This window comes from Loxodonta africana, chromosome 5 (genome assembly GCF_030014295.1).
Source record: "Loxodonta africana isolate mLoxAfr1 chromosome 5, mLoxAfr1.hap2, whole genome shotgun sequence".
Classification (NCBI taxonomy): domain Eukaryota; kingdom Metazoa; phylum Chordata; class Mammalia; order Proboscidea; family Elephantidae; genus Loxodonta; species Loxodonta africana.
This window is the reverse complement of record NC_087346.1, coordinates 155,616,224-155,760,402: the sequence shown is the minus strand read 5'-3', so window position 1 is coordinate 155,760,402 and position 144,179 is coordinate 155,616,224. Positions and strand designations below refer to the sequence as shown.

At 47.5% G+C, this 144,179-nt stretch overlaps 2 protein-coding genes across 5 annotated transcripts; one reads left to right on the top strand and one right to left on the bottom strand.

Annotated features, from left to right (window-relative positions):
• Positions 1-8,415: 8,415 nt before the first annotated feature.
• On the top strand, positions 8,416-16,155 carry CPLX1 (complexin 1). The gene is made up of 3 exons (XM_010591356.3): positions 8,416-8,467; positions 9,672-9,952; positions 15,958-16,155. The coding sequence occupies exons 1-3, from the start codon at positions 8,416-8,418 to the stop codon at positions 16,153-16,155; spliced, it is 531 nt and encodes a 176-aa protein (XP_010589658.2).
• A 27,602-nt stretch (positions 16,156-43,757) lies between these two features.
• PCGF3 (polycomb group ring finger 3) lies at positions 43,758-135,803 on the bottom strand. 4 transcript variants are annotated; one of them, XM_064286098.1, is made up of 12 exons: positions 135,620-135,803; positions 130,165-130,256; positions 105,711-105,752; positions 100,827-100,980; positions 80,969-81,086; positions 78,948-79,044; positions 74,564-74,619; positions 56,710-56,820; positions 56,029-56,117; positions 52,846-52,983; positions 49,413-49,493; positions 43,758-44,612 (listed from the first exon to the last, which is right to left on the bottom strand). In XM_064286098.1, exons 5-12 carry the CDS (start codon positions 81,075-81,077, stop codon positions 44,574-44,576), a joined length of 720 nt encoding a protein of 239 aa, XP_064142168.1. In that variant the 5' UTR covers positions 81,078-81,086; positions 100,827-100,980; positions 105,711-105,752; positions 130,165-130,256; positions 135,620-135,803; the 3' UTR covers positions 43,758-44,573. The 4 variants fall into 4 exon arrangements, with proteins under 4 accessions (XP_064142168.1, XP_023405491.1, XP_023405492.1 ...); XM_023549723.2 differs by lacking the exon at positions 43,758-44,612 and adding an exon at positions 46,202-48,634 and having other exon boundaries at positions 130,163-130,256; positions 135,620-135,802; XM_023549724.2 differs by lacking the exons at positions 43,758-44,612; positions 130,165-130,256 and adding an exon at positions 46,202-48,634 and having other exon boundaries at positions 135,620-135,802.
• Positions 135,804-144,179: the final 8,376 nt, after the last annotated feature.

The window sequence follows — 144,179 nt, the reverse complement described above, 5'->3', positions numbered from 1 at the left end:
CCATCCAGAGGCATCTCGGAAGAAAGTCCTAGTGATCCGCTTCCAAAAATCAAACACTGAAAACCCTGTGGCTCACAGTTTGGCTCTGACACACACGGGGCTGCCACGAGTAGGACTGACTGCTCGGCAACGGGTTTTTCCACCTGGCTTGTGCAAGGTCAGCTGGAGGTGGTGGCAGGAAGGAAGACCCAGCATGGTGCTGGGAGGCAGGCCTCGGCAAGGTGACACAGTGCGCCCGGCCCAGCCCCACCTCTGAGATGCGCTCTGGAACTACCAGCTGGGCTTACGGTGGGCATCTTAATTTCCTAATATTGAGCCATCTTTCCTTCCCTAAAATGATCCCCACTGAGCACACGTTCTGTTTTCTTATGCAATTCTGAAACAAATGCCAAACTCCACTTCCCCTTCTCGGGTCTAGCAATCCGCACCGATATTCACAGCGGAGCGCAGCTACCGCTGTCTGTCTCGGCTGGTTTCTGGCATCACTGTTATGCTCACGTCCCAGAATAACCCAGAGGATTTCCTTCATTTCCTCCATTTCCAAAGACTTTCTAAATACCACTGGAATTGTCTGCTTCTTGCACGTCTAGAAGAGCCCATCTGCGAATTCTTTGACATATTTCTCTGTTTCTCACATCATTTCTTAAGAAAATCTACTCGACTCAAGTTTTCAAATGTATTAGAATAGAGTGTGGAATATGTTACTTGATCATTTTAGTTTCCTTTTGATCTGAGGCTATTTCTCAATCATTTTCCCCAGTTTTGCATGTTTTGATGCTTTCTTTCTATCTTCTCGTCTTGAGCAGACCGGCAAGTGCTTATTTTATGGATGTTTCAGGGCTTCTCTTCTGGGTTCTTGATTCTGTTGACAATTGCTTTCTCTCTTCATGTATGAATTTTGCTATTAGCTTCATGTGTTCCTTCCTTCTGCTTCCCTTGGTTTGTTTTGTTGTTCTTTCCCTTGAAAGTAGAGGTGTACGTTCTCACTTGCTTAAGAATGTGTTTAAACCTCCAAACCAAGGAACCAAATCCCATGAGGTGTTTAGCTGTACATAAGCAGCCTCAGCTGCTACTCTTTTTTTTTTTTTGCCATTGTTGTAAATACGCCTATCACACAACTTTTGCCATTTCAACTTTTCATAGGTGTAACACTTATTGACAGCACTTCCAGTAATCAGCTGTGCCACTCTCCCCTTAATTAATTGTCCTAATAACGTGTTCAGTGCTTTTGTTCTACCTCCTAGTTCACTGTGTAGTACCTGGGGTCTTAAAAACTTGCAAGAGTCCATCCAAGGCTCAACAGTTGGTTTCTATTTGCCTGGAGCAACAGAGGAAGAAAGAGAGTCAGGAATAGGAGAAGGAAATGGAATGTGTGGCTAATTGCCTCCATGAAACCAGAAGAACTGGATGGTGTCTGGCTACTATTATGTGGTGGATTGAATTATGTCCCCCAAAATATCTGTCCACTTGGCTAGATCATGTTTCCCTTGTATGACTGTCTACAACTTTATCATCTGATGTGATTCCCCTATGTGTTGTAAATCCTATCACTACGATGTAATGAGACGGATTAGTGGCAGTTATATTGATGAGGTCTACAAGATTTGATAGTGTCTTAAGCCAATCTCTTTTGAGATATAAAAGAGAGAAGTGAGCAGAGAGACATGGGGACCTCATACCACCAAGAAAGCAGCACCAAGAGCAGAGCGTGTCCTTTGGACCTGAGGTTCTTGTGCTGAGATGCTCCCAGACCAGGGGAAGACTGATGATGAGGGCCTTCCTCCACAGCCGACAGAGAGAGAAAGCCCTCCCCTGGAGCAGACACCCTGAATCTGGACTTGAAGCCTACTAGGCTGTGAGAGAATGAACTTCTCTTTGTTAAAGCCATCCACCCGTGGTATTTCTGTTATAGCAGCCCTAGAGGACCAAGACACATTACTAAAGGTTTTGATCAAAGATGCTATAAAAGAATCCTGATTGAAAGGGGTAAAACGCAGAACAGAATTTCAAATTCTCATAGAATCCAGACTTTCTGGAACCATGGAGGCTCGATGAACCCCTGAAACTACTGCCCTGAGATAATCTTTAAACCTTAAACCAAAAACATCCCCTGAGATCTTCTTAAAACCAAACAATAGTTTAGCTTAGCTAGTAAAAAATGTCTGCCTTGAGCATTATGCTCTTTGAAGGGCTATCCATATGGGATCAAACTGACAGCAGCAACTCAAAAGATCAGATAGGAACCTTAGGGGACAGTGAGTTGATGTTAATGGGGAGGAACAACAAGGAGAGTGAGAATGGCTGCACAACCTAAAGAACTCAGTCAGCGTCTTTGAACTGCACATATAGAAAACGCTGAATTGGTGTATGCTTTACTGTGCGTAATCTCAAAAAAAAAAAAAAGAATGTAAATGTTTAAGGTAATTTACCACATTGGCCGCCCCCTTTAAATTTTGCCGTATCAAAGTCTCATTATCTCTAGTTCCTATATATTTGTTAATTGTGGCTGTGTTTGTTTCTCCTTCTCCTCAATCCTCCCACTGTTAGATGACGTCTTATTTTTGCCATTTTGCCTGAGTGCTGTTGTCGTCTGCTGTCAAGTCAGCCCCCGACTCATGGCGACCCCAGGCACAACAGAAAAAACGCTGCCCAGTCCCGCACCGTTCCCATGATCACTCGTGGATTGGGCCATTGTGACCCATAGGGTTTTCACTGGCTGCCTTTTGGGAGGAGATCACCCGGCCTTTCTTCCTAGTCCATCTCAGTCTGGGAGCTCCGCTGAAGCCTGTTCAGCATCACCGCAACGCGAGCGCTTCCAGTGACAGGCAGGTGGCGGCTGGGCATGGATCGCGTTGGCTGGGAATTGAGCTCGGGTCTCCTGCCTGGGAGGCCAGAATTCTACCACCGAACCACCACTGCCCTCTTGGTAACTGTGGTTTTAAGAATATTTTTTAGCTCATTAGTTGGTAAAAAGATCTTTTAAATTTACAAGGGCCTTAATCAAAATCCACCCCCTCCCCCAAAAACCAAACCTGTTGCTGTCAAGTTGATTCTGACTCATGGTGACCCCATGTGTGCAGAGTAAAACTGCTCCGTAGGGTTTTCAAGGCTGTGACGTTCGGAAGCAGATCGCAGGGCCTGTCTCCCAACACGCCTCCGGGTGGGTTTGAACTGCTAACCTTACAGCTAGTAGTCGAGTACTTAACCCTTTGTGTCACTCGGGCTCCCACAAGGACCTTGGAAGTAGATTTTAAAAAATTCCTACTTGAGTCATTTGTTACATTGTACCCAGTGTTGTTAGACTACGCCAGAGAATGTGACCTTATTTCTACTTTGAAAGGCGTATTGAGGCTATCTCTGCACCTAACGTTTGATTCATCTTTATAAATATTCCATGAGTGCTTGAAAAGGAGCAGGCTCTTTTTTTAGTGTTTAGATTTAATGTTAACCTGGCATGTATTCCTCTGATCATTAAAAAAATATATATTTGGATAATCATAAAAACATGAGTATATTCACGTTGTTGTTAGGTGCTGTTGCAACCCTGTGCACAACAGAAAGAAACACTGCCCGGTCCTGCGCCATCCCCACAGTTGTTGCTATGTTTGAGCCCATTGTTGCAGCCACTGTGTCAATCCATCTCGTTGAGGGTCTTCCTCTTTTTCACTGACCCTCTGCTTCACCAACATGATGTCCTTCTCCAGCGACTGGTCCCTCCTGACAACATGTCCAAAGTATGGAACACGCAGTCTCGCCATCCTTTCTTCTAAGGAGCATTCTGGCTGTACTTCTGCCAAGATAGATTTGTTCATTCTTCGGGCAGTTCATGGTATATTTAATATTCTTCACCAGCACCACAATTCAAAGGCACCAATTCTTTTTTGGTCTTCTTTATTAATTGGAGTATATTCACATATAGGTTTTTTCCCCTCCTTGTTTTCAAAAACTGGGATCCATGATATACAGATATACACATATATACACACATATCTACGCCTGACTGGGGGTTCGAGCCCATCCAGCAGTGCCACGGAAAAAAGACCTGATGGTCTGCTTCCATAAAGATTACAGCCAAGAAAACCCTATGGGGCAGTTCCATTCTCTAACTCATGGGGTCACCATGAATTGGAATTGACTTGATGGCATTCTGTTTTCATCGCCATGGCAACATGGGGTCGCCATGAGCCTTAATCGACTCTACGTTCATGTCACAGCCATCCCTTCACCACTACTTGGGATTCCACGCTGTGGGTACACGTGGCCGTATGACAGCCGTCCCCAAGATGACTCTCACCTCATTTCCAGGCAAAACGAGCAGGCTGCAACAGCTTCTGTGGGCACACACCTGTACACGGACATCGTTTATTTTCACGGGATGAAATTCTAGGGGTAGGATGGCTGGCTTGGGTGGATTCTAAATGTGGCCAATGACGTCAGATTGTTTTCCAAAACAGCTGTCAGCGTTCACCTTTCACCACAGAACACGAGAGTGCCCTTTTCTCCAGCAACAGACTTTAACACGTTTAAAATGTCTCCAATCTGACGGCCCCCAAGGCTGGCTGTGTTACTCTAGGGGCATTTCTGGCACTCCCAGCGAGGGACACATTTCCATACCTTTATGGCATTGGTGGGTCAGTAATGGAATTGTCACCTTCCATTCAGGAACCAAACCAAAAAACCAAACCCATTGCTGTTGAGTAGATTCCAACCCATATCAAGCCTTTAGGACAGAGGAGAAATGCCCCATAGGATTTCCAAGGCTGTAAGTCTTTACGGAAGCAGACTGCCACATCTTTCTCCCAAGGAGCGGCTGGTGGGTTTGAACTGCTGATCTTTTGGTTAGCACCCAAGTGCTTAACCACTTGGCTCCTTTTCATGCAAGAAACCTGGGTTCGATTCCTGGCCAACATACCTCATGCGTGATCACCACCCGTCTGTCAGTGGAGGCCTGTGTGTTGCTAGGGTGCTGAACAAGTTTCAGCGGAGCTTCCAGACTAAGACAGACTAGGAAGAAAGGCCTGGCGGTCTGCTTCTGAAAATTAAAAAAAAAAAATCTGAAAATTAGCCAATGAAAATCACAACAGTCCAATCCACAACTGATCACGGGGATGACGCAGGAAGAGGCAGCGTTTTGTCCCATTGTTCGTGGGGTTGACATGAGCCGGGGGCTGACTGGACAGTAGCTAACAACAGCAACACCGGACAATTGGATTGCATCGCTTTTTACATTTATCCTGCCATATAAACTTTCAGGTAAGTTTAGCCAAATCCAAAAAGAAAAAAAAAACGCTGATGTTTTGAATAAGAAGTGCCAACCAATGTACAATTCCATATTAATTTTGGTATAACTGACACTGTTATGATATTAAGCCTGTCTCTCGTGAGCCCTGATGGGGCATTGGTTAAAGCACTCAGCTGCTAACCAAAAGGTCGTTGGTTCGAAAGGTCTCCATGGGAGAGAGGTGTGTCAGTCTGCTTCCGTAAAGACTTACAGCCTTTGAAATGTTATGGGGCAGTTCTACTCTGTCCTATAGGGTCGCTATGAGTCAACATCAACTTGACAGCAGTGGGTTTGGGTCATGAGTCTGGTGTATCTTACCAAAACCGTAAAACTTAAAAAGCTGATAGTATTTTCTTCATATAGGCTCTGTACCTTTCCTCTTAAATTTCTTCCTAGGGGTTTTATATTTTTAGCATTGTTGTGAGTGGGATACTGTCCCCATCTCTGTTTGTAGCTTCTTAATGACAGTAGCCAATGCGGTGGGTGGGATGTCCTGACCTTAGACAACATGTAGAACCACTCCGTGACTCAGTTTCCTCATTGTAAATGGGGTGAGGATGGTAGTGCTCCCTCCCTGGGACGTGGGGTGGAAGGAGGAACTCCAGAGAGGGGAGGCCGGTGGGCGGTTCCAGGAGAGGATATGGGGTGTTGGGTGGGGGGTGTGGGGCGGGACCCCCAGGCGTGGATCTGTGCACCTCCACCCTACCTGCGGTAGCACCCAGACGCTGTGGCCACCCAGCTGCTCAGGGTCTGTGCCAGGAGAGCAAATGGCCCGTTCAGGGTTCTGTGTCAGCAGCAAGCTTCTCCTAGTCTCTGCTGCGTTCCTGGCTGTGCCTTCTAACTGCCAGTCCCAAGGACCTTCTCTAGGCACGACGCGTGCAGTAATGGGGGCCTCGTGGCGGGTTCTCAGCACCCTGCCACAGTTACTCAGTGGGTGTCCTAAGAAGGGCCCCATTTGGACGTTTAGCAGCTTTGGGCCTGCTTGTGAGCAGGAATCCATGTTGAGGTGAAATGACCTCTAATCCCCATGGCTCCATGGTCAGCTGGTTGGCTTGCCCCTTCTTATAGGGGGTCCTTCTCATCCCCCCCTTTGGCCAAGTGGGTCAGCCCAGGGCTCAAGAAGGCCTTGGGGTTTATAGCTGCAGAGCCAGTGGGACTCCAGGTAAGGCCCCTGGCAGGCACCAGTTGCAGCAGGGTTCAGCATACAGTCAGTGCTCAATATATGCTTATTTTAGTTACTAGGCTTATGTTGTCGTTGGGTGCCATTAAGTTGATTCTGACTCATAGCAACCCATGGGACAGGGTAGAACCGCCCCATAGGGTTTCCAAGGCTGTAAATCTTTACAGAAGGCCTTTCCCCCTTGGAACTGCTGGGTGGGTTCAAACTGTCAACCTTCCGGTTAGCAGCCAAGCACTTCACGTTTGTGCCGCCAGGACTCCTTACTAGACCTATATCCATTGCTATCGACTCGATTCTGACGTATAGCGACCCTACAAGACAGAGAAGAACTGCTGCATAGAGTTTCCAAGGTGCGCCTGGTGGATTCAAACTACCGACCTTTTGATTAGCAGCTGTAGCTCTTAACCGCTAGGCTACCACCTAAAGTCCATGTGATACATTGGAAGGGGCAGGCTTAGAGGCACAGCTCCCAGGTCAGGGTGCTGTCTCCAGCTCCCCCTGTAACCATTCCACACTCCTTCTCTCTCAGGAGAGAGAGGTGGGTAAGAGACTGACTCAGCTTTCATGCTCTATACGATGCCAGCACTTCCAGCAAGGAGAAAGACCTAGTGGCCACTCTCACTTTAGTGTGAATTAGTTTACACGGTGGGTTGCAAACAGGCCAAGGATAGTTGAGGAGACCTTAACTCTAACCACTCCTGGGATTGCGGGGTTTGTCCCTGCCTCCCCCTCTCACCTGAAGGCAGCGTGATTCCGGCCTCATTATCTGGGGGACTGTTAGCAGAAATGTCTAAGCATCTACTCAGTGACCTAGTTTCCCTGGAGTCATTGGCCTGAAATTGGCTTTGCAAAATGTTTTTCTGGTAAAGAGCATTTGTGCAGCATCAGCCAAGTACCCGGTTCAAGGCTGCTCCTGTCCCCACAGTGACAACGGGTCCACTGGCCCTGGTCCCCCCACACCCCACACCTCTGTGGTAGAGTCTCAGGCAGCCAGGTGATCCAGGGCAGAGAAGCACGTGGTGTAGGCATGGCCCAGCCTGAGGGACATCCGGTATTCAGCCCAGAACAACCAACAAAAAAGTTGTTCCCTTCCCACCAACAGCTGGTAGCCTTCCAAACAACTCTCTGCCCACAGGAAGAGGGAGGTGGCTACTGAGGAGCCTGAAAAGGCAGCGTTTGGCACAGACTCCTGCAGGAAGCGTTCTCCACAAGGTTCAGTGCTGCTTAGGCTTGTGCAGTATCAGAGTAGCAACGGTAGCCTGAGAGCTCCAGGGACACAGAATGGAGACTCAGCACATGGGGTCACTGAATTCAGGGGGACCAAAGGGGCCAGCGCAGAGCCAGGCCTGCAAGCCAGGGGTGGGTTGGGGGGACTTCTGGACACGGCGGGTGAGGGGTGGTGTCAGCACCATACCCACACAGATGTATTTGGGGGGTTATGTGTCATGGTTTATCCCGAGGTGTGAACCCAGTCAGCCTCTATGGGTCAGTTGGGCAGACTTTTTGAGGTCTGGCATCCAGGGGTCAGAGGACAGAGTTAGGGCTGTCAAGGAGGGGTGAGTGGCCAGTACCTGGAGAGACCAGGGAGATAATGGCTGGAGGGCATGGATCAGACCAGGGTGGGGTGGGCACCAGTCCCTGCCTGCAGGATCGCTGGGGTGGAGGACAGACAGGGAGAGACCCTGGCGCTGAGTCCCCTCACAAAGGTGGCCCAGAAGGAGCTGGGCACAGCTGGGCCTCTCCGGTCCCTGTAGTCACCAGGGCCAGGCTGGCTGTGGTGCTGGCGTGCCCCGAGCTGTAATTACACGTCTCTGTCCTGCTCGCGGAGTCAGAGGGCGGTCGGGGAGGTTTGTGGGGCCTGTGAATCAAGAGCTCATGAGAAAAGTGGTGGCTGGCACGGCAGAGAAATTGGAGCCTTGGTGTTGGTGGCACACAGCAGCTGGCAGCCCAGGGCATGGCCACCGCCCAGCCCCTGCCCACTGGCATCCACGCCAGGGCCAAGGAAGGCTAGTAGTCAGAACCCAGCAGGCCTGCCCACCAGACACGTTCCCCACACCCTGCCCCTCAATCCACACCTTCCACTGCCATTCAGGAGACTGACCCTCTGCCAGACGTGGGACACAGAGAAGACACACAGAGCCCCCAGGAGCTCACATGCAACCACACACGGCCACACACACACAACCACACACAGCTACACATACAACCCCCCACACAACTACACACAGCCACATAACACAGCCACGAACACACACAACCACACACAAACCACACACACAGCTACAAACAGCCACACAACACAGCCACACACACACACAGCTACACACACACAACCCCCCCACACAACTACACACAGCCAAACAACACAGACACAACCACACACACACAGCCACACACACAAACCACACACAGCTACACACACACACAACCACAACACACACAAACTTGCAACCACACACAGCCATGCACACAGCCACACACACATCCAACCACAACATACACACATGCAACCACACACAGACATGCACCTGTACAGCCACAACAAAAACACACTACACACACACATGCACACAACCACACACAGCCACACACATGCAACCACATATGCACACAACCACACACACACAGCTACACGCACAACCACACACAGACACAACCACACATACAACTACACAGATACACATACAACCACACGTGCACTGTGCATAGCTATACACACATGCAACCACACACACACAACTAGATCACAGCCACACACATGCAACTATACGTGCACACAACCACACACACAACAAAACAGAACCCTACCCACACACATGAAACCACACACAGAAACATGCAACCACAAAACAAACATACAGCCACACACAAAGGCACATGCAACCACACATGCGCACAACACACAATCACAACAAAAATACGCACAAAATACACACACAAACACAATCACGAAAGAACTGCAACACAAACACATACAAAACACACAACCACACTTCTCTGACTCACTTGCAAACCAACATCTCTGCACACTCACACCTCTTCCCACCCCTTGACACACACCAAGTGCCTGTCACACATGCCTTGATGGAATAGAAAATGCTAGAATCTGGGGAGGGCAGAAGGGCCTGGGAGGGTAGGGAGTGAGTGACCCAGGGACACTTTAGCGGAGGGGCCCTGGACATGGGGTTTGCTGTCTCCCCGGATGAGTAGGGCTGTGCTCAGCTGCAGAAGTTCCGCACCCGCAGACGGGAAACGGCTTGTTCTGGGCCCCGACCTCGTGGGAGCTGTCCCAACTCACCAGCCTTTCGTCCCCAGGGGCCACCAAAGACATGGGGAAGATGCTTGGGGGTGATGAGGAGAAGGACCCAGATGCGGCCAAGAAGGAGGAGGAGCGTCAGGAGGCTCTGCGGCAGGAGGAGGAGGAGCGCAAGGCCAAGTACGCAAAGATGGAGGCCGAGCGCGAGGTCATGCGACAGGGTATCCGCGACAAGGTGGGCGTGGGGCACACCCGGCGCATCCTTGGGAAGGTGGGCGTGGGGCACACCCGGGGCGTCCTTGAGAAGGCGAGTATGTGAGCACACCTGGGCGTCTAGGACAAGGTGGGCGTGTAGGGCACACTTGGGGAGTTCACTACAAGGGCTGCTGGCCAGGGGAGCTCACGGCCTTGACCCCCAAGGAAAGTGCTCCGTGCAGAGATGGTGAGCATCGGTGAGCCTGGCTGCTGGGGTTGAATAGCGCTGACCCAGCCCTGAGGTGAGAGAGGCAGGTGCTGAGCTGAGCCTTTAGTGCTCAGGAGCTGCCCTGGGCCTTCTTTCTGCTGTCCCGTCTCCCCACCCCCCCACCCCCTCCTCGTGGCCACCAGTCAGGGGCCTCCAGGGGCCAGGCCCCCCTCTCCCCACTCAGTCTCCATGGACTAGTTCTGCAAAGACAGATGGATGGGTGGTTGGTCAGGCAGATGGGTTAGCTGGCCTGAAGGCTAGACAGAAGTCTGCCCCCGCCCCATGCTGATGGGCAAAGGGGGTCGGAAGCCATCACCAAGTGTCTCAACTGCAGCTAGGGGGCAGCACCAGGGGACCCCTTCCCCTAGCTCATAGGGGTGCCGCTGGGTGCCAGCTGTGGACAGATCACATTAGCACGGCCCTCCTTGGGAGGGGCTCCCTGCAGGTGGGGGAGGCAGACGCTGGTTCAGAGCAGCCTGACTGGGTGTCTAGAGTGCGGCAGCCCCCCTCATCACACCTGCTATTGGGCACGGTCAGAGATAAGAATGGTGTGGCCAGTGGTCAGCTGGGCGGTGCCAGCCGCCTACTGGTTCCCCTCCCATTGTGTACCAGGGTGCAGATGGTTGGGTGGGAGCAGTGGGGTAGCACCCTGACCAGCACGTTCACTGGACATGGTTTCTGGAAGGGCTTGTAGAAACTGGGACAGGCCCCCGCGCCCAGGACTCTGGCTGCAGTGAGTGAGACTGCGGACTCTTGGCCACTGTGCCAGGCGACAGAGATGTTAGTGTTGGGAAGGGACGGGGATGTGCCGATCCCGTCACCTCCCAGGTCCCTGTGTGGCCAAGGTGTCCCTCGGGATCTGAACCCCCGGCGCACCACGGATGGGCAGACTCAGACAGTAGGGTGTCCCTCTGGCGTGCAGAGCTGCAGCAGACAAGCCCCAGGGCAAAACACAGGCAGGTGGAAGGGAAGGGCCCCACATTACAGCCTTATTGAGAAGGTGGCTGAGGGAAAGGAAGTGGGCCCCGGGGTCCTCGAGACCTAGTCCAAGCTCAGGGCACCTCATCTGACCTGTGAGACCACCCAGTCGGAGCCAGGCGTGTGGTGGGGTCCAGTGGGTGGGGTTGGAGAGTAGGGGAGGACAGGAGGAACAGGCCTTTCCTGGGCCCCCACCCTGGGGGAGCCCCATGCAGCTCCAGGCTCAGGTGGGGCTACCTGAGTGCCCTGAACGCCGTGCCCACCCCTCAGCTGTCTGTGGGTGGATACTGATGGCCCCTGCAGGCATCCATGGTGGCCGTTGGTGGTGGGGGAGCCAGGTGTGGAGGGTGCAGGGAGACGGGTATGATGGTGAGCCCCCTTCCTGGCGTGTGGGTCTAAGGAAGCTGAGGGAGGGGGTGTCCTGGATGTCGGAATCCCAGGTAGGGGATGCCTCTGCAGGCCTCACTCTGGACCCAAGCATGTCTTGGACCCTTCCAGAATTTGGTTCTGCCCCTCCCTCTAAGGAGTCTCCAGCTCTTCAGGGAGGTGCCTCCCCCCACCCCATAGAACGGGGTAGCGGTCCTAGTGGTGGGGGAGGCTGGTGGGTGGGCCTTACAGTGGGGGGGTGCAGGGGAAGCAGAGGCAGAGCCACCCTACTGACCACCTCAGCAGCCCAGTGACCAGCGAGAGCAGGGCACCCCCTAGTGGCCACGCTCAGTTCGGTTCCTGCCCAGCCCCCTGAGGTCCGCCATGTGGGGGAGAGGCTGCTTTAGCCCCATGCAGTCCCTGTCCCAGGAGCTGCGTCCTCAGCTCAGGGTGGGCAGAACAGTGATGAGGGCTGTGCCTGGCATCAGGGCCAGGGGACCGAGGGGCTCAGGCAGTGAGGGTCACTGTGAGACAGCCATGGCCTTTGGGCTTGGTGAAAGGGTCCTGCTCTCAAGGTCATTCACACAGGGGTCAGAGGCACAGACTCTGAGGGCCCCATGAGCTCAGTCCCCAGTCGGACGAAGGACTCCGGCACCCGCAGTCTGCAATCACTGAGGCAGGCTTCAGAAGGGGGCCTGGCCTGGCTGCCTCTGTTTGGGGTCTCATTGCCCAGGGGGGAAGGTTCTGGACACCGGCCAGGTGCCCGCCCTGCCTCCCAGCCTTGGACTTCAGAGTCCAAGGAAAGGCCCTGAAGTTCACCTTCTCCACCACCCTGTTTTCATTTATTTTCCTGGAAATTGGGAAGAAATTGATCTTATCAGCAAATTCAACAAGTCTGTGATGGACTTGATGTGGGGAAGAGAAACGGGAAAATATAAAGACAGGAAATATACAAGTTAAAACAACAAAACAGGGCTCCTTGGGAACCATGGCAAAGGTAAGGAGGGGAAGCCGGGGGAGGGAGGGAGCCATTGCCAGGGTCCCACAGCGACCCAGCAGGAACTGGCATCCCGGCCCCAGCCTCCTTTCCTGACTTGATCTGGGCCCAGCAGGGAGCCCCCAAGCCTCACAGCTGCTCACAAAACCATTTGAAGATGCTGGAAACTTCCTCCATCAGCCCACCAGGCTCCACACAGCTGCCAGAGCCCCATGTCCTAAAAGTACCAGCCTCCGCTTCACGGAAGCCCCAGTTACCCTGGGCACCCCAACCTCCCGACACTCTGTCTCTCCCTGTTTTCCAAAGACACCTTCCTCCTGGGCTGCTCCGCTGCTCTCTGCGGGGTGCCCCCTCACCACCACTTCCTGCCTCCTGCCCGGCCCTGCTCTGGGGGTCCCCTCCCCGGCAGCTTGGCACTGCTGGTCAGACAGGTGGAGGGGGCCACGCCACCTGCTCCGATGCCCTCCTCTGCAGAAGGGCCATGGGGCCCTGCTGAGGTCATGCATCCACTCGGGGTACCCAGGGAAGCAGACATCCTTATCTGAGGGAAGTGGGCAGGCATGACTTCCCATCTCAGAAGGTGGGTGCTGGGGGCTAGCGGGCAGTGCCGGAAAGGAGGAAGAGGTGTCTTCCCTCCTCTGCCCCATCACAAGGCCATCTAGGCAGGTCCAGGCTAGGGGAGGGGAGACTCGGCCCACCTGTGCTTGATTTGCATGTTCACTGCCTCATTTGCATACGCATTGCCAAATTTGCATATCCACCACCTGGTTTGCATATGCGCCACCTGGTTTCCATGCTTCCAGCCACCCACGGTCTATAGCTTCTGAGCCAGAACCGCGTTTGGGGAGGGGCTGAGGCCCAGTCACCTCCTCCAGGCACAGAGCTGTGGGCCTGAGCACCACCCAGCCTCCTGGCTCTCCCCACACTCCCCTAAGATCACCTGGGGCTCGGGCTGAGGTTTGTAGAATGATGACAGCCGCTGTTGATGTTCACCATTGATTGCTTCTGATGCCCTTCTTTTCTGAATGCCCTGTTGTCAGGACTTAGTGTTTCCCTCATGAATGTCAAGTTCTCAGGGCATCTGGCGCTGGCTGCCCTGGGCTCCCCTCCCAGCAGTGGCTTCTGGGGTGGGGTGGGGGTCCCTGCTGTCTCAGGCTGGCTCCTCCAAGTAACGTCTAGTGGTTGGTGAGGATGGCTGGGCGCTTCCTGTGGCCAGTGTTCTGGTTGTCTTAGATATCCAGCACTGCTGTAACAGAAATACCACAAGTGGATGGCTTTAACAAACAGAAGTTTATTCTTTCACAGTCTAGGAGGCTAGAAGTCTGAATTCAGGGCGCCAGCTCCAGGGGAAGGCTTTCTCTCTCTGTCGGCTCTGGGGGAAGGTCCTTGCCATCAATATTCCATCGGTCTAGGAGCTTCTCAGCAGAGGGACCCTGAGTCCATAGGATGGGTAATGCTCCTGGCTCTTCTTGCTTGGCGGTAATGAGGTCCCTCTCCTCTTGGCTTGTTTCTCTTTTTATATTGCAAAAGAGATTGACTCAAGATACAACCTTATCCTATAGATTGAGTCCTGCCTCATTAACATAACTGCCTTTAATCCTGCCTCATTAACATCATTAGACCCGGCCCGTTGCCACTGAGTCGATTGTGACTCATAGAGGTTAGGACTGACAACACATAGGGTAATCACATCAGATCACAAAATGGTAGACAACCACACAATACTGGGAATCATAGCCTAGCCAAGTTGACAGATGTTTTCGGGGGACACAATTCAATCCATAACACTGGTGAAAAGCCAACAAGTCACCCCAAGGGGCAATGGCTGATACAGCAGGGCTGAGGGGCATTTGTCTCTAGAGCTTAGATGCCTCTGGTGGTTCCCCACTCAGGAACCTCTAGCCCCAGGCACAGTAACCATGATCTTTAGGTACAGCCCAGGGTGGACTTAACCTCAGCATGACCTTGAATGTCAGTGGAGTGACAGGTGTTTCAGGTCAAGCTCAGAGTGACCTGCTGAGGGGGAACTGGGGTCTCTTTCCTGGACCTCCAGAGGCAGGCAGGTCAGGGAGGTGCCCTGCTCGGTCATGTGCCAGCATGTGTTCCTGCTATTACACACATGTTCCCACCAGCACCTGTTCCCGCTGTTACCCACGCGTGCCTCCTGGACCTGCCCACATCCTTTGCTTGTTCTCTGTGTACAGACAGCCCTCCCTGCCCAGGGAGCCTCCCCCTCCTCGGCTCTGGCTGCAGGGAAGCTCTGTCTGACCTAGTTTCTGGTGGTGTCTGCCTCCTGCCCATGCACAGCCCCACCAGCCCCATAGGACACAGGCTGCATTCTGTCCCCATTCTGGGCCCAGGGGCTGCTGCCCAACAGGAGGGGAGGTAGTCCCGGGAAGAGGCCTGCAGTGCCAGACATGCCCGCTTCGGTGTTGGGGACACTGGTGAGCCTCTCGTCAGCCCTCCTGCCCTCGGGATCTGCAGGACCCTCCGCAGCTGGAGTGCTGTGTCCCCACTGTGCTGTGACATGCAGGTGGCATGCTCAATGATGCTCCTGGTCACCACATCACGGGCTCGTCGGGACCCTCTCAGCTCTTGTTGAGGGTGCAGAGCAGGGCCAAAGGTCGCCTGGGATCCCTGCTGAGGAAGTACAGACAAACCCCAAGCCTCCTCCTCTCTTGGGCCTGAAGTTCAAAATCAAGGTGTGGGCAGGACTAGTTCCTTCTGGAGCTCTAGGGGAGACTCTCCTAGCTTCAGGAGGTTGCCGGTAATCCTTGGCTTTCCTTGGCTTATATCACTCCAGTCCCTGCCTCTGTATTCATGTGGCCATCTTCCCAAGAAAACCCTATGGGCAGTTCTAACAGATGGGGTCTCCATGAGTAGAAATTGACTCAACAATGGATTTGGTATTTTTTTTTATGTATAGGATAGGACTCACCCTGCTCTGGTCAGGCCTTGTATTAACTTACCTGATAGCATCTTCAAAGGCCATATTTTCAAACAGGGTCACTTGTTCACGGAGGTGGAGGACTTTGACACATCTTTTTGGGTGACACAATTCAGTCTAAAACAAGGTGTGTTAGCCCAAGGCCACAGCTTGGTAGGGTTTCCAGATGTCCACCAGTTTTGACGTGCCGACCGAGTGCAGAGTGTTCCTGCCAGGGACTGGGGGGGCCTTGGCCATGTGTGGGTGCACCCAGCTAGGAGTTGGGCCGGGCTGGGCGAGGTGGGTCAGCCAGAGAGCCACTGGGCTATTCTCCCCACTGCTCCATGCCTCCTTAGTAAGTCCCCCAAATACAGGAACCCACGCCAAGCCCTCCCTAGTACGGGGTGCACCCTGAGCCAAGGATGGGTATTGGGGTTCCAGGACATGGGGGTCTTGCCCTTTGTGGGGTGCGCTCAGTTCCCCACCTGACCCCACCTTCTCCCCTCACAGTATGGCATCAAGAAGAAGGAGGAGCGTGAGGCCGAGGCCCAGGCCGCCATGGAGGCCAACTCGGAGGGCAGCCTGACACGGCCCAAGAAGGCCATCCCGCCGGGCTGCGGGGACGAGCCAGAGGAGGAGGACGAGAGCATCCTGGACACGGTCATCAAGTACCTGCCAGGGCCGCTCCAGGACATGTTCAGGAAGTAATGCCCTGGGCGTGGACCCCCACTGCCCCACTGCCCTGCTCGCCGCCCCCAGCCCCGTACATACCACTTCACGGAGGCCCCTGAAGGGATTTTGGGAGCAGAGTGCACCCCCCCAATGCCAATATAAGCCATAGCCCTAGGTCTCTCCGCCCTGCCCCCTCACGCCTTGGGAGCCTCCGTCCCCAACCCCCCAGCCACTGCCATCAACACCTCCTCTGGGCCAGGGGCAGCCGACTCCCAGCGCCCCTGGCCACCTGCAGTGTGTCGGGAGGCCCAGGAGGAACCCATGTACTCCTCTGGCCAAGGGAATCGGCCTCTCCCCCACAGCCCGGACTCCCCTCCTGCTTGGCCTTTCACTACCCACCCAGCAGCGCCCAAGGCCAGGGTCATGGAAAGGACCGGCCCCTTGACCACCCCTCAGTGCACCACCCCTGCATTGGTGGGTGCTGGTCCAGGCCCAAACTCAGGAGCACAGCCATAGGGGGAGGGGCATCATGTGGCTGGGGGAGGGGGAGCAGCTCCTGGCAGGGGCCCCACCCTGGGGCAGGTGTGTGAAGCCCCTCCCCCTCTGGGTCAGCCTGGGCCCCAACTCTCTTCCCGCCAGCGACACCGACACCTAGTTGGCCGGACAGCATCTGCCTGTTCTGGAGTGTTCTCTTTGTGTTCTCTGTCTTTGTGTCCACTTGAGGCCCGTCCATCTGTGCCATGTTCATATCCTGTTTGTCCACTTGAATCTCTCTGTCCTTTGCTCCCTCTCTTCTTCCCTCCGCCCCCGAAGGCTTTGCTTCTTAGGAATGCGGTGCTGTGGCTGCCGTGCCCCACCCAGCCCCACCCAACCCAGTGCCGTAGACTCCTAGTGACCCTATAGGACAGAGTAGAACTGCCCAGTAGAGTTTCCAAGGAGCGCCTGGTGGATTCGAACTGCCGACCCTTTGGTTAGCAGCCATAGCAGTTAACTATTACACCACCAGGGTTTCCAATGTGGCCGTGCTCTCGCCAGACGAAGAGGAAACAGGAACGGAGCAATAGGTTTAGGGGGGAAATTCTCAGACCCACACCTGAGTGTGGCACATGCAAGTGCACGCACACACGCGTATGGAGTTATGCCCAGGGTCCCCCTCACACATACGGAGTCACACACACACACACACGGAGTCCCTCTCACACAAACATGGAGTCACACACACATGGAGTTCCGCATACCCACAGATTCCTTCTGACATACACATGTACACACACATGGAGTCACACACACACGGAGTCCCTCTCAAACACGGAGTCACACACATACCTCAAGTGTGGTACACACAGTCTTGTCTCTCATACACACACAGAGTCCCCCCGCGACTGCACACACAGTCCCTCTTCCTCTCATTTGGAGTTTCTCTCTCACACACAAACCCCTCCTACAGCTCACACCCACATCCTCTGCCCTCTCCCTGGAAAACACTGGCCCAGCACCAAGTGGACCCCCCCAGCCCGGCCCACTCCCCTCCCTGGCTGGCACCTCCGGTCCTGTCCCAGGGCTGGCTGTTGGTACCCCTCTTTGCCTGGGACCCCTGCCCTCATCCTGGGAACACCCACGTGGTCAACAGGAGCCCTCGGGCCCCAGGTGCCCTGCGTTTGAACGTGTGCACGGAGGGAGAAAAATCACTCAGCCCATCTCCTCCTTGGAGCCCTGGGGACTCAGCAGGCCTGTGGGCAGTGCCGGGCAGGGGTGCAGCCACAGGGCTGGGGGCCTTTGAGGTGTTTTTGGGCACAGCCTAGGTGGAGTTTGACCTGGTCACACTCCACCCGGGGAAGGCGTCCCTTCCTCCTCGCTTGAGCCTCCGGAGGCCCTCCATCCTCCCACCCCTTGTTTAATTTGCATTACAATATGTTGAATCTCAGGTAAATGAGGTCTTCTGTATTTGAGGATTTTTATCTGGACGGAAAGGCCAGGCCTCGGTCCCCCTGGGGCCCTTTCTGCCCACGTAAAAGATTGGTCCACAGTCTCCAAGTGTTGCAGGCAGGGGCTTGGCTTGACATTGACCTTCATGACCTTACATAGCTCTTTAGAGAAGCCATAACAGACTGCAATACTAACTACAGACGCTCCTCTGTTCAGAGAGAGCTGCCGCGAGCCCCCAGCCGGTGCCCCGACCCGTTCCGCCCGCTCGGCCGGTGTGCGCGCGCCGCGCCCCGCGCCCGTGTTTCTAGTCTCGCGTACCCTCTGACTCCCCTCGGTCCTCGTCTTTTTTAAACGCCTGTTTTCACAATTACTAAAAGCCAGCTCCAAGCAGACAGGGCGGTTTCTCGTAGGAACTTTGCATCCCGTTCCCAGGGCATGGGGCGTCCCAGGGCAGCCGAGTCTAGCGTAGACCGTGGATGTTGTCTGTCCGTCGTCCGTCTGTCCTTGCTCCTGCGCCTCCTCCTGCATGACGGGGGCCCTCACGTGTGTTCTCTTGGATGGAATCACAGCCAATAAACATCACAGTGATTTCACACCGCGTTCTCTCCAGAGTCTGGGCGGCTGGAGATGGGGGGGATCCTGGTGGGAGGGGACGGAGCCCACGAGGAGCCGCATCTTCTCTCTCTCTGGCTCTCAGGGCATGAGGGCACTGCTCACTCCCCTCCGTGCCCTGCCAGGTGGGAAGCACCTTCCTCTGTGGCACGACTGTGAGGATTTCCCCACCACCTCACTCCCCAGACTCAGCCCCCTCCAGGCATTCTCCCTAGGGCAGCCCCAGCCAGAGTAACCTTCGAAAACACAGACCAGCCCCTTCAGGGTTCCCCAGGTGAGTCTCCAAGGCACCGACCTGCACAGATTCATGTCCTGTGCCCCCAACCCTACCCCCAAACAGGGGCCTCTCCTTCCTCCCAGCTATAGCTGCCCTGGTTCCCAGATCCCACTGTTGGCCATACCTTGGGCCAGCAAGAGTCTTCCTGCTCATCGCCCCCAACCTGCCAGGCTCCAACAGGCCGGCAGGGTGCACTTGGCCCTGGTTCCTCTGCAGGGCACGTCTGCAGCTCTGAGCTGAGGCCAGTGGAGGTGCCCGTGGGACTTGCTGGGTCTCTGGCCTGGCATGGGCACCCTGGCCTGGCCCAGAGAACAGTCTGCGTCTCTTTGTGGGGAGGGGCACACCCCGGTCCTTCCCATCCCCAGAGCCTCCACCCTGGCCATTTCTTCCCTCTGTCTATAGCACAGCCCTAGCCCCAGGTGCCGTGGCCACTTGTGTCCCCAGAAAGCCTTGTGTAGCTCTGCTTCTGGGAGCCTCTCTCCAGGGAAGCAACAAGTCTGGGCCATCTGTGACCCTCCCATGCTGCTGGGTGGGAATGCACAGGGAAGCTCCTAGCCAAACCTGCCCAGTCTCAGCTAACACCCTGTGCTTGCCCTTGACGACTGCTCAGCATCTTGCCTGGGTTCTGAGGCTGGGTAGGGCCTGGGAGAGAACGTGCTTTTGACCATGCACACCGGATTGCCTCCCCTGACCCTTTCCCAGCCATTGCACCTTTCCACCTGGTAGGGAGGCAGCGGCTGTCTGTGCTTCTTTCCCTGGGCCCCAAACTTGGACAGAAGTCTTTGCAGCCAACTCCGGGGGCTTCAGCCCCCGCATGTCAGCCCAGCATGGCTACTAATTAGAAGACACCCAAAGTCCACCCACCACTCAGCCTCCACCCCACACACCACAGCCCGGTCTGGATCCCTCTCAGGCTGCAGGAAAAGTGGCCTCGGGTCCCTCATGCCTTCCCTCACAAAGACTAGCCCATCCTCCAGTGATTGGTGGATCAGAACCCGGACCGACCTCTCGCCCTGAGCCTGCACAGCCAGGCCTGGGGACTCCAGGGAAATGCACTCAGGCCCTCCATGTGATGTGCTGAGCTCAGTTCTAGGCACTGGGGATAAATGAGGACCCGCACCCTCTCCAGTTGAGGAGAGAGATGGTAAGCAAATATGCTGTAAGTCAAGGGGTGGTTTCTGCTTTGGAGGAGGCTTGAGCAGGATGAGGAGGCCGAGGGTGCCGGTGAGGGCTTGCCTTCTCCTGAGTGGTCAGGGAGGCCTCCGAGGAGGAGGTGCAGAGTGCAAAGGCCTTGACGCAGGAGCTGCTCACCGTTTGGGACGGGTGAAGAGGTGGGTGCTCCGACCGCCTCTGCTGCCCAGTCTTGCCCCAAACGTCTGCTTTAGGACCCCACTACCTTTTAGCGGAGTCTCTCTCCTTTCTGGACATGTTGAACAAAGTAGAGCACACTTTTATGCTCAGCATGGCCCAGAGGCGTCCTTCCGCTCCGCAAGCGCAAAGGTCATCTGGGCAGTTTCTCTCCCTGCGGGGAAACTACGCCGGCCGCCCGAAGCCAGAGAGGCGTGGGCCTCGGGCGCACCTGCAGCTCCTGCCTGAGCTGCCAGCACCAGCGAGCTGCAGACCGGTTCTAGGCTTGCGCCAGTGACTTGCAGGCAGCCAGCAAAACTCACATCTTAACCACAAGCCACTAACCTTCAAGGGTATCAGGAGAAATTTTTTAAAGTCCAGGAATTAAGGGCCCTTTTGTCCAGCCCTGTTATTAAGCCACAGCTTCACAAATCCTGCTGTTCAAAATCGAAGGCAGCCAGGAGTCGTGAGGCCTGAGTCTGAGCCACCTGCCCGCACATTTTGGAGATGGCCTTCACTCCCGTCGTCAGCCGCCCTTTCCACCCCTTTAGGTCTGAAAGGAAGGGGACGCGATCTGGGTGAAGAGAGAAAGTCCTTGGGATGCTGAAGGGTGAGGGCGGGGCTGGGGCAGAGGGGCGGGGCTGGGACAGAGGGGCGGGGCTGAGCTAGAGAGCCGGGGCTAGGGCTAGAGAGGGGCGGGGCCAGGGCTAGAGAGGGGGCGGGCCGGGGCAGGGAGGGGCGGGGCCGGGGAAGAGGGGCGGGGCAATGGATGGGGGCGGGGCCGGGGCAGGGAGGGGGCGGGGCTGAGGGCAAAGAGGGGGCCGGCTGGGGACAGAAGGGGCAGCCAGGCTGCCCGCAGAGACAGGATGGAGGTCGGGCTGGGGATCTTGTTGGGGCAGAGCTGAGGGTAGAGAGGGAGCCAGGTGTCGGGCTGCAGCCAGTGCCGGGCTGCAGCCAGTGCCGGGCCAGGTGACAACTAGTCTGTGCGGCCCCCAGGATGGGAGGATCAGGGCAGGGCTCTGTGCCCGTGGACCTTGGCGCCCATGTGAGTATCTGGACAAACTTGCCTATCGAAACTCCGCCACGGACGGCAGCGTCAGATAAGCAGCAGCCAGCCCTGGACCCGGAGGGAAGGACGTCGGATCTCAGAGCCTGAACCTAGGCGGGTCAGGAGGAGACGGGGTCCAGCCACCACTTTGCTCCTGTCCCGCCCGGCAACCACCTCGGACTTCACCTCTCGGGCCAGCCCACGCCAGCTGAGCCAATCAGCGCATGCCAGGGCCGGCCTCAACGATTGGCTCCAAGAAGGCCACGTGGCCCGGGTCTGGCCAATCAGAGCCAGAAAAAGTCCGGTGCCGGCCCGGAGCTGGAGAGCGGAGGGAGGACCCCTAGGATGCCCGCCCCGCCGTTCTCCTCTTCTCCCGGCCGCCCCGCCCCTTCTGGTGGCCCCGCCCCGCCCCTCCCTTCCTGGTGGCTCCGCCCCTCTCCGGTGGCCCCGCCCCTCCCCTCCCCACCCCAGCCCTGCCCCCGTCCTCGCCCCAATGCTAAGTGCAAACAGGGACAGAGCCCAGCCTTGAAGAAAAATCACTCAAGAAACAGACTTAATGAGAACAAGAGCTCAAGAGGAAATAATGAAACGGCAATTAGAAGAGGAGATGTCAAACCCAAAGAAGCAATATAATTATTAACATCGTTATAATTAACATCATTAATAATTGTTAACAGCATCATTTAAGACAAATACAATAGGACAGAAAACTGCTGAAAATAATGCAGACTTGGAGAAAAGGCTAGAACTAATCACATTGAATGTGGATAAAAAAGATTAAAAAACAGGCAGTGACTGTGGAAAACAGCCTGGTAGATCCCCCAAAAGTTGTACCCCAAATTACCACATGACACCACAAGTCCACTCCTGCATGTATACCCAAAAGACTTGAAGCAGAGTGGCAAACAGGTGCCCATGTTCATTGTAGCACTTTCCGCAATAACCAGAAGGTAGAAGCAACCCGAGTGTCCATCAACAGACGAATGGATAACCACAATGTGCTGCTGTCCAGTCAATTCCGACTCATAGTGACCCTATAGAACAGAGTAGAACTGCCCCATAGAGTTTCCAAGGAGCGCCTGGCGGATTCGAACCGCCGACCTTTTGGTAAGCAGCCGTAGGATTTAACCACTAGGCCACCAGGGTTTCCCCATCCACACAACGGAATGCTATTCAGCAACAAAGAGAAATGAAGTCCTGTTACCTGCTGCAACCTGGATGAACCTTGACAGTAGAGCACAATCTGTCCTTTGTCCTGTTAAACACGTGCAGCTGTCTGTGCTTCTCTGCTGGGAGTTGGATAGGGAAGGAAGGGATGGGAAAAGGAATTTTTACTTTTTGCTCTTATATACATTTATATTTCTTGGAAAAAAATTTTTTTAATGACCTAGCGTTTCTTTCACGGTTTAAAAAATAACAAAACCACCATATCAGTACTAATCAATGAAAACAAGAGAATTTTACAAATTCGGCCAGCAGCTAATGAAAAACAACACGCGGTTGCTTTATCTTAAAGACAAGAATTTGGAAGCCCTGGGGCCTACTCCCACAGCTGAGAAGTAGCTGTCGTTACAATGCCAGTCTTGTAGTTTCATTCAAACACAGCAATGTCTACATGCTAAAAGCAGCAGTCATTCATGAATTGGCAAGATCTCAGAGTTAAAAGAAAAAGTCAATGAAACAAGGAAAAATTATTACGACATATCAGATTTTCAGAATCAAGGAAGTGTAATTTCTCAAGGAAGGTGTCAACAACCAATAAAATGGCTGGAATGAAACCTATTTTTTTCAAGTGCGATTAACACTGGGCAATTTGTTAGGGAGGAATACACTAAGTGTATTTAATAAAGCCCAAATCGTCGGAATCCTGGCCAGGTGCCAGTGGGTGATGGGAAAGCAGAGAGCTCTTGGCCAGAGGGAGGCAGATGCAGAGACCAGCCAAATATGGATCGGGGGTGTTTGGCTGAGTAAGTGGACTGTCTCTGGATGGTGCAAGTAGTTAACATGCTCAGCTGCCAACTGAAAAGTTGGTGGTTTGAGTCCACCCAGAGAGGCACCTTGGGAGAAAGGCCAGTAAATCTGTCGTTGTGGTTGTTAGGTGACATCTTGTTGATTCAGACTCATAGCGACCCTATGTACAACAGAACGAAACACTGCCTGGTACTGTGCCATCCTCACAATTCTTGCTATGTTTGAGCCCACTGCTGCAGCCACTGTGTCAATCCTTCTCATTAAGGGTCATCTTCTGTTTCCCTGACCCTCTACTAAGCATGATGTCCTTCTCCAGGGACTGGTCTCTCCTGATAATATGTTCAAAGTATATGAGACAAAGTCTCGCCATCCTTGCTTCTATGGAGCACTTCGGCTGTACTTCTTCCAAGTCAGATTTGTTCATTCTTTTGGCAGTCCATGGTAAATTCAATATTCTTCACCAATACCATAATGTAAGCCATCAATTCTTCGGTCTTCCTTATTCATCATCCAGCTTTCCCATGCATATGAGAAGACTGAAAATATCATGACCCAGGTCAGGCCCACCTTAGTCCCCAAAGTGACATCTTTGCTTTTTAACACTTTAAAGAGAATTTTTGCAGATTTGCCCAATGCAACATGTTGTTTGATTTCTGGACTGCTGCTTCCAGGGCCATTGATTGTCGATCCAAGTAAAATGAAATCCTTGACAACTTTAATATTTTCTCTATTTATCCTATGTTATTGGTCCAGTTGTGAGAATTTTTGCTTTCTTCATGTTGAGTTGTAATCCATACTGAAGACTGAAGTTTTCGATCTTCATCAATAAGTACTTCAAGTTCTCTTCATTTCCAGCAACCCAGGTTGTGTCACCTGCATATTGCAGGTTGTTAATGAGTCTTCCTGCAATACTGATGTGGAGTATCTCTTCATATAGCCCAGCTTTTTGGACTATTTGCACAGCGTACAGGTTGAATAAGTACGGCAAAAGGACACAGCCCTGATGCTCATCTTTCCTGATTTTAAACCATGCATATTCCCTTGCTCTGTTTGAATGATTGTGTCTTGGTCTTTGTACAACTTCTTCATGAGCACAATTAAGTGTTCTGGAATTCCCATTCTTCCCAATGTTATCTATAATTTGTTATGATCCACACAGTCAAATGCCCTTGCATAGTCAATATCTTTGTGGTATTCTCTGTTTTCAGCCAGGATCCATCTGACATCAGCAATGATATCCCTCATTCCACATCCTCTTCTGCACCTGGCTTTCACTTCTGTCAGTTCCCTGTCAATGTACTGCTGCAATCATTTTTGAATGATCTTCAGCAAAATTTTACCTGGGTGTGATGTTAATGATATTCTTTGATAATTTCCGAATCCTGTTGGGTCACCTATCTTTGGAATGGGTACAAACGTGGATCTCTTCCAGTCAGTTAGTCAGTTAGCTATCATCCAAATTTCTTGGCATAGATAAGTGAGAGCTTCCAGCACTGCATCCGTTTGTTGAAACATCTCAATTGATACATTCTGTCAATTCCTGGAGCCTTGTTTTTCTCTCATGCCTTCAGTGTAGCTTGGACTTCTTCCTTCAACACCATTGGTTCTTGATCATATGGTACCTTCTGAAATGATTGTCAACCAATTCTCTTTGGTACAGTGAATTTGTGTATTCCTTCCATCTTCTTTTCATGCTTCCTTCATTGTTCAATATTTTGCCAATAGAATCCTTGAATATTGCAACTTGAGCCTTGAATTTTTTCTTCAGTTCTTTCAGCTTGAGAAATGCTGAGTGTGTTCTTCCCTTTTGGCTTTCTAACTCCAGGTCTTTGCACGTGTCATTATAATACTTTACTTTGTCTTCTTGAGCCACCCTTTGAAGTCTTCCGTTCAGCTCTTTTACTTCATCATTTCTTCCACTCACTTTAGCTACTCTACAATCAAGAGCAAGTTTCAGAGTCTTTTCTGATATCCTTCTGGTCTTTTCTATCTTTCCTGTCTGTTTAATGACCTTTTGCTTTCTTCATGTATGATGTCCTTGATGTCATCCCACAACTTGTCTGGTCTTTGGTCATTAGTGTTTAAGGCATCAAATGTATTCTTGAGATGGTCTCCAAATTCAGGTAGGATATACTCAAGGTGGTATTCTGGCTTTTGTGGACTTGTTCTAATTTTCTTCAGTTTCAGCTTGAACTTGCATATGAGCAATTGATGGTCTGTTCCACAGTCAGCACCTGGCCTGGTTCTTACTGATGATACTGAGCGTTTCCATCATCTCTTTCCACAGATATGCTTGATTTGATTCCTGTGTTTTTTATCTGGTGAGGTCCACATGTATAATTGCCATTAATGTGGTTGAAAAAGGTATTTGCAATATAGAAGTCGTGGGTCTTGCAAAATTCTATCCTGCAATCTCCAGGATCATTTCTGTCACGAAGGCCATATTTTCCAACTACAGATCCTTCTTCTTTGTTTCCAACTTCCTCATTCCAATCACCAGTAATTATCAATGCATCTTGATTGCATGTTTGATCAATTTCAGACTGCAGAAGTTGGTAAAATCTTCAATTTCTTCATCTTTGGCATTATTGGTTGGCACATAAATTTGATAATAGTCATATTAACTGGTCTTCCTTGTAAGCATGTGCATATTATCTATCACTGACAGTGCTGTACTTCAGGATAGGTTGTGGAATTTTTTTTGATGATGAATGCAACTTCAGTCCTCTTCAATTTGTCATTCCTGGCATAATACGCCATATGATTGTCTGATTTAAAATGGCCAGTACCAGCCCATTTCAGCTCACTAATGCCTAGGATATTGATGCTTACGCTTTCCTTTCATTTTTGACGACTTCCAATTTTCTTAGATACATACTTTGTCTATTTCATGTTCCTATTATTAATGGATGTTTGCAGTTGTTTCTTCTCATTTTGAGTCTGTGCCACATCAACAAATGAAGATCCTGAAAGCTTGACTCCATCTGTGTCATTAAGGTGTACTCTATTTTGAGGAGGCAGCTCTTCCTCAGTCGTATATTGAGTACCTTCCAACCTGAGTTGCTTGTCTTCTGGCACTATACCAGACAGTGCTCTGCTGCTAATCATAAGGTTTTCACTGGCCACTCTTTTTAGAAGTAGATTGCCAGATCCTTCTTCCCAGTGTCTTAGTCTGGAAGCTTTGCTGAAACCTGTCCATCATAAGTGACAATACTGGTATATGAAATACCAGTGGCATAGCTTACAGCATCACAGCAACATGCAAGCCAGCAAAGTATGGCAAACTGACAAACCAGTGGTGGTTGAGCCCATATAGACAGATCTAAAAAGAGCACAATGCTCAAGGAAGACAGTCTTTACTACTTAAGCCAAACTATTTTTTGGTTTTAAGAAGACGTCAGGGGATAGTTTTGGTTTGTTGTTCTTGTTGTCAGGTGCGTCGACTTGGTTGCAATGCATAGTGATCCTATATGCAACAGAACGAAACACACCCGGTCCTGTGTCACGCTCACGATCATTACACTTGAGCCAGTTGTTGCAGTCACTGCACCAATTCATCTCATTGAGGGTCTTTCTATTTTTCCCTGACCCTCTAATTTACGAAGTGTGATGTCCTTCTCCAGTGACTGATCCCTCCTGGTAATATGTCCAAAATATATGAAACTTAGTCTTCCCATCCTTGCTTCTAAGCAGCATTCTGGTTGTACTTCTTCCAGGACAGATCTGTTCATTCTTTAGGCGGTTCATGGTATATACAATATTCTTCACCAATACCGTAATGCAAAGGCATCATTTCTTCTTCAGTCTTCCTTATTCATCTTCCAGTTTTCCCATGCATTTGAGGCGATTGAAAACACAATCGCTTGGGTCAGGCTCACTTCTATCTTCAAGGTGACGTCTTTGTTCTTTAACACTTTAAAGAGGTCTTTTGCAACAGATTTTCCCAATGCAATCCATCAATTGATTTCTTGACTGCTGCTTCCATGGGTGTTGATTATGGATCCAAGTAAAATGAAATCCTTGACAAATTCGATCTTTTCTCCGTTTATCATGATATTGCTTATTGGTCCAGTTGTAAGGATTTTTGTTTTCTTTATGTTGTGGTGCAATCCATACTGAAGGCTGTGGTCTTTGTTCTCCATCAGTAAGTGCTTCAAGTCTGCTTCACTTCCAGCAAGCAAGGTTATTTCATCTGCGTAACACAGGTTGTTAAATACTTTTTCTCTAATCTTGATGCCCTGTTCTTCTTCATATAGTCTAGCTTCTCGGATTATTTGCTCAGCACACAGATTGAATAAGTATGGTGAGAGGATACAACCCTGATGCACACTTTTCCTGACTTTGAACCACGCAGTATCCCCTTGTTCTGTCCGAACAACTGCCACTTGATCTAAGTACAGGTTCCTCATGAGCACAATTAAGTGTTCTGGAATTCCCATTCTTCACAGTGATATCCATAGTTTGTTATGATCCACACAGTTGAATGCCTTTGATTAGTCAATAAAACACAGATAAACATCCTTCTGGTATTCTCTGCTTTCAGCCAGGATCTATCTGACATCAGCAATGATATCCCTGGTTCCACGTCCTCTTCTGAATCCAGCTTGAAATTCTGACAGTTTTCTGTCAATGTACTGCTACAGCTACTTTTGAATGATCTTCAGCAAAATTTTACTTGTGTGTGATATTAATGTTGTTGTTGTTGTTGCTGTCGTTAGGTGCCGTCGAGTCGGTTCCGACTCATAGCGACCCTGTGCACAACAGAACAAAACACTGTCCGGTCCTGCGCCATCCTTACAATCGTTGCTATGCTTGAGCCCATTGTTGCAGCCACTGTGTCGATCCACCTTGTTGAGGGTCTTCCTCTTTTCTGCTGACCCTGTACTCTGCCAAGCATGATGTCCTTCTCCAGGGACTGATTCCTCCTGACAACATGTCCAAAGTATGTAAGATGCAGTCTTGCCACCCTTGCCTTTAAGGAGCATTCTGGCTGTACTTCTTCCAAGACAGATTTGTTTGTTCTTTTGGCAGTCCATGGTATATTCAATATTTTTCACCAGCACCACAATTCAAAGGTGTCAATTCTTCTTCAGTCTTCCTTACTCATTGCCCAGCTTTCACATGCATATGATGTGATTGAAAATACCATGGCTTGGGTCAGGTGCACCTTAGTCTTCAGAGTGACATCTTTGCTCTTCAACACAATGTGTCTGTCAGTTTGTTGTACTGTGGGGGCTTGCGTGTTGCTGTGATGCTGAAAGCTATGCCACCAGTATTCAGATACCAGCAGGGTCACCCATGGAAGACAGGTTTCAGCTGAGCTTCCAGACTAAGACAGACTAGGAAGAAGGACCCGGCAGTCTACTTCTGAACAGCATTAGCCAGTGAAAACCTTATGAATAGCAGCAAAACATTGTCTGATATAGTGCTGGAAGATGAGCCCCTCAGGTTGGAAGGCACTCAAAAGATGACTGGGGAAGAGCTGCCTCCTCAAAGTAGAGTCAACTTTAATGACGTGGATGGAGTAAAGCTTTCGGGACCTTCATTTGCTGATGTGGTACAACTCAAAATGAGAAGAAACAGTTGCAAACATTCATTAATAATCAGAACCTGGGATGTACGAAGTACGAATCTAGGAAAGTTGGGAATCTTCAAAAATGAAATGGAACGCATAAACATCAATACCCTAGGCATTAGTGAGCTGAAATGGACTGGTATTGGCCATTTTGAATCAGACAATCATATAGTCTACTATGCTGGGAATGACAACTCGAAAAGGAATGGTGTTGCATTCATCGTCAAAAAGAACATTTCAAGATCTATCCTGAAGAATAATGCTCTCAGTGATAGGATAATATCCATACGCCTACAAGGAAGACCAGTTAATATGACTATTATTCAAATTTATGCACCAACCACTAGGGCCAAAGATGAAGAAATAGATTTTTATCAGTTGCTGCAGTCTGAAATTGATTGAACATGCAATCAAGATGGATTGATAATTACTGGCAACTGGAATGTGAAAGTTGGAAACAAAGAAGAAGGATCAGTAGTTGGAAAATATCGCCTTGGTGATAGAAACAATGCTGGAGATTGAATGATAGAATTTTGCAAGACCAACGACTTCTTCATTGCAAATATCTTCTTTCACCAACACAAACGGTGACTATACACATGGACCTCGCCAGATGGAACACACAGAAATCAAATTGACTACATCTGTGGAAAGAGACCATGGAAAAGCTCAATATCATCAGTCGGAACAAGACCAGGGGCCGACTGTGGAACAGACCATCAATTGCTCATATGCAAGTTCAAGCTGAAACTGAAGAAAATCAGAGCAAGTCCACGAGAGCCAAAATATGACCTTGAGTATATCCCACCTGAATTTAGAGACCATTTCAAGAATAGATTTGACACATTGAACACTAGTGACCGAAGACCAGACGAGTTGTGGAATTACATCAAGGACATCATCTGTGAAGGAAGTAAGAGGTCACTAAAAAGACAGGAAAGAAAAGACAAAGTTGGATGTCAGAGAAGACTCTGAAACTTGCTCTTGAGTGTTGAGCAGCTAAAGCAAAAGGAAGAATTGATGAAGTAAAAGAACTGAACAGAAGATTTCAAAGGGCCTCTCGAGAAGACAAAATAAAGTATTATAATGACATGTGCAAAGAGCTGGAGATGGAAAACCAAAAGGAAAGAACACGCTCGGCGTTTCTCAAGCTGAAAGAACTGAAGAAAAATTCAAGCCTCGAGTTGCAATAGTGAAGGATTCCATGGGGAAAATGTTAAACGATGCAGGAAGCACCAAAAGAAGATAGAAGGAATACACAGAGTCATTATACCAAAAAGAATTAGTCGATATTCAACCATTTCAAGAGGTGGCATATGATCAGGAACCGATGGTATTGAAGGAAGAAGTCCAAGCTGCTCTGAAGGCATTGGCGAAAAACAAGGCTCCAGGAATTGATGGAATATCAGTTGAGATGTTTCAACGAACAGATGCAGCGCTGGAGGTACTCACTCGTCTATGCCAAGAAATATGGAAGACAGCTTCCTGGCCAACTGACTGGAAGAGATCCATATTTATGCCTATTCCCAAGAAAGGTGATCCAGCTGAATATGGAAATTATAGAACAATATCATTAATATGACACGCAAGCAAAATTCTGCTGAAGATCATTCAAAAATGGCTGCAACAATATATCGACAGGGAACTGCCAGAAATTCAGGCCAGTTTCAGAAGAGGATGTGGAACCAGGGATGTCATTGCTGATCTCAGATGGATCCTGGCTGAAAGCAGAGAATACCAGAAGGATGTTTACCTGTGTTTTATCGACTATGCAAAGGCATTCAACTGTGTGGATCATAACAAACTATGGATATCACTGCGAAGAATGGGAATTCCAGAACACTTAATTGTGCTCATGAGAAACCTTTACATAGATCAAGTGGCAGTTGTTCGGATAGAACAAGGGGATACTGATTGGTTTAAAGTCAGGAAAGGTGTGTGTCAGGGTTGTATTCTTTCACCATACCTATTCAATCTGTATGCTGAACAAATAATCTGAGAAGCTGGACTATATGCAGAAGAACGGGACATCAGGATTGGAGGAAGACTCATTAACAACCTGCGTTATGCAGATGACACAACCTTGCTTGCTGAAAGTGAAGAGGACTTGAAGCACTTACTGATGAAGATCAAAGACCACAGCCTTCAGTATGGATTACACCTCAACATAAAGAAAACAAAAATCCTTATGACTGGACCAATGAGCAGCATCATGATAAACGGAGAAAAGATCGAATTTGTCAAGGATTTCATTTTACTTGGATCCACAATCAACAGCCATGGAAGCAGAGTCAAGAAATCAAAAGATGTATTGCATTGGGCAAATCTGCTGCAGAGGGCCTCTTCAAAGTGTTGAAGAGCCAAGATGTCACTCTAAGGTGCGCCTGACCGAAGCCGTGGTATTTTCAATTAAATCACATGCATGTGAAAGCTGGACAACGAATAAGGAAGCCCGAAGAAGAGTTGACACCTTTGAATTGTGGTGTTGGTGAAGAATATTGAACATACCATGGACTGCCAAAAGAACGAACAAATCTGTCTTATGCTCCTTAGAGTCAAGGATGGCGAGACTGCATCTTACATACTTTGGAGATGTTGTCAGGAAGGATCAGTCCCTGGAGAAGGACATCATGCTTGGCAGAGTACAGGGTCAGCAGAAAAGAGGAAGACCCTCAACGAGGTGGATTGACATAGTGGCTGCAACAATGAGCTCAAGCATAACCACGATTGTAAGGATGGCTCAGGACCGGGCGGTGTTTTGTTCTGTTGTGCATAGGGTCACTATGAATCGGAACCGACTCGACGGCAGCTTAGAACAACAACAACAAGACTTGCTTTATGACCTAATATGTGGTTTATTCTAGAGAATGTCCCATGTGCACTAGAAAAGAAAGTACACATGGCTGCTGTTAGGTGGAGTGTTCTGTATATGTCTATGAGGTCAAGTTGATTTATTGTGGCATTTAGATCTTCCATGTCTTTACTGAGCTTCTTTCTGGATGTCCTGACCTTTAACAAAATTGGTGTGTTGAAGTCTCCCACCATAATTGTGGAGCTGCCTATCTCACTTTTCAACGTTGTTAGAGTTTGTTTTGTGTAACTTGCTGCCCTGTCATTTGGTGCATAAATATTTAATATGGTTATATCTTCCTGGTATATTGTCCCTTTAATCATTATATAGTGTCCTTCCTTATCCTTTGTGGTGGATTTAACTTTAAAGTTTATTTTGTCAGAAATTAATATTGCCACTCCTGCTGTTTTTTAAAATTTTTATTGTGTTTTAAGTAAAAGTTTACAAATCAAGTCAGTCTCTCACACAAAAACTTATATACACCTTGCTACATACTCCCAATTGCTCGCCCCCTAATGAGACAGCTTGCTCCCTCCCTCCAGTCTCTCCTTTTGTGACCATTTCGCCAGCTTCTAACCTCCTTACCTTCTCATCTCCCCTCCAAGCAGGAGATCCCAACATAGTCTCAAGTGTCCACCTGATCCAAGAAGCTCACTCCTCACCAGCATCCCTTTCCAATCCATTGTCCAGTCCAATCCCTGTCTGAAGAGTTGGCTTTGGGAATGGTTCCTGTCCTGGGCAACAGAAGGCCGGTGGCCATGACCACTGCGGTCCTTCTAGTCTCAGTCAGACCCTAAGTCTGTTCTTTTTATGAGAATTTGGGGTCTGCATCCCACTGTTCTTCTGCTCCCTCAGGGGTTCTCTATTGTGTTCCCTGTCAAGGCAGTCATCAGTTGTAGCCGGGCACCATCTAGCTCTTCTGGTCTCAGGCTGATGTAGTCTCTGGTTTATGGGGCCCTTTCTGTCTCTTGGGGTCGTAATTACCTTGTGTCCTTGGTGTTCTTCATTCTCCTTTGCTCCAGGTGGGTTGAGACCAATTGATGCATCTTAGATGACTGCTTGCTAGTGTTTAAGACCCCAGACGCCACTGTACAAAGTGGGATGCAGAATGTTTTCTTAATAGATTTTATTATGCCAATTGACTTAGATGTTCCCTGAAACCATGGTCCCCAAACCCCCACCCCTGCTACGTTGGCCTTCGAAGCATTCAGTTTATTCAGAGAACTTCTTTGCTTTTGGTTTAGTCCAGTTGTGCTGATGTCTCCTGTATTGTGTGTTGTCTTTCCCTTCACCTAAAATAGTTCTTATCTACTATCTAATTAGTGAATACCCCCCCCTCACGTAACCATCAAAGAACATTTCTTCTCTGTTCAAACTATTTCTCGAGTTCTTATAATAGTGGTCTTATACAATATTTGTCCTTTTGGAGCTGACTAATTTCACTCAGCATTATTCCTTTTCGATTCCTCCATGTTATGAAATGTTTCACAGCTTCATCACTGTTCTTTATCAACGCGTAGTATTCTATTGTGTGAATATACCATAATTTATTTATCCATTCACCTCCCGCTCTTTTTCGATTCTTGTTTGCTTGATATGTTTTTTTCCATCCCTTGAGTTTTAGTTTGTTTATGTCTCTAAGTCTAAGGTGTGTCTCTTGTAGGCAGCATACAGATGGATCATGTTTTTTTTTTTTTTAAATCCATTGTGCTACTCTCTGACTCTTTTTCGGTACATTTAGTCCATTAACATTCAGCATAATTATGGATAGGTATCATTTTGATGTCTTTTTTTGTGTGTTGTTGACAGTTTCTTTCTCCCATTTAATATTTTGTGCTGAGTAGTTTATCTTTATATATTGGCTTTTCCTTTTATTCATTGTTGTTGATTTTGTTTCTGCTGTGTCTATTTTTTTCTTGTATTTTATTTTGATGTGGAGGATAGTCTCCTTTGTGGTTACCTTAATATTTACCCCTATTTCTCTAAGTTTAAACCTTTTATTTCTTTATATCGCCTTGTCTTCCTCTCCATATGAAAGATCTGTGACTACATTTCTTGGTCCCTCTTCATTATTTTAATGTGGTCTTTAACATAATGACATCACCGTTTCCCTGTTTTGAGAGTTTTTTTTAATCTTGATTTATTGTTGTGATTTCCCTGTCTGCGATGACATCTGATTGCTCTGTCTAGCGTTCTAGTCTTGGGTTGATACCTGATATTATTGATTTCTAACCAAAGAACTCCCTTTAGTAGTTCTTGTAGTTTTGGTTTGGTTTTTACAAATTCCCTAAACTTGTCTTTATCTGGAATTGTCCCAATTTCACCTTCATATTTGAGAGACAGTTTCGCTGGATATATGATTCTTGGCTGGCAAATTTTTTCTTCAATGCTTTACATAAGTCATCCCATTGCCTTCTTGCCTGCATGGTTCCTACCAAGTAGTCCGAGCTTATTCTTATCGACTCTCCTTTGTAGGTGACTTTTCGTTTATCCCTAGCTGCTTTAAAAATTCTCTCTTTATCTTTGGTTTTGGCAAGTGTGATTATAATATGTCTTGGTGACTTTCTTTTAAAATCTACCTTATGTGGAGTTTGATGAGAATCTTGGATAGGTATCTTTTCATTTTTTACTATATCAGGGAAGTTTTCTGCCAACAAATCTTCAACAACTCTCTCTGTATTTTCTGTTATCCCTCCCTGTTCTGGTACTCCAATCACTCCTAGGTTATTTCTCTTGATAGAGTCCCACATGGTTCTTAAGCTTTCTTCATTTTTTAAAATTCTTTTATCTGATTTTTCTTCAAATGTATTGGTGCCAAGTGCTTTATCTTCAAGTCCACCAATTCTGCCTTCCACATGCTCAATTCTGCTCCTCTTTCTATTGAGTTGTCTAATTCTGTAATTTTATTGTTAATCTTCTGAATTTCTGATTGCTATCTCTCTGTGCATTCTTCCAGCTTATTAAATTTTTCATTATGTTCCTGAATAACCTTTTTAATTTCTTCAACTGCTTTACCTGTGTGTTCCTTGTTTTGTTCTGCGTTTGCCTGATCTCTTTTCTGATGTCTTGAAGGGTTCTGTATATTAATCTTCTGTATTCTGCATCCAGTATATCCAGGATGGCACTTTCATCTCGAATATCCCTTGATTCTTTGTTTTGAGAGCTTGTTGTAGCGATCATGGTCTGTTTCTTTACTGATTTGATATTGACCGTTGTCTCCGAGCCATCTATAAGTTATTGTATTAGTTCATTTTATGTTTGCTTACTGTATCCTAGCTTCTTTGTTTTGTTTTGATATGTCCAGATGGGTTGCTTGAGTGAGCTAGCTTGACTATTTTCACCTTTGAAGCTCTGATGTCCTGTCCCCAGATGGCAAGAGCTATTATCAGGTATATCAGTCTAGGAGTACATTCACTTTTCTTGTATGGATTCAGCTCAGGTGTCCAGGTAGCTGACAGTCTTAAAAGGGCAGGGGTAATTGATGTAGGTACCGTTATCTAGTTGCAGCAGGGGATCATGCTCTGAACAAGGCAGGGGGCTGAGAATTGTCCCACAAGTGTCTCTGAGGAAAGCTTGTCACTCTTCCCTAGAGTGTACAGGTGTGTATGTTCTGCAGATGGACCATGGGCACCCAAACTTTTTGGTTGTAAGGACTGGGAGGTACCAGTTATCCTTGGACCCCTGTTGCACGTGGCTCGGTGACCTGAGTGGAGCCACAGTCCTTAGACCCCTGATGTGGGTAGGTGAGGACCCTGTTTAATAGGCAAAGCGATGTCAAACATCAAACACCCACCTCTGTAATGCACAGCTGAAACAGCTGTAGTCTGCCAAAAAGGGTCTATTCTCCTGAAATAGGCCCACACAGGTCCATGCAGGGGGAAAAGGTAAAGTCCATGGACTGTTTATGCCTGGACAGGAGCCGCTTCTGTCCTGAGCTCCCCAGGTTAGTGGAGCTGGCAAATTATCTTTTCCCCCAATTGCAAATTTATTCCTTCTCTAAGGCCAGGAAGATGGCTCTAGGTCCTTAACAGGGCCTATCTCAGGCCCAGAGAAATCAACAGCTGCTGAAGCTGGCTTGGGGGCAAGGGGAGCATGGTAAAATATATGCAAGTACTTTTGCCGAGAGCACCGCTCTTCTTTGGTTATGGAGGTGTTAGTAGGCTGTGTGGCTGGCTGCTTCTTCCTGAGGAATCTGCAGCCGGATGCTAGTACCAGTCCATTGCAGCCACTCCCAGGAATGGTGTCTGAGGGCTCCTGGTGATTCAGGTCCGGTAACTCCTCTCCGCTTCTGAACTGTCTCTTCCCCCCCTGTCATTTAGTCCGTTTTCTAACTTTGCCTTTGATGTTCAGGGCTCCTAGCTTGTCATAAATATATCCTTTCACTTGTTTTTTCAGGTCTTTGTTGTAAGAGGGTTCACCGGAAGCATCTGTCTATTCTGCCATCTTGACCCCACCTCTTCTATAGAATCTTTGATCAAATGTTGATCAGTGGTAGGTGGGCACCTTCTAGTTTTTCTGGTCTTATGGCAAAGGAGGCAGTTATTCATGAAGGTAATTAGCTACACATTCCATTTCTTCCTCCTATTTCTGGCTCTCCTTTGTTGCTCCCCAGGCAGATAGAGACCAATTGTTGAACCTCAGCTGGCCGCTTGCAAGCTTTTAGGAACTCAGGCACTACGCAACGAACTAGGAGACAGAACAGAAGCACTAAACACAGTATTAGGCCAATTAAGTGGAATATTTCATGAAAGCATGATCCTAAACCTCCAAACTAAGGAACTACATCCCATGAGGTGCTTAGCTGTACCTAAGCAGGAAGCAAGGGAGTCCAGGATGACACTTTGAGGCATAGGAAAGTGGGAGAAATGGGTTCATTTGCAGAGGGGGGCCAATGGGTGATAGGCTGGGGGTGACCAGGCTTGGTTTGGTTCAGATCTGCTGGTCAAGGGCAGCCAGGGATGGAGACATATTTCCTGGAGGCAAAGGCTCTCATCCCCTTGTGGTTTGTGTGATGTTGTCATGACTGTTCTCTCCCATTGGACCCCAGATCCTGCCTCTCTCCTCCCTCACCCTCTGTGCCTATTGCCCAGCTTGGTCCCAGCCCTTGTTGCCCAATGGTCGTTACCAGGCTTGATCCCAAATGCTCTCTGCTTCCTCTTGTTTTGTCAGTTCATCTTTGTGTTTTGAGCAACATTTATATGGCTCAGAATAAGAAATTAGCACACATCATTCCATTTCCCTGTGGCCAGCTGGACAGGGGCTTCCTCAGGGTTCATGAGCTCAGAGGGGAAACACAAGGACAATCAGTGCAGAAACAGGAGGGGACCTTCTTCTTTCTTGGTGAATTATGGAGAAAATGTAGAGGTTAATACACACTATTCTATGAATGAATTATGTCTTGAACTTGAAATGTAAAGTCTGAAATTAAAGAATGAAAATATTAGCTTTCCATTTGTGGTTTGTAACATCTGTGATTTGGTAGCAGATGCCCTGGGTCAAGGTGTCATCGTGAAGCTCATCTTTTCTTTCTGCAATGCTTGATACAGGATTCCACATAGTCAGTTTTAGTCAGTTTCATAATGAAAGCAGGTGTTTACAAATGCAGGGGTGGGCTGCAATGGTTAAGGTTGTGTGCCAACTTGGCTGGGCCATGATTCTCTGTGGTTTGGCAGTTACGATGTAGTTTGGCAGCCAGTTAATGCTGTGATCACCTCCATGATGAGATCTGATATAGTGAGATCACCTCCACAATGGAATCTGCTGTGAGTAGCTGATCAGTTGAAGGGGAGTTTCCTTGGAGGTGCAGCCTGCATCCAATATAGGTGGACTTTCTGGCAAGGCTCCTGGGCTTTTGCTCACTCTGGATCCTACAGCTGGCTCGTGTTTGAACTCCAGTTCTTGGGACTTGAGCTGGCAGATTACCTACCGTCTTACCTGCTGATCTTGGGATTCATCAACCTTCACGGCCACTGAGTCAGAAGCCTCCTGTCTGACCTTCCAGTCCGGGATTTGCAGCCCCTGCAGATACGTGAGTCAGGAGAAGCCTCCAGCCTGACCCACGGACTTGGGACTTGCCAACTTCTACAACCGTGTGAGCCATTTCCTTGATCTAAATATGTCTATATATATTTATACGTTGCACTGGTTTTGCTTCTCTAGAGAACCCAGCCTCAGACAGGTGTCTTAGTTTCCCAGTGCTGCCATAATGAGAATACCACAAGAGGGTTATTTCAAAGGATAGAGATTTTTCTCACAGTTTAGGTGGGGTAACATTCTTTCATCAAGGCATTCCTTGGAGATCTCCACGTGGCATCGATTTTTCCCTATTCTTGCTTCTATTTGTGTGCTTCATCTACTTCTCCGATACCTCAACAGTGATTGGCTTAAAACACAGCCTGCACTAACATGGCCCATTAACATAACGGAGCATATTGTATTCCCAGACAGGATCACACCCACAGGGACAGGGGTCAGGATTTACAACACATATTTTTGAGGGACACATTTCAATTCATTACCAGGGGCTTTACAGATCTCAGCACAGTGATGTTTCATTGGGCGTTAACTGCTCTTGAGATCCTGATGCCACATCTTCTTCATATAGTCTAGCTTCTCGGCTTATTTGCTCAGCATACAGACTGAATAGGTATGGTGAAACAATACAACCTGGAAGCACATCTTTCCTGACTTTAAACCAAGCAGCATCCTCTTGTTCTGTTCCAGTGCCCTCTTGATCTATGTACAGGTTCCTCATGAGCACAATTAAGTGTTCCGTAATTTCCATTCTTTACAATGTTATGCATAATTTGTTATGATCCACACAGTTGAATGCCTTTGCATACTCAATAAAACACAGATAAACATCTTTCTGGTATTCTCTACTTTCAGCCAGGATCCAACTGATATCAGCAATGATATCCCTGGTTCCACGTCCTCTTCTAAATCTGGCTTGAATTTCTGGCAATTCCCTATCAATGTATTGCTGCAACTGCTTTTGAATATTCTTCAGCAAAATTTTACTTGTGTGTGATATTAATGTTACTGTTCAATAATTTCCACATTTGTTTGAATCACCTGTCTTGGGAATAAACATAAATATGGAACTCTTCCAGTTGGTTGGCCAGGTAGCTGTCTTCCAAATTTCTTGACGTAGATGACTGAGTGCTTCCAGATACTGGTTTTGGAATCATAATTAACATCTATTTCTTTTGCCATGGAGTCCCTGGTTGGTACCAACAGTTGGTGCCATGGAGTCCCTGGCTGCTAACCAAAATGTTGGAGGTTCAAGTCCACCCAGAGGCAACTCGGAAGAAAGACCTGGCCATCTCCTTCTGAAAAACCAGCCATTAAAAGCCCTGTGGAGCAAGTTTTACTCTGACACACCCGGGGTTGCCGTGACTCGGGGCTGACCTGGCGGCCACTGGTTCTTCTCTTGACACGTGTTGGTGACATTTTAAGGGGCCTGAGTTTGGCTTTCACAGAATCACATTTATGTATGCGAGAACACTGGTGTTTAAAAGGAGATGTGAACATTTTCACACATACACAGAATGGCACAGAGAAACCAAACTGCCGGCAAGAGCCAAAAAAAAAAAAAAGAAAACACAGAAAACTTGGCTATGTGGGAGAATGGCAGATGGTCGCTCACGTGCAATTTTCTAAGGCTGATGCAAAAAGAAGGGCTCTGAGGAGAGATGAGGAATGGGAACCGTGCTAAATTTAGGGTCATTCTTCCCTATCAAGGTAATTTTTAATGAGGCTTTGCTGTTATTGTTGTTAGATGTCCTTGGGTCAATTTTTTTCTTTGTTTTAATTGTCTTTAAGTAAAAAGTTTACAATTCAAGTCAATTTCTCATACAAAAACTTATACACACATTGTTATGTGACCCTAGTTGCTCTCCCTGTAATATGACAGCACACTCCTTCTCTCCACTCTGTATTCCCCGTGTCCATTCAACCAGCTTCTGTCCCCTTTTGCCTTCTCATCTCGCCTCCAGACAGAAGCTGCCCACATAGTCTCATGTGTCTACTTGAGCCAAGAAGCTCACTCCTCACCAGTATCATTTTATGTCTTATAGTCCAGTCTAACCCTTGTCTGAAGAGTTGGATTTGAGAATGGCTTTAGTTTTGGGCTAATAGAGAGTCTGGGGCATGACCTCTGGGGTCCTGCCTTTGGGTCTATTTTTTATTTATAGAGGCCCCATGTGACAGAGTAGACCTGCCCCATAGGGCTTTATTTTTGAATACACACAGCAAAACATACATGAATTCAACAGTTTCTACATGTACCATTCAGTGCCATTGATTATATTTACGAGTTGTGCAACCATTCTCACCTTGCTTTTCTGAGTTGTTCCTTCCCCATGAACATCAACTCACTGCCCCTAAGGTTCCTATCTAATCTTTTGTGTTGCTGTTATCAATTTGAACCCATATAGTTTTTAAAAGAGCACAATACTCAGAGATTTTTTTTTACTAGTTAACCTACTCCGTTGTTTGGTTTAGGGAGCCTTGGTAATGTAATGGTTAAGCGCTCGGCTGCTAGTGGGCAGTTTGAACTCTTCAGAGGCTCAGCTGGAAAAAGACCTGGTGATCTGCCTCCATAAAGATTATAGCCTAGGGTGGAGACCATGGTCTCAGGAAACATCTAGTGCAATTGGCATAACATAGTTTAGAAAGAAAATGTTCTACATTCAACTTTGGTGAGTAGCCTCTAGGGTCTTAAAAGCTTGTGAGAAGCCATCTAAGATACTCCACTGGTCTCACCCCATCAGGAGCAAGGGAGCAATGAAGAAAACTAAAGATGCAAGGGAAAGATTAGTCCAAAGGACTAATGGACCACAATTATCACAGCCTCCACCAGACCGAGTCCAGCACAGCTAGATGGTGCCCGGCTACCATCACGAACTGCTCTAACAGGGATCACAATAGAGGGTCCTGGACAGAGCTGGAGGAAGATGTAGAACAAAATTCTAACTCTCTCTCTCTCTCTCACACACACACACACAAAACTAGCCTTACTGGTCTGACACAGACTGGAGAAACCCCAAGAATATGGTCCCCCCGCACTCTTATAGCTCAGTAATGAAATCAGCCCTGAGGTTCACCCTTCAGCCAAAGATTAGATGGGCCTATAAAACAAAACGAGACTAAATGGACACAGCAGCCCATGGACAAGGACAAGAAGGCAGGAGGGGACAGGAAAGTTGGTAATGGGGAAACCAAGGTCAAGAAGGGGAGAGTGTTGATACATCGTGGGGTTGGCAAGCAATATCACAAAACGTGTATTAATTGTTCAATGGGAAACTAGTTTGCTCTGTAAATCTTCATCTAAAGTACAATAAAAAAATTGAAAAATATAAATCAGCCACCTTCTCATTAAAAAAAAAAAGTTTACATACAGCCTAGGAAACCCTATGGGGCAGTTCTACTCTGTCTTATAGGGTTGCTATAAGTCGAAATTGGACGGCACACAACAACATCGTTTGGTTTTAAGAAGACTTCAGGGGATATTTTTGGTTTAAGGTTTAAAGATTACCTCAGGGCAATAGTTCCGGGGTTCATCCACCTTCCATGGCTGTAGAAAGTCTGGAGCCCATGAGAATTTGCAAAGCTGTTCCCCATTTACCCACTTATGATCAGGATTATTCTATAGTTTTTGATCAAAATGTTCCCTAATGGTGGCTGGGCACCATCCAGTTCTTCTGGTCTCATGGCAAAGGAGGCAGTTGTTCATGGAGACAATTAGCCACACATACCATTTCTTCCTCCTATTCCTGACTCTTTTCCTCCATTGTTCCAGGTGAATAAGACCAATTGTTGTGCCTTGGATGGCCGCTTGCAAGCTTTTAAGACCCCAGGCGCTACGAAACGAACTAGTAGGCAGAACAGAAGCACTAATGTTATTAGGTCATTTAACTGGCATGTACCATGAAACCATGACCCTAATCCTCCAAACCAAGAAACCAAATCCCATAAGGTGTTTGGTTGTACATAAGCAGCCTCAGTATCTACTCTTTTTTTTTTTTTTTTTGGTCATCGTTGTAAATATACCTATCATACAACATTCACCAATTCAACTTTCTACAGGTGTACAACTTACTGACAGCACTCACCATCATCAGCTGTGGAACCATACCCATAATCAATGCGATCTTCCGTCACTGTAAACCTGAGCTCAGTGTTCCATAAGCCATAGCTACCCTCTTTCCCACTCCACTCATAAACTTTGGTCTCTGTTCTGTTTACTTAAGTGAGGCCATCCGATGTTTGTCCTTTTAAGATTGACTTATTTCACTGAGCATAATGTTTTCAAGTTCCATATTGTGGCATGCATCGACCTCATTTCTCCTACCGGCTGAGTGGTATTCCATTGTATGTATGTACCATTTCGTTTATCCGTTCATCTGTTGATGGGCATTTAGGCTGTTTCCAACTTTTGGCTATTGTGAATAGTGCTGCAGTGAACACTGGTGTATAAGTCTTTTAGGCATATACCTCGGAGTGGAATTGCCCAGTCATATGGTAGTTCTATTTTTAGTTTTTTGAGGAACTGCCACACTGCTTTCCACAATGGTTATAGCAGCCCCATAAGGTTTTCTAGGCTGTAATCTTTACAGGGGCACATCGCCAGCTCTTTCTCCCGTGAAGCCGCTGGGGGTGGGTTTGAACTGTCAACCTTTCGGTTAGCAGCTGAGTGCTCAACCATTGTGCCACCAGAGCTTGATGGGGCATTAGAACTCATTTACTTGAGCAGCTGTCGCTGTGCAGAGCTGTCTTGCCATGCATGCATGGTGGTGTTTGGGTCTGTGGGCAGAGCTAGGAGAACCCACCTGAAGGACTTAAACCCATGAGGTGCCCAAGTGACCTCACACGGCAAGGTGGGCACAGGGGGGATGTCTTCACATGCTGCTGACACAGAGACCCAGCAGACGGGCTCTAATGTGAACTCATTTTGAAACTGCCCTGTGGCTTACTCTAATATCTAGGTGAATGGAAACTGGTTACATGTCGTTTCAGCCACTATCTTGGTATCTGTAAGATGGAGTAAAATAACTTCCCCAAAATGAACAGACCACCAAACTTTAAGTCTGTTTCTTAAGACTAAACTTATCTTTTACTCTTAATGATCTTGAGCCCTTGAGAATATAATGAGGTCATCATATTGTCCCTTCCTGCCAATTCTAGTTTTCTCCAATTTTCTGCCAGAGTGAACAAGATTGCTTTATGTGTGTCATGGATTGAATTGTGTCCCCCAGAAATATGTGTCAACTTGGTTAGGCCATGAGTCCCAGTGTTGTGTGGTTGTCCACTATTTTGTGATTGTAATTTTATGTTAAAGAGTATTAGGGTGGGATTGTAACAGCCTTACTAATGTCACATTCCTGATGCAATGTAAAGGGCATTTCCCTGGGGTGTGGCCTGCACCACCTTTTAAAAGAGATAAAAGAAAAAGGAGGCAAGGTGGGAGGGGACCTCATACCACCAAGAGAGCAGCACCCAGACCAGAGCACGTCCTTTGGACCTGGGGTTCCTGCGTGGAGAAGACTGAGAGAAGGACCTTCCCCTAGAGCCGACAGAGAGAGAAGGCTTTCCTCTGGAGCTGACACCCTAAATTTGGACTTGTAGCTTACTGACTGTGAGAAGATAAATTCCTCTTTGTTAAAGCCATCCACTTGTGGTATTTCTGTTACAGCAGCACTAGGTGACTAAGATATTATGACTTAACTTTAAAAATTAAATTTTTGGCCACAGTGCTTTCTGCTCATTGTCTAACGTAGGGAAATAGAACATTGGTCTGTCAGTCAACCATCTAAGAATTAGTAGTAATTTTACCACATGGGTTTTTGTTTTTTAAACAGTATTTTCACTGGCATACCCAGCTTCAAACCAAAGCAACTTCTCTCTCCAGGCAAAAAGACAAACAGCATGAATTTTACATACAGCGTCCGCCAAACCTCTGGCCCAAACACTGGATCAATTTAAATGGAGTTTTGCACCCAGGGTGACACTTTACAAACGCTGAGTGGACCGGGTAGCCTAAGAGAAGGGGTGGACAGGATAGGCAGAGGGAGGGGCTGTGAGTGCACACGCGTGGGGGACTGTTCTCGTGGCTTCCACCAAAACCTGCGGTGTTCTTCATTATGCTGTGTTATCATCGTATACGCTTACGGAGATCTTAGATAATAAATTTCCAGCCTGAAAGGACTTCAGTTTTTCTTTTGCTTTTATTACAAGCATATAATATTAATTGGCAAACACGGGATACAAGCTTCACTATCATAAAATCAAAACATTTAAGCAATATTCCAAAAGATTGTAGACAAAAACTAGCCACCAAGAGTACAAAAATTACACACCAACACAAAGCATAAAAAAATGTAAACTTTCAAATTAAACAGTCAAAAATATGTAGCTGTGTGATCACTTCCATAAACCGTGACAGCTTTAATCTCTCGTTTTGCCACGCGTGGGTGATAAAGGCTTAGTGGTTGAATTGACTGTTGTCCCTTAATCCTAAATTGATTTCAATTGGAAAAAACCGCTTTTGTATACCCAATTAAGGTACTGGAGGAAACCCTTACACTACCGCTACACGTACACCATGGCGGCCACTCCAGCTTGAGTCCATTCTTCAAGTACTCTCCCGGATCTGTGTGAAGTACACGTGGGTGTGACAGAGGCGGCCCCCGAGCTGCCAGGCGGCCCGGCCAGCTGGTGCCGGGCAAGGAAGAGGATACTTGTATAGACGAAGACAGAATTTGGATGGATTTCTAGTCTACTTACCCCAATTTATCTACCTAGTTCACTTAAATACCAAGGCAGAGAAGCACGTTGGTTTATCATGTTAAGGGCACACGTGATGTGGAGGAACTCCGATGATTTCCTGAGGAAACAGAGATGTGGATTTTTGTGTGCGTCTGTGAATTTAGCTGTCTGCATCACGTCTATTTTCAATGTTTTGAGACGGTATCAACTATTCACATACAACGTATAAATCAGCTGGCTTGTTCCTGGAACACAGAATCCCACGACACATTTCAGATCACCGTGAAATACTGTCCTACGTATCCTCTTGTGGAAAACACGCACGTCCCCTGACTGCACGAGTGGGCCGCAGGCAGGCATGGGGCCCCAGGAAGTAGCACCAACCTGTCTGTCATCCAAGTGCGGTCCCACGTGCCCGAGGGTGGCAGTGGTGTGGCCACTGCGGCACAGCCACCGGAGACCCAGGCAGGCCTGCGGCGGCTCGATGGAGCAGCCAGGAGGCTGGTCTACGGATCACCCACACGTCACGTGTGCTTGCTCGCTTATTACTTTGTAAGTATTGCTGACAGGTAGTTCTCGCGCACACACAGGCACACGCGCGCGCGCACACACACACAATCCCGATTAACAGCATTCTTAGGATTAACAATGAAAAAGGAAAAACCAATATCTGAATGTACATATTCTGAAATTCCACCTACCTTCCCTTTTCAACTTAGCAGAATAGATGCTACATTACAATTTAAACATATTGTCTAATAAATGCATGTTCAAACCTATTGCACAAACGCATAAAAAAATGCTCATCCATAGAAAACAAAAACATACAAATTAAAAGCTATTCAAAGTAAAAAGAAGCTTGCAAAACATCTCACAATTTCATTTTATATGCCTGTGAATAAAGCTGGGCCACGGGAACCAAACGATTGGATGGAAAATATGATAGAAGGCTTAAAATAGAATAAATAATCTTATAAAGTTAAGTTTCTTTTTTCTTTTTAACCCCCCAAATCTTAAAGTCAATATTATATATTCTATCTGCATTTTCTATTTTCATGAAAGCTGTATCTAGAGGGACCACGTGCCAGGTGACTGGTCCCAGTGCTGTCAAGAACGACGCTGTAGGATCATTCAACAGCGGTGGTTTGTTTTACCAGCAGAGATAGTTGTGAAAACTACTTCACAGTAACTCCATCTGTTTTAAAAAACAAACAAACAAAAATACAGACTCGACAGGATCCAACCCCTAACTGATCCTGGTTTTGGTGCTGGAGGAAAGGAAAATTCAGCCTTTTGATGCTAAATGAAAGCTTAACAGAAATGAAAGGAACCCACTCGGAAGCTTCACTCTGATGGTAAGGTTCACTCCTCTTCCGCTCTTCCGACTAAGTAAGGCTACAGACAGAGACCACAAGAGGCAGAAGGTCACCAAGGGAATCGTCCTGTAGTGACGGTCGTCTGACACGATGGGATTTTAGAAAAATAGGTACTTTTGCGGCTGAGGTTTTATCAGGTTGACAGTTTTGAAAGCAGAATTACACGATAATGACCTGCGACCAGCTGGAGGTGTTAACGCTGGCTTCAGCTTATCTGCATCTCTCTGTGTATCTGAGTTTATCAACTTAGCACCATAGCAAATTCAAGTGATTTCAAAGGTAGCTACAAAGTTACAAATATATATCATGAGATTACTACAGCGACATCAGGTTGAATCTGAACTGCGAGTTAATTTTATTTGAATTTGGATGTTCATGCCGTTTACTTTTTCCTCAGTTTCAGCACATGGGAAAATACCTAAATTCTAACAGTATACTGAAAACTGCCCTGGGATGATAACACACGGTATGACAGAATGCTTCAGCAGTGTGCATATTTGAGGTAGACAGGTAATATTTACTCACACATATCTACTCTTTAAACCCTTGGAGAGTGACTCTAAAAAATGGCTTGGATGAATAGCAAGCTTAGGTAACTGAACGATTCAAACAGTGCTGGGAGCTGATGGGCTAAAACAGGCGCGTTTTGAACAATTCCGAACAAAGAACCTGTTTCTATGTTTTAAAAAGGCCTTACATTAAAATCACTTGGGCTGAATTAATTTGAATGTGTTTCTCACAACTAAAATTAGGTCTCATTAGTAGCTGCCTCCAACGTTTTCTGTATATGACATAGGAAGCAGAAGAAAAAGCAAACAAAATTGAATGTTGATGAGCCCAACCGTAACTTTCAAAGAAAATTCAAGAAAAAAAAAAAAAATGCTAGTCACTAACATGAAACACTTCATGAAGAACCGAGCTCTCAGGGACCCCGTCAGAGAACCACTCTGGACACCCACCTCGGCACCCAGGGCACAAGGCAGCCTTGTCTGGGTCATGACACAGTTGGCACCAACGGCACCTGTCACAGGTTAAACTGGCCCACCTTGTACCGTGGGGTAAAGGTTTACAAAAAGGGGATGAGGAACCCAAAAGTTCACCAAGAAATAAACACACAACGTCTGGATGAAGTGACTTCAGGAGGTAACAGTGAAAACGCCAAGACCTTGAGCCACTCTGGAAAATGGCTCTTTTCTCCTCATTCTTGCCTTCACAATTTTGAGTTATTATCTTAAAGGAACAAGTGTTTATGTGCAGGGAAACGGTTTATTCTCTAATTTGGTAAAAATACTAACATTTGGGAGGGGTGAGGGGTTAACAAAAGTGCCTGCTGACTGTGGCTGGTGTTGGAGGTTATGGAGTAACTCAAAAAGCCACTTCTACTGCACGGAATGGGTTTCGTTCCGAGTCCCTCGACCTGCCTACCCCCAGGTATCTCAAGTGCTGGGCTTATAAAATCCACTTCCGTTAACGGCAGCCGTGAAGTAACGAGGTCTTTCCGTGAACAGCAAGGAACGGGGCACTGTGGCAATTATCCAGATACCTGGCTGCTTTAAGGGGGACCATGGTCGAAGCCACGTGTGTGCCCGTGGGTGTCAGAGGTGGGATGCGTGTAAACACGCTGGCTTTCCCCAACAAGCATCACCCTTGCAATGTGGCCGTGCCGTTCAGGAGACTCACCTACTGCATCGGGCTCCTAAAGAAACAACACAAACCACACTACCTCTCTCGCAGCAGAATGAAAACGGGAAATGAAATGATGGCATGGGACCATGTGTACCCATTTTAATCAAAGTGATTTTTAAAAACAGGACTTGTTCTGCACACCAGTGTTATGTGGGTAAAGCTACCCCTAGTCCAGCCTGCTGAACGCAGTGAGAAGAATGAACATGACTTCAAGCGCCCTGTCTTCATGAACAGTGGTACATTCTGGTGACGAAGGTGCCTCGCTCCCGCCTGGGCCCCACGCCCGGCCCAGGGGGCACGTGTCTGCCCCCCACGGGCCCCAGGAGCGTGGGCAGCTACACTAAGTGATCACGGCCTCAGGCTGTCACACAGCCCAAAGGTAAGTGAGGGGAGCTACTCTTTGTTCTGTGTTATCATGTGGAAAATTAAATACCACGGTTAAATCATAATATTAATGGAAACCTCTTTTGGTATGCTTTTAAATTAAAATTTTTATATATTTTCTAAGTCTTCAAGAAGCTAAAGGCAACATAAATATCGTCATTCACCAGGAGAAGGGATTTTTTTCAATAAGTTAGGAAGGAGTCAAGAGAAGTACACGTATTTTTGAGGCTTATCGTGAAACCGAACTCATGAACTGAACTGAAACGAACTGAGATTTTCAGGACCTGGAAAGCAAGCAAAGGCTGTCTGTGTCAGAGGTGAGCTTGTCCCTGGGCGTCCCACCGCGTGGAGGCCGCCGCCTGCGAACGGAAGCCAGGAGGGAGGCGAGCGCTCTCCGGCTACGTGGACTGTGAAGTGTTTTCATCATCTGTGAACGCGGTGCTGGTAGTGTCTTGTTGAGTTGTGAATTCTCTCATACAAAAAGTTATAAATATTCTCTATTCAGAAATCTGGTCCGCGCGACACCCGGAGGCGACGTTCTGTCTGCAGTGAAGTCGCCGTGTGCGCTCCCGCCCGGCCACGCGGTCTGTCTGTGGGGCGCCCGGGTGCGCGGGCCAAGTCTGTGCTGCGCGGCGAGCCCCACCACTCACAGCAGGTCCATCTTGGGTCTGTAGTGCAGCAGTAGAGGGGCTTTCTGCAAAACACAGAGCCGGCTTCTTAGTGGGGCAGGTGGCACAGTGAGGACACACTGGCTCAGAGTGAACGGGAGGAAGCCCAGGACACGGGTTTGAGAAGGGTCACACGACCCATGATCATGGTCAGGGTTGAAGTCAGAAATGTTCTTGTTCCTTGGGCTGCGGAGACAGGCGGGACAGAGGTGGAGAAGAACGAGCCCCCTTCTGCCTGCGCTCAGGTGACCTACTTAACCACCTGTGCCAAAGGCAGCTGAGCTCAGGGCCCAACCGTGCTGCCCCCTGCCTTTGCCCTCACACCCCTCCAGCCTGACCTGTGGCCCCACTGCCGACCACCATGATCCTGGGCACAATCTCAAACCACAGCCTCAAGATGGCGACTCCATCCGTCTGTCCTCCTGCTTCAGAAAGGGGCCTGAGGTCCAGGCTGACTCTCCAGTTGCAGCGACCATACCCTCCCCCAGCTACCGTGAAGCAATCTCCACATCCCCTGAGTTTGGTCTCCTCCACTGGGGGGCTGGCAACAATGTGCAGAGACCACCCTCTTGAACACCGAGCCTCTCGACCAAGGGCAGGGAGCCCTGCACCCCAGGGGACCAAGCCCGATCCCAGAGGCGAGGGTTTCTGAAAGACAGCTACTGTCTTTTACGACAATACCTTCTGTCACAGAATCGTTAGTTTTCATCTCTTGGGTAAAAAATAGGCACAGAAAAAGAACTGCCTGTTTGTAACAGATTCTGAAGACCCAGTAAAAGTCATCACCAAGTAACAGGGTCTTACCTTGAATCTCCACCTAGTGACAACTACAAATTTGAGTGTGTGGTCCTTGCCAAGGATTTCTTCATTGCATAATATGTCCAGCTAAGGGAGGAAAAAGATTTGACTTAGAAAGGGCTGACACACGAGTGTCAAACATGGCTTCGTGTTCACACACTTCACAGACGCTTAACAATTAGGTTACCAATTACGCCAGTTTAAAAGGATAAAACTTCTCGGTGCCTTTTTCTCTATTCGCATGTGAGTGAATATATACGGGAATACAGTCTGGCTCATTTATTCATTTACCTCTGCCTCACACCGTAAAAGAAATTTCGTGCAACATAAAGATCATAGCTCGCTAGCAGTGTTTCTGGTACAGAGGGTGTCACCTCCTATAAGACGGGCCACTGGAGTGAGGAGTGCCCTTTCCCACCTGGGCCTCCCTCAGAGCTGCCCTACGTCTCGGGAGGCCTGGGCGGGCACTCCACCATCATGGCTCCTGCCCCCGACTCTGGCTGAGCCCGCACGCAGGCTGTGCCCCTGCCCAGATGCTCCCGGCTTCTCACACATGGCTCCTGGCTGCCACCTGCTGTAGGGATGGTACCTAGCAGCCGCGGCGGGGAGGTCCCTTCCTTTCTCTGAGCCCTGCACTCCACACCAGGACACTGCTTGCCACGCTTCACTGTCACTGTCCCGGGACCTGGAGGGCGGCAAGAGCCCTGAGTCATTCTTGCTTTCCACTGTAGCCCCTGCACGTCGGCCCAGGGGTTTGCACACAGGACTAACAGAAACGCGGAGTTTGGAAACGAGCAGCTAGCCCCAAGGATCTCAAGGATCGTAAACGTTTAAGTTGGCTACAGGGTGATGCATCCTGTTACCTGGCACAGCAGGTGAGGGGGAGCCCCGAAAGGCCCCTGTGAGGGTATGAGGTGCATTTCCCTCCTGCTCCTGCCAGTCTAGCCTAGAGCACCTCAGTCAGCCTCAACCCAGCCTCCCCTACCCAACCCCCATGCCGACTCCACCCCACTCCTCCGGGCTCCCTCCCAGCCTGAGCCTCCCCCTACCCCCACACTGAGCCTCATCCATACCCCCAGGTCAGCTCCCCCCAACCTCAAGCCTCACCCACACCCCCTTCCAGCCTTTAGGATCTTGAAAGTCTCTCTTTCGTGCCATCCTGTCTCTGTCCCCTTCAGTCCCAGCTGGCAGCATCTTGTGAGTCTCCTGGGTAACCCCACCTCTAGTCCTGGCTTTTGCTGATAGGGCTGAGTGGGTCCATGAGTCACACACCTAATCTCTTCAGCAAAAGCTGTCCAGTCACACACCCTTGGCTTTTTCGCCAAAGCATGCTTTCCTGACAGCAAAACTCCTACGAATTTCTCAAATCGTCAAGTCCTGGTTCCCTTTGGCTTAGAAACCGCTTCCTCAATTTGCCTCTTTCCTTTCACGTTTCCCTGTAGTAACGGGGGAAAAGCGGGCTGCACTTTCAGGGCTTTGCTCACAGTCTCCTCAGCTAAGTACCCACGTTCACTGCTCACAAGCTCTGCTTTCCACACAACCACAGAGAACAGTAAAGAAGGCCTCCGGCCGCTGTATGCTAAGGGTCGCCTTTCCTCCAGTTCCCAATAACATATTCATTTCCTTCTGAGCGCTCGCTAGGATCTCCTTTACTGTCCACAGTCCTATCAACGATCTCTTCAAGGCAACCTAGTTCTATCACGTTTCTCAAAACTCTTCCGGCCTCTATTCATTAACCAATTCCAAAACCACTTCCGTGTTTTTAAGCATTTGTTTCAGCAGCATTCCACATTCCAGTACCAAAATCTGTGTTTATTTCTTGAGGCTGCTGTGACAAACTACCATAAATTTGGTGGCTTAAAGAAACAGAAAATTATTCTCTCAGTTCTAGAGGCCAGAAGTTCAAAATCAAGGTGTCAGCAGGGCAGCACTCCCTCTGGGAGCTCTAGGGAAGAATGCTTCCTTGCCTCTTCCGGCTTCTGGTGGCTGTCGGGAGTCCTTGGCGTTCCTTGGCTCGTGTCCACGTCACTCCAGTCTCTGCCTGTTTTCATGTGGTCTTCTCTTCAATGGGTGTCTCAAACCTCCCTCTGCCTTTCCTTTACAAGGACACTTGTCACTGGATGAGATCCACCCAGGGAACTCAGGATGACTTTCTCTCAAGAGCCTTAATTACATCTGCAAAGATTCTGTTTCCAAATGAGGTCACATTCCCAGGTTCCGGGGGCTAGGGTGTGGACATATCTTTTTGGGGGCACCATTCAACCTACCACTCTCTCCATAATACACCTTCGGTCTGCCTACTTCTCTCTATCCCGCTGCCACCACCCTGATCCATCTTTCCCAGAACACCTGCTACAGTCCCGACTGGCCTCTCCTGCTAATTTCCGCACCCAACAATCCACTCTGCCCATGGCCTGAGGGATCTTTTAGAACTCTACATCAAACCACGCACCCCAGGCACCCCAGCTTCAGGTCCTTCCAACGCCTTTTCTCTGCAGTTCTCTGTGCGCGGCTGGCTCCTACTGACAATCTACATCTCAGTACAAGTGTTAGCACCTCAGCAGAGTTCCCCAATAATGCCTGAGCTAAGGTGTTCACACAGCCCTCCACCTACCAACCCCACTACACACTACCAGATCACCAGGCTTTGTCTGATACTCGGTATTTATCACTATGTGAAGTTATTTGACCTACCTCCCCACCTATCAACGGTCTGCTGCCACCATCACACCCTGAGGTAAGATCAAGGAGAGCAGAACCTTATCTCGTGTGGTTCTTTTCAGTATGGCCAGTACCTAAAATTACTGCTCAAGTGAGTATTCATTGCAAGAAGATAACTGAGCCTCTCCAACGACAGTGAGTGTGCTCTCCTTCCAGAATGCTCTGATTATCGGGACCCGCCCCATGTGGCTCACTCCGCAGCCCCAGTGGGGCCTTCCTGAGGTCCAGAGGAGCCAGGCAGAATGCCTCCCACACCTGCTGTCCTCCCAGCCTGTTGTCCACATCCTGGGTGGCGCGCATGGCCGCTGTGTCATTCCTGGCTCAGCCTCCTCTGCGTACTTCCTGCACGTCAAAACCCTGCTGCTCCTGGTCTCCTCTTAACCTGCAAGCCCTGGGAGAGCACGCACCTCTGGACATTACAACACAGAGGGGACATCTGGCGTGTCTCTGAAATTAAAGACATGAATTCCTCCTCGTGGTGAAAAACTTGAATGCATTTTGAAACAGCTTCACACCCCTCCTGCCCCCGAGATTCTCTCCTAGTCCCCACTGCTCTTTCCTATCCCACTATCTGGAAAACAAATGGAAATTTTTTTCCTGATTTAAAACCTCTGAACAAAGTTGTAAAAGAAAAACAAAAACCCAAAGATTTTTAGAAGTATCATCTTCTACAAACAGGAAATAACTTACTATATTTTCTATTGTGGTTCAACTATACCTCATTGAAAGATGAAAGATTAAGTTTTTTGGCGATGAACTTCTTTAGATGTAAGACTGTCGCCTGGGCCGAGCAGCGGATCCATTTCCGTTTCAACCCTCGGAGTTTGCTGCTGTTGCATTCCAGACAGATGCTCACCTTGAAGACAGAGGACAGACATGCAGACAGGACTTGTTAAAAGGGAGTCCACGGGGCTTTTCTTTGGGTGCTTTCTTATACAGCTAATAATGCAATTAAATTTAAGAATGCTGACTTTTTTGAAATCAGAACTCTGCTTTGACCTTAAAACTGTAGAAAAATCATTTCACTTAAATTATTTGATACACAGTATCTTGGAATCTTGCCATCATAGGGAATTGAGACACAGAGGTAAACAAGGTGCCAAGGTCATGAACTGGCTAATGGCGGGGTCAGGATGCAAATAGGCTATGGGCCTCGAGAGTCCACGTGCTTCACCACCCCACTAACCCCCAATCCCCCAGAAAGAAAATACAGACTCTTTCTCACACTCGTGGAAAATGTGGGCACAAGTGGAGAACTGGAAAATCTCAACCCCCCAACCAGACAATGGTCGCTGACTGATAGGGAAAGAAGATAAAAATTAGGAGGAAATCAGTAGCCAAAATAGCCTACTTCACTTAGTTATGTAAGAATACGCTTCTCAAAGGCTCTTGGATTAAAAAGGAAAGAAATAATGAAATTATGGCCTCTTTAGAAATGAATGCCAAGGAGGGTGCTACTTGTCAAAGTCAAAGAATGAGGCCCAAAAAGCATTCAGCCTTAAATGCATTTTTTAAAAAGGGACAAAAACCACATAAACAAAGGTTTTAACTCAAGAAGCCAGAGAAAGAATAAAAATATGCCAAACTCGGTCAATTAAAAACAAAAAGTGGTTCTTCTGAAAAAAATCAATAAAACAGATAAATCTTTGGCATGTTTGGGATAAAAAAAGAAAAAGGCAAAAGTAATAATAACCATTGGGAATTTTTAAAACTGCAAACTCTGCAGCCCGACTTAAAACTAGAGGAGAATATACAACTTTATACCCGATAAACATAAAGATGTGCTCGAAAAGGATGTTTCCAGACTCTAGGCAAGGCTAGAGTTCCAGGCTCCTGTAACGGGGAGGGGTCAGGGCGGCAGCACTGACAGGACCTGGGACCCAGGAGACCTGCAGGTCTGGGGCCCCATCCGGGCTGGATGTCAACCAGAGGCTCAGGGGGCTCCTCCAAGTCTGAGAAGAAGTGTTCTAGGTAAGCGTACCTGAACAAAGGCTGACCCAGAAAGGCAGAAGTGTGGACAGACGACAGACACAGAGGTACTAAAAGGGCGCCCCAAGATGATTTTACGGAGGCGTTCTACCAACCCGCCAACAGGCGACATCTGCTATTTAAGCTGAATCAGAACCAGGAAAGAGGTGGAATGAACAATAGGCAGTTAAAATACAAAACTATTTCTGCGACTCCTTCTTCCCCAAAGCCTTTGTTGAATTTGAATTGTCTTTTCTCTTCTCCACTGGTTAGAAATGCCAACTTTATCACATCCTAAATTTCCACGGTTCTACTTCTGTTGTTATGTTGATCACTATCTTAAGGAGCAGCAAATAAATTCTACGGGTTTTTCAGTTGATTGTCTTAGATTTTATGTAACAATGACACCATCTGAGAATAATGGCATTTCTAGTTCTCATATACATATATCTCATTTCTTTTTTTTCCCCTATTGCGTGGGCTAGGACCACCGGAATCCTGTAGAGTAACAGTTGATAATGGGCACTTCTTCCTTGTTACTGACTTTAACAAGACTATGACTCTTTTTCACCATAAAGTATGATGATTATTATGTTTTTTTATATTAAAAGTTTATGAAGAAATGGGTATGGGATTTTATTATTTTATAGCATCTCTTTGACTGCTTAGGAACCCCTAGGTGGTGCAAACAGTGAGTGCTCAGCTACCAACCGCAGAGCTGGTGGTTTGACTCCACCCAGGGGTGATTTAGAAGAAAAGACCTGGTGACCTCCTTCTGAAAGGTCACAGCCACCGAACACCCCGTGGAGCACAGTTCTACTCCGACACACGCAGGGCTCGCCGGGAGTCAGGGCTGACGATTTAGGGTTCCTTCTGAAAGGTCACAGCCACCGAACACCCCGTGGAGCACAGTTCTACTCCGACACACGCAGGGCTCGCCGGGAGTCAGGGCTGACGGTTTAGTGTTCCTTCTGAAAGGTCACAGCCACCGAACACCCCGTGGAGCACAGTTCTACCCTGACACACGCAGGGCTTGCCGGGAGTCAGGGCTGACGGTTTAGTGTTTCTTCTGAAAGGTCACAGCCACCGAACACCCCGTGGAGCACAGTTCTACTCTGACACACGCAGGGCTCGCCGGGAGTCAGGGCTGATGGTTTAGTGTTTCTTCTGAAAGGTCACAGCCACCGAACACCCCGTGGAGCACAGTCCTACCCTGACACATGCAGGGCTCGCCGGGAGTCAGGGCTGACGGTTTAGTGTTTCTTCTGAAAGGTCACAGCCATTGAACACCCCGTGGAGCACAGTTCTACCCTGACACATGCAGGGCTTGCCAGGAGTCAGGGCTGACGGTTTAGTGTTTCTTCTGAAAGGTCACAGCCATTGAACACCCCGTGGAGCACAGTTCTACCCTGACACATGCAGGGCTCGCCGGGAGTCAGGGCTGACGGTTTAGTGTTTCTTCTTGAATCTCACAATGTAGTAAATGACACATGAACAGATTTCTCAAGGTTACGTTTTTACTTTTCTTTTAATACACTACTCAAGTCCAGGTTCTTTTACACGACATTTGTTTGTGCGCAGAAAGACTCCTGACAGACAGGCGCCAGATCACGCGCAGCCATCACCTGGGGCGTGGGACTGAAGAGACACAGGCACGCCGAGGGTGGAATGTACGTTTTTTATATTTAAGATGTTTACAGCCAGTGTAGTTACTTTGGTTCAAGAAAAGGAAGGAAGGAAGGAAGACTAAGGAGTTGGAAGGAAAAAAGCTAAGAAACAGTACTGAAATTTAATGCCTGTTTTCTTCCTCCCTCAGCCTTTTTATTTTTAAACGGATACAAACATTCCATGAAGGTTTTCCAGGGCACTGACTTTCCTGTCACGGCTTTATGACACACACTGGAACACGCACAGACGTGAACACCGGATCTACCTGCTCGTCACTTCTGTGATAATCGTTATCCTCTTCCTGCTTCTCTTCTGCCGTTTCTTTGTTGGAGCTGTCATCTGCTTTGGTTTCACCTTTTAGCACAAACGGAAAATACTGTATTATGAAATCCAAAATGCCAATCAGAATTTTTAAAAACATCTACAGTATACTCGAAGAGCTATTAAAAATTCATGCTAATAAGAGACTTTGAACCATAAAGAACATGTATGAGAGGCAAAGGAAACCTGTAGGAGATTTCACAGAATGTCTGTGGACGCATGCAGTACTCCTGAAAGGCAGAGGTCTTCCAAGCCGTCGACACCGCTATGAACAGGAAGCGGAAGCTGGTGCATGTGGGTTTATGGGCACGTGTATTTGGGGAGGGGTAGGCACAGGGGATGAAGAGTGGGACAGAAGCTGACAGAATGAACACAGCAAGCTCCTGCTGCCTCCCCCTGTGGCCAGAGCCGTTTCAATGCTATTCCCTGCTTACGACATCAACCTACTTCATGTGCCAAGAGGTGTGTGGAACCCGTCAGATCCCAATAACCTTCCCATGCACCCACGTACAAAGTTTTACCACTTTATAATACACACTACTTTTCGCAAGGCTTAAAAAGCAAAGTAAGCTTTAAAAATAAAACTTCCTCAACTTCTCTACAGCCAAGTGAGAAGCTTACTCACCATTCCGATGAGAATCTAAGTGCTGTTTTGCAGAACAAGCCTCCCCCTTGGTGTCTCCAGGTACCTCCATGCCCAGTTTGTGGTAGAATTCCCTCTGTTTTCTCATCTCCGCTATGAAAAATAAATACATAATCTTTGATCTTAAGCAGGCAATGAGTTATATTACAATTCTGTTCACAAATATCACATGAAGAAAATGGTGAGACTGGATTACGAATTTTTGAAGGCTGCTACTAATAAAGCCAGGAATGAATCTGGGCTATAAGTCCTCGGAGGCCCCTGGCAGCTCAGCACAGCAGGAAGCCCACCTCGACGGACTTGTGAGCTACTCAGCTTTGGCCAATCAGCACACCTGCCTCCACCTGACACGTATGTGCTGGGCACCCACCATGTACCAGGCGATCGAGCTGGGACACAGTGACTGGAGGTTTCTAGAATGTCATGTTTCTAGAATGTCAGGAAAGCATCTCCGAGAGCCGCCATTTGGGCTGAGATCAGCCACAAGGGGGCCAAAACGGGGACATCCAGCAAGAGAGAAGGAGTGGCTCCACGTGCAAACAAGGACACTTTGGACTCAACATTGCTGTTCTGATCTTCTGTGTTGCAGAACTAAACGATCATTTGGAGTTCAACAAATTTTGACCAGGGTGGCACTGGGGATCCATGACAAATCACCTGCTGATGACCTCGGGGGCTCACTCAACGGAATCAGGACTTCTGAGCGCCCACGGACCATGAGCCCAGCAGTTTAATGATCCAGGTGTCATCTAGCATGTCTGTGTTCTTTCACACCACCTTTACGGACCTCTGCCAGCTCGGGAAGGCCTTGTCACCATTGAGGAACCACAGAAAAGCTCTGGCTTCCCTAAGAGTGGGGGATGATGGTGATGACCGTGACGAGGAAAATGACATCTTGTCCTCCCAACCTGTAAGGATGGAGCTCTTCACAGCTGTGGCAACAAGGACGGCTGGAGGGACACAGAGCTGCTGCCCTAGTGCTGGGCTGGGCGGCCTCCCTCCCAGGCTCCTGCGTACCCTTGAAGGTGATGTCTGCCTGGCAGTGGATAAAGAGCGCCCCCTGGTGTCCGTGGCTAGCAGTCACAGTTCACCCGAAATCCTGGGCTATGCTAGGAAAGAACCCAAACGCCAGTACGCAGAGCAGAGCTCCCCACTGTAGAGCGCCCACACTCACTACAGCTGTCCTGTGGCCTTCGCCTTCTCCTGTGTTGTTACTAATGCCATTTGTCTGGATGACGAGACAAGGCCACCCAGCCTCCACCTGCCATCAGTCAGACCTGGCCAGTGACAGGCTTTAAAAATGGATGAAAAAAATGGATGAAAGCAGGACCAGTCGAATCCTTACACGCTGCAGGAAAAGATCAAGTCCAAGAGACCCAGGCCACTATTCATCCAATTTCACCAAGTAGCTCTATCAGTGTAACTCAAGACACCCAAGAACAAAGCCAAAGATGGCCAGCTTCCATGCAGAACCAAGCAGTGGGCAGGAAAGAAGCTTAAAAGCAAGCTGCTCTCAGGCCATCTCAGGTTTTACAACAGACATGCATTTAGACAGCAGCGTAAACTACCTCAACCGTAGACCGCCAGGTCCTTCTTCCTAGTCTGTCTTCATCTGCAAGCTCAACTGAAACCTGTCTGCCACAGGTGACCCTGCTGGCATTTGCATACTGGTGGCATAGCTTCTAGTGTCACGGCAACATGCAACCCACATGTGTCTGTCAGTTTGTCACACTGTGGGGACTTGTGCGTTGCTGTGATACTGGAAGCTATGCCACCAGTAGTTGAATGTCAGCAGGGTCACCCGTGGTGGACAGGTTTCAGCTGAATTTCCAGACGAAGGCAGACTAGGAAGAAGGACCCTGCAGTCTACTTCTGAAAAGATTTAACCACTGAAAACCTTATGAATAGCAGCGGAGCACTGTTTGACATAGTGCTGGAAGATGAACCCCTCAGACTGCAAGGCAGTCAAAAGACGACTGGGGAAGAGCTGCCTTCTCAAAGTAGAGTCGACCTTAATGATGTGGATAGAGTAAAGCTTTCGGAACCTTTGTCTGCTGATGTGGCACAACTCAAAATGAGAACAGCTACAAACATCCATTAATAATCGGAACGTGGAATGTACGAAGTATGAATCTAGGAAACTTTGAAGTTGTCAAAAATGAAACGAAACACATAAACATTGATATCCTAGGCATTTGTGAGCTGAAATGGACTGGTGTTGGCCGTTTCCAATCAGACAATCATATAGTCTACTATGCTGGGAAGGACAACTCGAAGAGGAATGGTGTTGCATTCATCGTCAAAAAGAACGTTTCAAGATCTATCCTGAAGTACAACGCTGTCAGTGATAGGATAATATCCATATGCCTACAAGGAAGACCAGTTAATACAACTATTATTCAAACTTACACACCAACCACTAAAGCCAAAGATGAAGAAACTGAAGATTTTTACCAACATCTGCAGTCTGAAATTGATCGAATTTGCAATCACGATGCATTGATAATTACTGGAGATGGGAATGTGAAAGTTGGAAACAGAGAGGGAGGATCAGTAGTTGGAAAATATGGCCTTGGTGATAGAAACTATGCTGGAGATCGAATAATAGAATTTTGCAAGACCAATGACTTCTTCATTGCAAATACCTTTTTTCACCAACATAAAAGGCGACTTTTTTTTTTTTTTTATACACATGGACCTCCCCAGGTGGAACACACAGAAATCAAGCTGACTACATCTGTGGGAAGAGACAATGGAAAAGCTCAATATCATCAGTCAGAACAAGGCCAGGGGCCGACTGTGGAACAGACCATCAACTGCTCCTATGGAAGTTCACGCTGACACTGAAAAAAAATTAGAACAAGTAGACAAGAACCAAAGTATGACCTTGAGGATGTCTCACCTGAATTTCGGGACCATCTCAATAACAGATTCAAAGTGTTGAATGCTAATGACCAACAACCAGATAAGCTGTGGAATGACATCAAGGACACCATACATGAAGAAAGAAGTCATTAAAAAGGCAGGGAAGAAAGAAGAGACCAGAATGGATTGTCAGAAGAGATCCTGAAACTTGCTCTTGAACATGGAGCTGCTAAACCAAAAGGAAGAATTGATGAAGTAAAAAAACTGAACAGATTTCAAAGGGCTGCTCGAGAAGACAAAGTTAAGTATTATAATGACATGTGCAAAGAGCTGGAGATAGAAAACCAAATAGGAAGAACACACTCAGCATTTCTCAAGCTGAAAGAACTGAAGAAAAAATTCAAGCCTCTAGTTGCAGTAGGGAAGGATTCTGTGGGGAAATAATTAAATGACTCAAGAAGCATCAAAAAAAAGATGAAGGAATACACAGAGTCATTACACCAAAAAGAACTGGTCGACATTCAACCATTTCGGGAGATACCATATAAGCAGGAACCAATAGAACTGAAGGAAAGAGTTCAAGCTGCTCTGAAGGCATTGGTAAAAAACAGGTTCCAGGAATTGACGGAATATCAATTGAGATGTTTCAACAAATGGATCGAGCGCTGGAAGTGCTCACTTGTCTATGCCAAGAAATTTGGATGAAGCTACCTGGTCAGCCGACTAGAAGAGACCCATATTTATGGCTATTCCCAAGAAAGGTGAGCCTACCGAACGCAGAAATTACCAAACAGTATCATTAACATCACATGCAAGTAAAATTTTGCTGAAGATCATTCGAAAGCAGCTGCAGCAGTGTATCAATAGGGAACTGCCAGAAATCCAAGCCAGGTTCCGAAAAGGACGTGGAACCAGGGATATCACTGCTGATGTTAGATGGGTCCTGGCTAAAAGCAGAAAGATGCTTGCCTGTGTTTTATTGACTATGCAAAGGCATTAGACTGTGTGGACCGTAACAAATTATGGATAACACTGTGGAGAATGGGAATCCCAGAACATTGTGCTCAACCCGTGCATAGACCAAGAGGCAGTCGTTCAAACAGAACAAGGGGATACTGCATGGTTTAAAGTCAGGAAAGGTGTGTGCCAGGGTTGTATCCTTTCACCATACCTATTCAATCAGTATGCTGACCAAATAATCCGAGAAGAACAAGGCATCAGGATTTGAGGAAGACTCATTAACAACCTGTGTTATGCGGATGACACAACCTTGCTTGCTGAAAGTGAACAGGGCTGGAAGCACTTACTGACAAAGATCAATGACCACAGTCCTCACTATGGATTACACCTCAACATAAGGAAAACAAAAATCCTCACAACTGGACCAATGAGCAACATCATGGTAAACAGAGAAAAGATTGAAGCTGTCAAGGATTTCATTTTACTTGGATCCACAATCAACGACCATGGAAGCTACAGTCAAGAAATCAAAAGACGCATTGCATTGGGCAAATCTGCTGCAGAAGACCTCTTCAAAGTGTTGAAAAGCAAACATTTCACCTTGAAGACTAAGATGCGCCTGACCCAAGCCATGGTGTTTTCAACCTCCTCCTATGCATGCGAAAGCTGGATGATGAATAAGGAAGAGTGAAGAAGAAATGATGCCTTTGAATTGTGGTGGTGAGAATAATATTGAATATACCGTGGGCCATCAAAAGAATGAACAAATCTGTCTTGGAAGAAGTACAACCAGAATGCTCCTTAGAAGCAAGAATGGCGAGACTACGTCTCACATACTCTGGACATGCTGTCAGGAGGGATCAGTCCCTGGAGAAGGACATTATGCTGGAGATGGACTGGGCAGTATTTTGTTCTGTTGTATATAGGGTCACTAATGAGTCGGAACTGAGTTGGTGGCACCTAACAACAATGTCAACAGTCCATGGTGCCATGCAGATTTCATTGTTATTGTTACTGTTGGTGTGGAAAATTCAAAGTCTAGGATATATTTTAATTTCATCCCTTAAAACGCCCTAGCAAAGGAACCAAAACCAAAACCGCTGCCGACGAGTCGATTCTGACTCATAGTGACCTAGCAACCCTATAGGACAGAGCAGAACTGCCCTATAGGGTTTCCACGTAGCGGCTGGTGGATTCGAACCATTAACCTTTTGGATGGCCACCAAGCTCTCAGCCACTGAGCCACCAGGGCTCCGGCAAAGGAACACATATTAGCAAAATGGGATTCTTTTTAAATTAGTTAATTTACTTCTCTAAACTCTTTTTTTTAATTAATACTAAACTTTTTTTTTGGTTATAAAAGCAAAACAAACAAAAACAAACTCCCTCATCCAAAAGAAAACAACTAAGCTGCTCAAATCAATAACCTATGAAGCACTCCGTGAAAAGTCATTTATGTGTGTTGACCGTGTAACGCATTACTGCACGTTTCGTCTACATGCTTGTCTTCTGCTAGACCCCAGCTTGAGAGTCCAGGACACGTCCTGGTCGTGGCCTGGACATATGCACACACCGCACAAACACAGAGCTGTGCAGGATCAAGGTGAGCACCAGGCGACATACTAAGATGGAAAACGGGGGCTACGCCTCAGGTCAAACAAAGGGAGATGAAATGTTGGAATGAAATGTGGCAAAACGCCTCCTGGGTCAGTTTAGAAATTTTGGGACTGGGCGGAAAACAGATGCATCCCTTAAATAATCATATAAAAGGTGGCTCAGGAAGGCAGGCCTGTAACGCACTACGTGGCAGGTCAGAGGCTGTTTCCCTCAGGGTCTCCAGAAAGGGCTGTGAACTTTACCATAAAACAGCCATTTTTTTTTTTTTTTTAAATTTTATTGTGCTTTAAGTGACAGTTTACATATCAGGTCAGTCTCTCATACAAAAATTTATAGACACCTTGCTATACACTCCTAGTTGCTCTCCCTCTAATGAGACAGCACAGTCCTTCCCTCCACTCTCTCTTTTTGTGTCCATTCAGCCAGCTTCTGACCCCCTCTGCGCTCTCATCTCCCCTCTAGACAGGAGCTGCCCACATAATCTCATGTATCTACTTGATCCAAGAATCTTACTCTTCACCAGCATCATTTTCTATCCCATGGTCCAGTCCAATCCCTGTCTGAACAGTTGGCTTTGGGAATGGTTTCTGTCTTGGGCTAATAAAAGGTCTGGGGACCATGACCTCTGGGGTCCTTCTAGTCTCAGTTAGACCGTTAAGTCTGGTCTTTTTACGAGAATTTGAGGCCTACATCCCATGGCTCTCCTGCTCCCTCAGGGGTTCTCTGCTGTGTTGCCTGTTGGGGCAGTCATCAGTTGTAAGACAGCCAATTCTTACCTCAACACTGGAAGTGAGTCTGCTTCAAACACTCATTTTAATTTCCATTCCCTTTATTTTTCAACTATCAGAATGCCTAAGAATTGGAAATGACAATACTCAGTGCTGGGTATACACTATCCACAGAAATGTTAATTGGGATAACTCTTCAGGAAGGTAATTTGGCAATATGTATCAAAAATATTTAAAAAGCTATCTGGCAACCCACAGATTCTACTGCTAGTAATCTACCCTAAGGGAATGAACAGGGAAACACATAAAAAGATACAAATCCAGATATTTTTTGAAGACCTATGTATGATACTGAAAAATCAGAAATAAATGCTAAATGTCCAACGACAGGGTCTGGGTTAATCAGGAGAGCCAACCACCTGGCCGCATATGCCCAGTCTTATCCTACCACTGCAGACACCTATAGATGACGCTCGTAGGTGAGGCTGATAGAGCCTCAGAGTCCTTCTCTACATTACATTCGCGATATCCACTACCATCCACTATGGATACAGTTGACACGCAAGATGAATCCAATGTGTCTGCTATTCTGGGTGAGAGTATGAGCCATCTATTCGATGGAATACTACACAGCCATTAAAAAGGTGATACAGCTCTACATTTACTGACACAGAACAAGCACCACAATCCATTGCTATGAAAAAGATTATGGAACAATATATGTACTATGAACTCATTCTTTGTAACAATTTACAAGGCTGTAATACTGGTATGAAGAGGATGGTGTGAAAATTCAGAGGAGGGGGCACAGGAGCATGAGGAGAGGCCCATGAAAAGTAACGATGATCCCTGAAGGGACCGAATTACTGGGCTGAAGGCTGTGGGGATCGTGGTCTTGGGGAACATCTAGCTCAACTGGTGTAATATAATTTATAAAGAAAATGTTCTACATTCTATTTTGGTGAGCAGTGTCTGGGGTCTTAAAAGCCTGTGAGCGGCCATCTAGGATACTCCACTGGTCTCACCCCATCAGAAGCAAGGGAGAATGAAGAAAACTAAAGTCACAACGGAAAGATTAGTCCAAAAGGCTAATGGGCCATGACTACCACAGCCTCCACCAGGCTGAATTCAGCACAACTAGATGCTGCCTGGCTACCACCAAGGACTGCTCTGACAGGGATCACAATAGGGGGTCCCAGACTTAGCTGGGGAAAATGCAGAGCAAAATTCTAACTCACAAAAAAAGATCAGACTTATTGGCCTGACAGAGACTGGAGAAACCCTGAGGGTATGGCCCCCAGACACCCTTCTAGCTCAGTAATGAAATCACTCCTGAGTTTCACCCTTCAGCCAAAGGTTAGACAGGCCCATAAAACAAAACTAGACTAAAGTGGCACACCAGCCCGGGGACAAGGATGAGGAGGCAGGAGGGACAGGAAAGTTGGTAATAGGGAACCCAAGGTGGAGAAGGGAGAGTGTTGACATGTTGTGGGGTTGGTAACCAATGTCATGAAACAATATGTGTACTATTGAACGAGAAACTAGTCTGTTCTATAAACCTTCATCTAAAGTACAATAAAAAAAAGGCCAAAAAAAAAGTAAAGGTTGTAGTCTTTGATTTTCAAAAGCTAAATAAATAAACGCAACAATGAATGGGGCTTTGAATCTACCAATGTAACTCACTATACAGGTAGTTCCAGACTTACGACAAATTCATGTTAGGATAAACTGCACTTCGATCATTTTTTTTGTTGTAGCACGTAATTTGCTGATGTTATTCTCAGATGTTCACTCTCAGGTGTTCACTTTTATGATTTACTGTTCAAAACACTGCCAGTTTTATAAAACTGCTTAGAATAAAAGGCCCTGGTGGCGCAGTGGTTAAGAGCTATGGCTGTAAACCAAAAGGCTGGCAGTTTGAATCCACTGGCTGCTCCCTGGAAACCCCGCGTGGCAGTTCTACTCTGCCCTATAGAGGCGCTATGAGTTGGAATCGAGCTGATGGCAAAGAGTTTTGTTTGGTTTTGGTTAAAAATAAAAACTAAAAAAAAAAAAAGGTATTTGACTTACATCAGAACCAACTTAGGACGGAGTTGTTGGAATGCAACCCCACTGAAAAACGGAAACCACTGATCACCTCAAGGCATGCAGAAAAAGCATCTAAGTTGAACATCCACTCCTGCTAAAAGCTCTCGGCAAACTAGAAAGGGAAGGGAGATTCCTCAGTCTGACGATGGGCATCTATGCAACGCTAATACCACACTTAGCGGGGAAAGACTGAATAGCCCTCTAAGATTCAGAACAAAGCAAGAATGTCTATTCTCTCCATTTATATTCAGGATTACACTGGAAGTTCTAGCCCCAGGGTTGGCAACCTTTTTCTTGAGTGGACCAAATGGTAAGTATTTGAGGCTTTTTGGAATATGTAGCAAAATTAAGATATTATATAGGTACTTATATAACAGGGCAGAAAATAAATTTTTACAATTCTTTTAGTGATGAAACTCAAAATACAGGAATAATAAATGAGCACAACTGACTGTAACACACTTCTACTAATGACCCAAGCCATGGTGTTTTCAATCAATTCATATGCATGCGAAGGCTGGACAATGAATAAGGAAGACTGAAGAACTGATGACTTTGAATTATGGCGTGGGCAAAGAATACTGAATACACCATGGACTGCCAGAAGAACAAACAAATCTGTCTTGGAAGAAGTATAGCCAGAATGCTCCTTAGAAGTGAGGATGTCGAGACTCTGTCTTATGTACTTTGGACATGCTATCAGGAGGGTTCAGTTCCTGGAGAGGGACATCATGCTTGGTAAAGTAGAGGGTCAGTGAAAAACAGGAAGGACCCTCAACAAGATAGACTGACACAGTGGCTGCAACAATGGGCTCAAACATAGCAAGGATTGTGAGGATGGTCAGGACAGGGCAGTGTTTTGTTCTGTTGTACACAGGGTCCTTATGAGCCAGACTGACTAGACGGCACCTAACAGTGAAAAGACTGGCATCTCTTTTTGAGTAGAAAATATGCTTAACTGGAGTTACGTTAGTACTCCCTATCATCAACAACGATTCTAAGGATGGCACAGGACCAGGCAGCATTTCGTTCTGTGGCACATAGGGTCACTATGAGTCGGAACCAACTCGATGGCATCTAAAAACATCATTATCATCAAAACTGATTGCAAACGTTCACCAGTTGATGCTCACCTGTAACGAGGTTTTATGTATTTCATCTTTGAAAATGCATTTTCAGACAGGAATACTGCTCTCAAATCCGTGAGCATGATCTGTGTCTGAGCATACTCATCGATGAGAAGGCATTCGTGGAACTCTATTAAATTCCTTAGATTTACCTTGTAGTATGCCGTTAAGTCACAGATCAATTGCTTCCAAGTGACAGGTGGAAGCGCCTCAACTGTGCAGTTAAATGGATGCTGAAATGTGGACACTTCCTTTGCACTTGCACTGAGGTACAAAAACACTGGTGGAATGTAGCTAGGGCTCAGAAAACACAGCCGCTGCAGGTCTGTGTGGGAACAGGGACTGTGCTTCTTGTCTTAGCTTTGACAGCACAGGAACTGTGTACAGCAGCCTGACACTCTGTGATACAAACATTAGCTGTCATTAGAATTATTTTACTACAGCGTGGGTTTCACATATAAGCACTGCTCTGCCTTGTATTTTAGGTTGAATTCATTAAGAAACATTTCAGGTCTTCGGCAAAAGCTAATCTGCAAAGTTGTTCAGTGTTTGACAAGAGTGGTTTATCTCATTCAGAAAATTTCCAATTTCTGCCCTTAGCTAAAAAAAGAAAAAAAAAAAAATCACAATAAAACTTTACTACTGCTAAGCTATTGAAACACGTTGTGACAGGGTAAGTCAGTTTATTCAGCTTGTAACTGGTAAAAATTCACAGAACTGATGATGATTAAGTCCACAGACTGAATGAAGTCTACCGTTGACACTACTGAATCAGTAATGCATGACAGATTCAAATATTTTCTGCCAAGTACGTACTCATGAATAATACAATGAACTTTAAACACCAGCGAAGCTTTAAACATCTTACATTTTTACAACCTTTATAAATTTGTCCAACTACAGTAAACCTTTTTCAGATCCACATGTGTTTTTAAACACCATTGGTTGTAACATATCTTAGCAGATTCCACCTCAGGTCACACAGAAGGAATGTCTTCTCAATTTTTAGAAAATACTCTTGGCTATAGTTCCATGTAGCTATCTATCTATAAAAAAAAATAGAGACTAATTATTCAGTCACTTCATACTTGTCATTTACAACTCAAATATGCAACAAGTGAGCAGTACAAAATTGGCACGAAACGAGAGACTGAAAGGGCTGACTCAATAGGGGGAGAGCAAGTGGGAGAAGGGAGTAAGATGTATGTAAACCTACATGTGACAGACTGATTGGAATGGTAAATGTTCACTTGAAGCTTAATAAAAATTAATTAAAAAAAAAAAAAAGAAGTGAGCAGTATTGATAGCATTTATTCATCAAGAGCCAAGGAAAACCCACTTGAGGTCATTTGCCTTGTTTTTTAATTGACTATTGATGTTGCTGCCCATGTCCTCAACTCTTCAAGCAACTGTTCGTGCAAAGGCGAATAATGAACCTAAACAAGCTTATTTTCTCCAGGTGTGTGCTTTGATTGCTGCAATCAAACACTACTTAATTAATTCACCATCGATACACGGCTTTCCTTGTTTGGTGAACAAATGAACCACTCTGAAACTTACTTTGACTGCAGTCTTTTCATTTTTTAATTTTTGTAAGGAAATTCTGCTGTGATGAGACATTCTGTTTTAAATTTTCAGTGTTTTCTAAACATTGCTTTCCTTTGAATTGGGAATATTCTTGTTGTTTGGTGCCGTCGAGTTGGTTCCAACTCATGGTGACTCTATGTACAACAGAACAAAACCTTGCCCAGTCCTGCGCCATTCTCATAATCATTGTTATGTTTGAGCCCACTGTTGCAGCCACTGTGTTAATCCATCTCATTAAAGGTCTTTCTCTTTTTCACTATCTACTTAACCAAGCATGATGTCCTTCTCCAAGGACTAGTCCCTTGTGATATAACATGTCCAAAGTACGTCAGACAAAGTTTTGCCACCCTTGCTTCTAAGGAGCACTCTGGCTGTACTTCTTCCAAGAGAGATTTATTTGTTCTTCTGGCAGTCCATGGTGTACTCAATATTCTTCACCAACACCATAATTCAAAGGCATCAATTCTTCGGTCTTCCTTATTTATTGTCTAGCTTTCCCATGCATATGAGGCAACTGAAAATACCATTGCTTGGGTCAGGTGCACCTTAGTCCTCAAAGTGACATCTTTGCTTTTTAACACTTTAAAGAGGTCTTTTGCAGCAGATTTGCCCAACACAATACATCGTTTGATTTCTTGACTGCTGTTTCAATGGGCATTAATTATGAATTGAATGAAATCTTTGAAAATTTCAATATTTTCTCCGTTTATCATGATGTTGCTTATTGGCCAGTTGTGAGCATTTCTGTTTTCTTTATGTTGAGGTATAAGCCATACTGAAGGCTGTACTTGTTGACCTTCATCAGTAAGTGCTTCAAATCCTCTTAACTCTCAGCAAACAAGGCTGTGTCATCTGCATATCAGAGGTTGTTAATGAGTCTTCCTCCAATCTTGATGCCCCGTTTTTCATATAGTCCGGCTTCTCAGATTTTGCTCAGCATACAGACTAAATAATTGTGATGAATGTTTAATCTAGTAATTTCAATGTATATTCTATTCTGTAGCAGAGCTACAGTGTCCTTATAGCTGTGGGTGGCATCAATGATTAAGTATTTGGCTGCTAACTGAAAAGGTGGCAATTTGAGTCCACCCAGAGGCACCTCAGAAGAATGGTCTGGCAATCTACTTCCAAAAGATCACAGCCATTGAAAATCCTTTGGAGCGCAGTTCTATTCTGACACACAAGGGTTGACCATAAGCTGGAATCAACTTGAAACCACCTGTTTTTTAATTTTTATAGTGTCTTTGCATGATAAACACAACGATCTGCCATCTAATTCAGTAAGAAAATAATCCAGGCTTCATTGTGCCTTAAAGTGCAACATTTGAAATCACTTTCCTCCTGTTTCCTAGTTCTGATAGGTATGCACTGGTAATACCAAAAATATTCTCGATACAGTGATGTGCGTGGCATCTGAAAGGTTGTCAAGTTATAACCGTGTCCCTGAGACAGGTGGCACACTGGGCAGCAGGGTGAAGCAATGAGAGTGCCACACATGGTTTCGGCCACAACTTCTCAACTGTGCCATTGTATTGTAAAAGCAGCCAGACAATATGTAAGTGAATGAACATAGCTGTGTTCCCATAAGACTTTATGTGCAATCAGATTTTAATTTCATATAATTTTCAGGTGTCACAAAATAGTGTTCTTTTTTTGATTTTTCCAACTATGTAAAAATGTAAAAAAATTACTCTTAGCTCGTGAACTGTATGAAGTCAGACGGCAGGTCAGATTTGGCCTGCGGTCTGTAGCTTGCCAATTCCTGCTCTAGCCAGTGCAATAAGGCAAGAAAAAGTAATAAAAATGCACGTGGCTCTTGGCCCAACATCTCACTCTACTTCCAGAAGAAAACCAACAGATCTGTGTATCCATATTCACAAAAGTATGTGTAAGGATACTCAAGGAAGCTTTTTTTTTTTTTTAAAGCAAAAGATGGGAAATAATTTAAGTATCTATCCACCTGTTAAAAAGAATAAAATGCCAGGCAGCCATTATCAAGAATGGAGCAGAGTCTAACGCACTGATGCTCATCTCAAAGCTACAATGAAATGAAAAAGCCAGGTGCACCACAGTGTGAGTACTAGCTGTGGGGAAATGGGGAAGTGGTGCTGAAATATTTAAAAAACGGATAATTTGAGACATTTTATTGATGAAGATGACCCTTCAGGCAAGACAGTTTTAAAATTCTAAGAACAAAAAGAAACAAACAAAAAAATACCAAGGCAACTCAGAAAACAGAACTGAGCCAACCAGCAACTGCTTAATCCAGAAAGCTACTAATTTGTATTTCCTCAAAAGTACACAGGAGGACGGAAGCTACCCACTGACATACAGCTTCTGCATCAGAGGAAGTCTCAAATCTAAAGTGGGAACAGGAAAGAAAAGTCAAAGTACTGAAGTGGTTTGCAAAGAGCAAGTTAGTAAATGGACAGGTTTAAAGTCTTACTCTTCAAGAAATAAACCTGGAATCTCCAGGGTCAATGCTTTATCTCATCATTAGACTGCCAAGGTTAAAATATGTTGTAGATTACAGGAGGACCAGGAGGAGGGTCTCCGGCCTGAGAAAGTAGGTTTATACGCTCCTGGCACAACAAAGAAAACCCCCAAAACTGTAGAGTCATCATTAACAAGAGTCATGCTGTTAAAGGGTTTCAGGTTCATAATCTTTCTAAAGAGCAACATATGTTCGAAAGTTTGAGACAAGAAAAAAAAACTGTTTGCCTAGACAGAATATACTGGATGACAGTGCCACACAGTGGGAGTCTCTTAGACCCTTGATTTCTTCACCTTTAAAATGGAGTTAATAGCTACATTAGCCTGTTGAGAAGATGAAGTAACTTGTGAAAAACTCCTTGCGTTGGGAGTAAACAACTTGTTATTCAAAATAGTGAGTATAATCTTTATACTTTCACTATTTTCTTCACAAGCAAAAGCTCTATTAAGAAAGGTATTAAACTAGACTGTGCCTGACGACCGCTACCAACTGGGACTACAACGGGTAGTCCCAGACAGAGTGGGAGAAATTGTAGGACAAAAGATCATATTCACCAAAAAACACCAGTCTTACTGGTCTGACAGAGAATGAAGGGACCCCTGGCCTTAAGACACCCTTCTGACCTGGAACTAAAGCCATTCCCGGAGACCATCTTCCAGCCAAACATCAGACAGGCCCATAAAATAGACATTAACACCTGGGGGGGAATATGCTCCTTAGAAAAACCAATTATAAGAGATCAAAAGGGCAATACTTGCCCAAAGCAAAGCTGAGAAGGCAGGAATGGGTAGAAAATCCAGATGAAAAGAATGGGAAACCGAGGGCGGAAATGGGGAGGGTGCTAACATACTGTGGGAAATGAAGCCAAGGCCATGAAACACTTTATGTGCCAACTATAGAATGGGAATCTAATTTGCTCTGTAAACTTTCATCTAATGCACAGTAATAAAAAAATAGATAGATAAATTAAAAAAAAAAAAACAAACAGAAAGGGCTCAGTCAAAGAATGTGATCAATGTCACTAAATGGTACATGTAGAAACTGTTGAATTGGTGTATGTTTCGCTGTGCCTATTCTGAACGAGAACAAAATAAATAAAATCTAGAAAAAAATAAATAAAATCACAAGAGAAAAGGCTAAAAGAAAAAAGAAAGGTATCAGTGAGCACCCAAGCACCGGACTGTTGGTGTTGAAATACCACTGACCACTAACAGAAACCTGGGCCATGGGGAAAGGGCTGGTTCCACACCTGGGCAGAAAATATACAACCTGAGCCTGGGACACCTTGCTAGCCAGAAAGCAGAGGAGCTATCTGAGACTACTAGGGTTGTGTCAAAGCCATGCAGGAGCTCAGGTAAAGGGGTGCTTACTGGCCAGGGATCAGGTACTTTCAACTTAAAAAAGGGTAATAGCAGCAATCAGCTGAAAACACACAAAATGTGGTTAAATCCGTCTAACTGAGGTGGTTGTAGAGTGCTAATGAACTGACTCAGGATCTTGAGAACAATGGGAAAGCCTTACGCATTTGCCCTGCCTTTCCTATACAAACGGAACCTCAGGGACACCCAACAGTGAAGTCTGTCGTCATGGAAGCAGTCCACCATGCACTATTTCACTACCTTCAATGAACGTGACTGTCAAGGGCTGCAAACAGGACACACAGAGACAATCACATGGTATCTGTCTCCAGATGGAAGAGCACAACTCTACCTGTGAAGGGGGCTTGCCAAAAATGCAAACCACAGTCAGACCAAGCCTCCAAATCCAACTGCCAATTTTGCCAGTTTACGGGAAACGCAGAGGACACCATGGAGATGTTATCAGCAAATCCAGACCTGGGGACTGTACAGGACAGGCACAGCACACCAGGAAAAGGGGAACCCAGAGAGATGCAGCAGACACATCAGTGGCCCCAGGTGTGGGCCTTGTGTGGATACTGAAATAAAACAAAACCACGGCATTTTTGAGACAACTAGAAATTCCAACACTAACTGAATATCAAGGAATTGCTATTATTTTTTTACGTGTTAAAAGGTATTGTGGTTTTTCAACTCCCACAGCCTCCACGAGACTGAATCCGGCACAACTAGATGGTGCCCGGCTACCACCATAGACTGCCCCGTCAGGAATCGCAACAGGAGGTCCTGGACAGAGCTGGAGACAAATGCAGAACAAAATTCTAACACACACACAAAAAAGACCAGATTTACTGATCTGACAGAGAATGGATAAATCCTGAGAATATGGCCCCTGGACACCTTTTTCACATTAAAAAATAAATAAATAAATAATATATATATATATATATATACATATATATATATTTTCTAAATGAAGTCACTACTGAGATTCACCTTTCAGCCAAAGATAAGACAGGCCCGTAGAACAAAACGAGACTAAAGGGGCATACCAGCCCAGCGGCAAGGATGAGAGATGGCAGGAGGGGACAGGAAAGCTGCTAGTGGGGAAACCCAGCTCAAGAAGGGGAGTGTTGATATTTTGTTGGGTTGGCAACCAATGTCACAAAACAATATGTGTATTAATTGTTTAATGAGAAACTAGTTCACTCTGTAAACCTTCATTTAAAGTACAATTAAAAAAAAATAATAAAAAAGGTATTGTGTTTTTTTTTTTTTGAAAAAAAAAAAAAGATTCCCTATCTTTTCAGGATACATGTGGAAATATTTACAGATAAAGTCCTATGAGGTGGGTAGCTGGGGGGGAGCAGCGATGGAACAAGACTGTGAGCTGCTGGCTGCTGAAGCTGGGTAATGAACACGTGGGCATTCTTTACATGATTCTATTTTTATATGTTTAAAATATTCCGTAATTTAAAAAATTTTTTTAAAGCATTCGTATTTTATTTTGATGTATTCTTTGCCTTTTCCCAGGGCTAAAAGGCTGCGATATCAGGCTTAAATCCACCTTTCAAGTATCAAAAGGTTGGTCGTTTCTATCCCTTTCTATTGACTCAGGAAATCTAAACTCTTCATGTATAAATTCTGTAAACAGCAAAAACAAAACAAAACAAACAAACAAAAAATCTTACTCCCTAAAGTAGGTATTAAAGGCCAGATACAACGTCTCCTGATTTAATGTATCAAACTGTATTTTAAATTAAAAATCTATTTTGAAATATAACAATTCAGAAAACACAACCCAAATGAATTCTTCCCACATCGTATCTTTGAGAGAAAACGCACCTACGTTTCACCAGTGGCCCCCAGTCCCGAGCCTAAACCTGCACGCTAAGGCGGTGGCCCATCCTGGCCTCTCTGCCCCGTCACCACTCACACCCAGACGACGAGCAGCAGCTCCAGCCTTCAGAGCTGGGGAAAAACTGAGCCGACGGTTCCTAAGTAATGTATTCCTGCTTTCAGGGTAAGCACCCTGGTGGTGCAGTGGTTAAAGCAGGCGGCTGCTAACCGGAAGTTCTGCGGTTCGAACCCACCAGCTGCTCTGCAGGAGAAAGACGTGGCAGTCCGCTTCCGTAAAGATGTACAGCCTCGGAAACCCTACGGGGCAGTTCTGCTGTGCCTTACAGAGTCACTGTGAGTCGTGATTGACTCGATGGCAGTGGGTTGGGTTTTGGGCTGGTTTTCAGGGTATTTGTACTAAGTAATATCTGCTTCGTTCTCAGTGTGATCTAAGATTTAATGCACTCAGGCTGTTTCCGAAACATCCGCGCTAAACTCTAACGATATGGTAGCATCTGCTCCGCTGCCACCGCTCCTTCTGTGAGGGAGGTAAGGTGCTGCTGCGGGCAGGGAAGGAAGCAGGGCCTGGAAGATGTGGATGGGATCCAGAGGGGCCCTCCCCATCCAGCCCACACCTCCTGCTGCCCATGCAGCCTGCTGTATAGGGGAGGCCTTCACCACTGACCACTGCACCCCCGATGCCCAAACGAGAACTGGCAGGTAACAAATGTGCAATCAAAACTTGTTGAAAGAATGAATACAAATCTGTATACCCTAGAAAGACAATGGAAGAAACCAGCAAATAAGATGTAATAGAGTCAAGAGTTATTGTTGTTAGTTGCTGTCAAATCGATTTCGACTCATGGTGACCCCATGTGTGCCGAGAATGTTCCATAGGGTTTTCAAGGCTGTGACCTTATGGAAGCGGGACACTAGGCCTGTCTTCCAAGGTGCCTCTGGGTGGTTTGAACTGACAACCTTTCAGCCAGTAGTTGAGTGCTGAACCGTATGCACCACCCAGGGACTCCTGAGTGAAGAGTAAGGAGAGGCAAGATGGTGATACCACCAGAAGGTAAGAGGAGCTGGTCAGAGAACTGAGACTCCTGCGAAAAGAAGAGCCAGCCAAGGCTGTGCCGTGAACTTGGGGGCTAAAGAAGACATACCGAGACTCACCTTCTTGGAGGCCTGGTACCAATTTGTAAACAATATCTTGCATGGTTCTGTCATGACTGCAAAAGAACAAAAGAGGTGGAATTAGCGACAAGTGCCAGCCCTATAATTCTGGTACATCTTCCTTAAAAAATACCAAAACTCCAGAAGCCCAAGGCTGGAGTTTTGGCTGAATTTTATTTACTTCCAGTTCGCACTTGAAAAAAATGTACTGTCAAATGCGACATTTAAACTCTAGATATGTATGAAAACTTCGCAGTAACAGCAGAAAAGAGAAGAAGGCCACTTTGAGGAGCCAGGGCCCTCTCTCCTGTACAGCCAGCGCTAACACAGAGGGCACCCTTTGCTCCCTGGGTGGCCAAGCACCGCGCCACACGCTCCTACAAGCTCAGCTGTGGTGCTACGTGGCTCAGACACACCCCCTGCTTCCACTGGAAGGAAAACTTTTTATGTTTCCAAATAATTGAGAGAAAAGTTTGTAACATCAGGCCCTTCTTGTGCCCTTTATGATCTATTTATAAAAGTTTCCTGAAAAAGTTACAGAAGCCTAGGTTTTCAAACTTATTCCTTACTCTGGATTGTGATTTTTAAACATAAATTACAATTATCTTTAAGTAACTTTTCTTTGTGGGGGTAAAAAGTATCGGAGAGTTTCTTAATTTTTAAATCAATTTTAATTTTCAAAAATCATCCATTAAAAAGAAAACTCTTATGAGCCTGAACGGGTACTACCTAAATGGCTGGCAAATGATGATATTTCACAGAATCCACAGGAATCTAGCCAGTAGGGTCGAACCCAGGGCCAGCACATAGCAGCACTCTGGGCCACCGTTATAAGACCGTGTGTGACATGGGCCTGCAGAGAACTCAGTATTTCCAAGGACTTGTCAAGTTCTGGAAACCCTGATGACGTAGTGGTTAAGTGCCACGGCTGCTAAACAAAAGGCTGGCAGTTCGAATCTACCAGGCACTCCTTAGAAACTCTGTGGGGCAGTTCTACTCTGTCCTATAGGGTTGTTGTGAGTCGGAATTGACTCGAGGGCAACTGGTTTGGTTTACACTGTCAAGTTCTGGTAGACATCATGCTTTGAACCTTTCTAGGGACAATTCAGGAGGTGCCTCCCTGACCCCGGCCTGCACTGTGGCAGATGAAAGCTACGCTTCTCTGACCATGATCCCCACTGAGAACTACATTTTCCATTATGACCTGGCCCATTCATACTGACGGGTGTGTGTGGGTCACACACACACACACATCCACACACGCTCACAGACACATACACACATGTACGTAACCATAATACATACACATACTCATACACACAAAACATACACAAACACACATACACACATGCTCCGAGACACAAACAGATACATACACCGTGCACATACGTGCACACACGGAACCACGGCAAACCACGATTCGCCTATTGCCTAGGATGCCCTTTGCTATCTTCTACCCCACCCCCTTCCCGGCTTTCCACAAAGCTTGTCCCAATCCACCATGAGAACAACGCCGGCTGAAAACCAAGCCCAGCTCTGCTCACGTGTCCTCGAACCCAGGAGCCTGGAGTGGGGGGAGACCAGAGAGTGGGCAGCTGGGGAGAGAAGGGCACCAGGAGCCTCCCCTCAGAGAAGGCTCCCTCTGGGCGGCACCTTGTTACTCAGCTGAGCACACAGAGCAGCACGTGCCCTGCTACGAACGTCCAGCCACACGCCAGCCTGCAGCTTGGCCGCCCTCGCAACACAGGCTGCTCCTCTGCAGCTCTCACGGTTGACCTCGCCATGCTAAAAGCTGTGCACCACTTCTCCCCTCTTCACTCATCCCAAAGTCTCCACCAAGGCCCAGGTGGCAACAGCACACAGTGACAGACAGGGGGGTACTGAACCCAGGGTCTCCTTGCCTGTGTGCTGGACACAGGTGCGCTGCCTGAGAGAGACTCAGGGCAGAGTTAGAACGTGGTAACGCTCACAGGGGCTCAGCACAGTCCATCTGTGTGCGAAGTCCCGAAAGGAGAACGGCCAAGACCAAGCGAGTGAAACCATGGTGAGGCCTCTGCCCTATCTGGCCCTCTCTCCACACGGCCCCACCCAGAAGCCAGAGGCCCCGTCCCCGTGGTGCTCACAGTCTGGGGATGCAGAATCAGGGCAAAGGACAGGCTAGGGCTGAGCCGGCGTCAGGAACAAGAAAGCCCTGTGTCAACAGCAAAGTCTGAACAAGATAAAATCCAATGACAGCCTGGTCAGAGCAGTGAAGGCTGCCATCCGGGTGGTTCAGGGGAAACCTGGAAACTGGCATGTGAGGAAGAAGAGGAGAAGGATTACTGGAGGCTGAGGGCCATGGGGTGGAGCTGCTCCCCCAGCTCTATTGCCATCGGGCTCCCCATGGCCTCTTCACCTGGCCTCTGCCTCATCTCTGCTGAGAAGGGTTATGGGGAGAGCCCAGATCAGAGGTAGGGCTGGCCTCCCCTGACCAGTCACAGACCTCTGAGGCCACATGAACCTGACCTGCCCTCGCCAGCTCTATCCCTTCTGCCCTATACCCTCTCCAGATGCCCTCCTACCTGGTGCTTCGAGGCGGCCACACTGGCCTTGGCCTGGGCTGAGAAGGCCCAGACACCAGAACGAGCACTCAGCTCTCCAGCCAGCTCTCGTCCCCCCACAGCACAGGGGGCAGGCTGGATGCCTGCACTCTCAAGGAGAAGGGGCAGCATCCCAGTGGCTTTGGTGGCAAACACAGGCTTGCCAGGCTCAGTCACATGCTCAGCACGAAGGCTCCTCCAACCTCCCACTCTTAGCAGTTCAAACTGCCACGTCTTTTCCTTCAGCTCTGCAGGACAACATCCAAAGACAGAAAACCGGGGCAACAGGTGGGACCCGGAACGTGTAAAGGACTCCTTGAAACAGACCAAGTAAAACAAGGAGCCCAACCAAAAACAACACAAGGCACAAACAGCATCTCATGACAGAAGCCCAAAGAGCGAGTTAACATGTGGGGAAGATGCTTGGTGGGGCTCACAGGATCTCAGGGAATGGCACGAGACACCATGTCAGGGCCGCCTATTGGCAAGCATTAAAATCTGGCAGTGACAATATCTGTAAGAATGGAGAGCGCGGGAACTCACAAACGATGCTGGGGGAGTAAAAACGGCTCCAACCACGTGGCAGGGGGGTAGGAAGACACTTGTTCTAGAACCCAGACATTCCACTCCTGGCTACGGCCGTGGACATGCTCCTGAACATGTACACGTGTGGCTCCTGGAGACACACCTGGAACACTTAGAGCAACATTGGGTGCTGAGAGCCCCAACTGGATGCAACCGAGCTGTGCTCAGGAACAGAGTGCAGGGCAGACTTTGGCCCCTTCTCCTGGGAGAAGGCTGTGAACCACAGCTATGATGGACATGGCTGGACACGGCTGAGTCCAAGGACAAAATCACCTAGAACACAGCACAGCCCCGCTGAGAGAAAGTTACAGGAGCAGACTCAGCTGGTGACTCCATAAGGACAGTGACATTTGGAGGGAGTCTTCTAGGGTCGGGGGACAGGTACCAGATCCTGGCAGGGTTCTACCTCTTAGCCCCGGAGCTGCTTCGACTTCATGAAGCTTCCCACCAGGCCCGTGTGTTTGTACTATTCAGTGTGATGACACCATTTCAGTTTTAAATGTGAAAAAGACCACATACGCCTCTCTCCCCTCAAAACTGTCTCCAGACTCATCTCTGCTATTCTCACGTGGTCTGGGGGTTATTCCATTTCCTTTATAGTAACTTCTCCAAATCTGAAAACAGGCATTAAAAGACCCGTTGAAAAACCACAGGCCCCATGCAGCTCAAACCACCACACTCTGAGGGGCTCCACGGGTCCCTCGCAAGTCCAGGAGCATCCCGACATCCTGAGACTGCCACACCAGGATCTGGGCCAGGTCAGTCCCTGATGTCTGAGAAACAGTAACTGGCTCTAAGATGAGTGGAGGCCATGGCATTGTCAGGGTCCCTCCCGTTCCCCTGAGATCCAGAGAGACAGAAACCAGGACCCCATGCAGGTGACAGCGAGCCAGTGATGACTGAGTCGCCAGCGGAGGCTGGAACTTCAGCCAAACTAGTAAAATTCCAACGTGGTCTCGAGGCTTCTCAAACTACTTAGAGTCAGTGTTGCTAGGGCACCCAGGAGCAGGCCCTGCAGCCCGCAGTCGGGTGTCCAGGGCTGACAGACAGGTGGGCTGGTGGGCAGAGTGGGACCCTGTGCAAGCAGCCATAGCGGCCTCAGCTACCGGTGTTTAACCAACCACAGAGTTCGGACACAAAGCCGTGACTGTTCTGGAACGTTCTCCCACACACAGTGCCCTGCCCTGTAAGCGAGGTCCGCTGTCCCTGTGCAGACTTACCCAATGTACTGCAGAGGATGGCTCTGGTGGATGACAATTCTACACGTAGGGCAGGTGTTGTTTTCTTCCAGATACTTTACCAGGCAGCTCCTGCAGACTGTTTTCAAAGGTACACTCATGTTAGCAAAGTAAAATCCACAATTCAGGACGCCCACTTACATCCATGTACTCAGACTAAAGCACAGTCAACAGACGTTCTAGAGGGATCAAGAGGTCACTTTTCATGCCACACTTTAATTATGACTCTTCACAGCTCCGAGTTTCTCAAAGAAAGCACCCTGCCCTTCAGGTCTTAGTAAACCATGGAGAGGTGTTAACTATGTCAACCAACCATCTTACTCCACAGATTCGGGGCTTAAGAATTAAGTTGTTAAATGCTGTTGAGTCGATTCTGACTCATGGAGACCCCATGTGTGCAGAGGAGAACTGTGCTCCACAGGGTTTTCAAGGCTGGGACTTTTCGGAAGCAGACCGCCAGGCTTGTCTTCTGAAGCACCTGTGGGTGGGCTCAAACCACCAACCTTCTGGCTAGGAGTCGAGTGTTTAACTACACCACCCAAGGATTCCTTTATGAATTAAGTAGGAAGAAAAAATTCAAGTGAAGTGATGATCACCAAAAGCAGAGGTCAAGAGCTGTGAAGTAACTGGAATGTCCTTTCCAGTTCTCATCTGAACATTGTAAATACACGGGTTAATTTAAAAAATGTTATAATTAAGGTCACCTAAAGGATCACAATATTTTCTTTGTAAAATAAAACTACACCAGATTCAATGAAAATGATGTAACATAAAACGATCCCCGCCAATATTAAAAAATACAATTAGTTTTCAAAATTCTATCAAAGCTGGCAAATATTTTATTTTCTAAAGTGAAAAATACATGACCGAGAATCAGCTGTGTGCCACGTGTTCATGAGACTTTAAAGGTGTCGTCGAGGCGTGTGCCCCTCATCACTTGCCGGGCATTTCCAGCCACCCCATGACCCCTAGGTGCTCACAGGTCAAGGTAAACAACAACACTGACTTTTCAGTTGAGGTGGTACTTGAGAAAGAAGAAAACCAGGCTGAGCAGCAGCTAAGAGTCTTCTAACCATCAGCACCCAGGCTGAAGGTGGAGAGGAAGCTTTGGGGTTGGTGCTTTGGAGCATGACTGCTGCCCAGCAAAAAAAAAAAACAAAAACAAAAACCTGTTGCCTTTGAGTCGATTCCAACTCCAGGTGACCCTAAAGGCCAAGGACTGCCCCATAGGGTTTCCCAGTCTGTAATCTTTACGGAAGCAGACTGCCACATCTTTCACCCGTGGAGTGGCTGGTGGGTTCAAAACACTGACCTTTCCGTTAGCAGCTGAGCACTTAATCACAGCGCCACCAGAGCAGAGCCAGCATTTTAAATGCTGCTTAAAATATTTAAGGAATGAACCACCTGTTTAAAACATTTAGAGGTGCCCTGGTGGCACAGTGGTTGTTAAGTACTCAGCTGCTAACCGAAAGGCTGGCGCATCGAAATCCCCAGCCGCTCCAAGGAAGAAAGATGTGGCAGCCTATATCTCTAAAGATTTCAGCCTGGAGACCCTATGGGGCAGTTCTTCCCTGTCCTGTAGGGTCACTGTGAGTTGGAATCAACTCGACAGCAACAGGTTTTCGGTTTGGGTTAAAACATTTAAGGCCTTTATTTTGACATTTTAAAAAATAAGCATCTCTGCCTACTAGAAATGGATATTCTGTGAAGCTAGTTACTGATTTAGCTGTTTATACTGAGATAAGGTTTTTCCTGTATTTATCTTTCCTGGATGATTAGATCTGATTCTGACTGAAGTTACCCACAGTATTCACTTGAAACGATTTTCTCAACTTCTCGTCTTTACTCCTATTCCTGTATCCTGCTATTCTTTGAGTTTGAGCTACAAACTTTTGGTTAAAAAAAAAAAAAAGGCAAACACTGCAGAGGGCAGAGATAGACACTGTCACATACGAAGCACGAACACGTCTGCGAGAGAAACACGTGACAACGTGTGTACATACAGGTGTGCAGGCACTCGGTTACGGTGGTGGCGTCGATGAGATAGCCGCTGCACAGGCGGCACGTGATATGGGCATTGATGTCCCAAAGTTTAATCTTTCTGGTCAACATCTTTGGCTTCTGCAAGAGAAAAGCACATATTGATTAAAATATCTGAACTATGCTGCTGCGCTTCATCAGAGATTAAGGTTTAATGTAAATCGAGTTAAAAGTCCATCCAGGGTGAACCAGTAACCAGTTGCCCCGAGTCGGCTCTGACTCATGGCGCCCCTATGTGTGTCAGAGGAGAACTGTGCTCCATGGGGTTTTCAACGGCTGATTTTTTGCAAGCAAATTCCCAGGTCTTTCTTCTGCGGCATCTCTGGGTGGGCTCAAATGTCCAGCCTGTGTTAAGGGAGGCAGGTCGATGACGTGAAGGAGCAGGGCAGGCAGGGAGGACAGCAGGGGTGGTGGGGACTGGCCAGCTGGCCAGCCTCATCCAGCAGCCTTCAACACCACTTTAAACATCACAGGGCACATCCAGGCCACTACCTAATAATAAACAAACAAAACAAGGAACAGAAAGGCAAACGACTTAAAGGAGAAACATTAGTGCACTTCCAATATGATGAGGCATAATGGCAGGAAAGATTGTGGCCATTGCCACAGCTCTGCACAGTTCTGGGGGCCTGTCCGTACTCCACACTGAGAAAAAGATAACCAAGGGGTGCGATGGGGAGGAAGTAACAAGACTGGCACTGTCTGAAGATGGTATCACCACCTACATGAAAACCCGTCAGAGTCAACAGACTATCGGAACGAAAACCCACACTCAGCAAACTTATCAAATCTAAATGCACTTACAAAAATCAAGTGTTCCTCTAAGCCGGCGAGGACCCTCTCAAACTTTCATAGAAAATAAAATACGATGGTACAGCTGTTGTGGAAAACAGCGTGGCGGTTCCTCAAAAAACTAAAAATAGAGCTGCCATATGACCCAGCAATTCCACTGCTGGGAATATACCCAAGGGACTTCAGAGCAGCAGTGTGAACAGACATATGTACACCAATGTCCACGGCAGCACTATTCGCAATAGTGAAATGGTGGCAACGACCTAAATGCCCATCAACACAAGAATGGATGTGGTACATACAAAATGCGACACACACATACAATGGAACACCAGTCAGTCGTAAAGAGAAATGACGTCTTGATACATGCTACAACATAGATGGAGGTGGAAGACGTTACGCTGAGTGAAATAAGTCAATCACAAAAGGATAAATATTGTATGACCTCTTTTATAAAAAGACAAGAACAGGCAAATGTATAGAGACCAAAGTTTATTAACGGAGTTGGAAAAAGGAGGAGGCTTATTGCTTATGGAAGCAGCAGTCAAGAAATCAAAAGACACACTGCATTGGGTAAATCTGCTGTAAAGAACCTCGTTAAAGTACTGAAGGGCAAAGATGTCGCCTTGAAGACTGAGGTGCACCTGACCCAGCCGTGGTATTTTCAATCGCATCATATGCATGTGAAAGCTGGACAATGAATAAGGAAGACCGAAGAAGAACTGACGCCTTTGAATTGTGGTGTTGGCGAAGAACATTGAATACACCATGGACTGCCAAAAGGATGAACAAATCTGTCTTAGAAGTAGTACAACCAGAATGCTCCTTAGAGGCAAGGATGGCGAGACTGCGTCTTAGATACTTTGGAGATGTTGCCAGGAGGGACCAGTCCCTGGAGAAGTACAACATGCTTGGCAGAGTACAGGGTCAGTGGAAAAGAGGAAGACCCTCGACGAGGTGGACTGACACAGTGGCTGCAACAATGAGCTCAAGCGTTACAATGATTGTAAGGATGGTGCAGGACCGGGCAGTGTTTCGTTCTATTGTGCGTAGGGTCGCTATGAGTCGGAACTGACTTGACGGCACCTAACAACAAGAACAATAAGAACAACAACAACTGCTTATGGAGTTTCCATTTACGATGAGGGAAAAATTGTATCAAGCGCAGATTTGCACAGTTAATTAATGTAATTGTCGTCAGTAAGTTGTATACCCGTAAAAAGCTGAAATGGCAAAAGTTGTTTGATAGACATATAAGAATAACAAAAAAGAGCAGCTGCCAAGGTTGCTTATGTACAAACAAATATCTCACAGTATTTGGTTTCCTGGCTTGGAGGTTTAGGGTCATGGTCTCATAGGACATCCCAGTTAATTGGCCTAGTATGGTATTTCACTGCATAGTGCCTAGGGTCTTAAAAGCGTGCTGGCAGCCATCTAAGGCACAACATTGGTCTCTATTCTCCTGGTGCAACAGAAGAAGGGGAGTCAGGAATAGGAGGAGGGTACGGATTTGTGGCTAATTGCCTCCATGACTAACTGCCTCCTTTGCCACGAGACCAGGAGAACTGGACGGTGCCCGGCTATCACTACTGAACATTTTTATCACAGGGGGGAAAGTGTAGAACAAATTTTCAAATTCTTATGGAATCCAGGCCTTCTGGAGCCATGGGAGCTGGATAAACCCCTGAAACTATTGCCCTGAGATAATCTTTAAACCTTAAACCAAAAATATCCCCTGAAGTCTTTTAAAACCAAACAATAGTTTAGCTTAACTAGTGAAAAATGTCAGCTTTAAGCGTTGTGTTCTTTTAAGATCTATCTATATGGGATCACACTGACAATAGCAACTCGAAAGATTACACAGGAAACTTAGGGGCAGTAAGTTTATGTTAACGGAGGAAGGACAATTTGGAAAAGAAGGGTGAGAATGGTCACACAACCTGAAGAGTGTAATCAGTGACACTGAATTGTACATGTAGAAATTGTTGAATTAGTGTTCATTCTACTGTGTATATCCTCAACAACCAAAAAATAAACTATAAAAAGAAAACATTAAGGTAGAAACTTGTGATCGTTTTCTTTGCCTCTGCTTGTACCCATATCACACTGGGCACGTGTGCTTATGGTCCTTTTAGCTACACATGGTCTTCTAAGTTCCACACAACAAACGGGTGGGACAATGCAAATAAGGTGTACTGAACCCTAATGAAGGAAGTGGTCAGATTTGTCATCTGCCAGGCTTAAGAAAAGGGCTAATTCCAGAGCAGAGGGGGGACCTCACTACCATCAAGAAGAAGAGCTGGGAGTGAAGCATGTCCTTCAGACCCAGGGTCCCTGTGCTGAGAGCCTCCTAGACCCAGAAGACAGAGAGAGCTGTAACACTGGACACAGAGGGAGACAGCGAGAAGTGGCAGCAAGCTCGCCAGAATCCAGCGGCAGAGAAACAGCAGCAGCAGAACCAGGAGACCGGTTTCCTGGTTCACAGAGCAAGGTGGCTACACTGGATGTGCTGACTCACAGAGAGAGATGAGCTCCTTTGGGCAGGAAGCTTGCTGGTGAACTGAGGTGACTCCAGGCACTTACTGGAGGAGCTAACGACTTTTTTAACACTTGCGTGAGCAGGGCAGAGGCCAGGCCACGGGGCTGAGGGAGATGTGTGCCTGCAAGCATGGCTGAGAAGTTGTCCTGATCAAAGAACTGTATCCTGAGTCATTCCCAATCCTGAACTGTAACCTGTTACTTCCCTAATAAACTCTATAATGGTGCGTGTGGTTCATGAGTTCTTTGTGGCCACTGGAAAGAATTACTGAATCCAACCGAGGAGTAGAGAGTGCCGTGGGAGCGATGGCTGGTGTCAGAACTGGTAAAAGGTTGGAGAGAAGATGAATGTCTGACCTCCGCCTTGGGGAATCAGCCTTGGCTGATGCTGACCTTCACTCTCTCCCCTCCGCCTTGTGACGCTGACAGAGGACCTTGGATGCGCCCACGCCGTCTCTACAGTGCGATGCCCCCATGCCGTCTCTACAGTGCGGTGCCCCCGTGCCGTCTCTACAGTGCGGTGCCCCCGTGCCGTCTCTACAGTGCGGTGCCCCCGTGCCGTCTCTACAGTGCGGTGCCCCCGTGCCGTCTCTACAGTGCGGTGCCCCCGTGCCGTCTCTACAGTGCGGTGCCCCCGTGCCGTCTCTACCGTGCGGTGCCCCCGTGCCGTCTCTACAGTGTGGTGCCCCCGTGCCGTTTCTACAGAACATCTCCCTCTTTTGCTCTTCTTTGTCAAAACGGACACATCTATCAGTGGGCTTTTACCTTTCTTCATAAATCTTAGAATGACTATGAGTTCCTCAAAAGTCTAACTAGACTTTTCTGGGATTATGTTAAATTCACAGATTAATCCAGGGATAACTGGCCAATTCAAATATGGGACAAGAAAGCCTAGCCCAGGATAGGAACACCCACTATAAGCACCCCCTTCATGCTGACAACTCTCTGTAAGTCGACATCCCCAGGTGACGTTAACACAGGAATGGCACAAGGCAACAGGCAGACGTGAAGCAAGAAACGGCTCTGTGAGGTGGGCTGATGTGGCCGAGGGGAGGGAGGCCCTCGGACACTGAGCTCTGGGCTGGGGAGGCATGTGAGGTGCCACAGGAACCCCGCTCAGCTGTACCAGGCTGTGCAGAAGAAGGCAGGAGACAGAGCGCTTCTTGGGGGGTTCCTAAGCACATGTCAAGGCCCCGAGGTGGCAGGGGCGGGAGTTAGAGCGTGGGCTCGGGGTGAGGCGGAGGGTGCTGGCGTCTTCACCGTGGGCAAGGCCAGTGAGGGACACCGTGTAGGGCTGCTCTGGGGGTTAGATGGGTCACATGGGAGGTGCTCAGCCAAAGAAACCAACAGTCTCCAGGCAGGGACTTCCCCAGCCCGCCTGACCTGCAGCCCCTGGACACTCACCAGGGCGGCGGGGCTGCCAAGGCCACCCAGTCTAAGGCCAGTACCTCCCTCCTCCGGGGGGCCGGGGGAGTGGGGGTGTTTTCTGCTGCTCTGCCTCCAGAGAACAAAACACTTCAGTTCTCAGATGGGCTTGCCGCCGCTCTGGCAGGCGGGCCTCACACCAGACATGATTTCACGTGGAAAATGACAGCACGTCCTCTGCACACCTGGGTCAAGGCCCGGTCACACCAACACAAAAGCAAACCTGCTGCCCGTGAGTTGATTCTGACTCCTAGCGACCCGCGTGCTACAGAGTAAAACTGCCCCACGGGGCTCTCTTGGCTGTAATCTTTACGAAGTACATCACCAGGCCTTTCTTCCTCTGCGCCACTAGGTGGTTCAAACCCCTAACATTCAGTAGCCAAGCAGAAACTGTTTGCACTATCCCGGGACCTAGCATCACAAGACTACTATGAAATTACCATTATTAATTAGCTAAGGCTCCAATACCCTCTGGAGCCTAAAGAGGTGCAGAGACATCTCTACCACAGCTCCTGAGTCCTTCTGAGAGAGCGCCTCCCAAGGCCCAGCATGGCTGCGCCGGAGGACCCCAGAAGCCAGGCACACAGAGCCGACAAGCAGCACCCAGGCCAGCTGTCCCGCGCCCCAAAGACGCGTGTCCACATGCCCCAAGACGTCTCTTCCCGGACACCTGCCTTACGCCCTCTCCCCTTCCCCCTCAGACCAGAGATGTGGTCACCACCCCAGCCTAGGGAGTCAAAATTTGAATCAATTCCAGGGCCTCCTTTATTACTGATTGGGAAAAGGGAAACGCCCAACAACCTCCTAGTCACATGTCATTGTAACTGGTGCAGTGACGGGCAACACAGACAGACAGACTGCCAGGGTCTGAATCCAACTCCACACTTAGAGACTGTGTGGCCGAGGGTGAGGAGCATGATGTCCTGTGCCTCAGTTTCCTTTCACAAGTGAGGATTAAATGAGTGACTGCATGTAAAGCAATCCGACATTAAGCATCTAACCTTAAGTACTGCTGGTACTAGCATTTTAAGCCCAAACCCACTGCTGTAGAGTGGATTCCGACTCACAGCGACCCTGTAGGACAGAGCAGAACTGCCCAGTAGGGTTTCCAAAGCTGTAAATCTTCACAGAAGCAGACTGACACATCTTTCTCCCACAGAGCGGCTAGTAAGTTCAAACCACTGACCTTTTTGGTTAGCAGCTGAGTGCTTAACCAGTGCGCCACCAGGGCTCACTAGCATTTCAGGAAAGATGAAATGGAACTCAGGGGTTCGTCTATACCACACCCTCCCCTTTACCACACATCTACTGAAGGCAGCCTCATCTCCATGCAGCCACGCCCACATCAAAGGCCGGCAGGAGCTGAGACGTTGCCACTGAGTCCTTGCTCTTGGCCCTGGCTGGTAACTTTCACCTTCTGAGAAGGGACTCAGAGAAAAGACACAGCAGCCCCCTTGTAGGTAAGGAAACATAACGAGTAACGTGTAGACGGGAGAGAAGTCCTAGAATCACTGCCAAGCAAAACCAAAGCACAGAAGAGGGCTGTTATGGATTGAACTCTGTTCCCCAAAATATGTGTTGTAATCGTAACCCCTATACCTGTGGGTGGAAACCCTGGTGGTGTATTGATTAAGAACTTGGCTGCTAACCAAGAGGCTGGCAGTTTGAATCCACCAGCTGCTCCTTGGAAACCCTATGGGCCAGTTCTACTCTGTCCTATAGGGTCACTATGAGTCCAAACTGACTCAACCGCACATAAAAACAACATACCCGTGGTTATGACAACATTGGGGAATGGGCTTTCTTTGTTATATTAATGGGGCAGTATTAGTGTCGGGTGTATCTTAAATCAATCTCCTTTAAGATATAGGTAGTCCCTGACTTGGGATGTGACAAGTAATGAGGAACCATGATAAGTAATGAGGAACTTCACACTTATGACCAAGACCATCTGTTTTTTTGTCCATCTTGTCGTCAGTAACGTGTACTACATACAATCCTTCGACGCATAATTTGCTGTTATCATTCTCAGATGTTCACTGGAAGATGTTCAATGTTGTCATTTACAAAGATACTGATAATAAAAAAAAGGCAATAATTACAAAAACTAAAAAAAAAAAAGGTATTCGACTTACGTCAGAATCTACTTATACTGGAGCTGTCAGAATGGAACCCCGTTGTAAGTTGGGGACTACCTGTATAGTGAAACCTGTGAGGGCTGGAACTCAACAAATGGGACTGCCTTGTTTTTCCAGATCTCACAAGTTTTCCACCTCTGACAGGGTACAATCTCACCACTTTTCTATCACTCGTTTTAGCGGAAACTATTTGAGTTTTCTTTCTCTGACAGGTATCTACCTTACACAGGCTCTGGCTTTCGTAGGTTTTACTGTGTAAATGAGCAGATTAAGTAAGTGTCCAGGGGTGGGGGAAGGTAAACGCCACGTCACATGAAGATCATCAAGGAGCCAGGGAACAGAAGCTGAAAGACACAAGGCCCTTCCTCCAGAACAGACAGAGAGAGAAAGCCTTCCCCTAGCGTCAGAGCCCTGAATTCGGTCCGTGAGCCTCCAGAACTGTGAGAAATAAATTTCTGTTTGTTGAAGCCACCTGCCTGTGGTATTTCTGTTATAGCAGCACTAGGGAAGACAAATGGCCAATTTGGAAATGTTTTTGTGTAAACTCTACGAACGCCTGAAGATGTGACGCCCCAACCGCCTGCACTGGCTAAGTGTGTAGTTGTTGTTGTGTGCTGTCAAGTCACTTCTGACTCATAGCGACCCTGTGTACAACAGGATGAAACACTGCCCAGTCCTGCACCATCCTCACAATCATTGCTGTGTTTGAGCCCGCTGTTGCAGCCACTGTGTCAATCTATCTCATTGAGGGGTTTCCTCTTTTTTTTGTTTTCCTACTTACCCACTTTTTTTTTTTTTTAATTGTGCTTTAAGTGCAAGTTTACAATTCAAGTCAGTTTCTCATATAAAAACCTATGCACACAGTGTTATGTGACCCTAGGTGCTCTCCTATGTGACAGCTCACCCCTCCTCTCCACCTTATATTTCCTGTGTCCATTCAACTAGCTCCTGCCCTCCTCTGCCTTCTCATGTCACCTCCAGACACGAACTGCCCACAGTCTCATGTGTCTACTTGAGCTAAGAAGCACACTCTTTACCGGTATCATTTTATGTCTTATAGTCCAGTCTAATCTTTGTCTGCAGAGCAGGCACTGAGAATAGTTTTAGTTTTGGGCTAACAGAGTCTGGGCACCATGACCTCTAGAGTCCCTCCAGTCTCAGTCAGACCATTAAGTCTGGTCTTTTTAATAGAATTTGAGGTCCGCATCTGTCTTAGTCATCTAGTGCTACTGTAACAGAAATATCACAAGCAGAAGGCTTTAACAAAGAGCAATTTATTTTCTCACAGTCTAGGAGGCTACAAGTCCAAGTTCAGGGCTTCAGCTCCAGGGGAAGGCTTTCTCTATCGGCTCTGGAGGAAGGTCCTTTTCATCAATCTTCTCCTGGACCAGGAGCTTTTCTGTGCAGGAACCCCAGGTCTAAAAGATGTGCTCTCCTCCCAGTGCTTCTTTCTTGGTGGTATGAGGTCCCCAACTCTCTGCTTGCTTCCCTTTCATCTTGAGAGATAAACGGTGGTGCACGCCACACCCCAGGGCAACTCCCTTTGCCCCAGGGCAACTCCCTTTGCCCCAGGGCAACTCCCTTTACCTTCGATCAGGGAGGTAGCCTGAGAGGGTGGTGTTACAATCCCACCCTAATCCTCTCAACATAAAATTACAATCATAAAATGGAGGACAACCACACATACTGGGAATCATGGCCTAACCAAGCTGACACATATTTTGGGGGGGACACAATTCAATCCGAGACATTCTACCCTTTGGCCCCCCAAAAAATCACATCCTTGCAACATGAAAAACATATTCACCCCATCATATCATAAAAAAAGTCTTAAGTCTGAGTCCAAAATCCAAAAATTCCTTTTCATCTGTGGAATCTAGAATACAAGTTATTTGCTCCCAGCGGTACAATGGCAGAACAGGCACAAGCTAGGCATTTCCACTACAAACAGGAGAAACTGAGAGCAAAGAAGGCACAACAGGCACCAAGCAAGTCAGCAGAACACGTGAGATTAGCCCTGAAGGCTTTGAAAATAATCCTCTGTTCTCTGAGACCATTTACACGACGGCTCTGCCCTCCAGACTCTAGGAATTGGCCACACTCTCCGGATTTTGAGTGGAGGCCCCTTGGCCCTGGGCATCACCTCTGCCTTCCAAGCCCACTGGGACAGCAACTCTGCTCCCTCGGCTTTAAAGCCAAAAACCAAACCCACTGCCGTCGAGTCAATTCCGACTCATAGCGACCCTATAGGATGGAGTAGAACTGCCCCATGGAGTTTCCAAGGAGCACCCCTCGGCTTTAGGCACACCATTTTCCTCAACCATCTGAGTGGCAACTCCACCCCTTGAAACCCCTGAGGTCATAGCCATACCTTTTGAGATGGTGGCAGCTCAGCTTCTTGTGTTCCTTGTCTCTTCAGCCTGCTTCCTGGTTTCTTGGCCTCTTGGGTCCTTGGCTCTCACACCTGCATCTGCCGTGCTGCGGCAAGTGTTCCAAAGCTCTGTAGCTCCACCGATAAGTGCCTAGAGGCACCCCGCTCCGCCAGGAAGCCTCCTGCGCACCTACACTCAGCTCTCTCACTCCATGGGTCGGCTCCACCTGGTCTCCTGGTTCTGCTGCTGCTGCCACTGGTCTTCTGCTGCTGCCGGCCGTCTGTCACTGCAGCTCCTCTATCGATTCACAATTTCAAAACCACTTCCACATTTTAGGTATCTGTTACAGCAGCACCCCACTCTCTTGGTACCAAATTCTCTCCTACTTATCTAGTACTGCTGTAACAAATAACACAAGTAGATGGCTTTAACGAAGAGAAATTTATTTTCTCACAGTCTAGTAGGTTACAAGTCCAAATTCACGGCGTTGGCTCCAGGGGAAGGCTTTCTCTCTCTGTCGGGTCTGGAGGAAGGTCTTTCTCATCAGTCTTCCCCTGGACCAGGAGCTTTTCTGCACAGTAACCCTGGGTCTAAAAGATGTGCTCTCCTCCCGGTGCTTCTTTCTTGGTGGTGTGAGGTCCCCAACTCTCTGGGTACTTCCCTTTCCTTTTATCTCTTGGGAGATAAAAGGTGGTGCAGGCCACGCCCCAGGGCAACTCCGATCAGGGATCTGACCTGAGTAAGGGTGGTGTTACAATCCCACCCTAATCCTCTCAACATAAAATTAGCACCACAACCAAAAGAGTAAAAAGACCACCTACAGATTGGGAAAAAATTTTCAGCTATGACATCTCTGACCAGCGCCTGATCTCTAAAATCTATATGATTCTGTTAAAACTCAACCACAAAAAAAGACACAACCCAATCAAAAAGTGGGCAAAGGATATGAACACGCACTTCACTAAAGAAGATATTCAGGCAGCTAACAGATACATGAGAAAATGCTCTCGATCATTAGCCATTAGAGAAATGCAAATTAAAACTACATTGAGATTCCATCTCACTCCAACGAGGCTGGCATTAATCCAAAAAACACAAAATAATAAATGTTGGAGAGGCTGCGGAGAGATTGGAACACCTATACACTGCTGGTGGGAATGTAAAATGGTACAACGACTTTGGAAATCTATCTGGCGCTTCCTTAAAAAGTTAGAAATAGAACTACCATACAACCCAGAAATCCCACTCCTCGGAACATATCCTAGAGAAATACGAGCCTTTACACGAACAGATATATGCACACTCATGTTTATTGCAGCACCGTTTACAATGGCAAAAAGCTGGAAGCAACCAAGGTGTCCATCAACGGATGAATGGATAAATAAATTATGGTATATTCACACAATGGAATATACTACGCATCAATAAAGAACAGTGATGAATCTGTGAAACATTTCGTAACATGGAGGAACCTGGAAGGCATTATGCTGAGTGAAATTAGTCAGATGCAAAAGTACAAATATTGTATAAGACCACTATTATAAGATCTTGAGAAATAGTTTAAACTGAGAAGAACACGTTCTTTTGTGGTTACGAGAGGGGGGAAGGAGGGAGGGTGGGAGAGGGTTATTTACTGATTAGATAGTAGGTAAGAACTACTTTAGGTGAAGGGAAGGACAATACTCAATACAGGGAAGGTCAGCTCAACTGGACTGGACCAAAAGCAAGGAAGTTTCTGGGATAAACTGAATGCTTCGAAGGTCAGCTGAGCAAGGGCGGGGGTTTGGGGACTATGGCTTCAGGGGACATCTAAGTCAATTGGCAAAATAAATTCTATTAAGAAAACATTCTGCATCCCACTTTGAAGTGTGGTATCTGGGGTCTTAAATGCTAACAAGCGGCCATCTAAGACACATCAATTGGTCTCAACCCACCTGGATCAAAGGAGAATGAAGAACACCAAGGTCACATGACAACTATGAGCCCAAGAGACAGAAAGGGCCACATGAACCAGAGACTTACATCATCCTGAGACCAGAAGAACCAGATGGTACCCGGCCACAACTGATGACTGCCCTGACAGGGAGCACAACAGAGAACCCCTGAGGGAGCAGGAGATCTGTGGGATGCAGACCCCAAATTCTCATAAAAAGACCAGACTTAATGGTCTGACTGAGACTAGAAGAATCCCCACGGTCATAGTCCCCAAACCTTCTGTTGGCCCAGGATAGGAACCATTCCCGAAGACAACTCATCAGGCATGGAAGGGACTGGACAATTGGTTGGAGAGAGATGCTGGTGAGGAGTGAGCTACCTGTACCAGGTGGACACTTGAGACTGTGTTGGCATCTCCTGTCTGGAGGGGAGATGGGAGAGTAGAGAGGGTTAGAAACTGGCAAAACGGTCACAAAAGGAGAGACTGGAAGGAGGGAGCGGGCTGACTCAGTAGAGGGAGAGTAAATGGGAGTATGTAGTAAGGTGTATATAAATTTATATGTGAAAGACTGACTTGATTTGTAAACTTTCACTTAAAGCACAATAAAAATTATTTAAAAAAAAAAGCTCCTTGGAAGAAAGACCTGGCAATCTATTTCCAAAATATCAGCCACTGAAAAATCCTATGGGGTGTAGTACTACTCTGACACACATGGGGTTGCCATGAGTTGGAACTGGCACAATGACAAGTGGTAGGTGTTGGTTCAATAGAGTAAGGGTATTTAAAAGCATGGGCTTAGGTACGATAGGTAAGGGAGTACGTACAGGTAGGGAAGAGTTCTCTGTTACATCCAGTGTCTCCTGCACCAAAATGTTTTTGGTTGTTTTGTGTTGTTAAATTACCAAGGCCTTTCTGCTCTTGATTTAGTCAGAAGCCTATACATCATATTTCATCATCACAGTATTCTAACTACGCGAGGACATTGATGGAAGCCATAGTAATATTAATTGCTGTTATTTATTGAACATGTTGCCAAGTGTTTTTCAAAGTATTTTGTTTGTTGTCTCTAATTTTCTTAACAGCCTGAAGAGCTAAATAATATTATTCCAGTTTGACATATGAGGAAAATGAGGCAAAATGAGACCAAATAGCTTTTCTGAGGTCACAAGGCCAATAATGGCAAAACAAGGATTTGAACTCAAGGCTGTCTGTGTGCAGCATCTGCTTTTCCACCTTGATGAAGCTAAGCAGGTCAAGGCGGGAAAGGGCAAGCGTTTGCTGAGCGAGGAGAACAGGGAAATACAAAGAGGAAGAAAGGAAAAACTGCTTGGAGAGGAGGAGCCTCGTCTGAATCACATCTATATGACACCCATTTCCTAGATCAGAATCTCAAAAAATGTTTAGTGAATGCAGATGTGGTTATAACCAACGAGTCAGATTCGCTCTCTGGCACTCTTTGACACTACTAGCGTACCTATCTCCTCATTACAAAAGGAAGGACTTTGTGCCCCTCACTCCCTGCCTCTTACCACTTTCTCTGCCACCACATGGCAGTATGGGTGTGGGGTGTTCTTTTTTTTTTTCTTTTATTGTGCTTTAGGTGAAAGTTTGCAGACCAAATTAGTTTCTCATTAAACAATCAATACACACACACACACACAAAAATTACCACCACAAAATGGAGGACAACCACACAATACTGGGAATCATGGCCTAACCAAGTCGACACATATTTTTTGGGGGACATAATTCAACCCATGACAGCACCCCACTTTTCTCCTGCTCCATCGGGGATTCTCTGTTGTGTTCCCTGTCAGGGCAGTCATTGGTGGTAACCAGGCACCATCTAGTTCTTCTAGTCTCAGGCTGATGGAGTCCCTGGTTTATGTGACCCTTTCTTTCTCTTGGGCTCATATTTTCCTGGTGTCTTTGGTGTTCTTCATTCTTCTTTGCTCCAGGTGGGTTGAGACCAATTGATGCATCTTAGATGGCCACTTGCTAGTGTTTAAGACTCCAGATGCCACTCACCAAAGTGGAATGCAGACGTTTTCTTAATACACTTTGTTATGTCAATTAGCCTATATGTCCCCTGAAACCATGGTCTCCAGACCCCTGCCCCGGCTACTCTGTCCCTCTAAGTGTTTGGTTGTATTTAGGAAACTTCTTAGCTTTTGCATTAGTCCAGCTGTGCTGACTTTCCCTCTATTGCGTGTTGCCCTTCCCTTCTCCTAAAATAATTCTTATCTACTATCTAGTTAGTGAATACCCTTCTCCCCGCCTCCCCACCCTCGTGACCATCAAAGAATGTTTTCTTCTGTGTTTAAACCTTTTCTTGAGGTTTTATTATAGTGGTCTCATATGGTATTTGTCCTTTCGCAACCAATTCCACTCAGCATAATGCCTCTAGATTCCTCCATATTATGAGATGTTTCACAGATTCATCATTTTTCTTTATCGTTTAATAGTATTCCATTGTCAGGATATACCATAATTTGTTTATCCATTCATCCATTGATGGGCACCTTGGTTGCTTCCATCTTTTTGCTATTGTAAACAGTGGTGCAATGAACGTAGGTGTGCATACACGTATTTGCATGAAGGCTCTTGTTTCTCTAGGATATATTCCAAAGAGTGGGATTGCTGGATCGTATGGTACTTCTATTTCTAGCTTTCTAAGGAAGCACCAAATTGACTTCCAAAATGGCTGTACCATTTTACATTTCCACCAGCAGTGTTAAAGTGTTCCAGTCTCTGCACAACACCTCCAGCATTTATTATTTTGTTTTTTGGATTAATGTCAGCCTTGTTGGGGTAGGATGATATCTCATTGTAGTCTTGGTTTGCATTTCTCTAATGGCTAATGATTGTGAGCATTTTCTCACGTATTTGTTAGCCACCTGAATGTCTTCTTCGGTGAAGTGGCTGTTCATATCCTCTGCCAATTTTTAAATTGGGTTATTTGTCTTTATGTTGTTGAGGTTTTGCAGTATCTTGGAGGTTTCAGAGATCAGACATTGACTGGATTTGTCAAAGTCAAAAATTTTTTCCCAGTCCAAAGGTTCCTTTTTACTCTTTGGTGAAGTCTTTTGATGAGCCTAAGTGTTTGATTTTTAGGAGTTCCCAGTTATCTAGTTTCTTTTCTGGTGTTTGTGCATTGTTAGTAATGTTTTGTATATTGTTTATGCCATGTTTTAGAGCACCTAGCATTGTCCCTATTTTTCTTCCATGATCTTTATCATTTTAGATTTTATTTTTAGGTCTCTGATCTATTTTCAGTTACTTTTTGTGCACAGTGTGAGGTATATGTCTTCTTTCATTTTTTTGCAGGTGGATATCCAGTTATGCCAGCACCATTTGTTAAAAAGACTGTCTTTTCCTCATTTAACGGACTTTGGGCCTTTGTCCAATATCAGCTGCTTGTATACAGATGAATTTATGTCTGGATTCTCAATTCTGGTCCATTGGTCTAATGTATCTGGTATTGTACCAGTACCAAGCTGTTTTGACTACTGTGGTGGTATAGTAAGTCCTAAAATCAGGCCTTGGTGATAGAAACAATACCGGAGATCAAATAATAGAATTTTGCAAGACCAACGACTTCTTCATTGCAAATACCTTCTTTCACCAACATGAATGGTGACTATATATGTGGACCTCACCAGATGGAACACACAGAAATCAAATTGACTACATTTGTGGAAAGAGACGATGGAAAAGCTCAATATCATCAGTCAGAACAAGGCCGGGGGCTAAGTGTGGAACAGACCATCAATTGCTCATATGCAAGTTCAAATTAAAACTGAAGAAAATCAGAGCAAGTCCACGAGAGCCAAATTATGACCTTGAGTATATCCCACCTGAATTTAGAGACCACCTGAAGAATAGATTTGACGCATTGAACACCAGTGACCGAAGACCAGATGAATTGTGGAATGACATCAAGGACATCATACATGAAGAAAGCAAGAGGTCACTGAAAAGACAGGAAAGAAAGAAAAGGCCAAGATGGGTGTCAGAGGAGACTCTGAAACTTGCTCTCGAACGTCGAGCAGCTAAAACAAAAGGAAGAATTGATGAAGTAAAAGAAGTAAACAGCAGACTTCAAATGATGTCTCGAGAAGACAAAGTAAAGTATTATAATGACACGTGCACAGAGTTGGAGATGGAAAACCAAAAGGGAAGAACATGTTAAGCATTTCTCAAGCTGAAAGAACTGAAGAAAAAATTCAAGCCTTGAGTTGCAATAGTGAAGGATTCTATGGTGAAAATATTAAATGACACAAGAAGCATCAAAAGAAGATGGAAAGAATACACAGAGTCATTATACCAAAAAGAATTAGTCGATGTTCAACCATTTAAAGAGGTGGAATATGATCAGGAACCAATGGTACTGAAGGAAGAAGTCCAAGGTGCTCTGAAGGGATTGGTGGAAAACAAGGCTCCAGGAATTGATGGAATATTAATTGAGATGTTTCAACAAACAGATGCAGCACTGGAGGTGTTCACTCGCCTATGCCAAGAAATATGGAAGACAGCTTCCTGGCCAACTGACTGGAAGAGATCCATATTTATGCCTATTCCCAAGAAGGTGATCCAACCGAATGTGGAAATTGTAGAACAATATCATTAATATCACACGCAAGCAAAATTTTGCTGAAGATCATTCAAAAATGGCTGCAGCAGTATATCGACAAGGAACTGCCAGAAATTCGGGCTGGTTTCAGAACAGGATGTGGAACCAGGGATATCATTGCTGATGTCAGATGGATCCTGGCTGAAAGCAGAGAATACCAGAAGGATGTTTACCTGTGTTTTATTGATTATGCAAAGGCATTTAACTGTGTGGATCATAAAAAATTATGGATAACATTGCGAAGAATGGAATTCCAGAACACTTAATTGTGCTCATGAGGAACCTTTACATAGATCAAGAGGCAGTTGTTCGGATAGAACAAGAGGATACCGATTGGTTTAAGGTCAGGAAAGGCACGCGTCAGGGTTGTATTCTCTCACCATACCTATTCAATCTGTATGCTGAGCAAATAATATGAGAAGCTGGACTGTCTGAAGAAGAACGGGGTTGGAGGAAGACTCGTTAACAACCTGCGTTATGCAGGTGACACAATCCTGTTCGCTGTAAGTGAAGAGGACTTGAAGCATTTACTAATGAAGATCAAAGACCACGGCCTTTAGTACGGATTACACCTCAACATAAAGAAAACAAAAATCCTCACAACTGGACCAATGAGCAACATCATGATAAACGGAGAAAAGATTGAAGTTGTCAAAGATTTCATTTTACCTGGATCCACAATCAACAGCCATGGAAGCAGCAGTCAAGAAATCAAAAGGTGCATTGCATTGGGTACATCTGCTGCAAAGGACCTCTTCAAAGTGTTGAAGAGCAAAGATGTCACCCTGAAGACTAAGGTGCGCCTGACCGAAGCCATGGTATTTTCAATCACATCATATGCATGTGAAAGCTGGACAATGAATAAGGAAGACCGAAGAACAACTGATGCCTTTGAATTGTGGTGTTGGCGAAGAATAGTGAATATACCATGGACTGCCAGAAGGATGAACAAATCTGTCTTGGAAGGAGTAAAGCCAGAATGCTCCTTAGAGGCAAGGATGGCGAGACTGTGTCTTACATACTTTGGACATGTTGTCAGGAGGGATCAGTCCCTGGAGAAGGACATCATGCTTGGCAGAGCACAGGGTCAGCAGAAAACAGGAAGACCCTCAACAAGGTGGATTGACACAGTGGCTGCAACAATGAGCTCAAGCATAACAATGATTGTAAGGATGGCGGAGGGCGAGGCCGTGTTTCGTTCCGTTGTGCATAAGGTCGCTATGAGTTGGAACCGACTCAATGGCACCTAACAACAACAACAACAACAAAATCAGGTAGTGTGAGGTCTCCCACTTCATTCTTCTTTTTTAGTAATGCTTTACTTATTCGGGCCTCTTCTGTTTCCACATGAAGTTGGTAATTTGTTTCTCCATCTCATTAAAAAATGCCAGTGGAATGTGGATCAGCATTGCATTGTATCTGTAGATCGCTTTGGGTAGAACAGACATTTTCACAATGTTGAGTCTTCCTATCCATAAGCAAGGTACTTTTTCCACTTACGTAGGTCTCTTTTGTTTTCTTGCAGTAATGTCTTGTAGTTTTCTTTGTATAGGTCTTTTACATCTCTGGTTAGATTTATTCCTAAGTATTTATGATGGTCTTCCTCTTTTCCGCTCACCGTTTACTTTACGAAACATGATGTCATTCTCCAGGGACTGATCTCTCCTGATAACGTGTCCAAACTATGTGTGACAAAGTCTCCCCATCCTCACTTCTAAGGAGCATTCTGGCTTAACACCAGCCTTGTTGCGATGAGATGGTATCTCACTGTAGTTTTGATTTGCATTTCTCTAATGGCTGATGATTGTGAGCATTTTCTCATGTATCTGTTAGCCGCCTGAATGTCTTCTTTGGTAAAGTGCCTGTTCATATCCTTTGCCCATTTTATAATTGAGTTATTGGTCTCCTTCCAAGACAGATTTGTTTCTTCTCTGGCAGTCCACAGTACATTCGATATTCTTTGGCAACACCATAATTCAGATGTATCAATTCTTCTTTGATCTTCCTTATTCTTCGTCCAGCTCTCACATGCATATGACGTGACTGAAAACAGTATGGCTTGGGTGAGGCATACCTTAGTCCTCAAAGTGACATCTTTGCTTTTTAATACTTTAAAGAGGTTTTTTGCAGCAGATTTGCCCAATGCAATACTTGTTTGATTTCTGGGCTGCTGCTTCCACGGGTGTTAACTGTTGATCCAAGTAAAATGGAATCCTTGACAACTTCAGTCTTTGCTCCTTAGTCTTAGGTTACGTGGCTGCTCACACACTGGTCACAAAGATGACCATGAAATACTTGGTGATGTGTGAAAACTCTAATCACAAATTCAACAATAAAAAATTCTTCCCTAAGAGATAAATCCCCAACTAAAGCCAGCAGACCAATGTTCCACGATTAGACCTGCATTAGCGTTTATACACCCTCTGCCCACCATCCTGCCTTCCCCTCAGCTGGCAGGCACAGTCCTCCTCTGTCCCCTGTCCTGTGCTCCTGGGCTCTGAGGGTGGGCATAAGGCTCAGGCCCAGCCAACCCACATGCAGCCCACCCCAGGCTATAGCACCTGGTAGCAGGACGAGCATACCATCCGGTCTGGCCAGAGTTCCCTGGAGTTCTGGAATGCTGGACAGGCAGGGCCTCTTGCTCCCCTGCCAGGCCTGTGAGCAGCGGAACCCAGCCTGGATCTAGCACAGTCACTGGGCACCGATGGGGAGAGGCACACAGAGCTGCAACAGGAGGCCAGGCCCTGATATCCCTGGACCCCACCATCTGCAACTAGAGTGGCCTCGCCAATACACAACCCAACAATATTCTTATTTTACTGCTGAAATTCCTCTACAACATGCCATCATTCCTGCTGCATTTTCTTTTGTGAAAAGGGAAGAGCTGTCACAATCTCGTGGTCCAAAGGGCAGGCAGTCACCAACTCACAGCTACCTTATCTCATTCTGTCACTTCAGTTACACAATAATTACCACCGAGTACCTACACCCAGGCCAGGACACTCTGCTGAGTTCCACATGTATCCATCTGCCTACGCAACATCTCTGTTGGACTGTCACACCTGCTTCTCAAACAACATCCCCAAACAGAGTTCACGTTCTCCCTCCTGCGCCTGGACTCACTCCATGGTGTCCAAGCTTGGTAAACCACACCCCGCCATCCTGACGTGGGTCGGAGATTGAGGGGTCATCCCTGACCACCTCCTTCCTGCTCACCCAAAGCAGGCTTTCCACCTGTCAAAACTGTCCAGGTGATGAGAGACAAGAAGGAACAGGCTGCCCCATGTGCAGCGTCTGGCTCAGGCCCAGCCCAGAGCCAGCCCAGGAAGGGCCAGGGGACAGAGCTGGACTCACAGGCAACACCTTGCTGGGTAGGTCTAAGAGGCTCATGGTGGCCTAAGGAGCCAAGGGTCGGAGGACCAAGGCCTGGCCTCTACTCTCAGCCCAGATCCTGCCCACCCTACTCACACAAAGGGCTTCACGTTTGGACAGGTGGACAAACCTAGCTCCAACAGTCATCACACTCCTTCTTCAAGGCAGAGGAGGAGCCGCATTTAGGGTGGGGTCCAGTGTGCAACAAATGCTCAGCTGATGTCCACTGTGATTACTGCTCTGGTGGACCACTACTGCTTCAGCCAGCACTCCGCTCCCCCCCACCCATCCCCTGCACAACACTTCCTCCCTGGACACCAGGTGGGCAGGAGTCAGGTAAACCACAACCAAAAAGAGCCCCAAGATCCTTGGCAAATGGTGCAATCACCATCAAAAATCGAGGCCTACTTTTCAGTTTAGTTTTGTTCACAGTACCTTTAACAGGAAAGAGGTAGGCAAAGACGCAAGGATACCAAGGAAATTAAGCAGTGAAAAATGAACATGAAAACCTGTTCTGAGAGCTGGGCTTCTTGTAGTTGCCAACCCTTCCCCACCCAAGAAAGCAAACACACAGAGTGGAGGGGAACCAGCGTGGCTGTGAGCCCCGGGACTCACCTCCTCTAGATGCCGGGTTCTCCTCCTCTCTGCCTTCGCATGGATCGCTTTAGGCGATGGTTTCCACGTTACTGCTTCTTGTTAGCTGCTTCACTCTGTACTCAGGTTCTGCACGTCTGCTCCTTCCTTCGGTCCCTGGCTTTTTTCCCATTTTCTAGAATGGAAATGGGCACCTGTTACTTCATTTCATGCTATTTATGTCGGATCGCATACAATCCCGTAAGTACATTTTTACCAGTGATTGCCAGTATTCACAGGAGTAAACAGCCAACCAGAAATACTAGTCAAAAGCAAAATGTAAGTATCTATATACAGACACATAAATATAATTTTTCCTAATCTGCTGCACAGAGTTATCAAAAATAATATTTTAAAAGAACTATATAAGGAATTGACTTCAAAGGTCCCTGGGTGGTGTAAATGGTTTGTGTTCAGCTAAAGGTTGGCGGTTCAAACACACCCTGTGGCGCTGCAGAGGAATGGCCTGGCAATCTGCTTCCACAAAGATTACAGGCAAGAAAACCCTATAAGGCAGTTGTATTTTGTAGCACGTGGGGCTGTCTGGGATTGGAACAGACTCGACAGCAGCGTGTTTGGTTTTCTTGGTAGGTCTTTACTTGAACCAAAAGAAACACCTCCAACTGTTGTTGTCAGGTGCCGTCGAGTTGGCTCTGACTCCTAGCAACCCCACGTACAACAGAACAGAACACTGCCTGGTCCTGTGCCATTCTCAGGATCGTTGTTACGCTTGAGTCCACTGTTTCAGCCACTGTGTCAGTCCATCTCATTGAGGGTCTTCCTATTTTTCACTGACTCTCTATGTTACCAAGCATGATGTCCTTCTCAGGGACTGATCCCTCCAGATAACATGTTCAAAGTATGTGAGATGTAGTGTCGCCATCCTTGCTTCTAAGGAGCATTCTAGTTGTACTTCTTCCAAGACAGATTTGTTCGTTCTTTCGGCAGTCTGTGGTACATTCTTCGCCAACACCACAATTCAAAGGTGTCAATTCTTCAGTTTTCCTTATTCACTGTCCAGCTTTGACTGAAAACACCATGGCTTGGGTCAGGCACACCCTAGTCTTCAAGGTGACATACCTGCTTTTCAACACCTTAAAGGGGTTGTTTGCAGCAGATCTGCCCAATGCAATGCATCTTTTGATTTCTCGACTGCTGCTTCCATGGGTGCTGACTGTGGATGCAAGCAAAACAAAATCCTCGACAACTTCCATCTTTTCTCCATTTATCATGATGTTGCTCATTGGTCCAGTTGTGAGGATTTTTGTTTTCTTTACGTTGAGGTGTAATCCATACTGAAGGCTGTGGTCTTTGATCTTCATCTGTAAGTGCTTCAAGTCCTCTTCACGTTCAGCAAGCAAGGCTGTGTCATCTGCATAATGCAGTCTTCCTTCAATCTTGATGCCCCGTTTTCCTTCATAGAGTCCAGCTTCTCGGATTACTTGCTCAGTGTACAGACTGAATAGGTATGGTGAGAGGATACAACCCTGACACACACCTTTCCTGACTTTAAACCACACAGTATCCCCTTGTTCTGTTCAAATGACTGCCTCTTGATTTACATATAGGTTCCTCATGAGCACAATCAAGTGTTCGGGAATTCCCATTCTTTGCAGTGTTATCTGTAATTTGTTAGTATCCACACAGTTTAACGCCTTTGCATAGTCAGTAAAACACAGGTGACCATCCTTCTGGTACTCTGTGCTTTCAGCCAGGCTCCATCTGACACCAGCGATGACATCCCTGGTTCCGCGTCCCCCTCTGAAGCGGGCTCGAACTCCTGGCAGTTCCCTGGCGATACACTGCTGCAGCTGCTTTTGAATGATCTTCAGCAAAAGTTTACTTGTGTGTGATACTGTTTGATAATTTCTGCATTCGGTTAGATCACCTTTCTTGGGAATAAGCACAAATATGGATTTCTTCCAGTGGTTGTCCAGGTAGCTGTCTTCCAAATTTCTTGGCACAGACGAGGGAGCACCTCCAGTGCTACGTCCGTTTGTTGAAACATCTCAGTTGATATTCTGTCAATTCTTGGAGCCTTATTTTTCACCAATGCTTTCAGGGCAGCTTGGACCTCTTCCTTCAGTGCCATCGGTTCCTGATCATATGCTGCCTCCTGAAATGGTTGAACTTCAACCAATTCTTCTTGGTATAGTGACTCTGTGTATTCCTTCCATCTTCTCTTGATGCTTCCTGCGTCGTTCGATGTTTTCCCTGTAGGATCCTCACCACTGCAACTCGAGGCTTGAATTTTTCCTATAGTTCTTTCAGCTTGAGAAACACCGAGCGTGTTCTTCCCCTTTGGTTTTCTATCTCCAGTTCTTTGCACATGTTGTTATAACACTTTGTCTTCTCAAGACGCCCTTTGGGATCTTCTGTTCAGCTCTTTTACTTCATTATTTCTTCATTTTGCTTTAGCTACTCAACGTCCAAGAGCAAAATTTCAGAGTCTCTTCTGACATCCATTTTGGTCTCTTCTTTTTTGTCTTTTTAATGACTTCTTGCTTTCTTCATGTACAATGTCACTGACATCATTCAACGACTTATCTGGTCTTTGGTAATTAGTGTTCAACACTTCAAATCTATTCTTGAGATGGTCTCTAAATTCAGGTGGGATATACTCAAGGTCATACTTTGGCTCTCATGGACTTGTTCTAATTTTCTTCAGTTTCAACTTGAACACTTGCATATAAGTAACTGACGGTGTGTGTTCCACAGTTGGTCCCTGGCCTTGTTCTGACTGATACGGAGCTTTTTCATCGTCTCTTTCCACAGATGTGGTCAATTTGATTTCTGTGTATTCCATCTGGCAAGGTCCATGTGTATAGTTGCCATTTATGTTGGTGAAAAAAGGTATTTCCAATGAAGAAGTCATTGGAAAATTCTATTACGTGATCTCCAGCATCTTTCTATCACCAAGGCACTATTTTCCAACTACGGATCCTCCCTCTTTGTTTCCAACTTTCACATTCCAGTCACCAGTAATTATCAATGCATCCTGATTACACGTTCGATCAATTTCAGACTGTAGCAGCTGGTAAAATCTTCAATTTCTTCATCTTTGGGCTTGGTGGTTGATGCGTAAATTTGAATAACAGTTGTACTAACTGGTCTTCCTTGTAGGTGTATGGATATTATGCTATCACTGATAGTGATGAACTTCAGGATAGATCTCGAAATGTTCTTTTTGACAATGAACCCAACGCCATTCCTCTTCAAGTTGTCATTCCCGGCATAGCATACCATATGACTGTTCGATTCAATATGGTCAACAGCAGTCCATTTCAGCTCAGTAATGCCTAGGATGTCGATGTTCATGCATTCCATTTCATTTCTGATAATTTCCAATCTTCCTAGATTCATACTTTGTACATTCCATGCTCTGATTATTAATGGATTTTTGCAACTATTTTTTCTCATTCTGAGTCATGCCGCATCAACAAATGAAGATCCTGAAAGCTTGACTCCATCCATGTCATTAAAGTTGACTATACTTTGAGGAGGTAGCTCTTCCTCAGTCATGTTCTGAGTGCCTTGAAATCTGAGGGGCTCATTTTCTGGCACTATGTCAGACAATGCTCCACTAGTATTCATAAGGTTTTCGCTGGCCAATTTTTTTAAGAAGGAGACTGCCAGGTCCTTCTTCCTCGTTTGCCTTAGTCTGGAAGCTCTGCTGAAACCTGTCCACCACGGGTAATCCTGCTGGTATGTGCAATATCGGTGACATAGGTTCCAGTATCACAGCAACACGCAAGTCCCCACAGTACAACAAAATGACAGACAGGTGGGGCAACATTTCAAACTACCTATCAGTTAAAATGGAGCCCTGGTGGCACAATGGTTAAACGCTCAGCTGCTAACCAAAAGGTCGGTGTTTCGAACCTCCCAGCAGCAATTTGGGAGAAAGATGTGGGTGTGTGCTTCCATAAAGATTACAGCCTTAGAAACTCTGTGGGGCAGTTCTACTCTGTCCTATATAGTTGGTATGAGTCAGAATTGACTGGAGAGCAACGGGTTTGGTTTTTTGGTTTATCAGTTAAAAGGAGAGATGGATTTTGTTCTTCAAAGAAAAAAAAGTACTCATCACAACCAAAAGATAAACGTGCCAGCCAAAATTAATATGCAGGCCTCTGAGAGAAGAGACAAGACCCCTCATCCATCTCTGCTGCACATCCCTCCTGGGTCTGTCCCTGGGCTCAGCCACAGCCAGGAGGGAACCCATGGCTCCTTTATGGAACAGAGGATGGATCCAGAAGAATCCTATTCTGGATATCCTCAGGCTGTGTGTGTGTATGCGTGTGTGTGCGTGTGTGTATGTGTGTATTTGAGCAGGGTTTGATACAGGTGTCCTCAAACCCTGCAAAAGCACACAACTGCCCGTACAGACCAACCCCTGCTTCCTGGCGGTGGGTGGGGCCAGCTGCTGGGGCCTCTGGGGACAGCTGGACAGGTGTACTGTAGGTGCAGGAAAAGCTCACTCAAAAGTAAGTTCACACAGGCAAACGTGGTGGATCTGGGAGAGGGCAAATGCTGACGACAACTAGGAAGCAGTGTCAAATTGTCCCTTTGCTCCCTGAAACTTCGTAACAGAATGAAGCTGAGGTAAAACAGACCAGGGGCCTCAAAGAGACAGTGTTACATCCAGCGGGCTACACGCATAGCAGGAGAATGGCTGGAGTCTGTGAGTTGGAATCCACTCGACGGCAACTTTTTTTTTTTTTTTTTAATGAGGAATTGACTGTTTTTCCTATGGCTACAATATACTTATTACAAAGTATGATTAAAGGTAAATTTAATCAATTTACATGCATTGAAACAAGAGAAAAAAAAAAAAACCCAGCTATTTAAAGTTTAAGTCACACTCACCTGTAAGTGGCAGCCTAGAATCGCATACTACATTTTGAAAGCCTGTGGAGGGAAGCAGAGAGTGACGTTACCATCTACAACACTGAGCTGAAGGGCCTACTCCACCACGACACCACGGGCCATGGACATCGCAGGCCCACAAGGACGTGCAATCCACACTGTATTTGCCCCGCCCCCCAGATTAGCAGCTTCAGCTTTGTTGATTTAAACAGGTCTGTTCGTGTACTTTCTTAAAACCACCAAAAGAAAAAGAAAAATTAATGACAGTGAAAAACTAGGGTCCAACACAGAGAAATGGGTAGGTCTCATTACCATCACTGCGGGTCTAAGCCCAGCCCCGAGGTATGAGACACATGGACAGGAGCGGACACAGCTCTCTGGAGTGGCAAGAGACACCCAGGGCTACAGAAACTAAAGGAGACAAGGAAGGATCTTCCAGAAAGTCAGAGAGAAAAATGCAGGCAAGAGAAAGCACCACTCGTAGCACTGTAGACCCCCCTGAATTTGAATTTCTCATCTCCAAAACTGTAAAAGAATGCATTTCTCTGTTTTAAACCTACCCGCTTTGTGGTATTTTGTTATGGCAGTCCCAGGAGACTGAGAGAGACACGAAGACAGTAAGGCAGAATAAAGGAAGGGGGAGAGGAACAGCTGCCATCTTAGGATGGGTAAGAGCTTCTGCACACACCTCAGGGAGCAGCTGAGTTATCTGGGGAGGAATGCTCCAGACAGGAGATCAGCAAGAGCAAAGGCCCTGAGGCAGCCAAGGCTCAGCACCATCAAGGGACATAGTGAGGCCAGGGTGGCTGAGCAAAGGCAGGCCAGGAGAGGAGGCCACAAAGTCATTCTACCCATCATCTGAGGCCTGGGGATTTCTTCTCAGCATGAAGACATTACGGGAGGGTATCCTAGCAGGGCAATGAAGTGACCAGACTTCATTTTTTACAAAGAATCATTGCAACACTTAAACAGAAGAAACACTCGGTGCCAAATGATCTAAGAACCACTTAGAAAAGAGAAAGGTAATTTCTCTTCCCTTAATTTTTTTAAAGGGTTAGGCACAAAATCATATACATTCTTATTCTTAGTTAAGGAGCCCTAGTGGTACAGTCATTCTGTACCACTTGACTCGAAGGCACTAGGTTTTTTTTTGGGTAGCGGTACAGTGGTAATATGCTCGCTCAGCTGCTAACCAAAAGGTCAGCGGTGTGAACCCACCAGCTGCTCCGTGGGAGAAAGATGAGGTAGTCTGTTTCTGTAAAGATCACAGCCTTGGAAACCCCATAGGGGCAGTTCTAATCTGTCCTGCAGGGTCGCTATGAGTCAGAATCTGCAATGCAGCTGGGATCAGTAAGTAAAACTCTTAGCAAATGGTGCAGAAAGAAGCTTCCTTCACTGGATAAAAGTTCTGTATTTGAAAGAAATACTAACACAAATACACACATAAAGACTTACACATCATGAATATTCAAAGGAGCTTTATTCAAATAGCCAAAAGGGAGAAACAATGCAAATGCCCAGCAAAAGCCCAACAGGTGCTCCACCCACCCAGGCAAACTACTGACAGTGCAACAGTACAGGAGTGTGATGCGAAGGGAAAGAAGCCAGACACTGCTTCCACTGGACATGAAATTCAGCAAAACTCCACTGAGTGAAAGCAGCTTACGGAGCAGTGGTGGCCAGGGCCTGGGCTGAGGGGAAAGGGCCTGGGCTGAGGGGAAGGGGCCTGACAGCAGCTTATGGAGTAGTGGTGGCCAGGGCCTGGGCTGAGAGGAAGGGGCCTGACAGCAGCTTATGGAGTAGTGGTGGCCAGGGCCTGGGCTGAGGGGAAGGCCTGACGGCAGCTTACGGAGCAGTGGTGGCCAGGGCCTGGGCTGAGGGGAAGGGGCCTGACGGCAGCTTACGGAGTAGTGGTGGCCAGGGCCTGGGCTGAGGGGAACGGGCCTGACAGCAGCTTATGGAGTAGTGGTGGCCAGGGCCTGGGCTGAGGGGAAAGGGCCTGGGCTGAGGGGAAAGGGCCTGGGCTGAGGGGAAGGGGCCTGACGGCAGCTTACGGAGTAGTGGTGGCCAGGGCCTGGGCTGAGGGGAAGGCCTGACGGCAGCTTACGGAGCAGTGGTGGCCAGGGCCTGGGCTGAGGGGAAGGGGCCTGACGGCAGCTTACGGAGTAGTGGTGGCCAGGGCCTGGGCTGAGGGGAAGGGGCCTGACAGCAGCTTATGGAGTAGTGGTGGCCAGGGCCTGGGCTGAGGGGAAAGGGCCTGGGCTGAGGGGAAGGGGCCTGACGGCAGCTTATGGAGCAGTGGTGGCCAGGGCCTGGGCTGAGGGGAAGGGGCCTGACAGCAGCTTATGGAGTAGTGGTGGCCAGGGCCTGGGCTGAGGGGAAGGGGCCTGACGGCAGCTTACGGAGCAGTGGTGGCCAGGGCCTGGGCTGAGGGGAAGGGGCCTGACGGCAGCTTACGGAGCAGTGGTGGCCAGGGCCTGGGCTGAGGGGAAGGGGCCTGACGGCAGCTTACGGAGCAGTGGTGGCCAGGGCCTGGGCTGAGGGGAAAGGGCCTGACAGCAGCTTATGGAGCAGTGGTGGCCAGGGCCTGGGCTGACGGGAAAGGGCCTGGGCTGAGGGGAAGGGGCCTGACGGCAGCTTATGGAGTAGTGGTGGCCAGGGCCTGGGCTGAGGGGAAAGGGCCTGGGCTGAGGGGAAGGGGCCTGACGGCAGCTTACGGAGCAGTGGTGGCCAGGGCCTGGGCTGAGGGGAAGGGGCCTGACGGCAGCTTACGGAGCAGTGGTGGCCAGGGCCTGGGCTGAGGGGAAGGGGCCTGACAGCAGCTTACGGAGCAGTGGTGGCCAGGGCCTGGGCTGAGGGGAAGGGGCCTGACGGCAGCTTACGGAGCAGTGGTGGCCAGGGCCTGGGCTGAGGGGAAGGGGCCTGACAGCAGCTTACGGAGCAGTGGTGGCCAGGGCCTGGGCTGAGGGGAAAGGGCCTGGGCTGAGGGGAAGGGGCCTGACGGCAGCTTACGGAGCAGTGGTGGCCAGGGCCTGGGCTGAGGGGAAGGGGCCTGACAGCAGCTTATGGAGTAGTGGTGGCCAGGGCCTGGGCTGAGGGGAAGGGGCCTGACAGCAGCTTACGGAGCAGTGGTGGCCAGGGCCTGGGCTGAGGGGAAGGGGCCTGACGGCAGCTTACGGAGTAGTGGTGGCCAAGGCTTGGGCTGAGGGGAAGGGGCCTGACGGCAGCTTACGGAGCAGTGGTGGCCAGGGCCTGGGCTGAGGAGAAGGGGCCTGACGGCAGCTTACGGAGTAGTGGTGGCCAGGGCCTGGGCTGAGTAGAAGGGGCCTGACGGCAGCTTACGGAGCAGTGGTGGCCAGGGCCTGGGCTGAGGGGAAGGGGCCTGACAGCAGCAAAGGAGCATGAGGGGAGTTTCTAGAGTGATGGAATGGTCCATAACATGAGTGTGGTAGTAGTTAAGGACTATAGGTATTTGTCAAAATACTTCAAATTGTACACTAAAATTGGTGAGCTTTGTTGCTGTTAGCTGCCCTTGAGTCAGCCCGACTCATGGGGACCCCATGCACAATGGAATGAATTGGTGCCCAGTCCTGCACCATCCCCATGATCGGCTGTGGACTGGACCGTTGTGATCCATAGGGTTTTCACTGGATAATTTTCCGAAGTAGATCGCCAGGCCTTTCTTCCTAGTCCATCCTGGTCCAGAAGCTCTGCTGAACCTGTCCAGCATCACAGCAACACACAAGCCTCCCCTGACAGATGGGTGGTGGCTGTGCGCGAGGTGTGCTAGCCAGGAACAGAACCTGGGTCTCCCATATGGGAGGGGAGAACTCCACCTGAACCATCACTGTCCACACTGGTGAACTTTAATGTAAATGATACCTCTGGATGCCTCCCGTTGCTCCCTCCTTCTCTCCCTCACAGGGGCCCTGGTGGCATGGTCGTTAAACACTCAGCTGCTAACTGAAAGGTGGGCGTTCAAACCCTACAGCCGCTCCGTGGGAGAAAGATGTGGCGGTCTGTTTCCATAAATATTTTCAGCCTTGGAAACCCTCTGGGGCTGTTATATTCTGTCCTGTGGGGTCACTATGAGTCAGAATCAACTCAACGGTGGCAAGTTTGGTTTTGGTTTGGTTCTCCCCCATATAGCCTGTTGAGCCAGGTCCTGTCCCCTCTTCCTGCAAACACCTCATCCTGAGTCTGTCTTCTATGACCGCCTAGAACACCTGCACCAGTCTACCACCCCCTCCATTTCACATTTTAGAACTGCAATCAGAGGCCCCTTCTCTGTGTAGGCCCTCCTGAGGCTCTGAGGGCTGCCACGGCACAGGACTCGCCCTTCACCTCCCCGCCAGCACTCAGTCTTCTCCCAGTCCCCTGAGCTGGTTAATATGGGGCCTTCCCACCTCTCAGCCACAGGGAACCAGCCTTGGGCCCTTCCTCTCCCTGGCCCCAGGCTCTTTCTGCCCTGCCATTAGGAATAAGATCCCCAGAGAGGCCTCCAGAACTTGGAGTTTCTACCATCTTCAACGATACCCGTGTCTCTGCACCCACGTGAGCTTAGGCAGGGCCATGTCTGTCCCTCACCGCTGGTCACCCACACCCAACAGAGCACCCATGCAAGAGCCGGCGCCCATGCCAGAGCTACTGCGCAGTAAATAAATACCAGATGAATCAGAACCAGAGACATCTCTGCCTCCCTTCAACTACTGTGGAGCCCTAGTGGCAGAGGCTAAGAGCTCCACTGCTAACCAAAAGTTCAGCAGTTTGAATCTACCAGCCGCTCTTTGGAAACCCTACGGGGCAGTTCTACCCTGTCCCGTAGGGTCATGATGAGTTAGAATCGACTCAGTGGCAATGAGTTTGGTTTCGGATTTGGTTCAATTCTGTGGAAAACCTACTCTATTTTCATACAGAAACTATCAGACTACAGAGAGCGGCCCAGTCCCAAGTGCCCTTTTTTATGAACGTGGCCCGCTGCGCCCATGGCTGTGGCCTTAGATGACATTCAGGGTCCCTACTCATGCAGCCGGAGTAACCAGGTGAAGCCGCCCAGCAACTGTACCGCCCCGCCCTATTCGATCTGTCTTCTCCCACCGTCTTAGTTCCCTAGTGATGCTCCAATAAAAATGCCACAAATGGGTGACTTTAACGAACAGAAACTGATTTTCTCACAGTTCAGAGGCTGGAAGCTGGAATTCAGGGCACTGGCTGTAGGGGAAGGCTCCCTGTGCCCCCTCTGGGGGAGGGTCTTTTTCTCTTTTCAGCTTCTGTTCCTGGTTCTCTGGCAATCTTCTGTGCTGTCTATGTTCCCCCACCTGAGCTGGCTTCTCTCTGTCCTAATCTGCTCCTTTTATATCTTGAAAGTGATTGGCTTTAAGTCACACCCTATGCTGCTACGGCTTCCGTAACACAAGAAAGAAAACCCTACACTCAGATGGAATCGCATCCAGTTACGGGGTGAGGAGCCCAATACATATTTCAGGGGAGACACAATTCAATCTAACACCCGCCAACCATGAGAAGCGGGGTCACTTCTGCACTCTCAGTGCCCATCACACTTCCGCACACAGCAGGTGCTCAATAAAAGTCTACCTCACACAGTTCTACTCTTTAAATCCTATTTTGTGAGGGGGTGTCTGTCTTGTGCGCTGTGGCCTTTCCCACAGGGCCTGCCCTGCCCCTGGACCCCCACCTCCTGGGCCCCCAGGGCTCTTGCCCCGCCCCCCGGCCCCCGCTTTTCTCCATAGCACCCAGCACCTGCTCACACAACTTACCACGGGCACTCTCTGTGTCTGTCTCCCATGACAAGGTGACAGGGTCTCAGGTTTTGTTGACAGGTGTAGCCCAAGCACCCACAAGAGCGCCTGTGCGTAACGGGCACTGACGAGGTCTTTGTTAACAAATGACAAGTGGCTTGATCACCACGTGTTTTATGGGCTGGAGAGGACAACTGCTTTAACCTGAGTGTCACTAAAGGTACCTCAATAAGGACACTAGGCAGGACTTGTCCACTGACTGATTTTTCTTTTAAGGAAGCATATGTCCTAGTGGCACAGTGGTTAAGTGATATGGCTGCTAACCTTGGAAACCCTATGGGGCAGTTCTACTCTGTCCTATCAGGTCACTGAGCTGGAATCAACTCGATGCCAATGGGAGGTGCACATACATTCTAAGCCGCCAGGAAGTCCCTCACCCAGACGGACTGGGAGGTCAGCCAGTACCCTTCCTGCCTGCTCAGGTGGATCTGACGCTGAAGATGAGTTTTAGCCTCATGAAGATAAACAGAGCCCATATCGTGAACGTCCCCTGCTTTTTCCAGCTGGGATACTGAAAAGGGGTCAAGTTTAGGAGGAAAAGATAAACTTTAAATCGTTTTGTACGTGGCTATACGGTATCACCTTGAAAGTTTCTTATAAAAAAAATATATAAAATAATGCTGAGTGAAATTAGTCAGTTGCAAAAGGACAAATATTGTATAAGACCACTATTATAAGAACTTGGGAAATAGTTTAAACTGAGAAGAAAACATTCTTTTGTGGTTACGAGAGCGGGGAGGGAGGGAGGGTGGGACGGGGCATTCACTAATAGTAGATAGGAACTATTTTAGGTGAAGGGAAAGAAAACACACAATACAGGAGAGGTCAGCACAACTGGACTAAACCAAGAGCAAAGAAGTTTCCTGAATAAACTGAATGCTTCGAAGGCCAGAGTAGCACGGGCAGGGGTTTGGGGACCATGGTTCCAGGGGGCATCTAAGTCAAATGGCATAATAAAATCTATTAAGAAAACATTCTGCATTCCACTTTGGAGAGTGGCGTCTTGTGTCTTAAACGCTAGCAAGCGGCCACCTAAGATGCAGCAATTGGTCTCAACCCACCTGGATCAAAGGAGAGTGAAGAACGCCAAGGACACCAGGCGATTACAGCCCAAGAGACAGAAAGGGCCACATGAACCAGAGGCTACATCATCCTGAGACCAGAAGAACTAGATGGTGCCCGGCTACAACCGATGACTGCCCTGATGGGGAACATAACAGAGAAGCCCTGAGGGAGCAGGAGAGCACTGGGGTGCAGACCCCAAATTCTCATAAAAAGACCAGACTTAATGGTCTGACTGAGGCTAGAAGGACCACAGTGGTCTTGGCCCCCAGACCTTCTGTTGGCCCAGGACAGGAACCATTCCCGAAGCCAACTCTTCAGACAGGGATCGGACCGGACAATGGGTTGGAAAGGGATGTTGGTGAGGAGTGAGCTTCTTGGATCAGGTGGACACTTGAGACTATGTTGGCATCTCCTGCCTGGAGGGGAGATGAGAGGGTACAGAGAGTTAGAAGCTGATGAAATGGACACGAAAAGAGAGAGTGGAGGGAGGGAGGGGTCTGTCTCATTAGGGGGAGAGTAATTGGGAGTGTGTAGCAAGGTGTTTATAAAGTTTTGTGTGAGAGACTGACTTGATTTGTAAACTTTCACTTAACGCACAATAAAAATTATTTAAAAAAAAATATATAAAATAACTCCATAACATGTTGTGAATTTACTCTCAAAAGAGCTCTTGACTGAAAACACAGTAAGAATTCCAGCTCCACTGCCACCCACTCACCAGGCGGCCCTGGCCCTTCTCAGGACCTGACAGAGGGGACTTCCCTCACTGTGGCTCCCACCATGGCCCGTCAAATCACCCTGTGTCTTGGCCTGCGGACAGCCATTAAGTCCCCGGATGCACCATGCCACCCACATGAGCTCTGTCAAGGCTGCTCCTACAACATCGGTGACTGCAGCCCTCAGGGGCCTCCCCGCGCTCAGAGGGGCTTCCTCACCCTGCTCCAGTCTCGTCTCCACTCACAGAAGCCACGGCCCCCTCACCACACACAGCCACTGCGCCACCCAGGCCACAAGTCCAGAACTATACCTACTGTTAAACCAAGACGACTTCCACTGACATCGGTACAGCAAAGGCTGAGTGGCCCTTCTCAACTACTGAGTTTACTTCCAATTTTTCATTTTTTAAATTAAGTGTCTCTATAAAAAAAATTTTTTTTTTTTTATAAATACTTGGATACAATTTAAAAAACAATTTCTTTGAGATAATCACTCATGTAGGATCCTGGGTCAAATGTCACGGCCAGCATTATAGCTCATCCTACATCAATAACCAACTATCAATAGTGAAGTAGTTCCAGAAGCGCTCACAGGTAGACATGGGATAAAACACACACCAACACCCCATCGTTACTCCCTAGGCGCAGGGGGCACATCTGATGATCCCAGTATCAAGTGCAGCATCTGACGGGCCTCCGTCTAGTCAGACTCCTTGGTGGCCCCATCCAATCTCCCCCCCAGCTTAAAACACCATCTATGCCATATAACCCAGCAATTCCACTCCTAGGTATACACCCAAAAGAATTGAAAGCAGGGACTCCAACAGCTACCTGTACACCAATGTTCACTGCAGCACTAGTCACAACAGTTAAAAGGTGGAAATAACCGAAATGTCCATCAACAGAAGAAAAGATGATCAAGACATGGACTATCCATACAATGGAATGTTAGTCATAAAGACAAAAGAAGTCCCGACACATTTTACGAAATGGAAAAACCTTGAAAACATTATGCTGAGTGAAATACGCCAGTCACAAAAGGACAAAGATTATACGATCCCATTACATGAAATAACTAGAATAGGCAAATGGTTAGAAATCAAAGTTTACTAATGGTTATGAGGTGGGAGGGACAGGGAGAAGGGAAGTTAACTGTTTAGGGGACAATGAGCTCCTGCCACGGATGACAGAAATTTTTGAAAAAGGGTAACAGTGATGGTTGAACATTTGTTGTTATCATTGTTAGGTGCTCGAGTCAGTTCTGACTCACAGCAACCCTACATAGAACAGAATGAAACACGGCCTGGTCCTGTGCCATCCTCACAATCTTTGCTATGCCTCAGCCCACCGCTGCAGCCAATCCATCTTATTGAGGGTCTTCTTTTTCGCTGGCCCTCTACTTTACCAAGCATGATGTCCTTCTCCAGCAACTGCTCCCTCCTGATAACACGTCCAAAGTACTTAAGATGGAGTCTCACCACCCTCACTTCCAAGGAGCACTCTGGCTGTCCTTCTTCCAGGACAGACTTGCTAGTTCTTTGGGCAGTCCATGGTATATTCAGCATTCTTCACCAAGACCACAATTCAAAAGTGTCAATTCTTCTTCAGTCTTCGACACTCACTGTCCAGGTTTGCATGCTTATGAGGTGACTGAAAACACAATGGCTTCGGTCAGGTGCACCTTAGTCCTCAAAGTAACAGCTTTGCTTTTTAACACTAAAGAGGCCTTTCACTGCAGATTTGCCCAGTGCACTACGTCATTTGATTTCTCGACTGCTGCTTTCATGGGCGTTAACTGCAGAGCCAAGTAAAATGAAATCCTTGACTTCAATCTTTTCTCCATTTATCATGATGTTGCTTGTCTTGGCCTGGGTTCTCCAGAGAAGCAAAACCAATTAAAAAAAAAAAGCATATAAATATACATATAGAGAGAAATTCATATCAAGAAAATGGTTCACGCAGTTCTAGAGGCTGGACTGTCCCAAGTCTGTGGGTCAGGATAGACGCTTCTTCTTATTCATATAGCCACAGGGGCTGGCGAACCCAAGATTCGCAGGTCAGAGAGCAGGGTTCTTGCTCACGGGCTGAGAAGAGTGATGAATCCCAAGATCGGCAGGCAAGACCGCAGGTAAGCTGCTAGTTCAAGTTCCAGGAAGTGGAGATCAGATGAACAGGAGCCAGCTGCAGGATTCAGAGCAAGCAAAGAGCCCACAAGCCTTGCCAGAATGTCCACCTATATCTGATGCAGGCCACATGCCCAAGGAAATTCCCTTTCAACTGATCTGCTAAGCACAGCAGATTCTACCGTGGAGATGATCACAACATCATGCAATTGCCAAAGCACCTGGCCAAGCCAAGTTGACATACACGCTAACCACCATGATGCTTATTGGTCCAGATGTGAGGATTTTTGTTTTCTTTATGTTGAGGTGTAATTCATACTGAAGGCTGTGGTCTTGGATCTTCATCAGTGAGTGCTTCAAGTCCTCTTCACTTTCAGCAAACAACACTGTGTCATTTGCATATTGCAGGCTGTTAATGAGTCTTCCTCCAATCCTGGTGCCCTGTTCTTCTTCACACAGTTCAGTTACTTGGAATATCTGCTCAGCATACAGACTGAATAAGCATGGTGAAAGGATACAACCTGGACACACACCTTTCCTGATTTTAAACCACACAATACCTCTTTGTTCTGTTCCAACAACTGTCTCTTGGTCTATGTACAGGTACCACATGAACACAATTTAAGTATTCTGGAATTTTCATTCTTCCCAATGTTATCCATAATATGTTACGATCCACATAGTCAAATGCCTTTGCATAGTCAATAAAACACAGGTACACAACTTTCTGATATTCTCTGCTTTCAGCCAAGATCCATCTGACAACAGGAATGCTATCCCTTGTTCCACATGTCCTCTTCTGAATCCCACTTGAATTTCTGACAGTACCCTGTCGATGTACTGCTGCAACTGCTTTCGAATTATCTTCAACAAAATTTTACTTGCATGTGATATTAGTGATACTGTTGGATAAATTTCCATATTCTGTTGGGTCACTTTTCTTTGGAATGGGCACAAATACGGATCTCTTCCAGTCGGCTGGCCAGGTAGCTGTCTTCCAAATTTCTTGGCATAGGCAAGGGAGCATCTCCAGTACTGCATCTGTTTGTTGAAACTACTCAGTTGGTATTCCATCAATTCCTGTACCCTTGTTTTTGCCGATGCCTTCGGCGTAGCTTGGACTTCTTCCTTCAATACCATCAATTCTTGATCATATGCTACCTCCTGAAATGGTTGAATGCTGACCAATTTTTTTTGGTACAGTGCCTCTGTGTATTCCTTCCGTCTTCGTTTGAGGCTTCCTGCATTGTTCAATTCAAAATGGCCAATACCAGTCCATTTCATTAGTGAATGCCTAGGATATCAACCTTTGTGCATTCGGTTTAATTTCTGATGACTTCCAACTTTCCTAGATTCAGACTTCATACATCTCACGTTCCGATCATTAACGGACGTTTACAGCTGTCTCCTTCCATTTTGAGCTGTGCCACGTCAGCAGATGAAGGTCCCAAAAGCTTGACTCCATTTGGGTCATTAAAGTTGACTCTACTTTGAGGAGGCAGCTCTTCCCCAGTCGCCTTTTGAGTGCCTTCCAACCTGAGGGGCTCATCTTCCAGCACTATATCAATGTTCTGCTGCTATTCATAAGGTTTTCAATGGTCTTTTTTTTCAGAAGTAGATCACCAGGTCCTTCTTCCTAGTCTGCCTCAGTCTGGGAGCTCTGCTGAAAGCTGTCCGCCATGGGTGACACAGCTTCCAGTGCCACAGCAACATGCAAGCCACTGCAGTATGACAAACTGTCAGAGGAATGGTGGTGAACAACATGTGAGGCATAATGTCACTGAATTATGTGTGAAGAATGTTAAAATGGCAAATGTTCTGTTACATATATATTTATCACAATTGAAGAAAAAAAAAAACCATTCAGCGTCGACAACCACCATATCCACACCTCTAGCTTGACACTTCCTGGAACTCTCAATTCAGATACCAGTCATCAACATTTCACTTGGAGAGGTGGACACTGCCATATGGATGGCATATTTAAAATAAAACTCACCCAAACAGGCTCTTCTTATGCCTTCATTGCTCTGCCCTACAGCTTCTCAGCCACAAATCTCAGTGTCATCCTTGCTGCTTCCTTCCCTCACACCTCACTTCCAATCTGCAAACAAATCCTTCCAACATGCCCAGAGCCAGGCACTTCACACTTGGTCTGCTGCTACTGTCTTGCCCATGCCACCATGAGTTCCCACTTGGATTACTGCAGGAGCTTGCTAGCTGGTCCCCTGCCAAATACTTACTCTCAACACATACAGCAGAGGCATTCTGTTAAAACATGAATCTGATGAGATGGCTTAAAATCTTCCAGAGGCTCTTAGGAAAAGCCAAGGTCTTCTAATGGCCAACAAGGTCCCACACCATCTGCTCTACCAACCTACACTACAATGTCAGTCACATGACTTGACCGGCAGTATTAAATATTCAATAGATGGGTTAGATGTTAAAGTTGAGAAAATCTTCCAGGAGAGTAGAAAAAGGAAATGTAAGGGAAAAGATCTAACATCCAACTAACAGGTGTTCTAGAAAGAAAACATTGAAAGAAGGTGCTTTCAAATATAGTCTTCTATTTTATTTCTTAAGCTGAGTAACGAGTACATAGGTGTTTGTTATATTACTCTCTATGGCCATCTGCAAAGACTCCTGGAAGTGCTCCACCGTTAACCAAAAGGTTGGCAGTTTGAACCCACCTAATGGCTCTGTGAAAGAAAGAACTGGAGTTCTGTTTCCATAAAGATTACAGCCTAGAAAACCCCATGAGGCAGTTCTACTCTATCACAAGAGGTCACTATGAGTTGGAATCGACTCAACAGCACCAAACAACAACATGCCCTTTTGTAGGCAATGTTTTATAATTCGCAAAAAAATTATTCAAGAGTATTTCCACAAGCTGGAAGAATAGACAGACTGAAAGGGCCCAATGAGTGCCTAGCACAATGAAAGGAAAACATCCCACACCCGGGGGTTTTTGCTTAGGGGGCACTGAGTTCATTTTAATGGTGATGGAATGATTTGGAAAAGGACGGCAAAAACGGGTGCACAACTTGAAAAATGTCATCAGTGTCACTGAATTGTACGCGTCCGCACGCAACCACGTTATGAAATGTCTGAATACCAAGAATACAAAAAAGGATCCTAAACCTTTCCGGGGGTTAAAAAAGGAGGGCGTTCACTAAAGTGAATTGGCATCAGACGCTTCAGCAGCAACACCGAAATCTCGAAGTCAGTGAAAGCAGTTCTTTCAAAGTTCTAAGGAAAGACGATCTTCACCTTAGAATTCTATACCCAACCAAACTATCAGTGAGGTACGAAAGTAAGCAAAGGCATTTTCAGAGGTCTCAGGAAATTTGCTCTCAAACGTTCATTCAAAAAATGTTTATTTAGCACCTTTTACATTCACATTCCAAGGAGCCCTGGTGGTGCAGCGGTTAAGCACTCAGCTGTTATCCCAAAGGCTGGTGGTTCAAATCCACTCAGTGGCTCTGCGGGAGAAAGACCTGGTGATCTACACCCGTGATTTCAGCCTAGGAAACCATATGGGGCAGTTCTACTCTGTCCAACAGGGTCTCTGTGAACTGGGATCAACTCGATGGAACACAAAACAACAACACGCTCCCGTGCCAAGACGCATCCTTGGCACTTGTTATCGCTGTAAGTCAGTCAGATCTCTGCACTCATGGGGATTATATTCCAGCTGGTGAAGAGACAAAAAATAAGCTCATCAGCAGAGTGGTAAGGCAGCGAGGCATGAATGCCAGGGTGGATGGGCTACTTTAGATAGTGGTTAGAGAGGAGTCAGAGCAAAGGGCCACCTACCGCGGACCTGAAGGGTGTGAGGGACCCCATGCAGAGCTGGTGGGCGGCATGCCAAGCAAAGGGAGAGCAAGTGGAAGGGCCTGGGCATGGGAGCAGCTGGAACAGAGTGAGCGACAGGAGGGAGGTGGGAAGGAGGCATGGGAAGGTCAGTGGGGCACTCCCAAAGACGCCAAGGAGGGGTCCAGTAGGGGAAGACACAGACAGGGAGCCCAGTATGACCAATCCTGTGTAAATGGCCCAGAGAACAAGGAGTCAGATGGGAGGACAGACGCTCAAGGAGGGTGTGGGGATCAGATATGATACCTGAGAATTTACAACAGGAGGCCTATTATGGACTGAATTGTGTCCCTCAAAAATATGTAGCAACTTGGTTAGGCCACGGTTCCCAGTATTGTATGGCTGTCCATCATTTTGGGATCTGATGTGATTATCCGATATGTTATAAAAACTAACCTCTATGATGTTAATGAGGTAGAATTAGAGGCAGGTTAATGAGGCAGAACACGATCTACAGGATTAGGTTGTATCCTGAGTCAGTCTCTTTTGTGATACAAGATAGAAAAGCTAGCAGAGAGGAGAAGGACCTCATTTCCATCAATCAAGAAGAGCCAGGAGCGCTGCACGTCCTTTGGACCTGGGGTCCCTGGGCTGAGAAGCTCCGAAACCAGGGGAAGATTGATAAGGGCCTCCTCCAGAGCCAACCGAGGGAGACGACCTTCCCTTGGAGCTGCTGCCCTGAATATGGACTTCTGACCTCCTCATCTGTGAGAGAATAAATTTCTCTTTGTTAAAGCCATCCATCCACTTGTGGTCCTTCTGTTACATCAGCACTAGATAACTAAGACAAGGCCATAAAGTTAGGCAATGTAAAGGAAAAAGGAAAGGTAAAATTAGAAACCATAAAAAATGGAAAAAGCAATGCAAAAACAGAACTTCAGCCACTGCGCTGTCTGCTATTCAAACCAGAAACGAAACCAAACCCACTGCTGTCAAGTCGACTCCGACTCATGGCAGCCCCACGCGTTACAGAGCTGAGCTGTATCCTGCAGGGTTTTCCTGGCTGTGGTCTTCACAGAAGCAGATCGCCAGGTCTTCCTACCGCAGCACCACGGAGTGCCTTCGAACCGTCAGCCCTTAGGTTAGCAGCTGACTGCAAACTGCTGGCACCACGCAGGGACCTACTGAGCTGTACGACAGACGGTATGTGCATAAACGTAACATTAACTTCCAACGCTCAGACCTGACCTTTGGAGAAGCATGAAGGACTTGGGGTTACAGGAAAAAAACAAATTACCCGTCTTATAAAGGCAAAGTAGAAGCAGAGGATAGAACTGAGGGCGGGGGAGGGGGTGAGGGAAATGAGAGAGAGCTCATATTGGAATCTTCCAAAGTGGGAGTGAGGGATACTGCCTGAAGGTGGTGAGGCAGCAGTAATGATATTAGCATCTATGTTAAAACTCAGAGGTTACCAGTAAATGAGCTAAAAAGAGTGATAAAACTATATCAGAGTGTGGGGAGGAAAAGGGCGAGGGTGTAGAGGAGCTAACCCCTCACCTGCTACCCCGATCAGCAGCTGATGCACAAAGCAGATAAGTCTGTATAGGCTTACTCATTTTATCGCGCTCTGCTTTACTGCACTTTGCAGATCCTGCGTTTTTTACAAATTGAAGGTTTGTGGCAACCCTGCATCAAGCAGGTCTATTGGTGCCATTTTTCCAACAGCACGTGCTCACTTCATGTCTCTGTGTCACATTTTGATAATTCTCGCAAATTTCAAACTTTTTCATTATTACTGTATCTGTTATGGTGATGTGTGAAATTACTATTGTCATTGTTTTGGGGCACCACGAACCACGTCCACGTAAGATGGCAAACTTAACTGATAAATGTTATATGTATTCTGACTACTCCACCAACTGGCCATTCCCCGTCTCTCCCTCTCCTCAGGCCTCTCTATTCCCTGAGACATGACAATATTGAAATTAGGCCAGTTAATAACCCTACAATGGCCTCTAAGTGTTCAACTGAAAGGAAGAGTTGCACGTCTCTCACTTTAAATCAAAAGCTAGAAATGATTAAGCTTGGTGAGGAAGGCATGTCGAAAGCCGAGATAGGCCTAAAGCTAGGCTTCCTTAGCCAAACGGTTAGCCAAGTTGTGAATGCAAAGGAAAAGATCCTGAAGGAAATTAAAACATGAATGATAAGCCTTACTGCTGATACGGAGGATCAAACCAGCCACAACATTCCCTTAACCCAAAGCCCTAACTTTTCAGCTCTATGAAGGCTGAGGGAGGTGAGGAAGCTGCAGAAGAAAAGTTTGAGGCTAGCAGAGGTTGGTCCATGAGGTTTAAGGAGAGAAGCCATCTTCACAACATAAAAGTACAAGGGGATGAAGCAAGTGCCGACGTAGAAGCTGCAGCAGGTTACCCAGAGGATCCAGCTGAGAGAACTGAAGGTGGCGACACTCAACGACAGGGTTTCAGTCCAGAAAACGGCCTCATATCGGAAGAAGACGCCATCTAGGACTCTCACAGCCAGGGAGAAGTCAATGCCCGGCTTCAAAGCGTCAAAGGACAGGCCGACTCTCTCGTCTGGGGCTAATGCAGCTGGTGACTGTAAGTTGAAGCCAGTGCTCATTTACCATTGTGAAAATCCTAGGGCCCTTAAGAATTATGCTAAATCTACCCTGCCTGTGTGCTGTAAATGGAACAGTGAAGCCTGGACGACAGCACATCTGTTTACAACATGGTTTACTGAGTATTTTAAGCCCACTGTTGAGACCTACTGCTCAGAAAAAAAGACCCCTTTCAAAGTACTACCGCCTGCTGACAAAGCTCTCGGTCACCCAAGAGCTCTGATGGAGATGTACAAGGAGATTAAGGTTGATTTCATGCCTGCTAACACAATACCTATTCTGCAGCACATGGATCAAAGAGTAATTTCAACTTTCAAGTGTGATTATTTTTTTTTTAATTAACTTTTATTAAGCTTCAAGTGAACATTTACAATTCCAATCAGTCTGTCACATGTAAGTTTACATGTATCTTACTCCCTTCTCCCACTTGCTCTCCCCCTATTGAGTCAGCCCTTTCAGTCTCTCGTTTCGTGCCAATTTTGCTGTCTTCCCTCTCTCTCTATCTTCCCATCCCCCCTCCAGTCAAGAGTTGCCAACACACTCTCCAGTGTCCACCTGATTTAATTAGCTCTCTCTTCATCAGCATCTCTCTCCCCCCCACTGACCAGTCCCTTTCATGTCTGATGAGTTGTCTTCGGTGATGGTTCCTGTCCTGTGTCAACACAAGGTCTGGGGAGCATTGCCACCGGGATTCCTCTAGTCGCAGTCAGACCATTAGGTATGGTCTTTTTATGAGAATTTGGGGTCTGTATCCCACTGATCTCCTGCTCCCTCAAGAGTTCTCTGTTGTGCTCCCTGACAGGGCAGTCATCGATTGTGGCCGGGCACCAACTAGTTCTCCTGGTCTCAGGATGATGTAGGTCTCCGGTTCATGTGGCCCTTTCTGTCTCTTGGGTTCTTAGTTGTTGTGTGACCTTGGTGTTCTTCATTTTCCTTTGCTCCAGGTGGGTTGAGACCAATTGATGTATCTTAGATTCAAGTGTGATTATTTAAGAAACACATCTTGTAAGGCTATGCGTTGAAACCGACTTGACAGCACCTAACAACAACGTCGCTGCCACAGGCAGTGATTCCTTTGATGGTTCTGGCCAAAGTAAACCAGGATTCACTATTGCAGATGCCACTAAGAACATATGTGATTCACAGAAGGAGGTCAAAATATCAACATTAACAGGAGTTTGGGAGAACTTGATTCCAACCCTCATAGATGACTTTGAGGGGTTCAAGGCTTCCGTGAAGGAAGGAAGTGCAGATGTGACAGAAACAGCAAGAGAGCTAGAGTTGGATGTGGCTGAATTGCTTCGGTTTCATGATAAAACCTGAACGGATGAGTTGCTGCTTCTTAGGGACGAGCAAAGAAGGCAGTTTCTTGAGAGGGAATCTACTCCAGGTAAAGACGCTGCAAACGGTCTTGCAACAACAACAAAGGATTTAAAATACTACATAAAAGTACTTGACAAAGCCACGGCAAGGTCTGAAAGGACTGATTCCAATTTTGAAAGAAGTCCTACTGTGGGTAACGTGCTATAGAACAGCATCACACGCTACAGAGAAATCTTCCGTGAAGGGAAGAGTCAATCCATGTGGCAGACTTCACTGCTCTCTTATTTTAAGAAATTGCCACAGCCACCCCAACCTTCAGCAAACATCACTCTGATCAGTCAGCAGCCATCAACATCGAGGCAGGACCCTCCCTAGTAAACAGATTATGACTTGCTGAAGGCTCAGACGATAACTGGCATTTTTTAGCAATAAAACCAAAAACCAAACATGTTGCCGTCGAGTCGATTCTGACTCACAGCAACCCTGTAGGAGAGAGCAGAAATGCCCCTTAGGGTTCCCAAGGAGTGGCTGGTGGATTTGAACAGCTGACCTTTTGGTTAGCAGCTGTAGCTCTTAACCACTACGCCACTAAGGTTTTCTTTTAGCAATAAAGCATTTTTTAATTAAGGTATGTACGTTTTTTTTGACATAATGCTATTGCACACTTAACAGACTACGGTATGGTGTAAACATAACTTTTATACGCACAGGGGAACACAAACTTCATGTAACTTGCTTTATTGTGATAATCGCTTTATTGCGGTGGTGTGAAACCGAACCCACAGTATCTCCAGAGTATGCCTGTATATGTTAGATACACCTGGCCTTCTGACCTACAGAGCTATGAGCTAATAAGTGGGTGTTCTTCTAAGTCCCTAAGTTTGTGATCACTGGTTACAGAGCAACAGAAAACTAATGGAGACTTGATACCTGGAAGTGGGATCCTGTTGTAGCAAATACTTAAAAATGCTAGAGCAGCATAAGAGTTAAGCAGGATGGGTGGAGGCTGGCAGACTTACCAGGAGCATGATAGAAAAAGCTGAGGTTGCTACCACAAGCCAAGACTGCTGTCTTAGCCTTCTGGTGCTGCTGTAACAGAAACACAAGTGGGTGGCTTTAAAGAACTGAAACTCATTTTCTCACAGTTCTGGAGGCTAAAAGTCCAAATCGGGGTCTCAGCCGTGTAGATTCCTTTCTCGTCAGTAGCCCAGGGTGTTTCCTTGGTTTCCTTGCTTGAGGACGATCCTCACGTGGTGTCTGTCTTCTCCAGTTTGTACTGGCCTCTGTGACTACAGTGCTCTTCATGGCACTCAGGAGTGGTTAGCTTTAGGATCCACGCTATACTGGAATGACCCCAACAGGCAGACTGATTACACCACACTACGGAAGGTGATTATATCACATTAGATTAGAGTAGATCCACAGGAATAGGGGTTAGGACCCCAGCATATATTCTGGGGGCGGGGGGGGCACAATCGCAATGTAACCCATAAAGATTGCCCTGAACAAACTGTCAGTAGACATACGCACGTTAAAAATGCTGCCAGTGGTAGCTAAGAAGAACCTGAGAGTTATCAGAAACTGGAGAAAGGGAGATCCGTATTACACAGGGGGAGAAAACGCAGTGAAATGGTGTTCCGCAGTTATGCAAAAAGCAGGCCTTGTACCCAATGAACTTGGGTACTTAGTTCAGGGGGTTTCTAAGCAGAGTATTGACACTGTGCCTGGTTTCTTCTGGCTGCTTATAATAAAATGTAAGAGAAGAGAGAGAAATTGAGGGAGAAACTGTTAAGAAAGTGCCAGGATAGGTGATTTTTTAAAATCCTTGGTCTCTCCAGAGGGCAAGAGGCGCTGGAATTAAGAGGTCTGCTGTCAGGAACACATGCTCTAGAGAAAAAGGGGACGACTAGACAACTTTCTGCTAAAACCTCAAGAAGATCCACACATCAGAAGAGTCGTTCACGAGATGCGGGATGTGTCTCACAGATTTTCTCAATCAAGCCTGAGGGTTGCCAGGAAGCTGAAGGGTGTCATCCCTCAGCCTTCTCAGCAGCAGACAGAGAGAGAAGAGAGAGTCTCTGAAAGAGGCCTGTGGATGTCGCTTCTGTCTAAGACGTGGATTACTGAGAAAACTGTATCAACAGAAACTCTGCCAGCTAAGACCGAAAGGACAGAGAGAATATGAAATGAGAGAAGGCTGCCAGACCCCCGAGACCCTACTGGCAGGAGGCGGAATGATAAAACTACTCAGATGCAAAGACATGCTCCCTTTCATGGGAACAGGAAGGATGGCTCAAAGGGTGGAAGCAGCACCCAGACAGTGAAGCTGAGCCAGCAAGGATGACCCCAGACCCTGAACCCCAATCACAGAACTCCAGCTAGAGTTTGCCCCACTGGGTTACACAACTGCTTTGGACCAGTGACTACTTTTCACCTTCCATTTCCCCCTTCTGGAACAGAATGTCAATAACTGTTTTCCTATGACTGTCCCAGCACCAGAAGTTGGGAGTGTTGGGGGCAGGTCACATGTCACGGGTGCCCAGGAGCTGGACTTACTGGATTATACTCCAGAGGCTCACCCTCACCTGATTCAGATGGTTTGGATAACGAGATTTTGGACTTTTGAGCTGACAGGTAAAATTTAGGTGAGATTTGGGACTTTAGTGGTATGATACCATGAGACCCTTAGGAACCTTTGGAGAGGGTGGAAGTATTTGGCATTTGGGAAGGATGTAAATTTTGGGGGGCCGAGGGCAGACTGTGGCAGGCAGAATTCTGAGATGGCCCCCAAGGTTCCCGCCCCTGGTGTACATACCTTCCTCCAGTTATTCAATCACACACTAGTCCAGGTTTGCTGTAAAGAGGTTTTTGCAGATGTAACTGAGGTCCCAAATCAGTTCACCTTAAAGAGATTATGTGGGTGGGCCTGACCTAATCACATGAGTCCTTTAAAAGCAGAGTTTTCTCCAGCCTACTGCAGAGGGAGGGAGCCAGAGAGACACACTCCAGCTTGCCAGCAGAAAGCAAACATGAACGCAGTGAACCACCTAGGGGGGACACACAGTTAGCAACTGTGGAAGGCCTTTAGGAGCTGAGAGCAGTTCCCAGCCAGCAGGTAGCAAAAAAACAGGGGCTTCAGTTCTACATCCACAAATGAATTCTACCAACAACCAGTGTGCCTGAGGAGGCCCCAAACCCCAGGGGAGAAGCGCAGGCCTGGCTGACACTTGGATTTCAGCCTGAGACCGTGCACAGAGAATCCAGCCCTGTCGTGCCGGAGCGTCTGACCTGCAGACCTGCGAGCTAATAAATGGGTGTCACCTAAGCCACTAAGTTCATAATTATTCATTATGCAGCAATAAGAGACTAACACAATAGTATTTAGAAAAATGAAAGTAACTGGCAGAAAGAAACTGGAATTCCTGGGTGGGGCAAACCGTTAAGTGCTCGACGACTACCTGAAAGGTTGGTGGCTTGAACCTACCCGAAGGCACTTTGGAAGAAAGGCCTGGCAATTTGCTTCTGAAAACTCTGCCTTGAAAACTCTATGCAGCAGTCCTACTTGGCACACATGGGGTTGCCATGAGCCAGAATCAACTCAATACCGACTAACAAAAACAACAAAGCAGAAGAAAAGACACTTTCCTAAGTATTTAAAATACAGAATGGCCACCAAACCTGTAAAGATTTTTATAAGGCAAGAATTTTAGAGACAAGAAACTAGCTAATAAGCAAGTGGCAGAGACTGGGTCTTCCAGGGCCCGTCCTCTCTCTTCGTATGCCCATCCTCCTCCTGGCGGTCTTTAACGAAAGGCCAGGGGGAAAAGGAACAGCCTCTACCCACTCTATAGTCTTTGTGATAAGAAAGACCAGCTTCGGAATAACTTAAGATACCCATTAATTTATGTGAAGGACATGTTGACAGCGAAGGCCTTATTTCAATTAACAAACTCTTTCCAGCCACCAAACCTTTTATAAACCCAAAACAACCAAACCAAAAAACCCCAAACCCGCTGCTGTCGAGTCGGCTCTGAGTCATGGCAACCCCACGTGTTAGAGGAGAACTGCTCCATAGGGGTTTCCTGGCTGTACTCGTTATGGAAGCAGCTTGCCAGGCCTTTCTTCCACAGAGCCACTGGGTGGGTTCCAACTGCCAACCTTTAGGTAACAGCTGATTGCCAACCACCTGTGTCTCCCAGGCTCCTAAACGTTTTATCAAGTCTGTTAAAAGTAACACAACTGAGTGAACCTGACTCACCCATGTGCACCTCAGAAACAGAAGGAAATGGCCAGAAGAACGCCTCCATGTCAGAAATGAGAAGGAGAGGGTAAAGTTAACATGCCCTCCTGACAGAGAAGGAGGTCCAGCTGCACATTACTAAGGTACAGCTTCCATCAAGCTCTGTGCACCTTGTGACTTGAGTGCTAACAGGTTTCCACTGCCCATTCACGTCACAAAGTCACCCCTCCCTGAGAGGCCACCGGCCAGGGGTGTGGGTCTTTCATGAGCATCTGGGGCCCTGAAGGCAGAACTGTGCCTCCCCAAGGACATGTGTGGCCACCGGGACCTTAACAGGGGGACCACACTCCACATCACAGATCAGCGGACGTGGACGTTGGGTGTCTCTGCTGGGATACAACAGAAAACACCCCACAGCACCCACGAAGTATTCTCGCCAAACCCTGAATCGGACCCAGCCTCTACTCAATTCCCTTTGAGTTTATCAACTGCACAGAGCAACAAAGAAAAAGTCAGACCACGCCGCAAGGGAGCGGCCAGGCCACCATGCCGCGAGGGAGCGGCCAGGCCACCACGCCGCGAGGGAGCTGTCAGGCCACGCTGTGAGGGAACGGTCAGACCATGCCGTGAGGGAACAGTCAGATGAATGCACAGCGGCCTGGAAAAGTCAATATCACGGTGGGAGAGGGGGTGCCTGGAGGACAAGACCCTGAGTCACAACCAGGGCATCTGGGACACTCGGCTGGTTTTTGTTTGGGGGGTGAAAGCTGTGGAAGACATTCTTAAAGCTGTTGGAGAGATCTGAAAATGGAATGGATATTCATGAATACTAAGAAATAACTGCTCGTTTTCCTTGATGGGATAATGGCAGTTGTTATAGAGGAGACAATCCTTACTCTCAAGATGGGCAAGCTCTGATTACAGGGTAAAAAAAATAAATAAACCCCACTCACTTCCGTCAACCCAATTCCAACTCACAGCGACCTTATAGGGCACAGCAGAACTGCCCCAGATGATTCGATTCAACAATAACATGAATTTAGAAGAAATGAAGCAAATACAGCAAAATATAAACAACTGCTGAATTTAGGAGGACCACCACCCACCTGGAAACCCCAGTGGCGTAGTAGTTAAGTGCTACGGCTGCTAACCAAAGGGTCGGCAGTTCAAATCTGCCAGCTGCTCCTTAGAAACCCTATGGGGCAGTTCTACTTCGTCCTATAGGGTCACTGTAAGTCGGAATTGACTTGATGGCAACGGGTTTCATTGGTTTTTGGTTACCCTGCACCTGCCAGTCTGTCATATTGTGGTGGCTTGCGTCTGCTATGATGCTGGAAGCTATGCCACCAGTATTTCAAATACCAGGAGGGTCACCCACGGTGGACAGGTTTCAGCAGAGCTTCCAGACTAAGACAGACTAGAAAGAAAGCCCTGGCAATCTACTTCTGAAAATTAGGCAATAAAAACCCTATGGATCCTGACAGAATACTGCCCAATATAGTGCTGGGAAGATGAGCCCCTAGGTGGGAAGGCACTCAAGAAGCACGGTGGCTGCGACAAGGGACTCGCGTGTACTAGTGGCCACGTGGTGCTGCAGCACGGGACAATGTTCTGTTCCGCTGTACGTGGGGTCTCCATAGGTCAGAGCAGTCTCGGTGACAGCCAACAACAGGGGGAGGGGATAAGGTGCTCACCGTAAAGTTCTTTGATGTTTTCTGTACTGTAATAAAAACTTGGGTAAAAAAGTAAAATAGCAGCACTTGAAAATGAGGAAAGGCGAAGCTTTTACTTCCTAGCTGGGACTGTGCCCTGTGCCTCCGTGTCCTCAACAGGCAGATGGGGAGAGTCAGAGAGCGATCCCGGGGCCATGGGAGAATTAGACAGTCAACATCTGCAGCACTCTTGGGACAGGCACAAGAAAGGCACTCAAAGAACGCCAGCTTTTAGTCATTCAACAAGCATTTGCCGAGCACCTAATGCCACGTGAAAGTGGAACAATGGATAAGAAGACCAAAGAAGACTGGATGGATCTGAATTATGGTGTTGGTGAAGAATATTAAATACACCACAGACTGCCAGGAGAATGAACAAATCTGTCTTGGAAGAAGTACAGCCAGGATGCTCCTTAGAAGCAAGGATGATGAGACTTGGTCTCCCTTACGATTGTGAGGATGGCGCAGGCCCAGGCCCAGGCAGTGTTCATTCTGTTGTACATAAGGTTGCTATGAGTCGGAGCTGACTCAACGACACCCAACAACAATAGTGGCCATGCCCTGCCTCAGACCTGAGAGACACAGCAGCTGACAAGACTCATGCAACCCCCACTAATCCCACACAGCCCCCACGATATCTGTGTGGCCACCATGAAACCCACACAGTCCCCACTTATCAGCAGGAGACTTCAGGGAGCTCTACGGACAGCTTTCTACCCTGTGCGTATTTCTTACTACATATCTGGAATTGGCTATTAATGCAGCAAGTCCAGCAAGTATCAGTGCATGTGACCAAAAAAAAAAAAAAAAAAAAAAATCCCATCAGCCTCCACTCTCTTCGTTCACCTAAATACTGGTGATTCTCTTTAAAAGCCAAACCAAACCAGATCAACCTAGCAATCGGTTGACAGGACTATAATTCCTGGTGGGTTTCAGCAGATATCAACAGGAGTTTGGCTTAATTCAATGGATGGTTCTAGAACACTCACGACACCATGCTCACACCTCAGTCCTCTGTCCTCATAGGTTAAGTCTCTCGTGGGTGTTCTTCTCTGTCATTGTGGCTCTGGTATCGTTCAGTTCTGTAAGGAGAAAAGCTGCAGGCAGAAAAGATAGCGTTTTATCATTCTGAAAGACCAAATGTCTTTTTCCAATTTGAAGATAAAATATTAACTTGTAGAATCGAAGAATAATCACCCCATAGTTTGAAGCACCGTGCGGCATCTTTGCTGTGGTCACAGCAAATATTAAAAGCACAGTGAGAAACAAACAATAGGAAACTATCCCTACACCTTGACGTTCTTCAATAGTCACAGAACAATTACATCTTTAAATGTAATTCTGACAGTTAACCCAATAAGTCTCCAAATGAAACAAATCCTGCCATTTCACAGATTAAAAAGTCACGGTATAGGCCCACAAGCACACCTCGCTTTATAATCCAAATCGAACAACCCACATAATTCCAATCATTGGCTTGTGTCTCCCACACTAGCAGCCCCCTCTGCAGGCCTGAGGGGGGCTGAGGAGGTAGCAGCTGGTGACGCCAAAGTGGAGCCTTGGGTGGTCCTGAGAGTAGGGTGGTGGGGGGTCTCCTTCCACGTAGTGGGATCAGGTACCTGCATCCTGGGACGAGCCCTCCAGAGGGCCTCCCATGTGGCCTCTGGGTGGTTGCCTCGCCAGCCCTGTGCCACGCTCACTCCTGGCAATGCCAGAAAAAGACACGGTGTCTAGAGGTCTGGGCTCTCTCCAGGATGGAAGGCATGGGCCCAGGACTGGCAGGCTCCTGGACAGAGTGAGTTCCTACGTCTCGCAAATCCCTGGGTAGTGATTTCCTTACGAGGAACAACTATCTGAAAAGTTTCATGATCTCACACCTTATACCATATTCTTAAAAGGACACAAATAACTAAGCGTACAAGGATCAAAATTTTCCCTGCCGTTTTTAGGTGCCATCGAGTCAATTCTAACTCATCGCGACCCCTCATGACAGAACAGAACGGCTCCACGGGGTTTTCTTGGCTGTAATCTTCATGGCAGCAGTCACTAGGACCTTCTCCTAGGAAGCCACTGGTGGGTTCGAACCGCCAACCTTTCAGTTAGCAGCCAAGCGCTTAACCGTTGCACCACCAGGGCTCCTCAAAATTTTCCCTACATATTTGAATGGTCAAGGAAAACTTCCTACAGAGGTCAGTTTAGAATTTCTGGGGCAAAATAAAATAGAAAAAAATAAAAAAAGGCTCTGAAGAACTCCCAGGTCCTCCTCAGCAGAAGCCAGTGACAAGGACAGCTCCAACAGAGCACTCCAAGTCACTGCCACACACACCTAACAAGGACAGCGCCAACAGAGCACTCCAAGTCACTGCCACACACACCTACACACGCACGGTCGGTCTGCAGGGGTCTGACGGTGTGCGTATTCCAAACCTAACACTGCCTGATATCTTACAATTGCTGAGAACCGCTATTTGTGATTTCTGTCCCCTCGTGTATTTGGTCCCTGGATCACAATGACGTCAACTATATGGTGACACCAGAGGAACCTGTACAACTAAGCAGGCACTCAGATTGCTGGGACCTTGTATTTAACAGCGGCTGCACGTACACTCACGGAGTCCCTGGGGGATGAGAACAGTTAAGCGCTCGGCTATTAACCGAAAGGCTGGAGGTTCGAGTTCACCCAGAAGCTCCTCAGAAGGAAGGCCTGGCGATCTACTTCCCAAAAATCCGCCATAAAACCCTACAGAGCACAGTCCTACTCCGCACACGGGGTCGCCAGCTCCGCACACGGGGTCGCCAGCTCCGCACACGGAGTCACCAGCTCCGCACACGGGGTCGCCAGGAGTCAGAACCCACCCGAGAGCGACTGGGGTTTTTTTTTTTCTTTTCTGATACATGTAATCATGTTAATTTACTTCCGGGATGCTTTTTGGGTAGAGGCCCCGCGTTAGCTAAAAACCAGATAGGTGCCAGGCTCACAACACCACTGGGTCAGGTGGCCTTTGGGAGACCCCAGGGTACTCGGCCCACTCCTGGCGTGCACCCCGTGTATTCCCCATTCCCCTTCCCTTGAGCGCGGGCTGGACCTAGTGACGCACTTCTAACAAACAGAACGTGATAAAAGTGGTGGGTAATCGCTTCTAAGGTGAGGTGACAAAAACACTGACTTCCTGCTTGCTCTCTGTGGCCCTCTCTGACAGGAGCAGCTGCCATGCTGTGAGCTGCCCCGTGGACAGACGCGCACAGCAGAAAACTGCCATCGCCCACCGACGGCCACGTGAGCGTCCTTGGAAGCAGGTCCTCCTCCAGTTGAGCCATCAGATGAGAACACAACCCCGGCCAACACCCTCGGCACAGTCTTGTGAGACCCTTGCCAGCAGACACAGCTAAGCTGTGCCCAGACTCATGACCCACAGACACTGTGAGAAAATAAATGGGTGTTTTCAGCCACTAAATTCCGGGGTGATCTGTTGTATAACAATAAATAATACAACCACCTGACACAATTACACCTTTAAAAATTAGAAAATGGGAAAAAAAAGAGCCTAACGAAACATGAAGATGACAGTGGTGATTCCGTGGTAGAGTTCTCACCGACTATGAGGGAGACCTGGGTTTCATTCCCGGCCAATGCTCTTCACGCGCAGCCACCGCCTCTCTGTTGGCAGAGACTTGTGTGTTGCCATGATGTTGAATAGGTCTCAGTGGATCCTCCAGACTAAGACTAGGAAGAAAGGCCTGGCGACCTACTTCTGAAAATGAGCCACTGAAAACCCTATGGATCACAACAATTCCATCCCACTGTACGCGGGGCTGCCATGAGTCAGGGGCTGACAACAACCAAACTTGACTAACCAGTTTTCTAAATCTTTTACCAAAAATTTTACAGAGCAAATAAAAAGAAAAAAAGTAAAATAAACATCAAAAGAACCAATCAGAAATAAGCAATGAGTAAAAAGGTCCCAAGTGTTGTATGTGGCAAATGAAAGTTTCTAAGCTGGCCTATTCAGGGAGACAATTCTGTTGTGATTAAGTAAGATGAAACATTAAAGTAAAATCTAAAATGAAAATCTGAAATCTAAAATCTCCTAAGTAACAAGTGAAGCTGTACCACAAAACCAGGTACCAAATTGACCAGTCTGATGTCTCTCTGGAGGCCATGCTACAAGCTCAGAGTTTCAGACTATGCCTCATTCTATTGCCCAACTGCTGCATAGGTCTGCAGTCCCAACCCAAGTCCGTTTTTCCAAAAGCATACCCTACTTCCTTTCATTCCTTCCTTCACTCAGTAATATGACCCTACACCAGACTGCCTGTGCTGGGAGCTGAGGCGGGCACAGCCCCTGCCCTCCTGGCCTTTACATTCCCTCCGAACACTTCCAGAATTATTTCACTTGCCACACTCTGGAGCCCTTCCAAAGTCAAAGGCAGCAAATACCACCAGTTCTTTAATATTTCACGAAGTAAAAACTGCACCCTATTTTCTCATTATCACTTCCAAATAAAAGGAAAACACTGACAAGTTCTAGACGAAAGGCTGACTCACAGGTTTCAGAGAAACAAAGACCCTCCCTAAGATCCTTTAATGCTGCCCTTTCCTGGAGGAGAGGGAGAGAGGGGAAGGTGCTTGACTCACTCACCTGACATGCAACCTCACCAGCTCCAACTTTCTGCTCTGGGCCAACTACTCCCCAAATTCCCAGAAGCCCACACACCCAGGCTCACACCCACCCCTTCTGCGTGCTTCTGGAATCTCTGGACACTGAAAATTCCTCTAGGCTTGGGATAAGGGTGCACCTGTGCGACCTTGAGATTGGGGCTCCTTCGGTGATGCCACTGGGAGGAGGGGAAGGACAGAAGTAGCTGCAGCAGCCAGACCCTGACCAAGGGCTCAGACAGGAAATGACAGTGGCCTTGGCTGGGAAAGCAGGGTAGGGACAGGTTGCTGGGTTTGGGGAGTGAACACAGTGTTGGCCTGGGCCATGGAGCCAGTATGGACTAGGAGCCCCCTGAAGCCCAAGTCCCCAGAGCCAGGAGTGTGGGCCCCAACCTTGGCTCACACCTGCCCCAGGGCCCCAGTTAAGAACGGTCTCAAGGTCTGTGGGGTCGGCCCAGGAGTTCATGATGTCAGGGCACTCAGGGACCTCATGGAAAGGGGGCATGGGTTTCACCTGTGGGGCTCAGGTGACCAGTATCCCAGAGGCCCAGGCTCCCAAAGCAGGCAAGTCCTGTTGAGTAGGCTGGCCAGATTCTGGGTGCCTCTGGATCCCGTCCCAGGATCACAACCCTCTAGGGGCCTGGCTAAGGGGCCCCAGCTCTCGTCACAGACCAGATTTTGGGAGTAGACATTTCCTCAGTGACTTCTCAGGGGTCTGGCCCTCCCTGGGGACTTGTACCATGGTAAAACCCCTCCTCATGGCGTAGTCCAGGGTTCCAGCCTATTGGAGGTGGCTGTATCTGGGTCCCTGAAGTGCTCTTGGGCCTGTCCCAGGGCCTGGACCTTCTCAGTGACCATTCCTAAGATCCGGCCCCCTTCAGCAATCTATTCAGGGTCCCGGCCCTCCTTGGTGACAAGCCCTGGGGCCCCAGTCCTCCTTGGTGATACGTCCCGGGGTCCAGCCCTCCTCGGTGACAAGTCCCAAGATCCAGATCTACTCGGTGGCCTGTCCTGGGTCTGGCCCTCCTTGGTGACCTGTCACAGGGTCCCACCCCTCCTCAGTTACAACTCCCGAGGTCTGGCCCTCCTTGGTGTCCTTGGGTCCCAGCCCTCCTCAGTTACAAGTCCCAAGGTCTGGCCCTCCTTGGTGTCCTTGGGTCCCAGCCCTCCTCAGTTACAAGTCCCGAGGTCTGGCCCTCCTTGGTGTCCTTGGGTCCCAGCCCTCCTTGGTGATGATCCCTAAGGTTAAGCCTTTCTTGGTGATCCGACCTGAAATCCAGACATCCTTGGTGACCTGTCCCAGAGTCCCAGCCCTCCTGAGTGACCCATTCTGGGGTCTCAGACCTCCTCAGTGACCTGTCCTGGGTCTGGCCCTCCTCGGTGACCAGTCCTGGGGTCTGGCCCTCCTTTGTGACTGGTCTCGGGGTCACAGCCCTCCTTGATGACCATTCCTAAGGTCTAGCCCTTCTCGGTGACTGGTCCCAAAGCCCCAGCCCTCCTCGGTGACCAGTCCCCGGGTCCAGTCCTCGCCGGGTTCTGCCCACTCCCGGGGTCTCGCCCTCCCCAGTAACCAGTCCCGGGGTCCGGCCCTCCTTAGCGACCACTGCTAAGGTCTGACCCTCCCTGGGTCCTGCCCGGGTACGGGGCCTGCCGAGGGTACCGGGCTCCTGCGGGCCCAGCCGATGAGGGGGTGCCCAGGACGCGGGCAGAGGCTTCCGGAGCCTTCTGGGCTCGCGGAGGCCGAGGCTGCGGCCTGGGAACGGGCGCTCGGGCCCAGCCCGGCAGGGACGCGGACTCACTGACCTGCAATCTCCTGGCCGCGAGCGAGCGGGGCGCACGCGGGGGCCGCTCCGGGGGCGGGGGAGGGGGCGCCGCTCCCTCCGGGTCCCCCCCAAGAGGAAGATAAAAAAACCAGTCCGGAGTTTAAAACAAAGAGGCGGAAATGCCCGAACGGAGCCGAGCGCCGAGTCGGGGGCGCCGCGCTCGGAGCATGCGCGTTGCTGTGTTCGGCTCTCACCCCGCCGCCGGAGCCGGGGCGGAGCCGGGTAGGGGCGTGATTAAAAGCCGTGGGGCGGAGCCATAGGGGCGTAGCCAGTGTGCGCAGGCCAGTCCGGGCTCCGCAAAGGGGCCAGGGGCCTGGAGGGGGCGGGGCCTGCACAGAGAGGCGTGCTCAGTAGACGCGGGGCGGGACCAAGAGGGGGCGTGGTCAGAAGGCGCAAAGGAATCCGGCCTGTCCCGACGGGCCGGGAGTGGTCGCGGAGGCTGTGCTCAAAGGGTGCAGGAAGCGGGGAGGGGTCTTGGAGGGCGTGGTCATAGGGCGCTGGGCGGGGCCATGAGGGCGTGGCCAGAGGGCTCAGAACCCGCCGGGCTCCTCCAAAGAACACCGCGGGGCACGTGGGACCGTAGAAGGCGGGGCCTATGGGTGCAGGAGAGGCGTGGTCGGAAGCACAGGACCGGGTCAGGTAGGGGCGTGGTCAGAGTGTCTGGGCGGGGCTCTTGGAAACGAGGAGACGCAGTGGGGACAAAAGGGGGCGGGGCCTACGGGAGGGGCGTGGTCAGTGGTTGCAGGGCGGGGCCAGGAGCCGGGCGTGGTTAGAAAGTCCAGGCTGTACTGCTGCACCCAGCTGGGCGCCGGAGGCAAGGAGGGGTCTGAGGCGGTGGCTGGACCGAATGGACGCGGCTGGACTACAATGAGGGGCGTGGCCAGAGGGGCGTGGTCAAAGAATCCAGGCTCCTCCCGCCTCTACAGCTGGACAGAGCGGGGCGTAGGAGGCCAAGAGGTGTCAGGAGGCGTCAGAGGAGGCCTCTGCGAGCCCGGCCTGGGACCCTACAAGCAGCTTAGCACTGAGCATGGCTCTTCGGACCAGGAATTTCGTCCGGCGGAGCCGGTCTCCTCAGAAGGCGGAGACGGTTGGCTGCGGCCACTTCATTCATTCCTGCGTTCCCTGCCCCTTCCCTGGAGACCAGCACTGAGCGCCCTCCGTGCACCAGGCAGGTGCGGGATCGCGGCGGACAGAGGCTCTGCCTCCGGGCTTCTGACCCCACAACTCGTCCTTTTGCCCGTCTTTGCACGGGCACTGCCCTAGAGCCGGGTGCAGTGACCGTGGCGCCCAAGCCCTGTGGGGTCCACACTGTCGTGGAAGGGACAGAGATAACAGAGCACTAAGTAAACACGGTGTCATGTAGGAGAGAAGCTAGCCAGGGAAGTGGAGAGGGAGCAGCTGAGGGTGCCAGAGTGTTACTGGAGTGGATGGACCCGATGGCCCTGCAGATGAGGGCTGGCACAGTAGAAAGAGGGAACCCAAGCAAATATCTGGCGAGGGGACTAGTACAGCCAGGGAGTGCAGCCCCTGGAGGTGGCGATGTTAGGGGAAGGCAGTGTGGCTGAGGAGCAGAGGGCACAGGAGGTCGGAGGTGAGCACAGATGGGGATCAGGGGCTGTGGAGGATAATGAGCACCCAGGGGCAATCTCTAAATTGCGCCCCCACCCCCCATTTCAGGATGAACAGACGTTGATAGCTTACCTCAGCAGATAACCCGTCCCTTGTCCAGCTGTCTCAGTCAGGTGTCTTTCTTACTTGTGGCACCTCATAAAGTCTGACTTTTCTGCGGGCAAGTGCCCCTTTCCACCCCTCCCCCCCACCAGCCTCTGAGTGGCTGGAGGGGTGAGCAGAGGGGTGCCACGACTGGGCTTACATTTTTTGACTCCCTCTGGCTGCCATGTGAATGTAAGTGCAGGATCAAAAGCAGGAGGCCAGTGACAGGGACAGCTGATGGTGCTGGACCAGGTGGGGGGCTGGGGAGGGAGAGGGAGAGGGAGGTTGCTGAGGGCTGTAAGTGGAGACTGGAAAGGATGAAGGAGGAGGTAGTATGACTGAGTCTGTTCTTCCTCCAACAGGGATAAGCCCAGGAGTCAAGAGATGTCTCAGTTTCTTAGTGCCGCTGTAACAGAAATACCACAAGTGGATGGCTTTAAGTAACAGAAATTCATTTTCTCACAGTTTAGGAGGCTGTTGTCGCTGGGTGCTCTTGAGTTGATTTTCAACTTATAGCAACACCACGTAACAGAGTAGAATTGCCCCATGGGGTTTTCTAGGCTGTAATCTTTACAGGGGCAGATCACCAGCTCTTTATTTGAGGGAGGAACCACCAACCTTTCAGTTAGCAGCCAAGGGCTTAACCGTTGTGCCACCAGAAGGCAAGAAGTCCAAAATACAGGGCACCAGCTCTTGGGGAAGGCTGTCTGCTCTGGGGGAAGATCCTGGTCTCAGCTTCTGTAGCCCCAGCTTTCCTCAGTTCCTTGGTGATCTCCATGTGGCATTTATCTTTCCCCATTTGTGCTTCCTTCTCTCTGTGTCTAATCTGCTCTTTGGGTCGATGAACCCCTGAGACTATTGTCCTGAGACTTTTCTTTAAGCCTTAAAGAAAAATATTCCCTGAAGTCATTTTAAAACCAATTGTTTAGCTTAGCTAGTAAAGAATTTCGACCTTGAGCATTATGCCCTTTTAAGAACTGTCTATACGGCATCAAATTGACAATGGCAAGATTAGATAGGAAATTTAGGAAGCAGTGAGTTTATGTCAATGAGGGAGGAAGAACTCAGAAAAAGAGAGTGAGAATAGTTGCACAACTCAAAAAATCTAATCAATGTTACTGAATTGTACATTTAGAAATCGTCAAATTGGTGTACGTTTTGCTGTGTATATTCTCAACAATAAAATAAATAAAATTTAGGAAAAAAAGACATTAGGTTTAAGACACTCCCTACACCAATATTGCCCCATTAACGTAACAAAGAAAACCCCAATCCCAGATGGAGTTACATCCGCAGGTATAGGGTTAGAATTCCAACATATATTTTGGAGGGCACAATTCAATCCATAACAAGAGGGAATCAGCAAGAAAGACCCGGAAGGAGCAACAGCAAGGAAGAGGAGACCCAAGAGTGAATGGTGTCCCCTGCACCAGGTGAGTGGCTGATGGGTCAGGTCAGCCTCAGTGAAGGCCCCAAAGGTGGACTTTGGGAGTCACAGGCAATGTTGGTGAGAGCAGGCTGGGTACATTGTTGGGCGTGAAAACCTGATCATTGTGGGTTTCCAAGAGAAGGGCAGAGAGAAATTGGAGACACAAAAACAGACAACTTTTTTCAAGGTGTTTTTCTATGAAAAGGAATCAAAGAAATGGGGCTAGAGCTGGAGGGGATGTGAGATCAAGAGAGGTGGTTTCTTTTTCGTCAGGAGCCATGACTACATCCACGGGTGCTAAGGGGGCAAGCCGGTGGAAAGGGAGATGCCACAGTGAGGTCCTTGCGTAAGATATGGGTTTGGGGTCCAGGTGGAGAGGCTGGCCTTTGACAGAAGTGGAGACCACCCATCACAGAAGGGAAATAGGTAGGCAGGGCGCTGGTGGAGGGGGTGGTGGAAGTGGGCGGGGGAGGAGCTTGTCCACACTCTCTTCCAGCTGCTTTTGTTTTTCCAGTGAAATGGAAGCTAAGTCATAAGAGAATGAGGGTAGAGGAGGAGAGAAAGGAGGTGCCAGGGAGCAGATCTGAGTGTGAGCAGCGGCCATATGGATGAGGGCAGAGTGACCTCAGGAAGTCATCTAACGTCCTTCTTCCATCCGGGCTACCTTGTCTGCAAATGGGGATAAAACAGCTGCTTTTCGGGCTGCTGAGGGGGAGGTGAAAATGTGTGTGTGAGGTGCTGATGTGTAAAGGTATGGTCCAGACCCTCAGTCTCTCTGCCCAGAGGGCTTAGGTTGGATACATGGTTGACCAGCAAGCTCTTGCAGGAGACATTGCCATGCCTAAGACCTCTTCCTGAGACTCAGGGCTGATGGGTCCAGCTGCCTAGGTATCTTTTGTGGTTGTGTACCATCGAGTCAATTCCAACTCATACTGACCCTATAGAACAGAGCAGAACTGCTCCATAGGGTTTCCTAGGCTGAAATCTTTACAGGAGCATATTGCCAGGTCTTTTTTCCCATGGAGCTGCTGGTGGGTTTGAACCACCAGCCTTTCGGTTAGCAGCTGAGCATTTAACCATCGCACCACCAGAGCTCCTTAGGTATCCGTAGGCACCTGTAATACAGCATCAGGACTTGTCTAAGTTCCTAAGGCATAAGAAGCAGGATCATCACAAAGCGGATTTCTATGAGGTGGAGGTCAAGTATATCTCCACTTTCTCCCTTCCACATAGTTTCTGACATCAGCTGTTCCCCCCACGACACTCTCTGCTTCTGTTTAGGGTTCAATAATTCATTGCAATGCCACACAGAACTCACAGACCATACTTACAGGTAGGTGGTTTATTAGGGAAGTAACGGGCTACAACTCGGGATCAGGTTCAACTTGGAAATAACAGGAACAACTCGGGATCAGGTTCAGGAAGCACATAGGCAAGGGCTGGAAGGCTCCCTCAAAGCAAAGAGCACATCCTTCTTCAATGCAGGACAGCTTCCAACTAACAGAGCTTCTTCAGCTGCTCTCTGCCATTAGGCCTCCCTGCTATCAGCCCTCTCTGCCACTTACTGGTCTAGCTGATAGTGTACCAGCCCTCTCTCAGCCATGCAGGCTCTGCTGCTGGGCCCCTTCTAGGCCTGTCAGCTGCTGGCTCTGCTTCTGGGCCCCTTCTGGGCTTCTCGCCACCAGCTCTCTGCTGCCAGGCCCCTTCTGGGCCTCTTGCCATCTTCAGTGTTACAGCTCTTTACCCGTATTGCAGCTCTTATAGGAGGTTCCCTACACAGGAACCCTGGTCCAAACTGCTCTGCTCCAGGCTCTTCTTGGTCTTGAGGTTCCCTCCTTCCCCTTTTAAACCTCTGAGGGTTAGCTGCTCATATAAGTAAACTCCTTGTCAATTTCAAGGTATGGCCCTCTAAGCAGGACATCGAAGTGACCAATCACCACACTGGACCACAACTCACTCAATTCCGTTGGGTGGATTTACACACCACCTTTCTGACTAGTTAACCAAACAATTTCTGCAAGGTGAGTGTGGTTGTTAATGTTACGTGTCAACTTGGCTGGGCTATGATTCTCGGGGATTTAGCAGACACTATGAAATCACCTTGCATTCTTTGATCTGATGTGAGTAGCTGATCTGTTGAAAGGGGAGTTTCCTTGGGGGTATGGCCTGCCTCCAGTATGTAAGTGGACGTTCTCCTAAAGCTCATGCTCTCTCTCTACCCATATTCTTCTTGTTGCCTGACATCCAGTTCTTGTGACATGAGCCTGCCCAAGTCTCTGGACTGCTGCCTGACCTGCAGATTTTGGATTTGCCAACCCCACAACCATGTGATCCAGCAGAGGCCCCTAGCTTGCTGCCTGGCCTGCAGATTTTGTATTCCCCAGCCTCTGCACTCCTGAGAGCCAGCAGAGGTCTTCAGCTTGTCACCTGACCCACGAATTTTGACTTGCCAGCCCCCACACTTGCATGAGCCATTTCCTCACATTTGCATTTGCATGAGCCATTTCCTTGAAATAAATTTTTCTCTCTATATATTTGTATATACTTTACTAGTTTTGCTCCTCTAGATAACATAGATCAAGAGGCAGTTTTCAGACAGAACAAGGGGATACTTCATGGTTTAAAGACAGGAAAGGTGTGCGTCAGGGTTGTATCCTTTCATCATACCTATTCAGTCTGTATGCTGAGCAAATAATCTGAGAAACTGGACTAGACGAAGAACAGGGCATCAGGACTGGTGGAAGACTCATTAACAACCTGCGTTATGCAGATGACACACAACTTTGCTTGCTGAAAGCAAAGAGTACTTGAAGCACTTACTGATAAAGATCAAAGGCCATAGCCTTCACCATGGATTGCACCTCAACATAAAGAAAACAAAAATCCTCACAACTGGACCAATGAGCAACATCATGATAAGTGGAGAAAAGATTGAAGTTGTCAAGGATTTCATTTTACTTGGGTCCACAATCAACGCCCATGGAAACAGCAGCCAAGAAATCAAAAGACTCATTGCATTGGGCAAATTTGCTGCAAAAGACCTCTTTAAAGTGTTGAAAAGCAAAGATGTCACTTTGAAGACTAAGGTGCTTCTGACCCAAGCCATGGTATTTTCAACTGCATCATATGCATGCAAAAGCTAGACAATGAATAAGGAAGACAGAAGAAGAACTGATGCCTTTGAATTGTGGTGTTCAGCAAAGAATATTGAATATACCCATGGACTGCCAAAAGAACGAACAAGTCTGTCTTAGAAGTACAACCAGAATAGGCGTTAGAAGCAAGGATGGAGAGACTACATCTTATATACTTAGGGCATTTTGTCAGGAAAGATCAATCCCTGGAGAAGGACATCATGCTTGGTAGAGTACAGGGTCAATGAAAAAAAGGAAGACCTAAATGCTAGCAAGTGGCCATCTAAGATGCATAAATTGGTCTCAACTCACCTGGAGCAAAGGAGAATGAAGAACACTAAAGACACAAGGTAAATATGAGCCCAAGAGACAGAAAGAGCCACATAAATCAGAGACTGTATCAGACCCGAAGAACTAGATGGTGTCCAGCTACCACCAATGACTGCCCAGACAGGGAACACAATAGTGAACGGAGCAGGAGAACAGGGGGATGCAGATCTTAAAGTCCCATAAAAAGACCAGGATTAGTAGTCTGGCTGAGACTGGAGGGACCCTGACGATCAGGGTTCTTGGACCCTTTGATAGCCCAAGATTGGAACCATTCTCAAAACCAACTGTACATACAGGGATTGGCCTGGACTATAAAATTTTTTTTTTATAAAATAGACAATAATGCTGGTGAGAAGTGAACTTCGTGGCCCAAGTAGACACATGAGACTATGTGAGCAACTCCTGTCTGGTGGTGAGATGAGACGGAAGAGGAGTACAGGAGCTGGCTGAATGGACATGGCAAATACAGGGTGGAGAGGAGGAATGTACTGTCTCATTAAGGGGAGAGCAGCTGGGAGTGCACAGCAGGGTGTGTACCACTTTTTGTATGAAAGACTGACTTAATTTGTAAACTTTCACCTAAAGCACAATAAAGAAATTAAAGAAGAAAAAAAAAGAATCTTAGGGGGTGGTGACTTTATGTTAATGTGGAGGAACAACTCAGAAAAGGAGTGTGCAAATGGCCGCACAACTCAAAAAATGTAATCAATGTCACTGAATTGTACATGTAGAGATGGTTGAATTTGTGTATGTTTTGCTGTGTATATTCTCAAAAACAAAATAAATTAAAAAAAAAGGAAGACCCTCAACGAGATGGATTGACACAGTGGCTACAATAATGGGCTCAAGTATATGAACGATTTTCTGCATGGTGCAGGACTGGGCAGTGTTTCAGTCTGTTGTATGTGGGGTCGCTATGGGTTGGAACTGACTCGACAGCACCTAACAACAACAGCAGATAACCCAGACTAAGACAGTGAGCAAAACAGATCACAGGGCACACTGTGGCCCAACAGTGATGGTTAATGTTATGTATCAACTTGGCTAGGCTATAATTCTCAGTTGTTTGGCATGTGATCTTCCATGATGCAATTACTTTCCATTTTGTGATCTGATATGAGTGCCAGTCAGTTCAAAGGGGAGTTTCCTTGGGGATGTGGCCTGCCTCCATTTATATAAATGGATGTTCTGGCAAAGCTTGCACTCTCTTTTTCTCTGTCAACACTACACACTTTATTGTACTTTCATTTGGTATTGAGAGTGATTCTAAAAAAAAACAGAAAACAAACCTATTGCCATCGAGTTGATTCTGACTCATAACGACTCTATATGACAGAGTAGGACTGCCTCACAGAGTTTCCAATGCTGTTATCTTTACAGAAGCAAAGCGCTACATCTTTCTCCTGAGGAGCAGCTGGTGAGTTCAAGCCATCAGCCTTTCAGTTAGCAGTCGAGTGCTTAACTGCTATGCCACCAAACTCACTTAAGAGTGGTTCTAGAGGAACAAAAATCTTAAGGATGAGATTTCTGAATTGGTTCTCAAATTTGGCCATATTTAAAGGCACTACTGACTTTATTCCAGTAGTATAGAGGACATTGTTAATCCATGGCATGATGTGACAATAGAGAAAGGGAAAATATCACCACCATTGGATCAAATATTTGTGAGAGACAAGGCTCTGGGTGAATATGTATTTGATGCCTTTCAACATTTTTGTCCAACCAATAAGAATAATGAAGCTAGATGTTTGTTCCTACTTTTGCCAGACAAAGGTGAGGAAGAAAAAGGATGAACTCAGGACTTCAAAGTCCCAGCTTGATCACTGCATAAAGGACCTGAAAGTTGCTGTTTGTGCCCTGAAAGAAAGCCTTATTTCTTATCATAACAGAGTTGATGTTGCTGAAAACCAATTCCAGAGTCTTATCATGACAGT

Bases quoted from the DNA above. Each gene is read 5' to 3' on its own strand.
- PCGF3 (XM_023549723.2), bottom strand. From the start codon at position 81,077: ATGTTGACCAGAAAGATTAAACTTTGGGACATCAATGCCCATATCACG. The intron at 52,984-56,028 runs GTAGATCCGGTG...TCTGTCTTCAAG, and splicing joins ATCACAGAAGTGACGAGCAG to GTGAGCATCTGTCTGGAATG. The intron at 48,635-49,412 runs GTAAGACCCTGT...TGTGTTTTGCAG, and splicing joins TCACTAGGTGGAGATTCAAG to AAAGCCCCTCTACTGCTGCA.
- CPLX1 (XM_010591356.3), top strand. From the start codon at position 8,416: ATGGCCACCGCCCAGCCCCTGCCCACTGGCATCCACGCCAGGGCCAAG. The intron at 8,468-9,671 runs GCTAGTAGTCAG...CCGGATGAGTAG, and splicing joins CCACGCCAGGGCCAAGGAAG to GGCTGTGCTCAGCTGCAGAA. The intron at 9,953-15,957 runs GTGGGCGTGGGG...CTCCCCTCACAG, and splicing joins GACAGGGTATCCGCGACAAG to TATGGCATCAAGAAGAAGGA.